The sequence below is a fragment of the Pangasianodon hypophthalmus genome, chromosome 12 (genome assembly GCF_027358585.1).
Source record: "Pangasianodon hypophthalmus isolate fPanHyp1 chromosome 12, fPanHyp1.pri, whole genome shotgun sequence".
NCBI lineage: Eukaryota > Metazoa > Chordata > Actinopteri > Siluriformes > Pangasiidae > Pangasianodon > Pangasianodon hypophthalmus.
In genome coordinates, this window is record NC_069721.1 from 21,483,922 (window position 1) to 21,628,100 (window position 144,179).

The following is a 144,179-nucleotide window of genomic DNA, read 5'->3' on the forward strand; positions in this document are numbered from 1 at the left end:
CTGTGGACAGCAACTCCCAAACCAGATGTTCAGATGGCAAGATCACTCAAAAAAATCATTCAAGATATTCCCTCTTGTACAATCTATGGAAGAATATTCAAAATTGTTACTGTGGTTACGGACCATGTCAGCTGTCAAAGTTTCTTTTATCAGGGCCAGATCATGAGTACTGATTTATAAAGACAAAGCGAGATTTGTACAACGCAATACAATGTGCTTTACACACAGGCATTTTCTGGATCATCGGCAACCAATACACTTGTGACTTGTTGCATGCATTAGGGCCAAGATTCGATACAGAGGCAGATTAAGTGACATGTAGTAAATCTCCAGGCCAATAACTGAAATATAACGTTATTGGCTACCTCTTTGGCTTGTCACTAGACACACATAAAATGTGAAGGGCAACATTTGGGAAATGGAAATGGGGGACCACAAAAACATGATTCATGGCCGAGAGATGGGGAAGGATAAAATCCAGATCACATAGCAGCTTGGAAAGAGTCATTACAGAGGTGAGAAATATAAACTCAAGGATTGGCTCAAGTGCCAATAAACAGGTGTTTTTGGATTGTTCATCCATGATATGTGATGTAGTTAAAGTTAAAATGGTTGCTTTATGGTTTGAGTGAAGATCAGGCTGAATTTCTGGATGCTAAGGATAAAACCGAATATGAATACATTATTCAGAATGAAAAGATAATGTGCTCTAAACAGATAAAAACAACACAGATACAAATAGCAGGAGAACTCCCCCTTTTTTTTTTTTAAGTTTGCCAGAAAGATTCACAGGACATCTCAGGGAGAGTAGAGGACACTTTCACCGGTACACTTTCATGCAGGTCAGATATCATATACAAAGCTTACAGGACAAACATTAACACTGAACGTGCAGTGCTGCACAATGCATTTCCAACATCCTTAGTAACTGCCTGATCAGGGTCACAATGGTTTCAATTAGGCTGCTAGTTAGTTTATGTTCTGGGGATTTAAATTCGTTTGAAAATATCTTAGGCAGGTACAAGCAAAATAATAAAAATAACAACTGTGTGAGTGGGATAAAAAAAAAACAGTTCCACGCATATCTCTAGTTGAGCAATTATGAACTGGAATGATGTAGCTGAGGTTGAGGAACTGTCAGTCACAATGCTGACAATGCTGGCATTTCTACCTCTGGGATTTTCCCCTTGTTTCCAGGAGCATAGAGGTAGGGGTCATATTTCATTTTTAAAAAGACCATTTCAGGTTGAGTACAGATACAGATATTTAGAGCTCTGCACAGATACATAGAGTGATATTGCATTACACCCCTACTGGGTGCTTTGAATTCACTATTTCTGTTCCCTCAAAGGTTTTGCAGCTCAACTGATCCTCTACACCAAAATATGGCCCTAATTAGAGCGGAGTAGGTCAGTCGACAAATGCCAGTGGTCTTGATTTACTATATGCATGGAAAGTATTTGGAATTTGTCAAGTCTAATTTCAAGTTTATTTCATTGTATCTAATGCTTTTACAGACTACAACTCAGAGCAGACGTGGTCCCATAAACGCTGGTTTGTTTTTTTTCGTCTCCCTGACTGTGTGGCTGAGAAAGAGTTGTAATGAGCTGAAAAGCTTTAAACACGTTCTACAGGGACTCTAATCACTGGCAAACATCAAGCAATGTTCACATTTAATAAGTGCTGTTCTGGCTTGTTCTGGAAGTAGAGTGACAATAATGAGAGCTCGGAATGACGTCAACCTAACCATGACTTCAGCAAATAAGTCTGTGGGGTCATGTGATGGTTGGCTGATAAATCATGGAGTTTGGCTTTAGTTTTGCCAGTGAGGCAGAGGATTGACATGGTTAGAGCTGTTGCTAGTTATGTTAGCACTTCTTGCTAACTTTTACCAGATTTAGTCACTGTAGGAGCTCAATTCCTTTAATCACATGTCCTGCTTGGTTAGATCAAAAGTTTGCACCCAAAATGGCACATATAAAAGCTATAGCAAATGACACTCAGAGCTAACAGCAAAGCTCGACATCTAAATATTATTTTGTATCTTTTGACGTAACTAACAAAGCTAGAGGACATCAACATATTGTTTTTGTCTAGCTTCTTGTGTATCCAGCTAGTTATCCAGCTAACTATTTACACTATATAGTCAAAAGTATGCGGACACCTGACCATCTCATTCATATGTACTTCTTGAACTTCCCATTCCAGATTTAGTCCCCTTTGCTGTTATAATAACCTCCACTGTTCTGGGAAGGCTTTCCACTAGATTTTGGAGTGCGGCTGTGGGGATTTATGTTCATTCAGCCACAAGAGCATTATTGAGGTCAGGCACTGATGTTGGGCAAGGAGGCCTGGCATGTAATCGGCATTCCAGTTCATCCCAAATGTGTTCAGTGGGGTTGAGGTCAGGGTTCTGTGCAGGTCAATTGAGTTCTTTCTCTCCAACCTTGCCAAACCATGTCTTCATGGACCTTGCTTTGTGCCTGGGGGCATTGTCATGCTGGAACAGGTTTAGGCTTGACCCCTTAGTTTTAATGAAGGAAAATCTTGATGCTACAGCATACAAATACATTCTAGATGATTCTGTGCTTCCAACTTTGTGGCAACACTTTGGGGAAGGCCCACATACAGGTGTGATGGTCAGGTGTGCACATACTTTTACCCATATAGTGTATGTAGCTAAAGATATATACTGTACATATTTTTTTCTAGTTGTGTAGTTAGCTAATTTTGTAGCTAACACACAGTCAGAGATAACAAGCAGTGCATCTAAAAGAGTTGGTTTTGTCTAGGTAGATATCCAGCTAACTATTTATGTAGCTAACAAATCCAAAGGACATCAAAATGGTTTTGTTTAGCTAGTTGTGTAGCTAACATAGCTAGTGATAACAAGTAGTGCATCTAAGTGTTGGTTTTGTCTAGCTAGTTATCAAGCTAAGTATTTATGAAGCTAACAAATTTATAGGACATATACATATTTTTTTCTAGCTAGTTGTGTAGCCAACATAGTTAGAGATAACATGTAGTGTCTCTAAAGCCCTATCCAGACAGGATTAAATTTACATGGGGTCCTGGGGGAATTTCGTATTTTACCGGTGCTCCTCTATTTGCCTTAAATTACAGGAAGAATTACCTACTGTTTTTCACTAAACTCAGCCGTCATCTGATAATTTTAGTCTGGATGCACATGTTCATGATTTTCTATGCAGATGTTGCCTTGTGTTGGAAAAAAAGACTGTTTGACTGCTGCTTGCTGTATTCGTGTATTCTCAAAGCGCTTGTATCAGTGACTCTCCACTATTAAACACTTCCCAGGTTGCAAAAAGATAAATGGATGCTTCTCATATACTTTGTGATTATTATTTTTTTTATTGTCTTTTCAAACTGTTGCTGGAAATTTGTTTCACTCCAAACTGAAATAAGAGCCAGCGTGTCTCCTGTACTCCAGTACAACCATTTGGACACCTTGTTGTGACTGGAACGTGATCATATGACCACGTGACTCAACATCCTTGTTCATGGAAAATACAGCCAGCTAGAAACTCACTGTGGTCATTTTATTGCTGTCCGGATGCAAGAGTTTTATCACTGAGAAGACTAATTATTATTTAATTATTTATGTCTTCTTGATAAACTAATCCAATCCGAACAGGACTTAAGTGTTTGTTTTGTCTAGCGAGTTATCTAGTGTATATGTGTATAGGAAGCGATGAATACCAGAGGACATCAATATATCATGTTTGTCTAGCTAGTTGTGTGGCTTTTTTTGTAGCGAAGATACATAGGCAATCTATCTATCTATCTATCTATCACATACGCAGGTGACAAAACAATGCTGTTCACGTAGCCACTGTGGCCGTGTACACACACACACATCCTGTAACCCAATCTAAGGGGTTATACTTGACTGGGATTAAAACAAGAGAAAGCAATTCGAATCGAAAGCAAATTTATTATCAAAATATTATTGTGACGATGGTAAGAAAATGAAGAAGACTACAAGAAATCCCCCATGAATATTACTCTTCTCACAACAGCACTAACCCATATATCAAACTGGATATAACCACACCGAGATAAATTTGTCCATCCTTTTATTCCATTGTACTTGTAGTTCATTTTCTTCGGGCTCCCACTGAACTGACATGAGAAACGTACTGGGCAATGTCACACAGAGACACATGGTTTCCTTATATTCACAGCAGCCATGCATGACTTCAGTACCTATTATACCGATGTGATGACATATAAAAACAAAGAAATTGCCTTGTGACCATCTGAGTGCCTTTTTATCCTGTTCCAGTATGTTAAAACAAGTCGCTTGGCTCCCACCTCACTTCACCGCATGCAATACGCAGACATTTTGTCTCTGCGTCTCATAGCAGTTGTGCTTCTCTTCAGTTCACTTTCTTTCACTTCATTTTAGAAGTGTGCTGCCTTGATTCCCCCAGTATTTAGGCCTAAGGTGGATAGATCTTTTTTCCAGACCCATCAGTATACATTGAGGAGACTGAAGCATGGGTATGTTTGAGATATCTGCTAGACCGATGGTTTTTAGAGCAGACAGAGAGATCGGGGCTCATTTTTTATCCATGACTTTTTCCTTGACAGTTACAGAGGAAAGAGGGGATTGTGATTCCACACTGAGTAAAAAAAAAAATAGAAATATGAGTGTAAGATAGGAGAACTTTCAGTGCGCTAAAGTCAGCTCTTTAGAAAGTACACCAAAAGGCATATGCTGCATTTTTCATGCCAGATTTAAACGATTAGAAGATGTTTGTAACTGTCATACCACATTTTATATACATACACACACACACACACACACACACACACATATATATATATATATACACATACACAAAGAGAGAGAGAAATAATCTGAAATACTGGACCAGAGGTTTAAATCATACTAGTTGCTGTATGTGTCATAAGACTTGTGTCTATGAGGCCTAATTATTGCATTATGGATGTAAAATTAATCACAGAGGGAGGTATGTATTTGCTAGGGAGGATTAATTCTGTCCTAGTTATGCCAAAGGCTAAAGGCATTATTCATAAGCTCCATCTCTTTTCTCTTTTAACATGGCGGGACTTGTGAGTTGCTGAGCCAAGAAGGCAGAATTAGGGATTTTTCCTCCAATTCTCAATTCTCTTTAAAGCCCCACTCAAATCAAAGTGTCATCAGACAAAGACACACTCGCTGGAAAATCTGTATGAAATAACAAGTCTTCAGAAAACTGTGAAAGTCCTCGCTATTTGAGTATCCAGTATTTAAGATTTAAGACAGCAGATCTTGACTGAGTCAGAGTAGCTGGAAAAATTGCCAATCTCATCTTTCCTGGTCTTTTCACATCTTCAGAGCAAAGCCTCCCACAGCGCCATGGAGGCTTGAGTGAAAACAAGCCGGTTAGGATCTAACATCAGCATTTTCAAATGCTTCTCCAAGCTATGGCTTATTTTGTTTCCAGATATAGCCAACAAAACCATGTCAGAGTACTTGACATTATGCGGTAAGCATGTATGATGACAGTGTCTACACCCAACATCACTCCAGTGTTCACAGTTTACTCAGACTGAAACTGAAACCGAGAGTTTCTGAGTGACTCTGTTATAAATAGGGTGTGTGTGGAGAAGATTTCGCTGTAGATTTAAAGTTGGGTGAAAAATCAAATACACACAGTTCCCCTTTTACCGCAAATGTAGCTGATCAGCCAAGACATTTGCTGAGGTTTTCTTCTTTAGTTTTGTGCAGGAGCTACAGGGCTGATGTGGCTAAAAACAAATGGAATCTGTCTGACTTCTTATCTCAAGATGGCTTAGGACACATAAAACTCTTTGGTATGCTGTTATAGGAAAATAATCAACAACAGGGTAATGTGATATGAAGCAGAGTTACTGATAACACCCCAAAGTGGATTATTTTCCTATAAAAGGATATCTCAAAGTGTTTTAATCCTCTTATACCACAGTATATTTTTCCCCATTGTCTTCCTAATTTGGTCACCTGCCAATTCCCACCAACCAGTCAGCTCTCCCATATCTTTCAACAGCTAACAACTGCGGAGGGTGAAGGCAAACATGTGCATCCTCAGACACGTGTGAAGCCAGCCAATGGCCTCTTTTTAAACTGCTGATCTTTTAAACTGCTTTTAAACATACTCAATGGGAAAGTGCTATCTTGTCTATTTCACATACATGAGTAGACGCCCATGATTAGCTTAGTGCCACTGTGAGTGACAGTAGAAAGAGAATAATGCCATCCCTCTCACCCAGAGAGCACAGCCAATTTTGCTCAATGGCTCCCAGCCACAGATTGCTGTGGAATCTTTGGTATTCAGACTCACCATTTCCCAATGATGATAGCACAAATGCTTTTCTGTTGTGCCACTCTGGAGCACAGCACAGCAATTTGCCAAAGATTAACATTTTTAAGCTATTAATGAACAAAACAACACTCTTTTCAACCATTTATAGTTACACATTTTAATGTTACAGCATGTCTGTAGTTCCTGTTTTCACTGTCTTAATAGCAGTTATAAACAGTTATTCCCTCACCAGCCTCTCATTTTTCACTTTCTCAAAGTTAATAAGACAAAAACAAAATCTGCAGTATGTCAAGTTATAGAGAAACTGAAAAAATCTCAAAACTCTTTGTTCTGAAGACACAAAGTACTGGCACTGGAGACTCCTTCCAAATATGTTGAGCATAAACATTAATTTTAAATGTCATAAATTAAATATTTTCTAACAATGTCTTCTAAAATGACTTCTTTGTTAAATAACACCAGATTTTCTTAATCTGTTTATTATTAACCATAATCTATGCAGATTGCCATACAAGTCCACGTGAATAAATTATTACTATAGAAATAAGGACATATTAGAACGAGTGCATTAATATAAACCTGTAATTTGTTTTGCAGCTGGCACTGTCACTATAAAATGCTGTTATAGAAAATTAATCAGAATTCAACAGCACTGTGGTATAAACATGAAGGAAAAAAAATCACTCCTTGGATAAACTCTGTAACCTTATAGGGCCGGGCATCGTGGACAACTACAGTCCAAACAATAAACTTTTTTAATTGCTAGCGCTAGTTTGTAAGCTAGAGGGTTAATGTTAGGTAATAACTTTTTTGGATATGTAGCTTGCTATTAGTCTGCAAACATATAAATGTGTCAGATATTAAACAGTGGAATGGTATGTTTATAAAAAAACATAGAGCTGCCTTCAGAACTATATCGACTGGTGATTTGGCACATGAGCAGCAAGAGAATTGCTTATTGATCCCAGACTAAGCTTAAGGGTACACAAGTTACTCGCTGAACATGCCTTACCAACAGGCAGCACATGTTCCTAACTTTGCATGCCATCACAAAGTGCTCCACAAACTGACATACCATATGCAACACACGGCTAATGCTGCCAATGGATAAAAAGCATAACAAATTCAGCTGTATTTACTAAGAAAAAGAGGCATGTCAAGACATAAATGAAAATATGGATATTATTCATCCACAGCGTTTGTGGATTAGTCACAGCACTTAAGTAAAACCATCTCTCTGGTACATCCCATGTGTAGGCTGTATACGCTTCTGTGGTGGTGAAAGGAGCCTCAATCCTTTCCACTTACTATATTCATTGAAATATGGAAGGCAATGGCATGTTCAAATCTGGAATTATGGGGCTTTAATTTGTTTCTCATGGTGGGTGAAACAATAGCTGAACATCCAGGTATGTAGCCAAAGAGCAATTTAATAAAAGCATCAATGCATAAAGAGCTGTATGAGTAGGAGTTCAGGTCAGGTTCAGCTCTCGTACCAAGGGAGTATTTTTCTCAATGTTTTATTAAGAATACCACTAAGAGGCTGATCTGAAACTAAGAACCATTATTTTGAAAGCTATTATACGTACAAGCTTTAATTCATATAGTGGCAAGCCAATATAAAAATAATTGTAGATTTTTCTTCTGGGACACATTTAACTTACTACAATTATTGGTGTGCAATTTACTGTGCATAGTTACACTAAATGCTGAAGTGCATGAGCAAGATAAAGTAAACTAGCAAACAAAAGCAAACTAGCAGACAAAAGTGAACTAATGAGCAAAATTAAACTAGCAAACAAAAGCAAACTAGCAGACAAAAGTGAACTAATGAGCAAAATTAAACTAGCAAACTAGCAGACAAACGCAAACTAGCATACAAAAGCAAACTAATAAGCAAACGTAAACCAGAAAATAAACACAAACAAGCAAGCAAAAAAATTGACGAAAGCAAACTAGTGAACAAAAGCATGTTAGTGAGCAAAAGCAAACTAGTGAATGAAAGCAAACTAGTGGGCAAAAGAAAACTAACAAACAAAAGCAAACTAGACAGTGAAAGCAATTTAGTGAGTCACTGCAAATTAGAAAACCAAAGCAAACTAGCAAACAAAACCAAATTACTGTGTGAAAGCAAACTAGCAAACAAAGGCAAACTAGCAGACGAAAGTAAAGAAATGGGCAAAACTAAACTAGCAAACAAAAGCAAACTAGTCCACAAGTAAACTAGAGAGCAAAAGCAAATTAGAGACCTAATGCGACCTAGCGAACAACAAAAACTAAGCAAACCAATGAGTGACAAGCAAACTAATGAGCGAAAGCTAGTGAACAAATGAAAACTAGTGAGTGAAAGCAAACCAATGCGTGAAAGCAATCTAAACAAAACAAACCCAAAAGTAAATGAGTGTTTTTTGAGCAGTGTTTTACCAGAGAGAGCTTTTTCTGCATGTATCCATTAAGAAAGCTGCTAAGTTGCTCAGAAGTTATTATATATATATATAAGCTCTAATTCACACAGTGACAATTAAAATAACTAGTTATTAAAATAACTATAGAGCGTTCTTCTGGGTCACACGTTAGTCTACAGTTCATCTAAACGTTCATGTGAATAATCACAAACCCTTGTTACTTATTCCGATGCAAAAACAAGTATCTCATTTTCTCTCTGCCTCTCTGTGGGACTTGTCTGCTCTTTGCCTCACTGTGTGTGCATATCAATCTCATCGATGTACTCAAGCAGTGAGACAAATGAGCGAGCGACGGCTCAGCATGTCTGTCGTGAGCTCATTGGTGGTCCGCGCTCTCGTTTGTCTATGACAGACGCCTGTAGTCGGCTCGCTGCCTCATTCATCTCAGTGTCAGCCTCTAAATGGGAAGTCCCATTGCGAGGGCCTGTTCATTAATATAGATTTGATCTGAGAAAAACAGAGGGTGAAAACATGAGGATGCAAACTCTCCAAACTGCAAGGCTATATTTATGCTTGACATCTGCTTATTTTCATAACATAATAAAGAATTCTCAGAATAAAATGATAGTGCTAACAGAAACTACAGGTGAATACAGGTAGTTGAAATTGATTCTACAATGGCTTCTACATTTTACAAAAGGTCAACATGGTGAACATTTACTAGCTGTTATTTGGTAACAGAAGCATATCTATTCATGTAAAGAAAATCTTTTTCATATCTTGCACATATGTACACATTAAATATATTTATTTCATGGTATTTTCCTCATATATATATATTATTTATCCTATTTCCTTTATTTTAGTTTAGTTTAGTCCCTTTTGTATTTCTCATGTTCCTTGCATATTTGTAAATTATCCAGTGTTGTCTCTTTAGTAATTCCCATCGTATATGTAGCACATAAAACTGAGTTGGATTCTGATTCAGAATAATTGTTGACTAGGGAGCAAAAGCAAACTAGAAAACTAAAGAAAACTAGTGGGTGAAAACAATCTAGTGACCAAAAGTAAACTAGCAAAGTAGTCAGAGAAACTAGCAAACAAAAGCAAATTAGCAAGAGAAAGTAAAAGGAAACTAGTCAACTAGTCAGAGAACACAAACTAGCAAGAAAAAGTAAACAAGTGAGACAGCAAACTAATGAATAAATGAAAACTAGCATTCTACCCAAATAGTTAAAGAAAGCAAGAGAAAACAAATAATTCAAGAAAGCAAACCAGCAAAGAAAACTAAACTAGTGAGAAAATGCAAACTAATAAACAAAAGAAAACTAGCAAACTAGCCAGCTAGTCAGAGAAAGCCAACTAGCAAACAAAAAGCAAATTAGCAAGAAAAAGTATACTAGTGAGAGAAAACAAACTAGTAAACAAAAGAAAACTAGTGGATAAAAGCAAACTAGTGATCAAAAGCAAACTAGCAAGAAAAGGTAAACTGGCAAGAGAAAGCTACTAATGAACAAAAGAAAACTAGCATTCTAGCTAAATAGACAGAGAAAGCAAACTAGTAACCAAAAGAAAACTAGTGAGAGAAAAGCAAATTACTAAATAAAACTAGCCAACTAATTAGAGAAAGCAAACAAAACAAATTAGTGAGTGAAAGCCATCTAGTGAACAAAAATAAACTAACAAACTAGGCAGAAAAAGCAAACTAGCATTTGTTGATATGTGAGCAGTGTTTTCAATTTAACCTTTTCCTGTTGTTTAATATAAAATTAAAGTATGATATTTTACGACCATTTTACTTTTTATCTGCTCAGTGCTGTGCCTGGACTGGATTCTGCCCCATCTCAAATAAAATCTTCTTTCAAGTAAATAAATGTAAATATAGTCCAAAAGACCATCATGACCTGTAATGTAGAAATATTGATAGTCTTCGTAAGAAAAAAATCCCATCATTACATTATTTTTTAAAGTTGCTGATACATTGCTAGCTCCTGCTGCAAAAGTTAGCGCCTGTCAACAATGTCCACTGCAATAATAAATAATAAACAAAATCAAGGACACAAATGAACATAACCAGATTTTAATAATGAATAATCTTTCTTAATAACTACCTATTAAAAGAGATGGATGAAACTAGCAAAAAGAAAAATAATAATCTAAATAAACTTACCCTTTTTGTCTTGTACAATGACTAGGCTCTTAACTTTCTCTGGGAACATTTGGAAAATAAATGACAAATAAATGGCGACCATCTGCTATCATTATTCACATTATTACATTCTGAGACATTGTAATCCTGTAATATGCTTCACTTTTTATAGAAGTTAACATTGCTTTCATCGCTACAAAAAAATGAGTTCACTTGAGGTCCATTTGAGAACTGAAATGACCGTTTGTAGCTCACTTGCGGTTTGATAATGTTTGGTTTGCAAATTGATTTTTGATGGATGTACTTTTAAATAGCCCAAAGAGACTCAGACTTATTATATAGCATTAGACGCTCACCACAATGGGCCAAAGTATTCATCACGCTACTGTTTATTTAGGTGAGTCACAGTTTGAAATCCACCTATAGCCAAAGAGTTCACCTACACACACACACACTTTTCACCTTTCCACACACACTCTCTCTCTCTTCTACACTCCATCTAATGATGTGTAATTATCCATTAAGCATGCACTCCGTTATTCATTGGCTTTTGCTAGTCATACCATGTTTTTTTCTTCCAAAGGCCTATTTTTTTATTTCCTGCATATTTGTAAATTGTTCCCTGTTTTTTTCAGTTTAGTAAGTTACATATTCACTCACCAAAACAAATTCCTCATATATGAAACATACCTGACAATAAAAAATAAATTGGTGAATAGCGAGCAGACTAGTAAGTGAAAACAAGCTAGCAAACAAAAGCAAACTAGGAACAAACTAGTGAGAGAATACAAACTAGTGAGCAAAAACAAGCTAGCAAGCAAAAGCAAACTAGTGAGCAAACACAAGCTAGCAAGCAAAAGCAAACTAGTGAGCAAAAACAAGCTAGCAAGCCAAAGCAAACTAGTGAGGAAACACAAGCTAGCAAGCAAAAGCCAACTAGCAAACAAAAGCAAGTTAGTGGGTGAAAGCAATTTAGCAAACAAACTAGCAAGCAAGCTAGTGAGACAAAGGAAACTTGTGAGTGAAAACAAGCTAGCAAACAAAAGCAAACTAGCAAGCATTTGGCAGACGCCCTTATCCAGAAGGACTTACAATTATCTCATTTATACAACTGAGCAGTTGAGGGTTAAGGGCCCTACTCAAGGGCCCAGCAGTGGCAGCTTGGTGGTGCTGGGATTTGAACTCTCAACCTTCCAAGCAGAAGTCCAACGGTTTAACCACTGAGCTACCACTTCCCACAAATACAGCAAATACAAACTAGCAAATACAAACTAGTAAGAGAAAAGCAAACTAGTGAGTGAAAAACTAATGACTGAAAGCAAAGTAGTGGGCCAAAAGCAAACTAGTGAACAAAAGCAAATTAATTAATTGAAATCAAACTAGCAAACAATCACTAGCAAAGTAATGAGTGAGAGAAAACTAGCAAACAAAAGCAAACTAGTATGCATTCTGCTATTCATCTCTTTCCTTTTTTTTCACAAACCACTGACTAATGTAGCTCTCCTGCAAACAGCTGACCACCTGACCACCAGGCCATTAAAGGCAGCTCATTCAAACAATCCAAAAACAGAGCAATAGGGAGGAAGTGTGCATGTGGGTGTTGTCTCATTTAAACCAGGCTGGTGGCTTGTGCACTACGGCAGTCGCCCCGCTGCACGCAACCGCATCGGCCAGGCTAATATTGAGCTTGGCAGAGAGACACGACCAGAGAAAACACCTCCTGTGGCCAGTCGTGTTTCCTTTACTTTTATTGTGCGAGTGTAGATGAGTCATGAAAGTGTATGAGGAAGAGCCAGTGTAAGAGATACAAGCAGCATGTGATAGATAGACAGATAAATAGATAGATAGATAGATAGATAGAAGGGGATACAAATATAATATTCAGAATATAGAGATAATGTGTTTTTAAAAAGATACAAATAGAGATATGAATATGAGGAGGCATTTTATTTGGGTTTTTTTTGAGGTTTTTTTTTTCTTTGTTTCACAGGGCATCTGATTGAGCCTAGAAGTGTGCATAGGGACTGGGAATCTGCAGGAGCAGGGGTTTTTAACTTTCATGCAGGTGTGAGTGGTCAGATATGAAGCTCGCAGGACAAAGACCATCATTTATTCATTCATTCATCCTTAGTAACTGCCTGGTCAGGCTCACAGTAGTTTAAATGAGGCTACTGGTTTGTTTATATTTGGAAAATAGAACTGACTCAATTTGAAGAAAATATCACAGGCAAGTGCAAACAAAAATTATTGCGCAAGTGAGATTAAAAAAACAGCCCATGGACATCTGTAGTTGAGACCAACTACTGTTTGAACTAGAGTGATGGAGCTGAGGTTGAGGAACTGTCAGAGCCACAATTCAAACACCATGCTGACAGTGATGGCATTTCTTCCTCTTATTTAATTTTTTTTTAAAAACTGGTTTATGCCACACCCATTAGGATTTAGATCAGTACTTAAATGAAAATATTTGGATCACTGAACAGATACAGATAGTGTCACTGTGTTGCATCCCTAATAGCTCAATAGTTAGATATATTATGTTTGTGGACACTTGACCATCACACCGATATGTGGTTCTTCCCCAAACCATTTCCACAAAGTTGGAAGTACACAATTGTATAGAATGTCTTTGTATGCTGTAGCATTACAGTTTCCCTTCACTGGAACTAAGAGGCCCAAACCTGTTCCAGCATGACAATGCCCCTGTGCACAAAGCAAGCTCCATGAAGACAAGATTGGAGACAAAAATCCCACACAAGTGTTATGGAAAGGTGTCCACAAACATTTGGCCGTATAATGTAGATACATAGATAGATAACATTTTCTCTGAAATTATGGACTTCCTTTCACATTATCAAGCAGGCACAAAAGCTTGTAAAAGCAACACTGGGCTCATGATTATTTTTAGTACATTATCATGCTGAGGTGCTGAAAAGTCAATTTTCCATGAAGACATACTGGTTAAAAAATGACCACAGCAGTAAAAAGTGATCACTCATCTCAATCGCCCATAAAACCCCCATGAATTGATGCATTGTAAATAAAATGATAGCCAAGTCACGTATAGAAAGAAACAGAACAAAGGCTTTCCATTATTAACGCCATCATCAGTTCTGTCACTCCTGGCTCTGAAGCCGGGCCAAAACCAGATCCCTCAAATTTTCCATGTCGACTGGTAGTTGCAGATATCCTAGTGATATTTCACACCCACACACTTAATCATGTTGAAGAGTTTTAGTCAATTATTCATGTCCTTGAAGGTCTGGAACTTCACAGTCAACCTCCAAATCTGCTTAACCAGAGGCAGCTGATGGTGCAGGGATGAACCAGAACGCTGAACTTTAGTGCCTGCCTCATGCTATCACCAAACACAAGATTGTAATGGAAAACTGTACAAGTAAAATGACTAGGGATGCACTGATACTGATACTGGTATCAGGTATTGGTCTGATGCTGTGCCCATTTACTTTTAGTTGTAAAAAATACTCCAATACCAACATTCAATACCATGTGATACTACATGATGTAACCCTAATGTACGTTGCATGCGCTAATGAACAGATGACATGAAATGATGGCGATCTGGACGTATATCATGATAAGAATCAAAGCCAAGCAGACTACAAAGTGTGAGTGAAGGTCTGTGAAAATATCAAGAGGAGAAACTACAGCATCTTCTTACAATACAAGTAACCTGGTAAATCATCTCATTAAACTAACATAAACAGAGCTAAATAAATTGTTTCATGATGCCCCTGACTGATTAATACTAAGTTTTCTGATTTTGGTATCAGTATCATGTTCAGTATCGACGAAACAAACTCATACTTGGTCTGAAAAGAATACTGATGCAGCCCTAGAAATAAACAAAAAGGGAAACAAAAGGGAGCGTGAACCAGATGGACATGAGACAAAGAGGTGGAGGGAGAGTGTCGGGCCAAGCGGCGGACTAGTGTATACCTGTGATATGGAATTCTCCAGGATCTGCCAGAATTCTCTCCTCATCATTTAGGATTAGGTATCATTCCTGTTGCCAGATGCACATATCGGTTCCAGATGCAGCTGGAAAAGCGAGTTCATGGCTGCACAAAAGACATAGCTTTGGAGGCATCCAGAATATCTCTCAGACTCACCTGTGGCCTCCTCATGTGACACGAATGCAAGGCAAACAAAAGACATTTTTCATCAAGGAGATACTCGGGTAGTTTTTAATACTCCTCACTCTTTCCAGGTCACTCACACAAGTGAAAAAGTTTTCATTCGTCCAATGTGTGTACACTCTTAGAAAAAGGGTCCCATCTAGCAGCCCAACAATGTCTTCTTCTGGGTGATGCCTTGAAGGTTGAAACCTACAAAAAAGATGGTTCCAAGTCTTTTTATCTTTTTAGAAAACTAGAACTTTTAACTATACAAAAATCTCTTTTCCCAAGAGTGTTCTCCAAGTTTCCCATGAGATCATGTTGGATCTGTTATTTAGCTAGGTAGCTAACTAAGTAGTTAGGTCAGCCAATTAAAACAACAGCCTATTTATTGTCATATAGTATAGTTAAATTTGAGCATAATCTCAGCACTAATTATAACCGATCTTACATACAACCTTCATCTGGCTTCCATGGAAAATATGACGTAATCGTGCCTCCGAGGAGGAACATGCCATGTGTTAAACCCTCTGATTGAAGCATTCATACAGACGTCATCTCCACATTAAGAATGCTGAGGCCTTTAGATATTACTGAAAGTTAAAGCTAATAGACAGATGATTTCACGTAACAAAAATGTTTTAAAGGGGAATGATTCTGTCATTTTAAAACATGGAACATGGCACTCAATTTCATCCTTTCTCAAAAATTGATAACCTACAGTTGATGGAAAAAGTTGGAAAAAAGGGAATATTCAGAGGATATAAGAGATTAGAGGCTGTAATAAAACCAAAGTTGCACATTATTAAAGAATATTTATCACAGTCATAAAAGCAAATTCAATGTTTTACTATTAACATCTTAACATACATTGTTTAATACATTTTTTTACTTGGGATATTGAAGGAACATCTGTGAAAGCTAATATACTAAATGTCATGATGTTATAAATCAAATTTCTTTTGTGTCTTATGGTATGCTCTCATCTATCATCTGTTCTGTGGTTTAGTTAGTGTTCTCTAGACACTCTGCTGAGCGTTCTTTGCTCTCCAGATCCTTTTCTATTCCATCCTATGTGGTTAATAATCCTATGTTTAACACTGTCCCCCTTCCAAAACTGCTATAGCTGGCAACCTAACAAAGTGAAGGAGGAATTAATTTTAGGGTTGCTGATGACAGAGTCGACCCTCCAGCCGTTACAGGAGCTGGATTTGGATATGTGTTCTGCTGTACACAATTGCTGCCAAAATGGTTTGTGCTAAATTCAGTTTTAAACGTTTGACACTTGTTTAGAAAATGACAAATAAAAAGAGACCACTTATTTTTAAAGAGCTCTCAATTTAGAATTTTCTTCTCCCTCCTTATATGCCTTGGCTAAATGATGAATAATCTGAACTGGTCCTGAACTTCTGATGCTTTGTTTCCTCTCAGTATGAAACTTAAGAGAATCACTTCATTAAGATTCTTCTCCACAACTCCATGAAAGCTTCTCCTCCTGCTGTTTGTTGAGTCTAGCTCTGATGCCTTTATCGCAGCATATGTTCACATTTGTACTGTGATTATTGTCATTTAACACTTGCTTTTTGTGGATCTGGAGATGCTGAATTCCTCTTACTGTCATGAGCAGGGGCAGCAGGCAGAAATGTGCTAGCAGAAGCAAAGAAACCTCGTCTTTCAAACACAAAGATTTTTGGCATCCGCATTAAATTATTTGCTGTTAACAAATATCTTAAGTTGGATTATTTGGGATATTTGTGGAATCAAGAGCAATGACCAAGTCATAAGAAAAATACACAGAATGGTATGAAGAAACGAGGCTGGGGCACTTCTTTCTAGCCCAGACTGTGGTTTGAACCAAAAGCCTACTTTTGTTTACCATGTTTTGTATTCAGAGGAAACACTTAAAAATGAATAAATGTGCATGTAATACATTGCTCCACATCATTCTTATTATGCCATTGATAAGACCTCCACATACTGTATAATGCATTGCTCATCCCTAAGAGTTTCACTGTTGAGTTATTGATCGATATTAAGATTTTAGTCCTCATATCTGATATCACGACTAGCCATCACTAGTCATTAATTTACCAGAATCAAATAAATGCCTTGTGGAGAATTTGCTCGATTAGCTAAGCCTTGGAGCCTATCACCAGACTTTTACTGAGGTACTGACAGTGTCTTCTGGTCTGTTTTTCTTTTTTTCAGCAAATAAATTGATAATATTACATTGGTAACGTTCAATTCTAATAGTATTCAAAGCAATCTAAAAAGATTACTTTGGTATGTTAGCATTTCCAAAGAAACGAAGTGATGATGAAGTTTTCTTGTACTCCTATTTGTCTCCGTCGCTGTAGTGTGTCTCAGCCTTGTACACTAGTTCACTTCTCACCCCCAGATTAGGATCCTAAACAAGGATTTTATGCTGATTCAATGTAGCCAGGTAGACCACACTCGCTGCTGTGGCTTACACTCAAAGTCCATGACCTGCACTCAAACCAAAATATTAGGCCTGAACATTTGCGGCCCTCGTTCCATGCCAGAGCTAATGTTAACACCCTTTCCATCATTCACGGCATGTTTACATGACAAGGTTGTAGCCACTGGACCACTGCCTGGAGTTTATATGTCATAAATGCAGAAAGTAAATGGTTTCATGCGTGACCTTAGGCTTGTGTACTCTCTGACTGTAATAAACAGGCGTGCAGTCCTCTGCTTTAAGCCAAACACATGATGAAATTTCTGGCTGGGATGGAAAATATTTTACAGCATTTATAAATTGTGATTGATTTTATTGAAAGTTATTTTCACAGTCATTTTCTCATTCATTTATAAAAAAGTAACAAAAAATAGAAAAAAGAAATGTAGTTTTATGTTTTTGAACACTGTACTGCAAATCTTAACTCTCTTTGATATGAAAGTATGTTAAAAAAAATATACAAAAAAGAATCTAGGAAATTCTAAGAAGAGATGATCGGGGAAAAAGAGAAAATGTGTAATTGTTTTTTTTAACTTGTATTTTTCACAAAATTTCCTCAAGTTAAATTTTCACAGCTACGTGAATATACAGTGCCAAATGTTCTACTGCTTACTTCTTAATCTTAATCCAAAACTTTGTAGTGCCAGATTTGTTAAACGTGAATTTTTAAGACCTGTCTTTTATAGAGGTGAATTCATTTGCACGGTTAAGGCCAAACATATGGCAAGTGCTTCTGTCGAAATTTATGACTTGGACAGAAACATTTTTTTTCTGAATATCCACTGGATGTTTTCCCTGAATTTACACAACCAACATGTTAAACTTTCAGTATGAATCTTTAATTGCATCAAACTGCAATTTTTTTTTTTTTTTGCAATTTCAATGCTCAGGTCTTTGTGAATCAGTTTTATCTGATTTAACAGTTATATCCTATAATAATAATTCCAAATATGCTATGCAACATTAACCACTGCAGAGAAATACTAAGCAAACCTGTGACCTGTCTCCCATGGGACCATTTTGTATTTCATTTACTTATTTATTTACTTTAATTATTATTTTTTAATGCCTACTATGAGGATTTTCACATGGCTCTCTACAAACGAGTGTGTATGTTGACCATGGAAAGGCTGGCGGATGTTGGAAGGGCTTTACCTCCTTTCCAAAAAAGCTGTTCAAATAAATGGAGATCACTTAGACAAGATGAGAGGAAGCAATTTTGGCACCGCATTTCAACACTTTCCAGCTATAAACATAAGGAGAGAGAGAGGAAGAGAATGAGCGGGATTGAGAGAGAACCAGTGGGCATGCTAACCACCAGACCACAGTGTGTTGTTGCTGCAGAGGGAGGTAAGGGTGTTAAAGAGGTCTGCAATGGCATTTGACTTTCTCTCAGCAATATTCACAGTGGGAAAAAACACTTTGCAATTCACTGAAGTGGTATTGTGTTGAATACATCACTCTGCTCTGGTGATCTGTGTGTATAGGTTAACGTCGGAGTAGATAGCCATTAAACACGACGCAGTGCAATAGGCATACCATGAAAAAGTATATTTATATAAAGGCTAGACCGTGGTATATGATAGAGGAAGAATAAAAAATAAAGATAAGCCAATGTCAGATCAGGCTTTGAGATAACGGCCTTCAAGTCTAATATATCGGCGTTTCAAATCTCTGGCACGGCGCTCTAAACCAGTCACATGTGGGAAAGTTTTAAAGACAGTTGGGATTCATTTTGTGGGGCCAAGCAAGCGATCAGCACTTTTGCTGAACCTGTTGAAAACATGGTTAGGTGATGGCCATTGTACCATAATGCTGTTGAATTCCCGGTTCTGATTGGGCAGAAGGTGTTGACTGATTTGCTCTGACTGTAGTTACAGCTGCAAGTTTTCCACCATTGGAAACCATGTGGTTTCTTAGTAACATGACCAACTGTGTAGTTGTTGTTGTTTTTTCTTTTATTAACTTTAAGAGAGAGAAACAAGAGAGATCCTGGTGAGGGAACAACTGCTTATAGTTATAGTGAATGATTTATATAGTTTATATTATATTGTAAGTGATAACAGGAACTAACTCGTTTCACAGATATTTCACAACATTAAATGCAACTAATGGATAACATTATTTAATTAAAAAATAGTACTTGTTTCCAAATTGCTAAGGTATAAGAGGAATAAAACACTTTGAGTTTTATTTAGTGATGTTATTGGTAAATAATTAACTTTGTGTCATTAATTATTTTCCTAAAACAGCGCATCAGCAAGTGTTTTATTCCTTACTTATCATACCATACTATGGCCTAAGAAAGTATGCCAAAGAGATTCTACTGAATTCCTACACTTCATCACGTGTATGTACTGGGATTTTCGTGCAACAGAGTGTACAAAAGGGAAAGATAGTAACCAGGCCCGTGTGACATGTTAACCACTCACTTTAACTCAGCGTCCATACCACCAGCAGAGAAAGTGAGATTATACAGAAGGCTGGGTGGACAGACGTCACGCTAGCTGACAGAGAATGAAAAAGAAGTCCAGACATCTCCAGAGATCAAAACCACTCTGTATTTACATTTTTTTGTCCCCAACAGAGATCTGTCTGAGAAAAGGCCCATGTGCGCTTGGGTTTATTCCCAAGTGGATTGGATTTTCCCACTCTGGTATTGTTTATAAAACACTGTGGGCCCAAACACACTGTGCCCAGGTTGGGTTTCAAGTCATGCAAACTGTATACGTGGAGAACTTTGGGCACTTTGCTTAGTTTTGTTTAGAGAAGAACTTACAGAACGTCTAGCATCCAATTAAATGTGTGTGTTCCTGTAATTTCTTAACTGAGCTGTATGTTGGCAATTGTTTTGCATGTAAGGAAGGAAGGAGGTCAGTGCCTTCACTCTGCTTTCACTGGCTGACCACAGACATCCAAAGGAGGTGATAAATTCTAATGCAAACAACTTTGTTCTGCAATGTGAGGGTCTCTGCTATCTCTGCCTGTTTATTCTTTAAAATTTCTCACATGTGATCTGTATCAGTTTCATTAAACTGTTTGATCTGATGGATAAACACAGTTTGAGAGGTTGGTTTTGGCTAACAGCTTCAGAACATCCACAGGCTTGGTATGCGAAGAACTCTCTGTTTCATGGAGCCTGGGGAATAATTGGAAATATTTCTTTAATGACCAGCCTCATGCTGAATATTTGGGAAGATTGCATGCTTCTAAAACAAATAATAAATAAAAAAAAAAAATAACATGAAATAACAAGAATCATATTTGAGAATTTGAAATGGACTGATTGTATCGTAAAAATGAAATTGTTCATCAATAGTTTTATTGTTCCTCCTATCACAAATTATGTGGAAATATCAAGGGAATGTGATGAAACTCGATAAAAACATTGTGATCATAGCAAGTGTGTAATAATTCTAAGAAAACAGGGCTTAAAAACACTGTTTACAGCAAAAAAAAACCTGTCAGTCAGTGTAATGATGCCTAAAGAAAAATCAGGACTAAATCTGAGAGGTGCTGTTACATTGTACTACATTTGATAGCAAAGAAAAAAAATCCATAGCTTCTTCAGTCTGCATTTTGCTTGAAGGAAAGTTCTATTGTATAAATGCGATGGTCAAGACGCTATTGAAAAAACCCTTCTCAGATGCTTTCACTCAAGAAAAATCTGGCAACCTCAGAGGCATGAACTCCACACAGGTGATTATTATATTCTGAATGGTGCAGCCAGAAAATTGACTTCATGTGTGTAACCCGATTCTGAATACACGTAACCTTCCCAGTGTAAATACTGATGTAACTTTTGGGCTTAAGTTGACAACCCTGAATACAGCCCTAGACAAGCAAAATATCAAAACATCTCATCAAAAATCTCCCTTTCTAAAAAAAAAATGTACTGTATATCAGCCTCAGCTAAACAGGCTGGATTTGATGGTCGTTTTTTGGACATAAGTCTACCATGCAATTTTAGTTACTTGTGGATTCTGAACCAGTTAATCTTTATTTATTTTATGATTATTTTGTTTGAGTCTATAGGCTTCCAAACAGCTAGTTCTATAATAAGCCAAATTAGCAGGACTGAAGTCTTTTTTTCCTCTGTGATAAATTTGAAACCGTTGGTCATCATTGTTGTATTTTACAGCTGGCACAGATTTTATGAGTTTTACAAAGTTAAATACAGTAATAGGTAGAGAAGAAATTACTCATATGTAATGGATTGCTCAGCAGTTACAGTAATATATTCAAAATATTAAAACAGATTTAACAAGTCATTTCTGTTTGATTCATCATCCCGTATGATACTGATCTGATGAGATCATCGGCTTTCCTCAGCCTTCTCTGCAGCTAAAGAGATTTAAAACCCAAAAATATATTCTGGCAATCAGATAAGTCTTAGAGGTACTGACCTGTGGAAAGGATTTGGCTCCAGATCTAAGCCTGCTCAACACATTGTGTTTTTATAACACCTACAAAAGTCTGGCTTCGGTTACATGAAGTGAGACGACTGTCATCTGTTTGCGTCATGCTATAAACATCAAAAGTTGGACATATCACTGTCACAGACATACCACATTGTTCCCATTAAATAAACATTCATACAGATAATTAAGCATTTGCACATTCAGAGCAACCCTGTCCCTTGACTAATCTCCTTTGCAACTGAACAAAATAATTAAAATTATTTGTCTGACTGTCTTTACCACAAGATAACATACTAACATTAACAGAAAAAGTCCAACACACTTAATCCCTGAATCCCTGTGAGGTTTTCTAGCCAAGATGGAAATCAGGATTACATAAAACTGTAAGCAAAATTAAACTTTAAAAATAATAATAATATAATAATAATAATAATAATAATAATAGTTTGTGCTGGATCAAGTGCTTATTTATAAGCTGCCAAATAATGTGAGTGGAAGCCATACTGTTAACTTAAACCAAATTTACAACATTTTTAATTATTAAAAATTGCTTTTGTGTTACATTCTTTTACATTTGACAGCAAAGGACTAAACACAATCTTCTGCAGTCTGCATTTTCTATACCATTTTCTTTTTGGGCTTAAAAGCATGCGTAGATGTCCAACACCTCTACTCAAGAATAATCTGGCAAATTTTAAGGTGTGAACTACATAGCTAAAAATCTATAATAATAATAATAATAATAATAATAATAATAATAATAATAATAATAATAATAATAATGAAGTGTTTCATAATGTGAATGGGGAGCCCAGAAAATTGACTTAAACAGCTGTATAACTCCACTTTGTAAAAGAGTAACTTTGTAAAATATTGATGTAACGTTTGACCTAAAGTTGGCAACTCTGAATACGGCCCTATGTGAATTAGCTAATTGGATTTGCTCTGTCTAGGGAGAAAATAAAAATAAGACGTAGGAATCTGCAAGTGTGAGAATGTAGAATTATGCACCTCCACCTATTAACACAAGCAATGGAGAAGAAACCTAAGCCGTGGAGAAACATTCTTTGCCAAGTGAGTGGATGTTTTAAGGCTTTTACAATTATTGTGCACATACTGACATATTCACAGCTCCATTTAAAAGGACTCTAAAAGAAATGACATGTTCACAGTATCAGGAATACTGTGCTCAGCGGTGATGATAATGCACTATCCAGGTGGACACAGGAATTTTCATGAGGTAAAAAAAACAAGGACATTGTACACCCTCACACTTTTACCAGAAAAATGATTCCTCAAGTGTTCCTTTGATGGATGATTAGCTTCCTAAAGGAGTTTCAATGTGAAATTCTTTTCTAAAGGACAAAGTGAAGAGTCCTTAAAGATTTTAGACTTTTTTGGTAAAAGTGTAGGGAAAAAACATTCCTCAAAGGCTTGTTGGAAGGCAAAGGGTTTCTTCAGAGGAACCAAAGAACTGAAGCTAAACATTTTTAAAGGTGTTTTATGGCAGTTTTGCACTAAAACTAATTCAACAGACTCTCCACAGTCAGTACACTCTTAGAAAGAAGGGTTTCTCAAGGGTTCCTTGGATGGTTAAGGGTTATATAACGTCCTAAATGTGCTCTATTTATGAAAGAGAAACTGTCTATTGTAAAGTTATACATGTTACCTTTAAGGTGAACTTGAAGAATGCTTAGGTTGATCATTTTTGCCTGGCAAATGTTCTCATTTCTGATCAATCACATCCTTTAATATTAGACTGCGATCATAAAATAAGAAACTGTATGACACCAGATATATCACACCATGTCTGATTAAACCCTCCTTTTCCTTTTCCACACCTTTTCCTGAGCGCCTTTGGCAATAAACCTATTTTAAGGAAGTAAAGCTTCGTTAGCGCTATTCACGATTTCCACGGATCACTTTCAGCTTCTCCGTGTCACACGTGTCAACGCACACACCTCAGCGCTTCAGGCATGAGAAGCCTGACATTTTTAACTTATCAAATCAGATCAGGTTACCAGCTCCTCTTTATGAATAGGCTTTTTCCCCCCCCAAACGGCTGCATATACAGAGTGGTCTTGCAAGCCAGTGTCTAAACCACTTCCATTAGGTTTCAAGTCATTTATCTGCACCCCTTTCGCATTCCTTTTCCAGATTTTTCCACCTCAGGTGGCCGTCTCCGGTTTGCTGCATGGAGGAATTTCAAGATTCTCCACTCTTCATCTTCTTTACAAACAACAGTTTGGCCAGGGATGTCCTCGTTTAAGCTCTAATTGATAAAACTTGCCATGAACGTTGATGACTGCTGAGGGATCAATTACTCGTTTTACAACCAGGACTGAATAAATGCTGCTGTTTATGTGAGGAAATGGTGACCAGTAATGTGTTTTTTCCTACTCTCTCGCCTTTTTTCCTCACTCACTTTCTTAATTAATTTCTGTGCAGCTGTTAACAGATGTTGTGAGACAAAGGCCATGAAATCTGTTTTATTAAAAGTGTTACGGGCGACAAGGGAGAACACTATAAACCAGAAAAGCGTGAAGTAGCTCACGGCCAAAAGGACGCAGCCATGAGAACATTTGCACAGAGCAGAGAGATGAGAGCCCACGTCTTCAGTGATTTGCGGGATTTGGGAAGGTTCCGCGTACTGGGTTTCTCTAACCAAGATAAATAGCTCTAAAAATGATATGAATCTGCGAACGAGCTTTTAAAATCATCAGGATGGAAAATCTGAAGTCCAGAAATGTGGTCAGAGTGTTATATTAATATATAATCTCTGACTGTTATATAATGTCTGACTGTTAGAGAGGGGAGAGGTTAATACATTTCTAAATTCATCCCTAAAATAAATACCATGAATAATAAATATTATGTGAAAAAGATTATGTGGCCTAACGGTAAGCAGAATTGCTGTTACCATCCTGACGTTGATTTTTTTCTATAGCAATACTGTTTTATTCCTCTTATATCACAGGAGTTTGACCATTAGGAATTAATAATGACCATTTTTAATTATATTTCTATCCATTTATAGTTACATTTAATGTTGTGGAATGTCTGCAAAACAAAGTCCCTGTTCTCACTTACATTATAAACAGTCATTCTCATACCAGCCTCTCTTTTTAAGACACAAAAAAGGTTAAAAGAGAAAAAAAGTTAGAGCTTTATCTCTGACTGTTACAAAACACTGACACTGGAGATATAGAAAATTAGAAAATTAACATTTCTGACCAATCAGAATCAAGAATTCAACAGTGCTGTGGGATAAAAGTCTATAAAGGTAAATTTAAAACTATGCAGATTCAGTTTATGCAAAAAGCGTAAAGGTCACATGGTCCAGTTTGTTTTATTTAACTCAGTTGACATTTGAGTATACATTTTAAGAGTTCTGCATACAGTCAGTAAGAATATTGAATATATTTACATTATTTATATAAAAAAGGGAATGATGCAATCTTCTTTGATATTGAATATTCTATATACTTTTTCATCCTACTGTATTGTCAAATATACACAAAAGTATTACTATTTACATCATACTATCTGCTTCATAATTACTGGCACCCTTCATGAAAAATGCATTATGTAGGCTTCTTTCTTGCAATTTTGCCAAACAGCTTGTTGTTATTGAGATGGTGAAAGGTGATGATTGTTAGGAATAGCAGGATATACCATATATACAAGTAAGGAAAAAACAGGAAAAAAATGAGGACGTAGAGGCTTTCCAGTACAGAAGGATTTTCCAGTGGCTTAAGTGCACTCCTTCTGCCGGCCATTTTTCAGAATAATTCCAAATGAACTGCAAACTCCATTTAATTTAAACCCTAAAGAAGACACTTGGTCTTTAAAATACATCCCAGAAAGATCAATGAAACTTGTGTTATATTTTACCACAGCAAAGGAACATCATAGCATCCTGCTGTCTTTATTAAATACCTCTGCAGGAACGACACTAATGTCTCTAAACTTACAGGCCTGTAAAATCTGTTTACATTCTATGAACTTTCGCTGGTTGGAATATTGTCTCCATCAAAGGCGCCTGGTTAACAAGCCTCCTCAGACAGGACGGACAGGGCCGAGTGCACTAGGGCACGTTTTACTGAGAGACAGAGACTCAGAGACTCTGCAGCTGTGGGAAGACTGGGCTGTTAGGCGTCTAGGAGTCCATGTAAATAATTTTTTTTTTAAAAATACTAGTCCCTTCAGGCCATTTTAAAACTCCGAGATTATACGTGAAGATGAGATGAGATGTAGTGTATTCGCTCTAAATTGGCTCAACTACAAGCTACTTTGCAAAACAGACAATAGAGGAAGTGTCTTATTGTACTGCATGCCATAGAGTCAAATGAAGAACTGTATAATTTTTTATTTTAGTGGTGTTTTGTAACTTGGTACTGGATCAACTGCCATTGAAAAAAGCATACTTCTATTTGGATTTTTTTCCATACTCTCTTTGTTTTACACAAAGAGTCTGTATTAGAGTGTAATCTTTGCATCTGATACTATAATTACAGTAAAAGAAGACTTCACACAACTAAATTAGTGGCTATTGGCACTGGCTATAAACCCATATTCCATTTCCAGACACTGAAATCATTATATTTTAGTGGTCTGATTTTATTTTTTGCCTTATGACTTGCTTTTACTAGCATTTTACTTTTACATTACTTTTATATTATTATTTTGATTACTGTATTTTTGTTCTGTTCTTTTTACATACTTTTTTGTTAGATATAATATTTATATATTATTATTTTCTTCCTGTTTACTGTAATTATTTAATGCATTACTATTATTTTACACTTTCATTTTATATATTTTACTTTGTTACTTTGAGCTGCATTTAAATGTATTAAAGGTGTTATATAAATACATTATTATTTATTTGTTTTAAAAAATTTTATATTATTATTTCCTTCTATCACTGCCATTATTTATATATATATATATATATATATATATATATATATATATATATATATATATATATATATATATATAATTTTTTGACAATCTTTTTTTTTTTATTTTATTTTAAGCTGCATTTTAAATGTATGAAAAGTGCTATAAGGACACATTATTATTATTATTACTATTATTATTATTATTATTATTATTATTATTCTGCTACATTTTGGTAGTCTAACATTGGCACATATATCTTTCTCCTCCGCGTCACAGATAACTGATGGCCTGTCTGTGAGGTGCAGGGTTAAACTACTGAAGCATGAATATCAGTCTCCTCTGTTCTGCTCTGCATATGGCATGAATAGATCCCTCTTTTCTTATCTGTTACTGTCTGTGCATTTTTGGACCGACTTCAAAGGATCTAACTGCACCAGGCTATGTCATATAGCAGCCCATTAAAATAGATTAATACTCATACAAGATGTCAGGAGAAGGCCTACAGGGCATTAAACCAGTAGACTAGTACCTGTATATACTGACTTTTACTTCTTCATTGTAGCAGACATCTATAAATTCTGCTTAAACTGATCCAGCCGGCTGAAGATCTTCACTGGAGGTGAAAGTATCTCATTTTAAAACAGGAAGTCTTTTAACATCTGTTCTTAATGAGTCTGCTACCCTCAACAGCCGAGCTCTAGATTATCACACATTAGAAAGAAAATAAAGACATTTTATATGTCTAATGCATTGTAATTGTGTTTTAAAGGGAAATATATAAAATTGGACAGTAATATCAGGACCCCTATAACTCTAAAAAGCTATGCATTCTTTAATGGATTAATGCTGTAATTTACATCACAAACATCAAACTGGGGTTCAGTTGTGATGTCTTAACCCCTGTGTTCTGTTCTGTCCTATTAACCTATTTCTAGCAATACAATCTTCTAATCTTAAGGAATATCTATACAAACAATATCTAAACAATCCTGATGGAAATAGAAACCCAGAAGCCATTTCCATGCTTCAGAATCTCTTTATTGTTGATGTATGTGCATGTGAGGGTGGAAAGAAATGAAAGAGATGGTTGTGATGAATGTAACAGCCACCGAAATAGCCATTTTGGTTCACATTTATGAACATCAGTTGGTTTAATACTTACGATCCACCTACGGTAACCTACTTACGATTGTTTTAAGAACCCTTTTATTTCTAAATTATCTGTAAAATCCTGAGGTGTATGGCAGAAAAAATCATTCCACTCCAAAAAAAAAAAAAAAACAGCTGAAAAGATTTCCAGCAGCAATTTTATAGCTTGAATGCTAAAAATGTTCATGGTATTAAATAATTGATTGGCTGTTTACCCACAAGGCTTAAATTTTTAAAGAAATCAAAGGGAAAAGCTATTCCATACTAAGTTACTTTACCTATTTGTTTAATTTTTGCTAATTTCCTGACCAATGATTTGTTGTTCAGACCATTAAAAGCTTAATATTTTTGTCATTTTTTTTTTTTTTGCCCAGGAGTGTACATGGTCATCTTAATTCAAGTATGAATGCAAAAAGTGGGTCTTCCAGATAAATTTAGACTTTCCAGAAAATGACAAAGTGCAGCTCATAGTATCAGATCTGTGACTGGCAGTACTTGCACATAAGAATTATAGAACGATTCCTAAAAAAAGATTGAGAAATGATAAAGTGGGCAATTATGGGATGTGGAAGTTTCACTTGGTGCTCACATTAAAGGAGAGCAGAATATTTATCTTTTACTCAGTGGTCGTGGCTGATTGCACTTTAATGAGCTAGAAGTTGGGGCCTCTGACCGCATGTATCTTTTTGGTTGTTTCTTTCACTTTGAGGTTTGGCCCTGCTGAACCCCAGCCAAGTCGCCTCTGGACCAGGTCAGGCCTAGTTTAAGATCACAACTCTGATTTAAATCCTCTCTCTCAGCCCTGGAGATACTTGAGAGTCAGTGCTTTCTTAGCTGATAGCACACAAGAGCAGGAAATTTGACTTTGAATTGGAGCCTAAGAGTGTGTTTGAGTTAAGCTTATATTATGACATGCTATCTTTGGTTGTGCTGGCGCACTTTTAACTCTTACACACCAGCTTTGCTTTAGGATTAAGTGTCTGTGTGTGTGCTTGAATGCATGCTTTCTAAATCATGAGCTGTACTTGTCTTATCAGATGTAGCTCCTTTCCACCTCTCCTTAGCCAAAGCAATCATCAGTGGCTAAAGTGCTCATGGCTAATTGCTGGGTAAAGCAGGATTAAGTGCTGGACCAAGGCCCTGAGGACAAGCTGATAAGACTTTCTATTACTCCCCTCTCCATCAACACAAGTCATGTACTAGCGGACTTGTACTGAAGGTGTCCTCCTCAGTATTCCCTATACACTATTATGGGTTTTCTCAAATCTATTGCAGTGCACCGGTGATATATTATGACTGCACTGGATATTCCTCACTATGCGTTTGAAAGGGTGCCATAACATATGGACTGACTTGATGTAACTCGCAACACAGAAGCACAAACTGTAGTAGGCTCTGTCTGGGGAATTCTTTGTAATTGTGCAGAATTTTTTTTTTTCACAGATTTTGTCAGCCAGCTAGCTAACATGAGCAAAGCTGTCAGAATTTATGAATAAATTGCCATCATCTTCGCTGTTATCATGTTCACCTGGTTGACATGAGTTTATATTTTGACATAATTGAGAGGATTTTAAGTCATTCAGAAATATTAATAATCTTTACTAATAATGACAGGATTTCTAAGCGATACAGTTTATTCATAAATGTTCATAATCTTGCTACTATTGTAGCCAGCTAGCTAAAATAAGCTAACTGGACAGGATTTCTGAGAGGATTTTAAGTCATATTCATAAATGCTTATGATCTTCTCTGATTATGCTAATCAACTAGCTATCAACTAACTTTTCTTGTCGGAAGTTAAAAGAAATTACTGCTAACATCCACATATCTTAAAATTCCTCTTATATTCATGTTAAATATTGTAAGTAATATTTATAAATGTTAAGAATATTAATTACTAATATAGTAATTAATTTTTTTTTTAAAAAAAAGGATACCTTGTAATAAATGCTTATAATCTTCACTGAAAATGCTAGCCAGCTAATTAACATTAACTAATATAGCCAACTAGCTAACATAAGCTAACCTAATAGGATTTTTTCCCCAGAATTTATGAATGAATGTTCATCATCTTCACTGCTAACACATCCACCTAGCTAACATGTTAATCTGAGGATTATATAACACAATATTAAGTCATATGCACAAATATTTCCTATCTTCACTGATTATGCTAGCCAGCTAACTAATATGAGCTGACCTGACAATAATCCCAAGAGACAGTGTTTATTAATAAATGTTTATAATCTTTACTGATAATGCTAGTATGCTAAATAAGATGAGCTACATTGGCATGATTTCTAAGAGATAAGAGATAAGGTTTATTAGTAAATGTTCCAATGCTAGTCTTTACAAATAATATAGCCAACTAGCTAATGTGAGCTAACTTGACAGGATTTCTGTCAGAATTTATGAATAAATGTTAATTATCATCACTGCTATGACATCCACCTAGAGTCCATTAATCTGATAGAATTTCAGAGAGGATTTTTAAGGCATATTCATGATTTTTTATAATCTTCACTGCTAATGTTAGCCAGCTAACTAACTTAGCTAACCTGACAAGATTTCTGTCAGAATTTATTAAGAATGTTCATTGCTAACACACTCACATAGCTAACATGAGCTAACCTGAGCTGATTTTCCAGAGAGATACTGTTTATTAATAAATCTTCACTACTAGCCCACTAGCTAAAATGAGCTGATCTGAAATTTCTGAGAGAATTTTTAAGGTAATAATGCTTCACTGTTAATGTTAGCTAGATGGCTCGTGTAAACTTGACAGGATATTTTAGAAAACTGATGCAAGCGCACTCCTAAAGCTACATCTACTGAGAGTTTTTAAGTCCATACATCACCTCAAAGACATACGCAATCTGTAGCACTCAAAGACACATCCACCAGCCTTCACAGAACCCAGATTCCAGGTGGTACATCACCTCAACATCGCACCCTTGAACTGTAATCAGCTCCAAGATTTGGGATTTTTGCACATCTGGGTCAAATGCAGTCAACCATTTTCCATCGAGCAAATAAAATAATTGCAAAGGTATGGTGAGACATTTGTCCAACATTTGCTGCTCTCATTTTCGACATATAATTGTATGATATCCAGATGTTCTTGTCTAATTCAAGACAGAACCACAGACAAATCTGATCTGATGTGTTTAGGTATAAAAGTCTCATCTTAGGTGTTTTATAATTATAAGACATTATTCTCAGGTGAGAACAGGATTGGTTAAAATTGACATGTTTATATATACAAAATTTGAGATTTTTATTTGCTTACATATTTCCGCTGGCAGAGCAAAAATAAACAGAAAATCTGGCCGTATTATGTCCAAAATGTCACTTACTCAATATAAAATTTTTGTTTATAGAACTGTTGTATAAAAGCAACTGAATATCGGCAAGGCTGTGATTTGACCGCAGGCAAGAGCCCGCAGTGTGAGTACTGCAGGTAATCACAGCCATGCCGATATTCAGTATAACCACACTCTTGGACAGGCGATATTACTTAATTATATGTTTCATTGCAGTTTATTGTTGTTTATTATAAAAGAAGCTAAATTTAGGATGAGAAAAGATTTGGTTTTTCAACTAAAATTGCATCTTTTGCATTGAATCACATTACTAAGTACTAAACATGTCTTTCCCTGGGTTATCCAGTCAACTTTATGTGAGGTCACACAAACCCTTGTTTGTAGAAACAATATAAATTTTTATTAGATTTTTTTTTTATCCATCTCTTTGCATTACACATTTTATGTGCACATTTAAGAGGATATAAAAATGTTTCCTTTTCCTAAATGAATCACTCAGCTCAAACCGTAAACTGTATTATAGATCCATGTGAATGTCGGATAACAAGCAAACCCTGTACTTTAAACATGAGGAACATTATTTCGGATCACTTGCCTGGCGCTCTGACTAACTTTCGAGAGAAAGAAAGAGTTGTGTCTCATTGTGTTAACATTAATGTTTGGCTCTGTTTGGGGGCAGGAAGCAGGGGCACATTCTGCTAACCGTAACCTTTCCTGTGTGAATCGGCTGCTTGTTCCTGGCTGCCTTCTACCACTGCTCCCTTAAATCAGGACGTTTTATACTGGTCACCTTTGACCCCTCCATCTCCCTGCCTACATCTCTGAGAACGGTCACGTTACGCCGCCCGCCGTGGTCACCTGAGCAAGCCTGGGTCAGGACGACTACACAGGACTGAGAGCTATTGTACAGCGCTGTCCAAATCACTTACTACATATAGAAGAGCACGTTAATATTGCTGTTCCACTTCAGGGTGGATTTTTGTCTCAAATTTAGCTCACTAATACATCAGCTTGGGCTGTATTTAATTTTGAAAATCTAAAGTCAGGTATTGTTCTTGATGCAAATGTAATATTTCTCTCAGGATGAGGCCGAGAGTTGGCTGTAATTTATCTGCCTGTAAACGGGACAACCTAGACTGCATGTCTGATTAGATTAGACAGAGTTAGTTTATAACTGAAAAGAATATGAAAGTATGAAAAAAGCATACCTCACTGCTACTTCATGTTGTAATGACACTAATTAAAAATTACACTAATCGCCCATCAGCACCAAAATGAATGCACTGCCATGACAGCAAGTGGAAAATCATATTTCTACAAGCTAAAATGAGCTACTATAAACTACACTATACTATTACACTTTTAGAAATATCATACTTTACTGTACTATTGCTCATAATTTGAGAGCAATTCTCAAAGCAATGTCTTCTATACCTTGTAATCTGCATCTTTCACTTAGGAAACTTAACCTATTTAAGATGTTCCTTAAAGTCTTATTACTGTATGTGCCATGAGTAAAGAATATAACACCTGGGGGGGTGTGCTGGTATAGGGAAATAATCAACAATTATTATCTCCTCTCTCTTGAAGTTAATAAGCCAGATTAGCACAACTTGTCATGTTACAGAGAAACCTGAAAGCTCCTCTGTTCAGAAGACTGACTGTTAAAAGCACCTATACTGGAGACTCCTGCAATAAATGTTAAATAAACATCTCGTAAAACAGACTTAGATCACATTAAACCTTAGGCATTACATTCCTACCTGCCTTGGGAATCTTTCAGTCATGGTTATGTTTGTAAAGTGATGTCATACCTTATTGTGGCTCTAACTGGTAAGCACAAGTTTTAAAAGACAGAAACAGTTTTTATAAGTCGGAAACTTGCTGTTACTGTGACACGATGTGAATTTACTTTGCGTAAAGGCTAGGACAAATAGTAAAAGTAGCAAATGATGGAAAAAGGAGGAAAAAAACAGTAGATGGGGGAAAAAAATGGGAAAAAATATAAATTGTATGGTTTCAGAAATTGCAAAATGGCAGGCTGCTAAATAAAATTACTAAAGCAAGAAAAGCTTGACAGGAAAATATTGTTTTCATATGGAAATAATGACATGTTAGTGAATGAGCCTGGTAAATTATTTCTAAGTCACAGGACTAATAAAGCTGTTTTCATTTGAAAATTACTCTATGGGCCATATGTGGATCAACAACTCCCCCTTTAGGCTGTAATGGTACTTCACACAGTCCGGATCATGTTTCTTTTTAAAGACTGTTATTAGTCGTTGTTAATTAATCTTCCAAAATAATAAAAATCTTTTTTTAACCTTTTTGCATCTGACTCCCAATCACTACACATCTCTTGTTTATGGGTTATGAGTGTTATGATTCTGGGGCCATCAACATTCTGCTCCTTCTTGATCTCAGTGCTGCCTTTGATTTAGTAAATTGTGACACGTCCCATATGTCAGCTATCACGTTTACAGGTGTAGCTCTTTCCTGGTTCAAATCTCACTAATGCAATCTTCACCCACAAATCCATTTAACTCAGGGTGCTCACCAGGGGTCAGTTTTAGGCCCTCTCCTTTTCATCATTTACATGTTCTCTTTGGGTTACAATCTCTGTTTTTATTGTTATGCTATAATAGCCAGATTTATGTAAACACAGATTTCACCACCTCCATACCATGACTTGCTCTTGAATCATGAATTTGTGATACACTATGTGGGAAATTTTTGTGGAGGCCTGATCATGACACTCATATGTGGTTCTTCCCCAAATTGTTGCCACAAAGTTGGAAGCACACAATTGTATAGTATGCTGTAGCTTTACAAATTACATTCAGTGGAACTAAGGGGTAGGGACTAAACATTCATGACAATGTGCACAAAGTGATCTCCATGAAGACATGGTTGGAAAGGTCTGAGTGGAAGAACTTGAATGTCCTGCACAGAGCCCTGATCTCAACACCACTGAACACCGTAGGGATGAACTGGAAGTCTGACCTCAGACCTCCTCACCCAACATCAGTGCCTGACCTCACTAATGCTCTTGTGGCTGAATGAACACAAATCCCCACAGCCACGCTCCAAAATCTAGTGGAAAGCCTTTCCAGAATTGTGGAGATTATTATAACAGCAAAGGGGGACTCAAGCACATATGTTCAAAACCCATGGATAAAAAACAATTTTCTGATAAAAAAAAGTGAAGATTTAATTATTGACCCTAAATTCCTTAGTGTCTGAAAGTCACTAAAGGTTATCATAAATGGGGTCATTACTAGATTAGATTAGATTAGATTAGATTTTAAAATGCTTTTGTCCACCATCATAATATTGCTCACCTCCACCACTTACTGAAAACAAAAGATGCCAAAACTTTTGTCCATGCTTTCATCAATTCCAGACAGGTTTATCTATCATTTGCCTTGTATGTCAAGACGCATATACGACGAAATGTTTATGTCAAAGCTCAGATGAATTGCTTACTTATGACAATTTCTTATTACAACTGTGAGACAGATAGACAGAGACTTACTTCATAGTTTTTGACTCGTTTATCATAAACATAAATAGAGCTCCACTTTGTACCCCCACAAAAAGAGCTGAAATCACATCACTGCAGAGAGAAGCTGACGTTTAAGAATAACAGTCTGGAGCCTCAGCATCATCCAGCACCAGTCGAAACCCTGCACCACATCCCTCCTGTCTTCTGGCTTAATCAAGGGCTCTCAGTTCAAATTAAAGTTACTCAAACCAGAGACAGTCAATAGTGCAACAAAACAATTATAAATCTCATTCCTTTTGTGCTATCTATTCAGATAAGCTAGGAGCTAATTGTGAAAGCTTCTGGCTTATTGCCCCACCTCATTATTGCTCATATCTCCTTACATTTCTGATCTTTGTCAGTTAGTGAGGTCAGAACAGGAATTCTGGTTTAGTCTCCTGCCAGAAGTGAGGCCTCGTGGTTTCAGATGATCAAAACAGATGTCACTTCTAATCTTGGGATATTTTCGATATTGTTTTGGATTGAAAGAAGGAAAACTTTCTTCCATTTAGTCCAAGAATTTTGAGTGTTTACATGTGTGTGAATGTGTATTAGCACGATTCAGTCATGTCATGAGGAGATAAAACGCCATCCCATTGACTCAGCTTAATTAACCCTATCTGATGTTTCGCTGGAAAGGAAAACTTCACTCATGCATGTCATTAAATTGTGCAGAAGCAGGTCATGGCGATCTATTAGCTAAGCAGATGTGGTTGGATACAAGTGTGAGTTGACTTTATTCAGACGTTTTCGTGAGACGTTGGTGTTACCAGCAGACAGGATCTTTAAACCAAACAAGCCAAACCAAGAAAATCCATACTCTGTTACAAAAACAATCTAGGGAAAAAAACAAGAAACCATGGCCTAGTGTATATAAAATGCAAGAGTTAGAAGAGTTCTGACTAGAACTGTTTCCATTTTTTTTTAGCCAAATGAAATGTTTGAATTCTTTGGATCTCTAGAAGCCATGGGTAGACCTGTGGTTTGGTTTCACCAACAAGGACTGGATTAAACAGAGTTTAGAGCTAATCAAGGGTATGTTTATGAGGTTTGTTCAAATTCAAGTTTAATTTTAAACCTGACTTTAAAATCTTAACCTCTGATTAAACCCTTGACATGTCTTGTTATGTCTGCAGCTATACCGTATTCCCTACGTACTGCACTATTTAGTAAGTTTTACCTTTTTTCAGCAAAATGGAGAATATGCATTGAACTCATGAAAAAATAAAAATAAAATAAAAAAATAAAATAAAAAACAGGGAACAGGTGAGAGTGGGCGGAGACAGGATGGAGCTAGAGCTGGTGTGAAAGACACCTTAATACAGAGGAGGGTTTTAAGGCCAGTTTAACTACGTGGTGGTAAAATTCAAACATTTATACTTTTTTAATTTAAATTTTGTAAATTCATTCATTCATTCATTCATTCTTTCATTCATTCCTCCCCAGTAAGAGCTTGATCAGGGTTGTTGTGAATCTGGAGCCTATCCCAGGCATACTGGGCATGAGTGAGAATACACCTTAGATTAGACAGCAGTACATTGCAGGGCACCATGCACACATGCATTCACACACTCGTTCACACCTAGGGGCAACCCAGAATCAATCCACATGGACACAAGGGGAACATGTGGAACTCCAGATAGATAGCAACCCAAAACCGAAAGAGATATGTAAACACGCAAATAATTATCAATTTAAAAAGAGAAGTAAAATTTTATATGTAACCATACTGCCAAAAGCTCTGTCCAGTGTTGATTGGTTCCTGGTAATTGGTCTTTATCACTTCAAATTCACTTACTCTAACTAAAATTCAAACTCCTGCACTTTCATGACCTTTAGACACATCGTGCTAGGCTTTGATGTAGGTTTTTCAAAATGGAATAAAAGTATTATTCTATCAATCTTGCATTCAGTACAGCAAGCTTTATTTATTTAAGATTTATAATCCCGCTATCCTGTGTGACCCAGAAGAGTATGGCTTCCCTTTTGAGTCTGGTTCCTCCCTAGGTTTCTTCATGTTGTCTCAGGGAGTTTTTCTTATATACGGTTGGGTGATTATTTAAAGGACTCTGATTCCCCATTAGCCACTAAATAGTTTTAGTAGAAAATCATTCTAGTATAATGCACTGTGTCCTCAAGTCTTGATGGCTTGCAACAATACTATTGAGTGTCTCTATGCAAACAGACTATGGTTTAAGAGGTTAATCTCAACCAGCATGGACACTCCATCACTGAAATTCGATTTGACAGACATACCTCACTGAATCCTTCCAGACTGCAGTCAGTCAACTGCTGATCAAAGGTCAGGGCAAAGTGAAGTCATTTCAGAGGGATGGGTCTTTTCAGAAAGTCTGTAAGAACTTTCTGAAGAATGGTAACCACAATTTTATAACGACTTGAACCACCTCCTACACTTAAAACCCCTCTCCCAGCCATACACACCCCCAGCAGCTTGACCCCAGGACCCCTGGTGAGCGCTTCTGCATGAAGACTTTCTCTTGTTCACCGTCACTTTGATTTCATAGTCGTTACTGGCTTTTACCTGAGAGAACATGCAGGAGAGCTTAGTGTCCTCATTCTAGCCTTTAGGAGAAGTGGGGTGGGGGGATTTGTCCTGTTTCTACAGGAAGAAAAAAGAAACCCCATGAAGCCCAATTTTCTGCTGATTAAATCTAATTAACACAAAAGGTGCTTCTTAAAAAGGGGGATTTTCTGCATGAGGGGTAACTGCTCTTACCATGGCCCAGCTATAACTTTTTTTGTTTGTTTCCTTCCTTCCTTCCTTCCTGCGAAGCTGCACAGCTAGTGGCAGACTGACGTCTGAGACTGACCTGCTCTCTGCTCTCTATATTTTCCAACTCTATTGATGACACAGTATTAGTACTTTTCCATTAGACACTGTGGTGCTGTAACTAAAGGACTATCAGAATCCTGTTTGAGTACCTGTGGGGTTTTTTTTGTAACTTAAATGTTCTACATGATCTAATACTTGTAAATTTGTACCAATTCACATGACTTAATTTGCATGAAAAGTTAGGGCGGTGGAGTGCATTTGTATAAAACTATACAAAATCCAACCACTTCACTCCCACGTTCTAATATGAAATTTTAAATGATATCAGGTGGGTGGCACAGTGGCAAAGCAGGTAGCAGCAGTTTGATACTGAGCTCAGATTACTGACGGCGTGGAATTTCACATTTTCTCCCCGTATACAAATAGGTTTCCTCCAGATTCTCCAGTTTCCTCACACCTCCCAAACAACATGCTAGTAGGTGGAGTGGCTACGCTAGGTGTTAATGAGTGTTTGAATGTGGGTTTGTGCAGGGTGCCCTGTGAAGGAGTGGTGTCCCATTCGGGATGTATTCCCACCTCACACCCAGTGTTCCGGGATAAACACCGGATCCACCGTGACGAATGTGAGTGAGAGAGTGAGTAATGAGAACAGTTTGGAGAAGAGAAGCAGAATCCAGTCAAAGCACAGAGCTATTGCAGGAGCTGGTGCTGTCATCCACTGAATAGAAACAAGGGATGGCCTCACAGCTCCAGGGTTCGAGTCTGAGCTCAGGTGGAACTGTGTGGAATTTTGCATGATTTCCCTGTTTTCAAATGGGTTTCATGCAGGTTCTCCGGTTTCTTCCCACCATGCATATAGGTGGATTCGCAACTCTAATTTGCTAGGTGTGAATGAGTGTTTGAATGTGTGTGCATGATGTCCTGTGATATGATACTATCTATAGTCTATTCTAAGAACAGACACAAAGCTGTTGTATCTGTACTTCTCGATGGTCTGTGCTGCCCTCTAGTGTATCATTTCTGCTTTAATCCATGACTACATAGGATTTTTTTAACGAAATTGTGTGATTTATCAGCAAAAAGTTAAAAAAAAAAAAGAATGCCATTGCCAGGTTCTAAACATATAAACATATAAAATACGTTTATAAGTTCATTCTTAACGGCAATGTACCTACAGCATTAACTTGTATTAATATTCTATTGAGTAATTACAGTTGTATTTACAGCTGATATAATTGTTTAAATGTTAACAAAATAATGAATGTCATTACTAACTTTATTTAAATAAAAATGCACATAAACCTGAAGAAATGTTGTTAATCAGCTGTGCTTAGGTCAGTGGGTGTAAATGCAGGCACTGACCATTCAACTTCATTTATTATTTCCCTAAATTAACCATCAATACCATAAAGATGCTAAGGTTTGTCTCAGATATATGACTCCTCTTAGCTGGTCCTGTTTATATAGGCTGATTAACACAACACCAAAGTTCCTTTTTTATTCAAATTCTGAAATGCCACTGGTGTCTAGTTGTCTTCAATGGAAGCTAGTCTACTAGTAGTTAACTAGTAGCTGACTAGCTTAGTAATTTAATGTTAGTGTTATGAGGCTATTTGGGATGGCAGCAATACATTGGTGTGCTTCCAAAATGCATATTCATTCATATTCATACATATTAATAGATTCTGACATTTTTATTTAAAAAAAATAAAATAAAAGCCACACACACATTGACTATGCACAGATTATTTTAATTATTTAAAGTCACATGTTTGGGGTTACTTTGAGGCACCTTAATGTAAACCTTTACTATTTACAGTTATTTACCTTCCAAGCTAAGCCATACAGTGAATTTGTTAGTGAAAGTGACTTTAATCAGTATATTTTATGGTCAAAATTGTAGTCTTTGGTGGAATTAGACTCTTGTTGTATACAGTATATGGCAGGTTAATGAACAGCTTGATTGATTTGCAGGTGAGCAGAATCAGGTGTATTTGGAGTATACTGAATTGGGAATCACCAATATACTGTATGGTGTTATACCAGTACTTTGTTGTTGGTTATATTAGGTGAATGTTTCCTCACCCAGCTCCAGAGCTTTAATGGGAGCAACTTTAATTTTCAGTTTCCAGGATGTCCTGCACTGCCTCTTCTTCTCTTCCTTTGGGAGTGTGTAAGTGTTAACCTGCATCTGCGCCTGCTTGTATTCCTCCAGCTGCGTGTCTGTCCTGAGCTGAAATCCTCCACTCTCTCGGAATGGATCCAGTGGATTCTGGGATTGCCTGGATTTTCTTGGAATTTCAAAATCAACATGGTGTCCCACGTGCTTCAACTCACTCCTCGTGAAGGTATTTCCAGAACACTGGATATCTCCCTGGGCGGTGTTGGTGGTGTTGGTGGAGTTGCCGATTTGTCGCACACCGCAAGCCGTCTGGGGTCGTCTGGATTTAGGAAAAGTCTGGATTAACGCCGGAGATGGGATGCTGGGATGCAGGGAATGCTGGAGGTTGAGGTCCAGCGTGTGGGTTTTCAGAGGTGTGTATATTTTAAGCATGCCTTTAAATGATGACGGTTTAGGGGCTGAATGTGGCCGTTTAGAAGGCTTCAGAGCTGGAGGAGGAGATGACGCTCTGGTTGGAGGAGGACCCCAGGCATCTCGTACCGCAGCGTTCAGCTCCATGTTGGAGGTGGCCAGGTCTTTGCACTCAGGCTGACAGCTAGGACGGACCTTTAGGAGAACCTTGGTGGTTGTGATGGGCTGATGGGGGCCTCTCTTCCTCACACGCTCTCGCACAGCTCTCTCACTCAGGGTTATCACACACTTCTGGGGCGCGTATCGCTTTTCTGTGAAGTATAGTGCAACTTATGGGTTTTGATGTTCTGTTTCATTTTACTCAGTGCTACTGTAAATCAAATATCATGATCAAAGTGCAGTTGAATTCTCAAATCTCATTGGTAAAAAGTATTAACACTGATTTATAATAAGGTCTAAATGAACAGGAGTGTATTACAGCTGGCACTACTGTCTGAGCTGCTGATACAGACAATTAATCAATATCTTCTGACCAATCAGAATCAAAAAGCCAGCAGCGATGTGTTATAAATGCCTGTAAAAGCCACAAATCAAATGTGCAATACACATTTTGAAATATACAGCATGTCACTATATTTACCAAATAAATACAGTGGTGCATTTAAGAGGTGGTGTCTCTTGAATATTCACCAAATGTAACAGATTTAGGTCCAAAAATAACATCAACACACAGAACAATCCAATAACCGGCCATAATAGATGGACAGGGACAGTACAGACCGTGTGAGTGTTGCATGCTGGGAGCTGAGTTGCTCCTCATCCGTTGGGAGAGAGATGGTGTTCTGGATCTCCTCTCATTCTTCTTTGCTGTAGATGAGCTTGCTGAAGCCGGGTGCTTAGGATGAGGAAGAGTGCGATCAGTGATGCACTTCCGCTCCGACAGCGCATTGTAATCCCACTGCTGATCAGCAAACTGCAGAATCAAAACACGACTACTGCTGTTCACCACGATACTGAGACAGAGAGAGAAACAGAGAAACAGAAAGAGAAAGAGAGGGAGATATGTCCCATCACATATATGGCAAAGAACATGACAAATAATCCTGGGGATGGTTTTATGTGTATATTTACATGTATGCTCTGTATTTGTGTGTGCAATTTCTGGGCAAACTCACGTATTATGATGTGTGTGTAAAGAACGTATAGGGCTTTCATCTGTGCCAATTTTGATGACTCTGAGACAATCTCCACTGAGCAAGCTGAAGATCCGGATCCTTCCATCCACACAGCCGGTGATGACTCGCAGGAAGAGGGACGACAACGTTAGCACTTCCCTACAGCAATACAGCACATAATAATATAAGCAATTATTCCATAGCACTCTTAAATTCTCGATTCTGATTGGTCAGAAGGTGTTGATTAATTTTCTTTAACAGCAGTTCTGATAATAGTTCCAACTGCAGGGCAGATCTTACATGGGAATTTGTATGGCAGATGCTTCACATAAATTAAAAATTGTGTATAATTGTTGGTATGTTGAAGTTTTCTCTAAGGAGAGCTTTTGGAAGGAGTCTCCAGTGGTAGCACTTTGTCAGAGTCAGAGCTGTTTTCCTACATGGGAGTCTCTTCAGAATGGTGGAGTTTACGCTATACAGTTTCTCAGTAACATGACAGGCTGCATTATCTTATTAGCCTTATTGACAGAGAAAAAAAAAACAGAAGCTGGAGAGATAAAGACTGTTTGTAGCAGTTATAATAGGTGATAATAGAAACTAATTGCTTTTGTGGATATTAGAGAAGATTAAACGCAACTATAAATGGATAAAAGTACTGTGTCATTCTTTAATTAATACAATTTTGGTAGTGCTAGTATAAAGCAGTTGAGGACATGCTGTTATAGGGAAATAATCAAGTTTTGTTTGGTAACAGTAACCCAGTGGGCCATATCGCATCACGATAATCTTTAAATAAATAATCTTTGATTATTTTCCTACATCAGCATGCTCCCAAGTGTTTTATATGCTTACATATACAGTATGAATCAATCACCTTCATTGTCATATCAAGTTTCTGATCTGATACATTTGATACTTGTTGAAAATAAATAAAACCTAGCTTTAATCGGACAGGACTCACCGTGGATGTTGGAAGGTCATAAGACATGTTTTGAATGCATAGTCGGCGCTCCAGGCCATCACCTGACCGTCTGATCCTCCAGACAAGATGTGAAACTGGTCAAAGAACAGGCACTTCACAGAGCCCTGGTGACCTTGTGTGACCTATAAACACAAACACACACGCAAAATTGAAAGATATTTTACTAACCCTTTTGTTTACAGATCTGAATATATAGTGAATATAATGACACAATGGTATAGTTGCTTACTGCCATATTAGGGGATACTTAGGTCTTAGATCAGTTAATTTTCTAATGAATAGCCGTGACTTTATTTCAGGTCTAGTCAGGGTCAAATGTGAAAGTAAAAAAAAAAAAAAGTTTCGGGGGGGCTGCGGGTGTTGGTAGACTTTTGTTTTGTTAATAGCAAAACATGACATCTTAAATATTTTAATGCTTTACATTGTTTTAATACTGAAATATTATAAGTAGTTGAAGAGTGAAATTCTTCCTGACAGCTGTAGTACCTGGTACTGTACAGGAGAACTGAGAGTTCCTGTCTCATCCTGTCAGTGTACCTTTAGAAGAGTCGCTGTCTCCATGTCCCACATTTTGATCAATCCTCCCTCACAGCCACTGAGCACCAGAGACGAGTCGGTCTTCACACACACTACAGCCTTACGGTGACGAAACCTCATCCTGTCACAGCACTGACCCGTCTGCAGGCTCCACACTGACACCAACACATTACCAATGTGTCGATTTGACCATGTACATCAAAGCCCAAGCAATGTGCATGAATATAAATCTTATGGGAACTGACAGGAAAGTGGCCTGGCTTGTTAAATGTCAGCTTTACACTTTTACCTTTGACTTTGCAGTCTCTGGCTCCGGAAACCAGATGGTTTCCGTGCAGGTCCAGGCAGGTGATGGTGCCCATGTGTCCAGAGAACAGCATCACGCATGCACCTGTCTTCAGGTTCCAGCATCTTCCAAATAAAATGTTCGTTTTTGTTCAGGTGGATGAAAATAAAGCAGTCTTCAGCCTTTATTTTCTGGCCACTACTTAGCCATAGATTATAGAAATAACCAAAACAGCTTAACTTTATCTTACAATTTAGCAATGTAAGCAGTATTTATAAAATGGGCTGAGTTCCTGAGCTTGGTGTTGGCATGTGTAGTTGCACTTAGATGTGTTAAAAAGAAATGGAGATAATATCACAGCCAGTAAAATTACCTTTGTTTCATATTCACACACACTAGTCATGTTTAATGGCATCCTTTGTCCCTTTCTCTTCAGTTTATAGCTGTTACCACTTGCTTAGATTATTAACAAGTATCATGCCAACTTCCACAGCTACGAAGACAACACCCAGCTTTAAATATCTGTTAAGCCAGATAGCTCTACTACCCGAAAACCTGACAGACTGTATAACAATGTGAAATGGTGCCTCTGTGTCACTGTAGTTAATCTTACCGGATGCTGAGGTCGTAGCTGGCACTGATCACCAGCTCTCTCTCCTCACACACCAGCACAGCTCTCACACTGCCCGCATGGCCGTGCATCAGCGGGGGAACCTCCTTCACCAGCATCGTGTCCAGCAGACGCACAGATCGGTCCCTAGAGCCCAGTGCCACCATCCTGCCTCCGCCATAATGGATCACTCTGCTGGGGTCTTCTCTGTGGTGAAGGACAAGCAGGTCAATGACTGACTGACTAGTACAGTCAACAGACGGTGGCTAAAAAGTTGATAATTTGCTTAACATTGAAAACACAATTGTCATATGTAATTCAATAGTTTTATTGAACTTTATACCACAGTGCTGTTGAATTCTGCGTTCAGACTGGTCAGAAGGTGTTGATTCATTTTCTATAACAGCAGCTCTGACAACAGTGCAGCTGCAAATCACAGGTTTATATTATTTCACTCATTCTAACATGTTAGAATTTATATACTGTAAGAACAACTTACTCAGGATATTTTATGATGGAAAAAAGAGAGATACTTGTTTCATGGACATCCTGTAACATTAAATCTAACTATAAATGAATAAATGTTCTTTAAGAAGTAAAAATTTAAGAAGTAATCACTGTAAAATTGCTGTGGTATAAGTGGAATAAAACATTTTGGGATGTGCTGTTACAGGAAAATTATTAACTTTGGGGTGCAACACTAACTCTGCTTCATGTTAGGACACACCATCGCTGAGTTTCCTATTACAGCACGTGGTTTATTTGTTACATGTCTTATCATTTTATCATTTGTGAAGCCTGTAGTACTCCAAATGTATAAATTGTTGACTCCTTTTTACTATAGCTGTCAGTGTAATTAGTCTTGTGTTGGAATTATTATGGGCTGGAAGTATAATTAAAATTTAAATGATGTATCGCTTTTGTAATGGAAAGTGATTTTTTTTCCTATATACATATATTCAATTCAGCTGATATTCAATTACTTTATTGTTAAATAATACTATATTATTTAACACTGCAGCACAGCAATACATATTAAAGTTTAGGGCTAAATTCACAATTTCGCATTTCTTAACACAAGTGCAAAAAAAAACAAACAGCTAGAATACATTATACACATGTACCATACAATAGTTTTAATGTTATCCCAATTTACTTAATTTTATACGTTTTCAGTTTAAAGATATGTTCTTCCTGTGTGTAATTATGTTTTTTGCATACATTATATAAAGCTACATATGTTAATACATAGATTATTATTATTATTATCATCATTATTATTATTATTGTAGTGTGATCATTACTAGTAGTTGTGTACAATGTTGGTAAACCTTTGCTACTAAGATACTAAGAAACTGATGATGGTTGAAGCTGTAATTTCACTTTATAGTATAATATTAAATGCTCTGTTCTCCACTGTACCTGTCCAGCATGATTGAAATGTTGTAGACTCCACAGTACACATTCCTCTCCTCCATCTCCACGACCTTGGTTTTAATCATGGTATAGACCGACTCAAAGCCTCTGATATCCTGTTGGAATGCACAAACACACACACACACACACACACAGATACCTATAATAATGTAATGTCTGATCCAGCTGCTTAGGTGAGTACTAATTCTAAAAAATATTAGTGACCTTATTTTTTAGGAAACTCTTCTTAGGCTGGATGTACACCTCCTCTTTTCCAATGGGCACTAGGACCTCACGGATCCTGGCATAGACAGGGTTGACTGCAGAAGGGGTTCCCTATGAAAGAATATATCATATCAGCACTAGGTAGATAATAAACACAGACAGATAGATAGATAGATAGATAGATAGATAGATAGATAGATAGATACAGCCATGGAATCCATTCACTTTCTGAAAATCAAATTTATCACCTGCAAAATCACAGCCTGGTCCTCCACCATCTTTTTCACACTGTGCTCTGCTATGATCTCCTCGGTTAGGTATTGCCAGTGCTGGGAGACGTGTTTACAGCTCTGTAGTGTGGCCTTATCCAACAGGCCTGAGACACACAGCACACACCTTACATCTGTGAGACTAGGACTGTTTACTACATCACATACTCATACACAGGCTAAAAATAAGGAGCCCAGTTTTGGGAAAAAATCTATTCTCGGAATGTTGATCCAATTATCATGGGTACGTTTGCGATTACATAATATCATGCCACATTTGTGTGGTGGTCTGGGTGTCATTGTCAGTGCCACTGTGACTGAGTTCTCGCAAACAGCTCAACGTTATGACCAAAACTGAGTCTGAAGCTGATATTATATCACTGCACTGTTTTATGATGACTGATCTGGATCATATTAGTGCCAGAAAATAGTGTCTTGCCTAAAAAAGTGGCTTTTGATCTGAAATCATTCTAAATGATTCAACACTGAACCTTTCTATTTTTGTCAAAAGTGTCTCTCTTGGCAAAGTTACAGTTTTTCACACATTTGGGAGCAGCTGCAGAACAACACTGAGGATCTTGTTGCTATGAGGTGGGGGTTTGAGCCCACTTTCTCCATCCCACATATGCCTTTCTGTCTAGTGCATGGCCATCCTTTAAAGCCATTTAATTAGCCTGTGAATGGTTAATAAAGCCATGGCAAGGATAGTACACAGAGCTGAAAGGATCTAACAGTAAGCACAAATGTCAAGATCTATGAAACAATCCTGCTAATCCCTCAACACTGGAGCACAGTAAGGATCAGCGGGACATAGTGTATGGATCAAATAGCATTTGAGAAAATAGAGTGATGCAAAGGTCAGTGTGCTCACATTACAATAAACTCTTATGCACTACACAATATTTAACAAAGCCAGTAATAAAAGCCCAGCAAAACTACTATGTCAGTGTCACTGCAAGTACCAATTAATATCTAGTCAGTGGTGGTGACAGGGTGGAGGGGGCTAATACTTTGTACTTTGCAAGAGTTTGGCTACAGTTAGCAGTTGTATACATGCAGAGTGAACTTCATGGTAGGTTTACATGTTAAAATGGCTAAAGGATGTATCTGAAAGGTACTGCAGTACTAAAATGAGCACAATTGCTAGTATAATTAAAAAGTAAAACACCTAGACATGAAGCAGAATTACTGTTAACATCCCAAAGGTGAATATTTTCCAATAACAGCACATTCAGGAGTTTTTTTTTTCTCTTTTTTACAACACAAACTGCTGTTATACATTTATAGTTACATTTAATGGTGTCATGTTGCTGAGAAACCGCAAAGCGTAAACTCCTCGGACCTGAAGACTTTATCATGGCGGAAAAATTTACTGACTGTTACAAAGCACTGATACTGGAGACTCCTTCCATAAATGCTAAATAGAGACATTAAATCTCATTACAGTATATGTCACAATATCAATGGTTATATACATTTTTCTCTGTTACATAACAACACAACACTAAAATCTGCTTATTATCAATATTATATTGCATGGAGGGTCCACCATACAAGTCAATGTGTTAGATGTTACTATAGAAACAATAATATTTAGCATGTGTGCATTAATATAAATCTGTCGTTTGAATTTCTGCTGCACTACTGTCAAAGCTGCTGTTATAGAAATTCAATCAACAACTTCTGACCAATCAGAATGGAGAATTCAACAGCGCTGTGGAATAAGTGAAAAAAGGTACACTCCCTGCTACCATCTTATAAACTGTCTCAGTACTTTAATAATAACATTTGTTTGATGAGAGCATATTATTTCAGGAATTTTGATACATTTTAAGATATGCAAATGAATGCACTCTGACTTTAAAGAAAATCTGCTCCTACATGCCGCTTCTCTCACCTAAAATCCTCTTGGCAAGACCGACTGGAAGTGCCCGAATAAAGTCTCGGTGTTGGCTGACTCCTGACATGGATTTGGAAGACCTGGGGACCACCATGAGTGCAGGATCCTCTACGTCATCCCAGTCTGCATCACTGCTCTCCAACCTCTGACCCCTGAGCATTACTTCCTTCACCTCTTTCCAGCTGGAATCCTTGGCTGTGGAATAACTTATGATGTGAATGCTGACATATTTGCAGTATTTGTGGTTGCCTCTGAAAATATTAATATATGGATCAAGCATTTGGTTATATTGATCTTATTTCTATAACTTCTGGTAATGCCCAGTGTTTATTCCCAAGAAAAATAAAAAACAATACAGACTTACTGGGTTCTGAACTGTCCTGAATATCTAGTTCAATGTTATCTCAGGGTTTAGGTTTCACGATGGAAAATGACAGGCTCGTAGATTTGACAATTGGGTCTAGCTCTGGATCATTACCAGTGTTGAAGGAGTAATTTGATTCAGACACAGAGCTGCTGTCCTCCTCAGTGCTTGAAAAACTGCAAAAACATATCACTAAACTTTTTCTTTTTTTTTTTTTTAAATTCTACACACATTTTAAAAATAAAATTAATAATAAAATAGGTGTTTTTATCTAGGATACTTGTATTAAAAAAGTTTTATATCACTCAAAATATTTTTTAATTATGACTGACTGGAAATATTCAATCCAATATGTCAATCTTGAGAATTGTTATGATTGCTGTTTTTTTTTTTTTATACTTGCAAACAAAAGAATGCCCAGATATTGATATGTCTGGCCATGAGTTATGCAGCTCGTGTCTCGAATCAGCTATGGTGTGGCCATGAGATACAGTGATGACTGTAAATTTGCTAAGCATATCAAATAAGTGTTATAAATTCAATTTGCTTTAGGAATTAACTTTAGATCATGTAGGCTGTTGAAGTATTGTCAGAAATGTAAGTAATGGAACAACTGTTTTCCTTTTATATGACTCTTGGATTAAATCAGTTCTGGGTTGCATGGGAGCACAGCAGCTATTCTTCCCGCTTCAGAGCACCAGTGTCCCTGGTTCGATCCCAAGCTCAGGTTACTGTTTGTGTGAAGTTTCGCAAGTTCTCATTGTGTCTGTTTCCTCCCAAAAACATGCTGGTATGTGAATGAATAACTTGAAATTGCCCCTAGGTGTGAATAAATGCATGTATGGCACCCTGCGATGGACTGGTGTCCCATCCAGGGTGCATTCCTGCCTTGCGCTCAAAGTTCCTGGGATTGGCTCCGGATCCACTGAGACCCTAACCAGGATAAAGTGCTTACTGAAGATGAATAAATGAATCAATCTTTTCTCAAGCAGGTGTATGTATTTGCTAAAACATGTCCAGTAATGAAATCATAGACAATTTTTAACACACAAACACACACACACACACACACACGCACACAAACAACAGAAAGAACTTCAGGAATAACTTTTAATCAAAGCTGTGATTCGATTCGTGATTCGACTCGCTCAAAAGAGTCGTTCAATGAACCGATTCCTTCGCAAATCGATCCATCACTAGTAACACGACTAGTAATTAAGTATTATTAGTATTATTATTATTATTATTGGTATAATTTATATTTAATTTAGGTGTTATTGTTAGTAAATAAAGTGTTGTTATGAAATGAAGTTTCCTTTACCTGTGTTACACCGCAGGAAGTTTAAATTGCGTTTCTCTCGCGCTACCAGCACGCGCGCCAGGTTCCCCAGCATGTGCAACAGCTCAGCGTCGCAAAAAGCCAAGAGTCCGAGTAAATAACTCGTTTTTGTCAAGCTCGGGCTGTTTTTAAACCACTCCCAGGTGTTTAACATTTCCTTTCCGAGTAATGCAGTATCCGGAGCGGAGTTCGAGCTGGAGACAGCCGCCATGTCCCCGGCTTTAACACGACTCCTGGTGTAGGTGAAATCTTTCCCCATGGTCACCTGTAGCACCTTCTGCACCTTCTGCAGGATCTCCAGACTCTCACAGCGCACTAACACCCCAGTGAGGAACCTCCGCCTTGCACTCTCTCCTGCTCCTGTCAGCCATTGTGTTGAGTTGTACAGTTTGGTTGTGTAGTGACAGCAATCTGGACTTGTGTTTAACTCTCCACTCTTCTCTGCTTTACAGCTCAAACAGCTGCTCTCCTCTCTTCTCCTCTCCCTCTGCATCTCCACACACATTACAAAGCAGACATGATGAACATTTAGCTTTCATTTAGAGTCTAAAAGGGAAAAAAAAAAAAGTCTTTGCCCCCCTAGAGTTTGCTAGCTGTCTCCACACACAGGATTGTTATAGCAGTTATAGCTGTTGCCATGCAACAAGATCCACACACTACACACCCGGTTATAGGAACAAAATGATTCATTATTACCTTTTTCCTTTTTTATTATTTAGATTTTTTTATTTCAGCAATAAATATTCAGTATAGTCACTGAACTATACACTGACTTAATAATTCAACACAAATTGAATTAAAATTATGATAAGCAGAAAAAGTAGTCAAAGACCCCTCCACTGAGATTAAGCCCCATACACCTGCATGGTGCTCAAGACCAATTCAATTCAATTCAATTTTATCTGTATAGCACTTGTAACAGTGGACATTGTCACAGCTTTACAGAAATAAATACACTCAAATTAAATTAAATCAAAATAAATTGTAAATGTGTGAATTTATCCATAATGAGCAAGCCGGAGGCGATGGTGGCGAGGAAAAACTCCCTGAGACGATATGAGGAAGGAACCTTGAGAGGAACCAGACTCAGAAAGGAGCACATCCTCATCTGGGTGCTAACGGATAGTGCAATTATAAATAATTCCCTTCAATAATTGTGTACTACATGGACAAACAGCGCAATTGTGGAACCAGTAAATTCATTACAGACCACCACTGTCAAGTCCAAGACCAGGACTCGCAGAGATCGCTGTCAAGGCCAAGTCAAGTCAAGACCAAGTTTTAAGCGGGTCGAGGCCAAGTCAAACTCGAGTCCAAATGAAAGACTGCAAGAAGACTCCGAGACTCTTTACTGCCACAGAATGGTGTTGGTGGTAATTTGGTTTTTCTACGGCTCAACAATCAACAATAAACTATAGACAGTACACTAAACAAAGTGCAAGACAGGACAGCAAGAAAAAAATGTGCATGAATGAGATATGCAGTCAATGTTGAGGTTTGAGTGCAAAGACTGGCCAATGAGTAGATGTGCAAAAAAGATGTGCAACTATGAAGCCATAGTTGCTCTTTTGGTACTAATGCTAAAGAGATTAGATGATTTTATACAGCATTATGAATTGGTACAGTTGTAAGCAAAAGTATGCAAAAATCTCTCAATCGTGTTTTAAACACACTGTGCATGCGAGATGGCCCAAGAATATCTCAGTAACATTCTACAAAGGAGAGGGGTATAAATCCTAAACCAAGATGGCTACAAAATGTGTTTGCAAGCTGTGATGTCAGCCAAATGGGGTGTTACTAAGTACTGACTTAGCAGGGTGTCCAGATGTAAAGTAACTGTGCATTAATATTTGCAGAAAATTCCAAGTGTGTACTTCTTTTCACTTTAAAAATATAATTTGGTGAGGGGTGCCCAAACCTTTGCATACAACTGTAAGTCTGCATGGATTACAAATAATTACATGCGATTTGAAATTCCTTGGAGAAAGCTTTTGCTTGATATAAATGATTCAGAAAAAGTACATATCTACAGCACAGTACAGAAGACATCACATTATGCTTAAAAATGCACAACATTAAAGCAGTAGTGACCGAAGCAGTACATAATCAGTATCAGTATATAATTTTAAGATGAATATTACTTCCTATATTATGCATCATTTACAGATTGACTGTAAACAGGTAAAGTTATGACATGTGAAGTATACTGACATGAATGTGCTTAACACTTAATTAATTGATCTGTCTAGTTATATTGTTGAGTATCTGCATTGTGTGAAGACCAAATGGTTTCAGGCCAATTCATAATATTGTTGTTATAGGGAAAGAAAAGGGTCATTTTTTCTTATAACAGTAAGTCCCAAAGTGTTTTATTCCTCTTATACCACAGCAATTTGCCAATGCATTTTCTTTCAAAATGTCTTTCTTTATTAATGAAGAACTCATCATATGTTTTATCCGTTTATAGTTACATTGTTGAATGTCTGTCAAACAGCTTAGTTCCTATTACCACTTATGTTATAGCAGCTATTTGTCATAGCAGTTGTTCCCTCACCAGCCTCTCTGTTTTTCTATCTTGAAGTTAATAAGACAAAAAAAATGCAGCCTGTTACACAGAAACCTTAAACTCATCTGTCCTCTGTCCTACAGATTTACCTCTGACTGTTATAAAGCACTGACACTGGAGACTCCTTCCAAAACTAAACATTTAAATAAACATCTCCTCACAGAAAACATCATCAACAATTAAGCACACTTTTTAATCAGTTTATGTGGAGCATCCGCCTTCAAGTCCATGTGTAAACTGATAATGCTGAAATGATCATGTATTAGAACGATCACATTGATATAAACCTTGCTGCTGTAAATACTGTCAGTGCTGCTGATACAGAAAATTAAAATTAATCAACACCTTTTGACTAATCAGAATGAAGAATTCAGTTGTGCAGTGGTACAACTTCTGAACAATTCACTTGATCTCCTTATGATTCTACATAGATTCAGTTTAATGAATTGTTTTTGTTAATTGAGGAATTGCTATGGTGGAATCAGTGTTGTATACATGCATAAAAAGCTACTAAGGAGAGATATTTAAGAGAACATTTTTTCCAGCATTCCTGATGGTTGTCGTTTGTGAGAAAAGCATGTGCGCCGCCCGGGAATCGAACCCGGGTCGCAAGAATGGGAATCTTGCATGATACCACTACACCAGCGGCGCTCTGCATTAAAGGCTCACAAAACAACTTAAAAGCGCAAGTGAATCCGTGTTGTAAGTTTAAATGGTTCCAATTACTTTCTTTTGTTTTCTTCCTTTTATTTTGTTTTCTTACAGGTTGACCACTAAAGCCACACATTTCATTTCCTGCTGTGAAGAAAAGCACTTTGACTTGCTTAACGCAGAATTTTATCACTTCTTTCATTTTAGTATAACGCAAACTAATAATACTGAGGTTTTACAACACTGAGCTTTAAGGTGAGTTGACTAAATTTATCCTAGTTAGCTTGCTGGTTAACGAGAAAGCTCTAAAAGTTGCTGTTTTAAGCGACAGGCTGCGTCTCTGTTTAAAATGAAATGTGCAGTTCCCTGGTGTGGCCGCATGATGTCGCTGCAGCTCAAAGCCGCATGAAGGAAGCTGCTGAGACTTGATGCTAAACACCCCAGTGCACAGAAATACTAACTTTGGTCCTGGAGAACTATTTGTCATGCATGTATGCATGCATGCATATATAAACATACACACACACACACACACACACAGACTTCTACTCAGAAAATGGCTGTTAATTAGCTGAATAGTTGAAGCAAGTGAGTTGAGAGCAGTAAAAACACTAAAATGTTCAGGACATGGGGTTCTCCAGGACCAGAGTCAGGGAGCTGTGTTTTCATTGAGCACCCATGCTTTATTATGTACTATTTAGCCATTAAGATCTATTTGAAAACACTCTGGCTTCTTCAAATAACCAAATAATTAGGCATTTCAAATAGTTCTGTGAATTCATCCTGTGTAAATGAGCTAGTATGTTCAGCTACACTAACTTATAGGACATGGCATCTATGGACATACACATCTGAGTAAATTAGATTTGATCTCATGCCACAGTCGACATTATTTATACAGAAATCAAAAGTGTAAAAAGGTGTGTGAAATTCCTAGGTGTAGAGCCCTGGAGCAATGCAGTACAATAAAATGATGTTTAATATAGTGTTAAGCAGCACTAATATTAAATAAATAACTAGTGATTATATTATTATGGGATAAAACACTATGGGCTGTGCAGTTATAGGATACTAATCAATAATGGAGTCCTGACACAAAGCAAAGTTACTGTTACCACCCTGAAGCTGAGCATTTTCCAAAGCATTTTATTCCTTGTATACCACAGCAATTTGGTAGCAATTACATTTTTTTTAATTAAAGAGCAACACGTCATACTTTTTATCCATTTAATGTAGTGGAACGTCCACGAGAAGTTAGATCCTATTAACAGTTATGTTATAACACCTATAAACAGTCAATCCCTCACTTTAAAAATTCATAATGTTACAGAAAAACCATGACATCTTCTTTCCTGAAGATTTTTCCATGTTGGAAAATATTAAAGGAATGTTACAGCTTTACTTGTGACTGTTACAAAGCACTGACATTGGAGAATCCTTCTATAATTGACTTAATACACTTGTAGGAGCTGTAGTAGGGTGTAGTGACCGAGGGAAGAGCTCAAACCCTGTGTAGTAATGCATAGTGTAGAAGCAGATGCCTTTATTTGTCACATATACATTACAGCACAGTGAAATTCTTTTCTTCACATATCCCAGCTTGTTTGGAAGCTGGGGTCAGCCATGAAACATGCACCCCTGGAGCAGAAAGGGTTAAGGATCTTGCTCCAGGCCCCAAAAGAGACGGCTGGGCAATGAGCCCCCAACCTCCCACTCAGTAACCCAGAGCCTCAACTACTGCCCACAAACACATGCACCGCCCGGGAATCGAACCCAGGTCGCAAGAATGGGAATCTTGCATGATACCACTACACCAGCGGCGCCATAAAGTGGATCTGTCCCTGGGTGTTCGTCCCCATGTAGTAATGTGTAGTGTACAAGGTCAGAGTTTGTCCCCTGTGTAGTAGTGTGTAGTGTATGAGGTCAGAGCTCGACCCCTGTGTAGTAGTGTGTAGTGTATGAGGTCAGAGCTCGACCCCTGTGTAGTAAATATGTAGTGTACGAGGGCAGAGCTTGACCCCTGTGTAGTAAATATGTAGTGTACGAGGGCAGAGCTTGTCACCTCTGTAGTAAATGTGTAGTGTGTAGTAATGTGTAGTGTACGAGGGCAGAGCTCGAGCTTGTCGCCTCTGTAGTAAATGTGTAGTGTGTAGTAATGTGTAGTGTACGAGGGCAGAGCTTGTCCCCTGTGTAGTAATGTGTAGTGTACGAGGGCAGAGCTTGTCCCCTGTGTAGTAATGTGTAGTGTATGAGGGCAGAGCTTGACCCCTGTGTAGTAAATATGTAGTGTACGAGGGCAGAGCTTGACCCCTGTGTAGTAAATGTGTAGTGTGTAGTAATGTGTAGTGTACGAGGGCAGAGCTTGTCCCCTGTGTAGTAATGTGTAGTGTATGAGGGCAGAGCTTGACCCCTGTGTAGTAAATATGTAGTGTACGAGGGCAGAACTTGACCCCTGTGTAGTAAATGTGTAGTGTGTAGTAATGTGTAGTGTACGAGGGCAGAGCTTGACCCCTGTGTAGTAATGTGTAGTGTACGAGGGCAGAGCTTGACCCCTGTGTAGTAATGTGTAGTGTACGAGGGCAGAACTTGACCCCTGTGTAGTAAATGTGTAGTGTGTAGTAATGTGTAGTGTACGAGGGCAGAGTTTGTCCCCTGTGTAGTAATGTGTAGTGTACGAGGGCAGAGCTTGTCCCCTGTGTAGTAATGTGTAGTGTATGAGGGCAGAGCTTGACCCCTGTGTAGTAATGTGTAGTGTACGAGGGCAGAGCTTGACCCCTGTGTAGTAATGTGTAGTGTACGAGGGCAGAGCTTGACCCCTGTGTAGTAATGTGTAGTGTATGAGGGCAGAGCTTGACCCCTGTGTAGTAAATGTGTGGTGTACGAGGGCAGAGCTCGACCCCTGTGTAGTAAATATGTAGTGTACGAGGGCAGAGCTTGACCCCTGTGTAGTAAATGTGTAGTGTACGAGGGCAGAGCTCGACCCCTGTGTAGTAATGTGTAGTGTACGAGGGCAGAGCTTGACCCCTGTGTAGTAAATGTGTAGTGTACGAGGGCAGAGCTTGACCCCTGTGTAGTAAATGTGTAGTGTACGAGGGCAGAGCTTGACCCCTGTGTAGTAATGTGTAGTGTACGAGGGCAGAGCTTGACCCCTGTGTAGTAATGTGTAGTGTATGAGGGCAGAGCTTGACCCCTGTGTAGTAAATATGTAGTGTACGAGGGCAGAGCTCGACCCCTGTGTAGTAAATATGTAGTGTACGAGGGCAGAGCTTGACCCCTGTGTAGTAAATGTGTAGTGTACGAGGGCAGAGCTTGACCCCTGTGTAGTAAATGTGTAGTGTACGAGGTCAGAGCTTGACCCCTGTGTAGTAAATGTGTAGTGTACGAGGGCAGAGCTTGACCCCTGTGTAGTAATGTGTAGTGTACGAGGGCAGAGCTTGACCCCTGTGTAGTAATGTGTAGTGTATGAGGGCAGAGCTTGACCCCTGTGTAGTAAATATGTAGTGTACAAGGGCAGAGCTTGACCCCTGTATAATAATGTGTAGTGTACGAGGGCAGAGCTCGACCCCTGTGTAGTAAATGTGTAGTGTATGAGGGCAGAGCTTGACCCCTGTGTAGTAAATGTGTAGTGTACGAGGGCAGAGCTTGAACCCTGTGTAGTAATGTGTAGTGTACGAGGGCAGAGCTCGACCCCTGCGTAGTAAATGTGTAGTGTACGAGGGCAGAGCTTGACCCCTGTGTAGTAATGTGTAGTGTATGAGGGCAGAGCTTGACCCCTGTGTAGTAATGTGTAATGTACGAGGGCAGAGCTTGACCCCTGTGTAGAAAATGCGTAGTGTATGAGGGCAGAGCTTGACCCCTGTGTAGTAATGTGTAGTGTACGAGGGCAGAGCTTGACTCCTGTATAATAATGTGTAGTGTACGAGGTCAGAGCTTGACCCCTGTATAATAATGTGTAGTGTACGAGGGCAGAGCTTGACTCCTGTATAATAATGTGTAGTGTACGAGGGCAGAGCTTGACTCCTGTATAATAATGTGTAGTGTACGAGGTCAGAGCTTGACCCCTGTGTAGTAGTGTGTAGTGTACGAGGGCAGAGCTCGACCCCTGTGTAGTAATGTGTAGTGTACGAGGGCAGAGCTCGACCCCTGTGTAGTAATGTGTAGTGTACGAGGGCAGAGCTTGACTCCTGTATAATAATGTGTAGTGTACGAGGTCAGAGCTTGACCCCTGTATAATAATGTGTAGTGTACGAGGGCAGAGCTTGACTCCTGTATAATAATGTGTAGTGTACGAGGGCAGAGCTTGACTCCTGTATAATAATGTGTAGTGTACGAGGGCAGAGCTTGACTCCTGTATAATAATGTGTAGTGTACGAGGTCAGAGCTTGACCCCTGTGTAGTAGTGTGTAGTGTACGAGGGCAGAGCTCGACCCCTGTGTAGTAATGTGTAGTGTACGAGGGCAGAGCTCGACCCCTGTGTAGTAATGTGTAGTGTACGAGGGCAGAGCTCGACCCCTGTGTAGTAATGTGTAGTGTACGAGGGCAGAGCTCGACCCCTGTGTAGTAATGTGTAGTGTATGAGGGCAGAGCTTGAACCCTGTACAGGGTTAAGTTTGAACTGTCAAGGGGAAATACATCTACACTCTGTAGGACAATGGTGACTAGACAGCTGATACCAAGATTTTAAATAAGACATTCCTGTTTATTTCACTCACTTTTTTGCCAACGTGTCACTGGCTTTAATTTTTCTCTGTGCAAACATCATCTGAGCTCTGTTTTTTTTTTTTTGGAGTTTTCTGTGCTTCCTCTTTGCACTCTCTAATTCCTTAAGGCTGACCTGTATCTTACTGAAAAATAACATACATTCTACATGTGCTTTTGCATGCAAAGACATGTGACATTGTGAATAATATATGATCATGTGATATGTCAATGTGGCGTATTTCAACATGTTATGCCCTGAAGTTGCATCTGTGAAAACATGTGAATGTGAATCATGTAAGTGATAAAACTTGTGCATAACATGAAGTATGTAAGTATGTTTTTTTTTTTTTTTTGCAAGGCCATGCAGAGAGGTTCATATACATGTGACACAGTCTATTCATTTGCAAAATTCTCTTATCTCTAAAGATAACCCAGCGGCAGTGCATAACACATGGCGTGAGGAGAGATTCGTTTCAGTTCAGACGAGCAGAGGCCTGTGTGTGGTGAAGGAGGAAGGAAGATGGAGAAAGAGGTGAGACAGACAAGGCAGAGAGATGACAAGCTCTGAGCGTCACATGAAGAAGGCGTTCGAAGTCACAGGGCCAACCTTGAACAGGAAACGTTGACTTCCGCAAGACTTTCTCACCAAAGATGTATGGCAGCTTGACAGATCTTGAGAATGTTTTGCTGAGACAGGTTACATTCAAGCCGATTAGTTGAAGCTGCATTGTTGTGTTTATGCTGTTGGGAAACTCTGGATGCTTGGCCGAGGAGGTGAAAAGATTTCAGGAGGATTTACAGTAATACAGGAAAACGACTAGAAACTCTTTGCCAACATGATTCCAGCTCAGGATGGTTCCACCACTGACAGACTGCTTGTTCCACCAAAGGAGGCAAGGGTTTAACAACTTTTATTCTTTACATAAGCAGGAGAACAAAAAAATAAGGACATTTCCTACCCTGAGATCTAAATATGATCAGATTAAAATATATATAAGCATGGTACATCATATACATACAGCTAAATTTTTAGATCATATAGTTTTTTGTGTTTCATAAGAACACATTTTGAGCAACAGGCTACGCATAAATGACTAAATGACAGGCCAATACCAACTTGGGCATTTTATTTCTATCTACACATACATCCATTTATTTTCCATCAATCGGATGCATTTTTCTACAATTTAACCATCTTAACTCTGAGACCAAGCGCAGTGAAAATCCTAAACATTGTTACCAAGCTTCCTTATCATAGCGAACGAGGAAGTGCAGCCAACCACCAGAGCTCTGCTTGCGTATTTGCATGGTCATGTTCTGCAAGTTCGTTATGAAAAAAACAAACAAAAAAAAAACAGCAGTCATAACGGTCCTCATAATGGATGACATAACACTAATTTACAGTGTAATACACTGATCTTAGGTGTTCTATAGGTGTAACAGGTGACTAAATAAATAAATCATCCTGGGATGAATTTCTCAAAAGCTTCACAAAGTTAATATAAGCTTTACTGGAGAGAGAGAGTGTTCAATGAGATACTGGCTGAACTATTTATAGGTCTTTGTGTTATGATTCTTTTGGGAAAGTTGACCATGGTCTGTAACCATTTCATCCTTATTTAAATAAGGTTCATAACATAAATCTGTAGTGATGGGGTCCATGGAATTTATTTTACAGTTAACAGGGTCTCTGGTTGCAAAATATTTGAGAACTCCAGAAATAATAGTTTGGGTGAAACCATTCTTCCTCTGGTGCAAAAATAGATAAACCACCCCGTGGTTTCAGCAAAAGTGGCTAAATTTGGGGTAAGGAGGAAATTGGCAAAATTAGATATTTTGGAGAAAAAAATTCCTTCACACTGACAATTTTGAAACAGTTGACAATAATTTACAGAACAATATGACTGCAGTCCAATGTACAGATTATTTAATTAGAAAAACTACTAAAGAATTTTTTTTTAATGGATTCATCCAGAAGATATTCTTCCCAGCCATTAGTAGTTCATCAAACCAGATGTATCGCAGTATGCAGGTTTGCTGAATTATTGCTGAGAAAGCACTGACAAAACCATTTTTGTCAATTTTTTTTAAAAAGGAGAGAAAATTAAACAGATCAAATGTAGATTTTACAAAAACAGATTTTGATGTCAAAACTGTTATTTGTTACCCTGAGACACAAGTCTATCAAGATGATTTTCCATAATCCACATGGATACTCTAAAGATTTGAACTTCCCAAAAACAAATCTTTGGTTTATGCCCAAATTTCCCCTTCGCTTCAGAGTATAATCTCACCTGATACTGTAGATTTGTACCCAAGAGCCGCTGCTGTAATCATAACGATTGTCCTGTGCTCATCTGCTAAGACACTCAGTACTGTTTGTCTTTACTCTTCTACACCTGTGTACTGTAATGATTTATAATCTCGCTATCCGACGGGTTCCTGTTTGAGTCCTGTTCCTCTCAGAGTTTCTTCCTGATGTCTCAGGGAGTTTTTCCCTCGCTGTTGTCGCCTCTGACTTGTTCTTTCGGGATACAGATTTCTGTAAACCTGCGTTGTGACAATGTCTTTTGTTAAAATGCGATACAAAAAAATGTAATTGAATGAATATATCGTGATATCAAAATCGTATTGTCATATTACCCAGCCCCATTCATGGAGTGTATTTTGTGTTATATTATACTAATATTATATTACAGCTCCATATTTTTACTTATAATAATACATAGTATAATAATAGGTATTGAGTATAATATGTATACTGAAATGCTGAAATAAGACGTGATTTTTTGTATCTGGACTCAGCAACAGTTTTTAATGAATGGCTTTTGTATTAAATTGTAATTCTACCATGACATATATCTACAGTCAAAGAATAACTGTTTTTCACCTCCCGCTTCCTCTTTTTTTTCCCTCTCCGGCTGCTGCACAGGGTCACTCGTCTGGTTCAGGATCAACTCGAAGCAGACAGAGACAGGTACACATGCATTATGTTAGAGATATTCCTTTATATTATGTTAGTTTTAAAACACTTTAACATGTATAACAGACCACACAGAGATCATTATCTCATATGATTACTGGTAACTGCTATTAGATTTGCTGTGGTATGGTCGTGTAAACTGAATTCAGTTCAATCACATCCGTGTGGTTGTCCATGTTCTTCAGGGCTCTCCTGCACGAAAGCTGGGCATGACGAGGAAACTGAGGGACAGAAAGGTAAACGCAGAAGCTCAAGCGTTTTTTAAAGATCATATGTGTCGAAGTTCAGGTTTGGACCATTCACGAAATATCACTTTTTCTTTTCCGATATCAACCTACAATTAAAGTTTTTTATGTGAAAAGTTGTCTATTGCTTAATGTGCTTTAACAACATACAAAAACATTTCTGTAACATTTTACAATTTGGAGGGGAAAGTAAAATTGAGGTAAATAAATCCTGCTAATGCAGAAGGTGTGGAATTAACACAATTTTGTACAATACTACATGTGGCAATCCTTCTTGTGGCTGCAATAGTAACTGATCATTTCTCAGGACTAATAGATGCCTTGGCTTCATTACAAATCAAATAAACTTTGTAATTTCAGGATCCTGAAGACCCAGAAGAAAGGGAGAAAAGGCACAAAGAGTTTGAGGTGAATGATTATACACAGAATATGCACTTTAGATGCACTCTTATTATATTTAGCAAGTCCACTGAAATGGTCAGTGCACTCAGAAAAAAACTGTTTGTACAAAGGCTTGTCACTCACGTGGCAAAATCATGAATGATTGGTCCGACATATTTGCGTTGTCATAACTTGAAATTATTACAAAAATACAGACTTGTATTTACAGAATTACATAACCATGTGACATTTTGTGTCTGGAAAGTGTTATATGCATAAAATAATTAAAATTTTGATTATAGATCTAGTAATTACACAACATTATGTAAAATATGTCCATTGCTTTCTGAACACATTTAGTTTAGAATTTGCATACACAAACATATCAGGCTGACGATTAATAAATAAATATATTATTAAATGTAAATCCTGCAGCTGAAACCACTGTACAAGGAGCTGCTCTACACCATCAAACACAGACTGGGCAAGCCGACCACCAACACGGAGTACAGCACCACTCAGCTACAGGACTATATCAAAGAGGTGAGCTCACAGTGAAATGCACACACACACACATACACACACACACACACACACAGACATATACTTCCATACAGTGTGTTGTTGTAATACTATAATGAGTGATGTCAGATATAATGGACACATTTCAATCTTTTTTTGCGTGTATTTTGTGACCTATCCTGAAAAATACTATTCAGTTTTCAATCATATTAAATATTAATGAAATTCTATGTGGTATTCATTACATTTCATTACATTTTTACTTTTTTTGCAGATTTTGTTGTTTTGATTTTATTATTTTAGCAAGCTCTCTCTCTCTCTCTCTCTATATATATATATATATATATATATATATATAATATATATATATTTTTGAAATTTATTATTAAGTATCTGCTTCTTTTTTTATATTTCTATGCATTCTATGATTTCAGTAACTTATTATTATTATTATTATTATTATTCATTAGGTTTTTAACTTTGCTGTAATGTTGTTCATGTACTTTGTTGTTCATGTTACATTACACTTTCCAATTAATTCATGTTTATTCACGATGTTAGAATGTTTAGTAATATGCATTAAATGTCTTCCAGGCATTTGGCATGACAGACGATGAGCACCAGAGCTTGTCTGAAAAAGTGGACAGTGCAACGGTGATGAATAAATTAATTAAATAACTAATCTTACATTATCATGAATCAGCTTTTTGGTGTGATTACATGGAATCTGTGTGTTTTCTTACATTCACCTGCTGATTGATTTGTACAGCAACCGGTTTACTGCCTGAAAATCACAGTCAAGGAGGCCAAAGGGATTCTGGGAAAGGACATCAGTGGTACGAGCTCATTTCCTCTTTGTGTAACAACATGTACAGGATCATGTGATCTCACTTGTGATATGTTGTAGCTAACTTTATCCCTCTATAAAGAAGTTCCTGAGGAAAAAGGAAGTCATAAAATTAGCACAATAAAGACTTCCTCCTCTGAATGATATTTTTCCTCCATGTCCTTATTTCCATGTGTGTGTAAGGCTTCAGTGATCCGTACTGCCTGCTGAGCATCTTACATAACAGTCATGAGGCTCACAGCAGCAAACCACAGAAGGCAGTGGTGAAGGACTCGGCCCAGCAAGGGGAAATCTTCCAAACGGACGTAAAGAAACAGACTCTCAACCCCGTGTGGGATGAAACCTTTAAACTGTGAGTGTAAAGAAAGGAAAGGAAGAAAAGAACTATTTCTATACTCATTGTTTTTATCATATATTAGATTCCTTAAAGGTTTAAGACATCTTGAAAAAACAATTCCTACACATTGGCATTATTTCTAAAAATCTATTTACAGGCTTAATATTTTAGGTTAAAATGTATTTACAATCATAAAAACATACATTTAATTAAGCATGTACACTCCTAACTCGTGCAATTTATATTTACGAGTATACATTTGTATAACATTTGACTTATATTTGAGTTGTATAATAATAGGAGCAATATCTGAGTAATATTTGAATTTGATTTGATAATTTTTTTGTATGCTTTTTACAGTAACAATCAGAAATCATCTCATCAGTAACAGTAACTAACTTAAACTTTCAAAGGAAGGATAACTCTTTCTCTAAAATTTCAGAGGAAATTCATTCTAGCAACCGAAGAGTGTGTGGTTTATTTGAAGGCTACCTACATAGGACCTTTTAAATAATGATAAAGAATTTATGAAAAGCTTAGGGGATATAAGAAATAGGAATATTAGGTCCTTACTTATCATGGTCTCTAAATTAACAAATGATCAGAGTGGAGTTCCCCAAAAGCATCGCAGCACAAAGATCATCGTCAGATCGCAGAGTCACTGTCACACTGAACACTTTCACCCAGTTAAGATGAACTTAACTTTGTGATACTTTTAGGAAAATCAACCCAGGCTGCTAGTGGCTTCAACAAGAGTGAACAAGTCCTTCCTGGATGATTGTGCATTAAAAACTACATTCAAATTTGTGACTTATATTAAGTCCCAGTCCAGGACTCGAGCACTTTATAAATGATTTATAGTTTAGTAGCATATTACTCCTATGAAGACTAGAGACTATCATGGTTCATGACCATGTGAGTTCATCACAGCATTTCTTTCTCTATTTTGTTCCTTCAGGGTGTTTGAAGACATCAAGACTACCAATTTTCATCTGGAAATGTGGTGAGTAAAAACGCAAAGTGGGCCAGAGTGTAGGTTTCGTTACAGCCGAGTCGCTGTGTTTAAATGAGGTGGAATCTATTTGTATTGACTCACACTCCACTCGCTTTACAGGGATAAAGATGAGGAGGTGTCACTTGCTCAGAAACTCGACGAGTTCCGGACAAACTTTCATGGGCTGAAAAGGTCACGCTGCCACTCGCATGTCTTTCATACACACACACACACACACACACACACACACACACACACACCTACTTACCAGCCCACGGCCACACTGACAGTTAGAATGGTGAAACTAATTTACATGCATGGCGGAAACACGTTTTGATTTGATTTGTTTTCTGATCTGATTTCATTACAGGATGATAAAGGATGCCAAGAAGGAGAAAGGGCAGGACGACTTCCTGGGAAACATTGTCCTCAAACTGCAGGTAGATGTGCACTGATATGAAAAATGACAGGCACTGAGCTACAAGTTTATTATGTATAACAAAGACCCTGATTTACTATGAGCCCAAAAAAAAGTGCCAATCTTATAGATCGCATATTTATATAGTAAGTGACGTTTAGGTCATTTACAATGAATAACTGTGTAAATGACATTAAAGTGGAAACAGTATTTAAATAAGGATTTTGCATGTGATGATTGTTCTAGATGGTTCCAGATAGAAAATCAGTGCCACATGTAAAATGGAAAGCAAGTGATGAAGTTAAAAAAGATAACAGGACATAATAAAAAGAACAAAAGAATAAGTAGCATATAAATAAGGAATAAAAAAACATTGGGGCATGCAGTTATAGTTAACTAATCAGTGATGTGAAGCGTTACCATACCACCCTGAAGTTGGGTATTTTCCTATAACAGCTTGAAGTGTTCATCTTATTCTACCACAGCATGTTATGTAATTTTTCAACTATTATATTTATTAAAGAATGACTTAAGTTCTTATCTGGTTTTTTTTAGTTACATTTAATGTTATGGAACGTCCACAAAACGAGTTAGTTCCTGTTATCACTTGCATTATAGAAGCTATAAACAGCCATTTCCTCACTAACCAATATTTTCTGACCAATCAGATTTGAGAATTTGAGTGCAATGCTGTGGAATAATAAAAATGGTGTATATGATGAAATATAAAATAAAGCACTGGCACTAATGAGTATGAAGAATTTCAGAAATATTAGTACAGATTAGAAAAATCTGTTCTCTATGGAAACTTGTTTACACCACTTTTAAATCCATATTAATAAAAACATTTCCCAATTACAATTACACCATCAAGTATAATACCATATAAAGCTGAAAAGAAGCAAAGAAAACCTTTCAAATACAATATCAAGTGTTTGTAATTGTAAATCTCAATATGGGTGCTAATGTATTTGCATCAGTTAATTTTACATATTCATTAACGCAAGACGTGCTATTTGCATTATCCTGGCCATTATGCATTATAGGACCTGCACTGTACAGAGGACAAATGGTACATACTCCAGCCTCGGACAGAGACGTACCCAGACCGAGGGCAGTGCCACCTGCAGGTCAAATTTATCCACAAACAGGTGAGCGCCATTACTTATCTACTGGGCAATTCAACTGCCAATGTCATGGAAACAATGTGGGCCAACACATCAGATAAAAATATTCAACCATAATGACTGCTAGCACGCACAAGCTAGGCTTATATGTTAAAATGACATTTAAAGAAGCAGTTTGTCATCTTAGAGCCTTCTAAGGCTTACAAGGGGAAATTATGTATGCAATAAAAAAAGTCCTCCCATTTCCCTCACATGATCCCACACCTTTTCAAATGGGGCGGAGCCAAATTCAAATCCAAGCCTGAAACAATCTTATGCAATCTGTTGCATGGCATTATTGTGAATTGTGGATATTGCCTAATAATTATGTCAAGAAACAGATTTAAACATTACAAAATGCAAATTTAAGGTCATTCATGTTACTTAATAATAATGAATAAAAATAAACTCATTCATGAAATGCAGCTCCATATGGCATCATAGTGTATAGAAGGAATGGTATTTAATGGTAATTTTTAAAAAATAACGTACAAGAGTAAGGAATAATGATTAAATAAGTAATAAGAAAAAATATACTGTGTATAAAACTAAACAAATGCCTTAAACATATTTTAACGTTTTTTAATTAGTTTTTATGACTACTGCTTCAACCTCTCCTTCTTCACCTCTTAGTCTCAGCACATACAATTAACCATGCAAATAGGACTAATGTGCCATAGATGCAGCTCTATCTGTATTTTTAGCTTTAGCAACCAGCTGTTTATCTGTACTTTCAGCATGACACTTATTGTTACTTTATCCATGTTCAGCAGTATGAGACACAAAGAAAATTAAAAGACTGACTAATTATATTTATATGTTGACAACAAATTACTGTATGTGCGGTGGTCTGGGAAAACCAAATGGATTTCACTGTGGCTGAATTCTTTAAATTGATTAAAAATTATGTTTTTTTCTGCCTATAACATAAGTTGACACCTCATCTTTGAGAAACCAGAAATAAATTTTACCAAAAGTATGTGGGAATGATCTATATGCTGTTTAATCTTAGTTACTTTATTGCAAAGATCATTGTATAAGGAGCCATTTTGACAAGCACGGTGGTAAAAACCATCTTAAAGTCATCTAAAATCTCACTAGCTAAGTGCGATTTCCTCATACAGTGAATATCACGTTTTGATCAAGTCGGTAAACAGCAACATAACATCAATTCAGTTTGAAATGAGATACCGGCTGCCAAAATGTCCATCATACTCAGTCGAAATGAAATCTTTAAATGCCATTTTCTCCTTTTCCGCTTTTTGGAGTAACCAGACTTTAAACTTCTGTAAATCTACAAAAGAGAAACATATTTGAGGTCAGAAAAAGTCTGTAGTAGTTTCAGTTTCAGAGCTATATGTAAGGGAAAATGTCATAATTTCACCATGCGAAGGGATTTCCCAGGCCACCACACACATTGTGTTTCCATGTCTGAACCAGATACATTGAACACCATGATACTCATTTCATCGTGTTTCATCATTTCATAAGAAGGGAATGGTAATCAGTGCTCTGTGTTCGTGATTGGCAGAGAGATGATACTCTGAGCGCTGGCCGAAGCCTGTATGTGAATTACAGTGGCATCTTACAGCAGTTTGTGCAGGCGTACATCTCCAAACAACAGGTATTCACCCTAACTAACACTCTGAACCGTATAAACTGTACATAACCACATATTGAACATTAATCAGCTAATTAAAGGCTGAAATGCCATGACTACAATAAAGGAAGTGGACTAGTTACAGTTGAGTCTCAGAAAAACGTGTAAGACAACATTTTGTCTTCATTTATAGAAACAAGACATTTAGTGTTTCACAGATATTCATTTATTATCCCAAGTAACACAAATAATCAAGTAATCAATGTTTATTAAGATAATAATAATAGTGAACAAGTCAAATGAAGTCAGTTAAAAAGTTTGTCATGTCAAAATTTCTTTCAAACTCTTTCCTGTTTCTATAATTTTATATCTTTTTAAAGTGTTTTTTTAATGTATTTATTTAGATAAGTTGAAAAATAATTGATAAACATCCTTTTTTAATCAGAAACTATGGGTGATTCAACTGTTTCAGTACATTAAGACTCATTTGTTGATCTATCTATCTGTATATTGAAAATTATACATGCTTTTTCAATTGGACTCTGGGTAAATCAACCATTTGTACTTAAATGTACTTCTTTATATAACAAATAATGGATGGATGGATGGATGGATGAATATAGGTAATTCAGTAGACACTTAGCATTCCTGTCAAATTAAATCCTGAATTTATTGATTTTACTGACTCAAAAAATATAGATTCTCACTTCTATAAAGACTAATTGGTAGCGTAATTTAGAGAAATTTAGTCATAAACCAATTTTAAGATGATGTGTCCATGATCTGAGTACAATATACTGTACAGCATGTATTCTCTGTAACTAACACTGCACTACAACTCTGATGATGTGCTTAGTGAAAATTTGGCTATGTCATTTTATAGGACGAAGTACTCAGTGCTCATCATACTGGAAAAAATTATTTGGTTTCATTGACTGATAAACTTGACGTATACAGTACACAGTATAGTACATAGTCAAACACTGTAAAGTTTAAAGTGACATCACTTGCAAGTGTGTGTTATTCTCGTTCATTTTTTCCTCTACTGATAATCTGTGTGTTTTTGTCCGTGATCAGGACAGCGGTCCCTGGAAGGGTGAGCTGTGTGGAGAGGGCAGCACGCTGCTGGAGTACTACGCTACTCAGAATGATATTTCACCTTTTCTGCAAGACCTGGCGTGAGTTTCTGTATATATATTTACAGTGCTAAATATATACACTGATTATAGAATAAAAAATAAAGTCTAGAACATTCTCTTTTTTTAGATGAATGAAAATTGTTAGTTAATAAATATACCTCTTTAGTGCCTAATAAACATGGTTACACAGACTCACATAATAAGATCAGTGGAGCTTGATAAAAATCTGGTGTGTGTGTGTGTGTGTGTGTTTGTGTGTGTGTGTGTGCGTGCATTTGCATGTGCGTGCAGGAAGTGGGTGGCCTACAGTAAGCTGTATCAGAGCTTGGAGGTGGACTCTACAGTGTTGTTTCAGCAGCTGACTAGCATCGAGTACCATTGGGACCAACAGGAACTCCCATACCAACAGGTCAGATGCTTTCAAAACATCTGAGATGTAAAATAAAATCAGAAGTGTTAAAGGAAGTCACACCAAGACTAACACATGCAGTTGTATTTGTGCCATTTATCTAACATTAGTCTAACTATTATATTGTTGGATGATTCAAATTTACTACCCAACTGACCCAACAAAATTATGTCACATGACTTTAGGGACCAGTTTTTTAGTGTTAGTGTTGGATATGTTTCATACACAAAATAAATATTAAAATATATTGCCAGCTACATTTCTTTTTATTTTGTGGTAGAAATAGAAAAATAATACATATAGAAAAATGATAAATGACAGGGTGGTATGATGAAGAAGAGTTACTGCTACCATTCAGAAGTTGATTATTTTCCAATAACTGCATGTCGCAAAATGGTTTATTCCTCTTACACCACAGTAATTTGACAAGGATTACTATTTTTAATTAATAAAAACTGACATGTTGTACTTTTTAACCATTTATAGTTATATTTGGTGTTGCAGAACAGCCGCAAACTAATAATAGTTCTGGTTATCACTTGTGTTATAGAAGCTATAAAAAGTAGTTCCTTTACCAGCAACTCAATAGCCCATCATGTTGCCAAGACTTTCCTGTGGTGGAAAACAAAGTTACAGCTTTACCTCTGACACTTACAATGCGCTGACACTGGAGACTCCTTGCAAAAGTAATAAATGAACATCTCCGTACAGAAAAATTCACCATATTGACAATTATATGCATTTAAACCAAACAGTAAAAATATATGTGGCATATCTGCCATACATGCCCCTGTGTAATGGCATAATCTATATAAAAGATAACGTATTAGAATGAGCACATTAATATAAACCTGTAATTTGCGGTTGCACTATTGTCCAAGCTGCTGTTCCAGAAAATTGATCAACACCTACTGACCAGTCAGATTCGAGAACCAAACAGCAATAACATAAGTCATTTGATTAGATGAAATAGATTAAAAAATAGTGTCCAAAGGGTGAGTCACTGCTGAAATTGTTTTACTCTGCTTTTAACATCTGCTTTTGTCTGCGCATTTGAAAATGTCCATTTATTTTACAGTTTACATTTTACATGTATGCAAGTATTATTTGTATGATATTGTATGACATCTCCAGCTGAATTCTGGAAAACAGCCAAAAAATACAAATTCAAGACTCAGCAAAAATCAAGTTTTGACCAAAATTGAGTCATTCTGCCAATAATACACTATATACAGTAGTTTGGAGAAGAACCAGATATGAGTGCATTGGTCAGGTGTCCACATGCTTTTGACAATAATAGTGAATACTTTGAAATTTTTTACCAAAATGATGTGGAAATGTTTTAGGTTTCTTCTAACCTTACCTTGGCGTCAGCCTGAAAGGTACATCACAACTGATTCAGTGCTAAAAACAATCAGACTACAAAAAAAAAGTCTAAAACCTTGCTAGCTAAGTGTCATTTCCTCACGATTTGATCAAGCTCTTAGATAGTTACACGCTGATACTGGGTGTCAAAATGTTTCCTCTGTCACATCATCAAAACAGAGAAGAACGCTTGCACAGTCTATACAGACAATGTTTTTAAGATGTTTAAATAACCTCATAAAAAACATTAATAACAAGAAATGTAGCCAGCAGAACAAAACTGACTGAATTAATCAGTGATTATATCCCCACCGATGTAAAAGGGCACAGAGATTAGTTCAGTAAAGAAATGATGATGAGGTTCCAGTTAGTAAAACACTCTGAGTGAATTTTATCTCTACTGATGAAACAAAAACTGATGTGGATGATGCTGATAATCAAAGTGATTAATCAGAATTTCTTACTGTAAACTTATAATTCTTTACAATTTGGCAGTAATGCTGTTTTTCCATAAGTAGATTAGATTATAAATGTAGAGGTAGGCGAGATGTCTTTCAGTAGGGTTCAAATTAAAACTTTAAATGTGATTTTCACTTTTCCATTTTCACTTTTGGCAGGAACCAGATTTTAAAATGCAAGAACTTGGCTTCTGGTTGAAATACACACAAAAGAGGAACAAGTATAAAATGTCAAAAATTTGATCATGTGAAGGGATTTTCCAAGTTTATTTATTTTATTTTATTTTTTTAACCTTTGTGACTGTGTAGGTAAAGTGTAAAACTGAGTCTTAGGTTCTAAAGTCCTGCATGTAGGAGTGTGGTTGTAGTTGTGCAGAGAGATGCAGTGCATGCTGTCGCTGCTGCTGTCGGCAGTGTTGCAATAGTTGCATATGAAGTGTTGGAATTTTCACAAAGTTTTTCTTGCATGAGGTCTGATGTGGTTAAAGATGGGCAAGATGTGGTGCAAAAGCACTCACGCCACTTTACAAATCTGTTTCTGTATTTACAATAGAGTTAAAGTTGTATTTTTTTGTATGTGTGTTAATAGAAACAAGAGCTGGGAGACTCTCTGCATGGCTTCCTGCAGTATGGTCTGTGTTTAGTGTCCAAGTACAGAGACATCTTTCCCCCGACGCCCAAATGCACACCACGGCTACACACACTGCTCAGGTACGGCACTGGCAACACCATGGCATGGACTGAAAGAGCCAAAATGTTTCCTTTTAGTTACCAAGGATAGATTTAGGTCTAGCATAGCATTAATTAGCTGAATTAATAAGTGTGTGTGTGTGTGTGTGTGTGTGTGTAGGGTTCTGGTCCAGATCTGTAAGACTCGAGCTTTTCAGAAGCTCAACCCAGCAAACTTCGCCTTACACGACGAGGTCATTGATGCAGTACTGGTAAGAAACAATCCAACAGTACTGTAATGTGTGAAGTTATAAATCAGCACTACTGAAATGATTACAGCTGATTTTGATTAGCTGCTTGATTTCACTGTTGGATTTCTCACAGAGTGGTACTGAGGAGTGGTTCAACATTAAAAAAGGACTACACCAGCCAATGACAAAGGTGAAATACTCACTACTTTATACATATTTCATTGTTTTTTTGTTGTTGCTGTTGTTGAAAGTCCATGTAATGTTCATGCTGATCTGTTACAGGATTTGCTGGAGACAGTTAGCGCCCTCTCTCGGTTGATTAAGGAAGTGCAGGAGGACATTCGTCTCAGCAAAGATGTCTGGAACAGAGTGTTTGTCAGGTAACAAGTTTTTACATAGATAATAAGGTTATATGAATATTATTAGTGAAAGTCATACACCATTAGATTTAAAGGAACCACATTAATGAATAAGATACCACAGAGTGCTGACCACTCACAGGAAGGGATTGTTATTGGGGCATGAACACAGCTAATTTTTGTTTTTAATTAAAAAAGTATATATCATTGGATGATATTATCAGTTACTGCTATAGTTTCTTAAATAAAATACGAGTAACTGAGGGAAAAAAAGGTAATTTCAGTTTCTGCTTCTATGTGTTTCCCAGTGTTTGTGGGTTTTTTTTTTTGGTTTTATTTCCATGCAAACAGTACTGTGAAGAAGAAGAGAAAAGAAATTCAATAAAGTTTCCTTCAACATAAATAAATAAAAGAATTTAGGGTGCATAAGACATTTGTACAGACTCTATAAAACATATACATACTAGTGCCATAGTCAAGACCACCATTGTCAAGTCCAAGACAAGGCCAAGATCAGGCCAAGATCAGGTCAAGACCAAGTCTTAAAGTGGTCAAAGCCAAGTCAAGATCAAGTCTAAACAAGTGTTCAAGACAGAAAACCATCAAATCAAGGCTAAGCCTTTACTTCAACTAGTTTGTTTCATTTGTGCATTGCAACAATGATTGAGCTGTTTTTTAGAAGAAGGAAGTACTTCCTGTCAAATTTTATGTATGCAAAAAGAAAAGACAACATGAACATTAATTTTACAAACTCTCACTCATGACCAAGACCATATGTATCGAGACCAGTGCCCAAGCCTGAAATAAGTCCAGGTACAAATGGCAATAAGTCTGAGAACAAGCCCAAGTCAATATACATACACAAAAAGAAAGACTATTGCACCTTTAAATACATCTTAAAGTAAATTTTAGAGAAATATTTTCACCCAGACACCAAGGGGGTTACAAAGTTTTGCACTCGAATGCATATACGTTCTTCACATTATAGTATCTAGCCTTAGTTACAGTATTTTAATCTGCAGGATATACCATCAGGATATACCATTGCAACCAGAATAAAAAAAATTACTTTTATAAAATTATATAAGATTTAACAAACTTATTTGATTTTTGTAAACTTTGATTTTAACCACTGATGACAGTAACCACTGATTATATACTCATTTAATAATTAAATAATAATTAATCATAATCCTCTCTCTGCCTCTCCTCAGTGCTGTGCAGTTAGACGTGTTTACAGTAGTGTACCAGAAACTCGACTCGCTGGTGAGAAATTTCATTCAGTCATTTATAAACTGTGTGTTATTGAGGATATAATCATATTATATTATAGTAATTCTGTCTATGCTGTATCCTGTATTTATCAAATAGACATTAGTGATATTGATGTTTTTTTTGTATTAAAGACTATTTCATTAAGGCCCATGTGTGTGTGTGTGTGTGTGTGTAGCTGGCAGAGGAGCTTCGAGCGATGCTGTGTCAGTTGGAGAATCATATGGATCAGTCTTTGGCTAACAGTCTGTTTCCTGTGTATCTGAGCCTGCAAGCCATCCACAAAGAGAAAGCCTATCTACAGAAGAGGTGAAATATTTATACATTAAAGCCGCATGGGGGCAGAAATGTTACATAATGTAGACGCTGTGGCGATATTCACAGTCCAAGGCAGCTTTGAAGTTAAGGGATTTATGGCTCCCTTAAGTCAAAATCAAGTGCAGGATTTAAACCCTTAGGGTGCTTTTACATTTCACAATGTGGAAAGGTTCAAGTGGGGTGAATACTTATGCTTATACTTATACTTAGGTGTAGTAAAATATTTTTATTGAAATATTCCACAAAAAGCCTTCAGTTAACAAAACAGTCATTTCAAACTGGTGATATTAAAAAAAACCCTCACCATTTATTTACCAAATGTACTAAATTTTTAAAAATAAGCATGAGAAGATTTTGCTACACAGCTAGAACACAGCTTTCAATTCAATAAACTACATTTACATTTATGTTTATTACAGTCTCTTATTGTTCTGAATTATAAAATATCTCATATAATGGAACAGCCGGACCTTACAGATGCTTTTTTATCTTGTTCAGAGAGAAGATGCTGCAGCTGACGAGCTTCCATGAGGATTTCCGTGAGGCTCTGCCGTACTGGCTGAATAAAGCGTTCAGCACCACCATGGAGAGAGTGGAGAAAGCAGTGCAGGTGGATCAGGTAATCCTGTGATCTTTTACTGAAGGATCTGCTGTAGCCTACAAATGTGAGGGATAACTTTGCATTATTATTATTATTATTATTATTATTATTATTATTATTATTATTAACCCATTGTGGTTGAACCTTTATAGACTTACTGTAGGCATAAAACTATGGGCAAGACATTTGTCATTGCTATGTTTCTAAGTTAAAGGGTTTCAAGTCCACAGTCATGTCATGTCTCTTTCTCAAATAAACAGAAAAGCTACACTTCCCATTAGCCAGCTCACTGAGACAACACAAAATTTCCAGTTCTCTCTTTTGTTCCTTTGTGTATTGTGATTGGACAAGTGCATGCTTAGTCTATGTACTTTCTCCCCAAATATACGTGATTGTTGGTGGTGCTGTTGCTCTTGGTTCCACATATGTAAAAAAAAAAAAAAAAAAAAAAAATTAAACCATGTTAACGACAAATAAGATAATGTAGAGGCCAAAAATCGAGCCATAATTATTTTATATTTTTCCCTGAAAGAAAGGCTTAACTCTGCTAGCCTGTTTATACCACCTGACCCTGAGACTGTGTGTGACCCTGAGACTGTGTGTGACCCTGAAACTGTGTGTGACGCTGAAACTGTGTGTGACTCTGAGACTGTGTGACCCTGAAACTGTGTGTGACTCTGAGACTGTGTAGTTGTCTCACACCAACACACCACCGTAATCAGTATCGGTTTGGCCTAAACTTTTTCAGTTTGTGGGAGAATGTCTTAAAATGAGGGAACTGTGGAAATAATACACTAAATTAACAAAAATAATACCTAAATTACCAAAAAAAAAGATAGAAATACAGATGACTTGTGTTTGCTTTTATATTTCCTTACTGTGGCCGTAAAGCTAAATTTGAGCAAAATATTACACCACAAACTTTAGTTGATCATTTTACTGTATGAAGCATGAAACATAAATATTTTGCCAACAATACTAAAAGACAATGTTTATAAGGTTATCTTGCATTTACATAAGTCCCATAAGTCATTTTATGTGGTAAAAATATTAATAACACTCTTTTATAAATATTTTTATATCTGTTTGTATCTGTAGATACATTAGTTATTTATTACTGAAATTTAGAAAAGTGTGTGTGTATGTGTGTGTGTGTAGTTACAGCCCCTGCAGACTGGAGCAGTACCCATAAAGCACAGCTCCTCAGCCGTGGACCTGGCAGCTTGTCTGCAGCCGATCTGTCAGCTTTGGGAACAACTGAGCTGGCCCGACTCAGAGGAAGGCTTCATGCTCATGGTCAAGCTAACAGAGGTAGACACACAGACACACACACACATACATTTGTCTTACTATCCTTGTGAGAACCTTCCAGTGACATAATTATTATAACCCTAACCTTATCCTCAGAAAACAAAGGTGTTTTTTCATTTGTGGAAAAAGATAATCAGTTTTCCCACACGTGGACCAACTTAATGTCTCCATTCAGTCAGAATGGCCATATATTCCTATTCTTGTGAGGACATTTTGTGCCCACTAAGATATAAAATCATGCCTATGATCTCTGCTTCATAGCAGTGAAGTAACAGGATTAAAAAATCCATTCTTAATATACAAGTTTGTGTTTCTTCACTCATATCGTGTCTTGTGATTGATTGATGGTCATGCTGATTTGTGCCGTGATGTGTGTGTTAGGATATGTGTAAGATTGCCTCCATGTACTGCCGTTTACTGAAGGCTCGGGTGAAGGAGCTCTCAGCGAACTGTGACCCAAGCAGTGCTGTCAACATGGTGAGCTATAACAGGAATACAGGAATACTAAAAATACCTCTAAAAATCTTCTTTAAATCAAGATGCTCTTTCAGGACCTGTAAAAAAAAATATTCCTTTTCTGTGTCCAGCTTTCTGGACATCCTCCTGATGTTCCATGGAATAGTTGTGTGTGGTGGTCTGATCACTCTGCTTCTACCTCTTTAGCTGTGTGTTGTGGTAAATGATCTGGAGCACTTACGGTCAGTGCTGACCCGCCTACCTCAGCAGCTGAACTGGGCGGGGCTTCGGGAGCGGACAAGGAACGTGATTGGAGAAAACCAGTTTCAGAACACACTCCCGTCCCAGCTGCAGCACACACAGGCCGCACTGAACCGAGAGATTCGCTCAGCCGTCGACACTCTCGGCCAGAAGGTAACAGTACGCTTTAGAGAGCTGGCACTTTAAAGGTGCAGTTTGAAATGTTTAAACATGTCTCTAGACCTTTAATAATAAACAAATTGATATGACATATCAAAGATACATCAGAGTAACTGAGAGTAACAGAGTCATTATAATCATGTAGTGGCTTTGGATAGACTTCTGTTTACAGTTTTCTGGCCCTGAAATTAGCTCTGCTCCAAGTAGTGCTTAGCTCTGCCCTTTTTTGCTTAAAAAGGCAATTTACGTAGATTTTTTTCAGTAAATGGGGTGGGGTCAGCTGGGTAAAGAGCGCAGTGCTAATCAGGAGGTTAAGCATCCATTAATTGTAAGAAATATAGCTTAGTAACTTCAGTGTGATACTAAAAAAAGAAAACATTAGACACTAAATGTGTTTCATCTGATCAACTGGATTTAAGAAATGTGGGAAAACTGTAAATTGACTTCTTCCCAAAGTGTATCATTCCTTCAATACCACAGCTATTCGTCAAAGCTAATGATTTTTATTTATTAAAGAATGACACCATATTTTTTTCCCCCTTTTATAGTTCCATTTTTGGTGTGGAATATTAAACAAGTTAACCACTTACATTATAGCAGCTATAACCAATAGTTCCCTCAACAGCCTCTCTTTTTCTCTCTCATTTTTTTTAACACCAAAAAAAAATCCTGATCATGTTCGTGAGAAAGCAGAAACATAAACTCCTCCATCCTGAAGATTTTCCCACCTCAGAAAGCTTGCTGACACTGGAGACTCCTTCCAAAATTGCTAAATATACAAAAAAAAAAAAAGCTAAAAAAAAATCTGAATTGAGTACACAACGGCGCTGTGGTATAAAAGTTTGCTATTCATAGACAGAGGATAAAGTAAATACTGACATCATTTATACGACTTGCTGAACAGTGTGCTGCTTTTTAGAGTGTGTTTTAGAATTGGAGCAGTCTTTTAACACCACGTGTGTGTCTCTTTTCTCTCCAGCTGCGCACGGACATAGAGGATTACGTGCGCAGGATGGCCACACGACACCGGCTCCCTTCAAGATCCACAGAGGATGTGCGTCTCATATTATTTTTTATTTTTTTTGTTAACTTAAAAAAACGTTTGTGTGGAACCTGTGGGATTTAATCTCACAGCCGTCTAGATATTAGTACACACTTATTAAAAAAAAAAAGGGGCCTTAATGGCTCTTTGGATAGTTAAGGGTTGTTGGCTTTCTCAAAGGGTTCTACTTGGAACCCATGTTGTAGGTTTATGTAATGAATAGCTTTGCGAATTTTATTTAAAGTGGTGATTGTGTTCTCTCTGCAGGCTGTAGATCCTCTGATGAGGTATCTGGAGAAGGAGCTGCATTATATGAATGAAAATCTGGTACAGGAGAACTTCAACAGGTTGGCCTTTTTATATCCAGTCACTGATATCATGTCTGGAAATGTTTCATCAAAGTAGAGACAAAAATTGTTTAATTTCATCAGCAAAATGCTGTAATAAAGAACTGGTGGCACGCAAAGCTTGGGGCTTGTATCATTTGACTAACGCTAGTGAATTACATGACTGCTATTAAAATACAATGAATTTTGAAAGAAGTTTTAAGGATTATTGCTAAAATATCTGGCGAAATTAAATATTGTATCAGGGGTTATATAATGTGTACAGATGTTGAATGTTGATATATTAATATTATACATGTATATCACACTGTGATTGACAAACAGATGAATATGTAGTGATGTAGACTAACCCGAAATAATTCAGTAAATAAATTCAATAATAAATTCATAACTAAACTCAATAATAATTCAACCAATAACATTGGATCACGGTAATGCTACAATTTATCAAAACATTTAGCAAAACGGTTATCTGGATTCTTTTAGATTTGTACAAATAAAGTTGCAGTTTGTTAAATGTTTTATTTGCACATTTCAGACACATGCCATATCTGTCTTGCAAGAATTTATAAATGATATTGTCCAGTTCTAACTGTAAATGCGAACTAGGGATGGACGATATGACAAAAATATCATATCCTGATACGTTTGAACGATACACGAGATGCATCACACTGCCAGTCGAATGTTTCTGAATACTCATCATTTTTAGTTAAACTTCAAGAATTGGGTGCTTAGATTTAGAAAATCTAAGTAAGAAATAAGGACAAGAAATGTTTGTGACGTTATTTTATAGAAGAATAGGAGAATGCATTTTTCTGTGCAGATTCAAACACATCTTGGTGAATACACTGTTTCAGGATTTGTCCTGTAAAGAAAAGCATGAGTCTGAGCTGGCATGTGACGTCTGTTTTTGTGTTTATGTGTGTGTGTGTGTGTGTGTATCAGTTTGCTGACGCCGTTGTGGATGAACTCGGTGAAGATTCTGCAACAGGTCTCGCAGCAGGAGGACGGCAATACAGTGTACTTTCAGAGACTGCAGTTTACTCTACAGGTGTGTATTCTGTGTACCTCCTGGAACATGTCTCAAGTCAAACCCCATGCACTATATTCATGTATTAGATTACACAAGGAATACATTTTGCTCTTAAAAATGGCAAAAGAGAAAAAATAAATAAATAAAAACAGCCAGGAGTGATATTTTGAGCTTGACCATGCTGTGTAGCTTTAACACATACTGTATACATTTCTCAAGTAGTGCTTCATGCCTCAGACACACTAGAAGATCCATTCAACCATAAAAATATTCACAAAATCTGCACTGATTCAAGGCTTGACTTAACCAGTTATTGACTCAGATCTTCCTGTGGTGTTTGGTGTGTAAAATCCAATCTTAGCCCATCTGATCTACTAACCGTCCACTTGTAGACAGCGTGTATTAAAATCACTCATATTGAACATTTACAGCTTGGCATTCTGTGGTGTGTAAATCATACAATCTTAACATCACACGCCATGTTTGTTTTGGTCTGAGGTCACGTTTGTTCAGGAGAAATTCTGCAAGAACCTAGGTTCTGAGAGTTGATGCTTGTTACTCTGCTTCATAAACACAATCCAGGATGGGGGGGAAAAATCATTTAAGTCTGTCATTATCAATTTTTCACATTTTCAACATTGATTAGGACTATAGAAATCTTGTATTGTCTTCAAAACATAGGGGAATCCCTACTATTAAAACATGATGAAAAAGAGAGACCGTGTATAGATTGAAATGGCTTTGTTGGATCATGGTCACTTGTGTTGTTACTGGGCTTGTCATTTTTGGGAAATAAACTTTCTAATAAGTTAAATGATAAAGCAATATAAGGAATATAAAGCATGTTAGAACTAAAAATAAAACAAAAAAAGACAACTAAAAAATTCACTTTCATTAAACTGAGAAAATATCAGGAGTCAGTGTTATTATTTGACAGTTTTTTTTTTTTTTTTTTTTTTTTTTAAATACTTCATTTATTGCATCCGTACAAACCTTGTTTGAGGGGCAGAAAAAAGCCGAGGGTTTGTGCTCAGTGCCAGGCTTTTAAAAGTTACCTGATCCACGGCAGGTGAATTCAATCCAATCAGCATGTTCATTAGCATTAACAAGCTCCTTCTGCGGCTTCCACCTTAACAAACAACAGAGCAGTAGTGATGTGCAAATGGCCTCTTTTTAGTAATTTGAGTCATTTAGTAATCTTCCACACTGATTCAGTTAGATTAAAAAATATATATTTTATTATTATTATTTTTAACGTGGCATATTTATGTGACAGGTTTCTAAACCAGCTTGTATGGCTGAACATGTATTGTTTCATTTCTTATAAAATACAATAGCCTTTGTGGTGATGAAGTCAACATCATAAAATATTTCTGAGGTTTTGAAATTGTCTTTATTCTTTAGATTTATCTGCAGTTGCATTTAAAATAAGTCACATGCACCTAGGATTTGAGTAATGTTTTCATATTTTATTACCTTTCAGTTTATGCACTTTATCATATTTTACTTTGTTTTACTGTCATTACTGGTGACAATTTTCTTTTCTATACTTTAATGGGGTTCAGAAAAAGCAGTTTGGTATTTGGAAAATCTTCCTCGATTACACACTCAGGAGAAATGTATAGAGCGTGTTGTCTGTCTTAGATTTTGCTGAAATATCCACGATGTTAGACAGACAACACCTGAGGGATTCTACAGGAGGTTTATGACAGTGCGTGTGTGTGTGTGTTTGGCAGTGCCTGGAGCAGTGTTTTCATGCTGAAGGGAACGGACTTCCTCTCGAAACGCTACACACAGATGAATATAAGGTCAGCAATTAAACCACGTTTTATTATGAACATTGGCTAGCTGTGTACACATCTGTTTTAATGTAAAAAGTAATGATTTTATATCAGAATCTAAAATCAGAAGAAAATCCAAGCCAACATTAGTTGCATTTTTTAACTAATATTTCTTAACAGATGACATTCAGATTATGTGAAAAATTAACTGTAAAAAAATTGAGTGAGATTTAAGTTTAGGGTCAGTTTAGTGCTTCTTTTTCACCACTTCTTTAGTATGATATGAAACCAGTTACTTCACCCTCACTTGCTTGAATTTCTACAAAGATAAAAATTTTTTCACTAAAGTAACCTTAATAAAAGAAGAGCAAGTGAGAGTAATATTCAGCCATTAAAAAAAAAATACCGTTCTCATGCCGAGACTAATAAGAGTTTTTGTTCAGTGCTCAAATGATGAGCGTACAGCCGATATGGTGGTGTGAAATTGTCAAATATAACTTTTGAATAAATAATAATTCCTATTTTTTACTCATTTGTTTTTATTCCTCGCTACAGGCTTTGAATAACCACCTGATGCTGAACGCCATGAGCTGCCAGCAGCTGATGGAAAAGTTTTTTGAGAAGAAAGTGTGGGAGCAGGTGTGTTTTCTCATGTACTTGTACCTGTGTGTGTGTGTGTGAGAGAGTGAGAGAGAAAAGAGAGAGTGAGAGAGAGATTAATTACTAAGTGCCTTTAGTTTTATGTTTACTCTTTGGCAAAATATTTATCCGAGCACAGAGCTGTAAAAGGTGATGATAATTACTTTTTGAAGTTTCCACCTCCAGAACAAAATATTTGTTTTCTCAACAGAAAGTGTGTCACGGTGAGAAATACGGAGCAGTAACACTCATCACCTCGTACAAGCGCTCCGAGTCTAAACTGTATGTGGAGGTGCTGAATGCAGTCAACCTCATTCCCCTCGACTCCAACGGTACACAGCTACACAGCATGAATGTGCTTTAAGAGTTAAACAGCACACAGGAATACTAAGATGTTATTTCTTGAAGAAATGGTTTATCAAAGGACATATAGGATTTTCTGGATAGAAACCCAATACAAACCTTGTCTTTCTTCTAACATTAGAAGATATCTTCTAGTCAAAGAACATTTTATCTACTAGAAATGATCAGGATGTTGCTTATGGCAAGGTCACTTCCTCACCACTGAAAGGTTTAAATTTAGTATAGAGTGCACTTCCAGCACCTAGAAGTAAAGGAAATTTTGCTTTCCTTATTTTTAGCCATTATCATTACAATAAAACAAAGATAGAGCATTAGTGAGTCATTTTAGTTACACACACAGAAGTGATCTCAGTCTAATGCTGTTATTCAGGACTAAAGTCATAGTGATTTAAATTTTTTATTATTATTATTATTCTACAGGTTTCAGTGACCCATTTGTTCAGTTGTCTCTGGAGCCAAGGCATATTTTCCCACAGGTGGACCTACAGTCGACTAAGGTCAAGACCCGGGACCTCAACCCGCTGTTTGAGGAATCCTTCGAGTTGTAAGTAAATCCATAAAATCTTTAATAAATTCAGGTTTACTGGATTGGGTAAGACGAAATATAATCTCTAACAAGGGTGCCAATAATTATGGTTCTGACCTACGCTACAGATGGGTAGAGATTTAGTTTAAACTTGGTGATGCCTAAATTCATCTCAGTGCTTCTGTTAAAGTAACAAAACCCTTCATTCTGATCTCAAGGTTTGTTTCCTTTTTTTTCCTTTTTTTTTTTTTTTTTTTAAGAAAGGGCATTTCTTTAATACATTTAAATTGTAGTCTTGTGTAGACTGTGTGTGTGTTGGTTAAGTGTTTGTGGTGTTAATTGACCTCCTGTGCTGCGGGGGGCAGTGCTGTGTCTTTAGAGCAGTGTCAGTCGGCCGGAGCGTGCCTCTTGGTGACAGTGCTGGACTACGACGCCCTGCGCAGTGACGACTTTGAAGGAGAGGCGTTTCTCTCTCTGAAGGCAGTGCCTGGAGTTGCAGGAGGAGGAGGCTCTGACCCCACCCCCGCTCAGATCCGCCTCCCTCTATTGCACCCCAAACCAAACAGTACGAGTTTCCTTTTCTCCCACAGCTTTTTACACTTAGGCATGTGTTGATGGCAAGATGACATTAATTATCTCTGCAATGAATACTGACATTGACTAAACTTCATGCAACTCAGGCTCCTGAGTCCCGGGCACAATAAAAAAAACTTAGCTTTATCGTCCAGAGATCAAAAGTTTGAATCTTGACCATGCCACATCCATCCATGGACTGGAGTCCAAGAGAGCAAATTGGCCATGCTCTTTGGGTGGGAGGGGCATACTCTCTCACACCTGTCAACCACAGTGACACTAGCCAATCATGGGCATCAGTGAGCTCATATGCAATGCAGTTGGCTGGCTTCATGTGTCTCGGAGGAAGCATGTGTTAGCTTTCACCCTCCCCAGGTATTAGCTGTCATCTGACAGGGGAGAGCTGAAACAGCTCCCACCACAAAAAAAATCAATAAATAAATAAAAATAAAAATTATGCAGCTCAGCTTTGCAAGGACACAAGCAATATTATTTTAAATTTATACATATTAATAAAGTAAGAAACTTTAGAAGGCATCTTTTCTTATAATGGCTTCTCAGTGACCATTTTTGACAAGATAATTTTCTGTGTGTCGTTATTTACAGTATTGTCTGATAATTCACACAACATAAGAGTATTTAGCTTTTTAAAGCAGCTCTATTTTAAGATATAAAATGGGACCTTTGGGTTCAAACCAAAGAAGAACTCTTTAGATTAACCACCCCCTTTTTTAAGATGTAAAGATACAGTAAGTGGATTGGTTTTACTGGATTCTTTTCTAAATTATGAATTTGTATGATGTAAAACAGTCACTTAGGTGTTTAAACTAAGGTTATTAAATTTAATAAACTTGAGTTCAATCTCAACATTCACTCGCAGTTTTTACTTTACTGATTTTTGAAATATCACCCATAAATCCTCTAATTTTCTCTCCTAAATTTTTTTGGAACATTTATACAGCTTTTTTTACAGTTTTTTTATTCATTCATTCTTCCAGATTAACCTATTTGTGGCCTAGCTGTACACTTACAGGGAAAAAAAAGGTTTTTATATAGTCTGGTGGGAAGCCTTAAATTTTCCTCAACAGAGATTAATTAAGTGAACCCCTTTTAGAAAAATATTAACCTTCCAAAGAACCCTTAGGAAACCATGTGTGCGCTGTTTGGGTTTTATATTTTAAATTCTTTTCAAGATTTTTTGTTATTTTCATAAATTATTTGTTATTTTATTTGTTAATAATTGTTCATTGTTGCATTAATGTGATTTATCATAAATCCTTTGATTAATCTTTTATATATTTAAAAAAAAAAAAAGGTTCTAGCAAGAAACAAAGCACTTTGAGATTATTATTATTATTATTATTATTATTAGGGTGAAATGTTAATAAAGACCTCACAGTTCCTCTGGGCTGCTTTACAGGTGACTCGACCCTGAAGATGCTCGAGGGCAGAAAGAGCGAGCGTGAAGCTCAGGCCTTCGTCAAACTGCGCAGACAGAGAGAGCGCAAATCTCAAGAAGCCTGAAACTGTGAAAGGGGGATGAAGAGGCGGATCAGGTTTTGGAAATGATCATCTCTGTTGCTATTCTGTATTTATCTGGATACATTTATGTTATGGTGTTTTAGGAGTATATTTTATAGAACACCTTGTAAGTGAATTATTTTAAAACACTGAGTCTGGTCCCTGGAACACCGCTGCCGTGTACATTTTAATTACTCCACGTCCATATGTAAAATGAATCCCATTCGAATATGGCTTTAGTTGCACATTTTAACCATTTTATAATAAACAGGTTTTCTGTTTTTTTCTCAGTGCAGGAAATGTGATAATTCTCACCTACACTGCATCTGAGGTGGATTTAAAAAAAAATTCCTTTGAATTCCTTTATTGGTTTCTGTACTCAAACACACCCTGCTGACTCTTATTAACTAGCTTATTAATTAGATGAGGAGTGTGAGAAGAGAGAAAACATGGAAGGCAGGAACATTGTTACTCCAGGACTGAAGGATATTGTTACATTATGAAATCTCTGGTATGTTTTTTCTGTATAGTTTGTCTATACCTTTTTTTTTTTTTTTTAAATTAAAATGTATTCGTTATAAATATACAAATGACTGAGACGTGTTAATCCAAAAATATACATTTGTTTATTGTTTTGTAGAAAATCAGAATGAAATACTGAATGGTTTCGAGCAGACAATTACAGACCTCACAGTGAAGCTCTGATCTGAAAAGCTTAAAAAGGAGTTGAGTGTAAACTCTTTGCACAGCTCCAGCGTGATTTCATCTCACCAGCTGCTGATCTCCTGATGAGCTGAATTAAGCTTTATTAGCGAGAAAACACTACTCTGTGTAGCAGCCCTTCATGACAGAAACTAAGGAATGTGTAGCTAGACCTGGTCTTAATCACCACTCCACTCATCCCTACATGATACCAGTTTATCCAAAGTGGCTGTGCAGTCTCACACTCCATGTTTCTACGTTGTACTCTAGCGGGTGGGCGGAGTCAGTGCAAAGGACGCTAAATCAAACTTCACTATTAGACACCTGTCCACACAAAATACCAAACCAAGTCAAAAGCTTGAAAACGTAAGATAGCTTTCAGTAATGCTATACTGCTTCATGAAGTGAAGACATTTAAAGCGTTATCAAATGAAATCCCAGATCTGTGTAGACAAATTAAGCACACCATGAATATTCATTCAGAAAATATCCTAGAGAGAGATGCACCAAGTATTCCCGATTTTGATATGATACCGATATCACAGCTCTTGGAACAGGTTGAGATGAATAATCAAGTCTGATCTCTGAGAGCTTCTGTAGCTCTGACTATGGAATATTAAATCATTTTATCAATTATATTTTTACCACAGCGCTGAAGAATTCTCAAATCCGATTGGCCAGAAGGTTAGAAATGTGTTTGCTATAACCACAACTCTGACAGTAGTTCAATAGCAAGATATATAACTTGTTTTGCTAACATTCCACAACAAGTATAAACCTAAAAAGTATGACACGTCATTCTTTAACAAATTGCTGTGATATAGGAGGATAAAAAAAACACTTCAGGACATGCTGTTATGAGAAAATAATCAGCTTCTGAGCGGCTGCATCACACTGATTATTTTCTTATAACCGCACACCCCCAAATGTTTTCCTTACTTATTTTATAAATAAAATGCTTTATGAAATGAGCAGAACTGTGCAGAAGTCAGACACCGCCCTTTCGTTTTCATTCAAACAGCCACGCAGTATTTATTTATTTAGGCCAATATTACATATTAGAATATTACAAATAAAATATTTACAGATTTCATATTATTTTTACTGTTGAAGACATTTGTGTGAGTTTCTATTAAATACATTTTCCCATCATTATTGTTCATTATTGTAATTGTTCCTAAATCACACCGTCTTCAACACTAAAAACAGAACGAAATTAATAAATATTTTATATGTAATATTGACCTGCATAAACAAACACTGTATGGCTGTTTTATTTAAAATGGAATTAATGTTCTCTACATTTTCCCATCATAACTGTTTGCCTACAAATAATTAACACTAAGTACTGAATGGCCAAACAAAATGGTGGTCTCTGACTTTTTTTTTTTTTTTTTTTTTTTTGCCTAACATACTACCTTAATGGGTTAGTAACATCCATTATTACAAATGCTAGGCTGTATGAAAATAGATGAGCGTGCAATTTGGAAATGGACCCACGTCTTCTGGATAAAATTGGAAAACTAGCTCGCATTGGTCAAGGGTCAACGCAAGTGTGAGTCTTGATTTGCATAGTCGCAATACTCGCTGATTTATTTAAACAGCAGCCAAACTATAATCAAAAATCATGTGACCTTCCAATAATTTGCATAAACTGTGGAGTTTAGTGACTAACAGAACTCATTCCAAATCTGCTTTATACACAGGTACTGAGAAAGTCTCGGTTATAACATGCACACTGTGCTAACAAATGCAACCCAAACACCAACCTAAACAATCTGACTCGGCCACCTAAAAACAGGTAACTATTTACAAATCTCATTCTGAGCTCAGAGCTACTTTAAAGACAGTTTGTGCCTTATATAATTACATTATTATCTGTGTGGGGTCAGTCAACCACCCACACTTTCACAGCATTAGAAAAATTTGTCAAATCTGATCCAACAGCGATCCAAATATCGGTCTCATATCAGTACCCCATATCCAACTGGTGCATCCCGAACATTCACCCAGTAACACATTCACACACTGTATTGTTAATCTCAATCTCCGTGAAATAATCCGATTGGTTGTTCTGACATTTCCTGATCCGCCTGGAAAATCTGTGTGTTCTGGCAAATTCTATTTTTACAAAAACTTCGATTTCTAAATGAAAAGCAGATCAATGGACTGGAAATACGAGTTGAAATAATACAGTGCTGATGATAAACATTCATATGGCTGATATTTTTGTTCCCACAATCCCACCATTTTTTCTTTTTATGATAATATTGAAAATTCAGTTTAAAAAAAAAATTACCACTAGTCAATTTCTTCTGGGCTTCTGAAAAGAAACAACCCGGTTCTAGCCAACAGCCATATATAAGTAAGTATGTGTGTGTGTAGAAGAAGGGAGAAGAGGAGCAGATCTCAGATTGGTGTAAAGACAAACTTTAGAGAGGGGAAAGCGAAAGCCCTGGAGATCTGTGTGATCGTCTTCTAACACACCAAATTCGTCCTTGGTTCTGTGTTAAATTAGGTGTGTTAAATGAGATATAATGCTAAACTGTGCACGATGTGGCCCTGGAGTCTGACCCCACTGTCTTCATCTGACGATAAACTTCAAACGGTGAAAGAACTGGCACTTGAAAAGAACTCGAATTCTGCAACTTTCGTGTGCTGTGTCTGAAATCGCTTTGTGACTCATTCATTCACTATTTACTGTTCTGTATAGAGCACTCTACAGGGGGCAGCAGTGAGAAGACACTGGACTGGATAAATAAAGAATTTGCTTATTATAAAAATACAGAAGTATTAAAAGTGATTTTTTTTGCATTAAACATGCAACTAAAAAGCTTCTATTAGTTTTTAATTTTTTTTAAATTTATACTGATATATAAAGTCAGCTGCTTTGGTGTCTATTTTGACCAATACATTTTGAGTTGAAAGAAATCTCTACGCATTGTGGTACCCATGTGTACCCTAGATTTATGGTGCACTATCCAAGAAATACTGAGAATTCAGACAATACAAATCGTTGCACCCAAAAAAGTGCATTAGAAGGTGAATGAATGGAGAGCTGCCCATGAGATCGACATTGTGACATCTCAGTGAAAGGGTACTAAATGGTACCTTTCCTTCTGTACCTTATTTTTTACACCTTTAGTACGTATCTTTTATCTTTTAAAGCTTTACTCAAAAAACACTGAAGTATCTTAAATCAATTTTAATGGTACACTATCAAAGTTGAAAGATACACATTAAAGGTACAAAAGGGTACTATAATACTAATTTTTTTTCTGAGAGTGTGTGGTTTAAATGTTGTGCCCCTTGTTCAGGAGCACGTCTGATTGCAGGCATGAAAGCAGGACACATTATAGCGTAATAATAACTTATCCAACATAAGTCCAGATGTCTCTAAAACGAGCTCATTGAGTAAAAGAAAAGGATTTGGGAAAAGATGAGAGGTTTGAAGAGTAGTGTTAGATAGAAGTAAGGTAAAAAATCAGTGCAGAAAGTCTGTCACTGTTGTGGATCTGACAGTGCATTTTAAACGGTCATATTGTTCATTTTTGCCCGTATTTGTTTCTAAAGATCAGGGAGTGTCTGTGTATGAGAACTACAAGCTGAGGTAAAAAGTTTTACTCGACCATTTCAAACCTTCCCCTGGAGATCCAGCTTCCTGCAAAAAGCTTACAAAGTGATAACCCTAGAAACTGCATAATTATAACCCTAATTTATCTTATTGTTACATCTAAACATGTATCTGAAAAAGCAGCCAGATGCACCAGTCACACTTAAATTTAGCCGTAATTCAGGGTCTTAAATCTATCCTTAATTCAAATAAAGTTATTTTCTAACCAGCCTCTCTTTTTTTCTCTGCTGAAGTTACAGTTTTATCGCTGATTCTTACAATGCACTAACACTGACGACTCCTTCCAAAAATGTTAAACAAAAAAAAAAAAAAAAAAAACACCAAAAAACAGTTTATATGGCGAGTACTCCATACAAGTCCCTGTGTAATTTGTTACTACAGAAACGGTAACGACTTACTAGAACAAGAGCATTAATATAAATCTGTGATTTGGAGCTTGAACTACTGTCAGAGCTGCTGTTGTAGAAAATTAATCAACACTTTTCGACCAGTCAGAATTGAGAATTCAACACTGCCATGATACATAAGGGATGTTTAAGTAAAATACATACGTCAGATTAAGTAGATTTTAATGTAAATGAAACAATCAAAACAGATATTGTGTTACGATAAAATTTATAACACAACATTTTCTTGCATGTCATCAATTTGTGCATGGGGTTATCAACCAATTTTTTGAAACTGGAGCTCTCAACCCATTTAATAAAAATTTATCATCAAACAATAGCAACAAAGAAAGTTAAACTGGATGACTTAATCCAAGATTGTATATACACTTTTTTTTTTAACACTGAAATTATGCTGATTGGTGCAACTTTTCTTGTAGTGCCAATTGACATTCACACCTGGCTACGATCAAACTTGCGTGCAACTGATGCAACTGGCTGCGGGAGTGTTGGATTTGTGCTGGAACTGAACTAAATCTCCAGGAGGAGGATGATAAAGCTCAGAGCGATGTTCAGTGCTAAGTGTAAGGAATGGTTCAAGATTATATGGCTGTTGATTAGGACTGGGGTAGATTCAGGCTCTGCTGATGCTCGGAGCACACGGGGCACTCGGCCGAGGCCGCACAACGTTCACAACACACACCGTGCTGACACGGCAATGCCACGGAGCCCAACTCCTCACACGACACACAACATAACCGCTGCTTCCTGTACACGGCCTGAGAGAGGGGAGATGAAGAAAGAGAGAGGGAAAGTGGATTAAGGTCTCATTACCAGAAAAATTCATGGGGAAGTCAATGAAGGTGTGGTAAAAACAGTCTTGGAACACAAAATGGGTGTGTGTGTGTGATTTACCTGTTCCACCGTCCGTAAGCAGGTGCAGATCTGAGTTTGCAGACTGCAGATGGAGCTGAGAGGGAGTTTGTGTAACAGCTGGAGCTGGTGAAGCTGTAGTCGGGGGTTATCAGAGCTGCGTAAGCTGTCCAGCGCCTCCTCCAGGAGCGCGACCTGTTCCTGTGCCTCCTCTTCAGCCTGGCGCGCTCTCTCCGCCTCCAAACCCAACCGGGCCGCCAGCAACCGAGCCTCTTCAGCATCAGCCTTTAGCACTGCCCATGACTACACGCGATAACACACCAACACACACCTGTGTTACTTCAGCACACAAACACACCATCTCCAAACATGGGAAAACTTAGAGAGAGACCATTTATAGTCTGTCACTCTGTGCATCTTGTCTTCTTATACGATTTTAAATCAAATGCAAACAAATCAGCTTATACTTCACTATTGACTTAGCCAAAATTATGATTTATGATTTATGAATAATGATGGGTTTTTAATGTCTCCAGTGCAGTGTTAAACAGACAGAAGCAGTACAGCAGTTTGCTTCTCAACAGTAATCAATCAACTGCTTGGCCATAATTTCACTTCAGCAGACATTGTCACAAAGCAGCTTTACAGAAATCTGGATGTAGATTTAGATCTCTAATGAGCAAGACAGAGACGAGAGTGGTGAGGAAATACTCCCTGAGACGACATGAGGAAGGAACCTAGAGAAGAACCAGACTCAAAAGGGAACTCCTTGTCTTCTGGGTGATGCCGGATAGTGAGAATATAAATTATTACAATAGAAAAGACAAACAGCACTAAGTATGTAATAAGATTGTGAATAAGAGTCCTGGGATGAGCACAGGACAGTGTTTATGATTACAGCAGCAGCTTTTAGGTACCACTCTACAGTATCCAGGTGAGATTAGCCACTGATGCAAGGGTTAGACTTGGGCATAGACCATTTTTTTGGAAACTTCCTTTTAAGGTGCAGTCTGTAATAAGTAGCTTAACTTGTGATTCACAGTATTGTCATGCAAGGGCTCTGGGCAGCTTCCATTTTGCTGGCCCAGAAATTAGCTTTTCCTTAAAAGGCAGCTCACAAGGCATGTGTAATTTGAACAGAGGGTGGGGTTGGCTAGCGTGAGGGAGCAGCTTGGTATTGTTTTGACTCTGCAGTTCACCTCACATAAAAAAATTACAAACGGCTCCTTTAAATGAGCAACACGTGATTATTAGTGCACAGATTACAACAACTTTCAACAGAAATCCATACAGATGGTATGAACAGCTGACACTCAGAGTATGTGCCTGTTGCACACTCTGATATTGTAAACAACACAGACAAATTGTGCTAGAATAATAATGCATCTAAAAAAAAATGGAAAAAAAGGAAACGTGGTGACACCAAAGAAATGAACAAATGACACAAACTCACCTGAGACATCTGTCTCCAGCTGTGGTCCCAGTGCTTCAGCACCCTGTGAGCCTCCTCCACTTCCTGTTTGAGACGGGAGGCTTCGGAGAACATGGTTCCAGCGGAGAGCAGGGCTGGGGGTGTCCCGGGAGAACAGCCCAGGGGAAAATGCTCCCAGATACTACTGCTCATTCCATTCAGACCTGCACAGTACATACAGAAAGGTCACAGGATGCACGTTTCATATGTAATTAAGCACACTAGCAGCATAATGTGTGCATAAGTTAGTCTGAAATGTACATAAGTAAGTAATAAAACACATGGGGACATGCTGTTATTGGAAAATAATCAACGACGGGGTGGTGGAATATACATTATATTTCCAGAATATAATCAGCATGTCCCAAAGTTTTTTATTTTTCTTATATCATAGCAATTTGCCAACAATGTCAATTTTTAATATATTAATGATCACATCATACTTCTTATCCATTTCCAGTTACATTTATGCAACTATAATGTCAAACATCTTGAGACAAATTAGGTCCTGTTCACTTACAAATAGTCATTTCCTCACCAGGTTCTCTTTTTTTCCTATTTCTTGAAGTTAACAGACTTTTAATAAAATATTTTTTTTAAAAAATGCAGCTTGCCATGTTACAGACAAACTGCAACACTTAAAGTCCTTTCCTACATTTTTCTGTTTCAGAAAGCATGACTGTTACAAAGTGCTGACACTGGAGACTCCTTCCATAATTGTTAAATAAACATCCCCTTACAGAAACCTTTATAGCAACCATTATATGTTTTCACTGTTATGTTCTTACCCCTTCATTATAAGCCTTAGATTACATGAGTGTGCACAATACTCGTCCTTGAATGAGCTGTTACTACAGAAAAAAATAATAACAAATTAAAACAAGTGCATTAACATAAACCTATTGCTTAAATTAAGGCCAGGACTACTGTCCGAGCTGCTGTTATAGAAAACTAATCAACACTTTCCGACCAATCAGATGCAAGAATTCAACAGAAATGTTGAAGTATACAAACCTAAAGAACTATGAGATGGTCCCAAAAAGCTGGTCTCTGATTGGGTAGGTGGTGGTAACTGCGCAGAGAGAAATGGAGAAGCGTGTGCTCTGATTGGAGGAGAGGGAGAGGCAGATCTGAAAGGGGAGGGGCTGCTGAGGGATCCAGGGATGTTAACAGGAGCCGAACTCTGAAGCTGACTTCCTCCTGTTTAGACCAACAAAACTCAACATGAGTTCAGAAATATTTCAAATAATAAATTAACACCATTCCACTATGCTCTAAAGAATATTAAACATTTTAATAATGAAGCCAAAATAGCAGGATCCAGTTAATACGCATATGCAGTTGTCATGCTAAACTAATGTTCAGTCATTGTTTTTTTGTTACTGGGGAAGGGTTAATGCTAACCTAACATGAGTCCCATGCTGGGCATGGAGCTGCTCTCCAGACTTTTCTCCAGAGCTGACACTCCAAACGCATTCAGGTCCAGATCATCCAGTGCAGACTCTGATCAAGAGGAGATATAAAAAAATACACATAAACTCAAAGTACCAGTAAGAGTCCGTAAAGTCTTCTTCACACATGCAGTTCAACATCACTGTTGAATTCTCAAATCTGACTGATCCAAAGGTATTGATTAATGGTCAATAATAGCTTAAGGCATATTAATGCACTTGTTGTACTAAGTTAGTGCTTCTGTAGTCACAGCTCATTCACGGGGCTTGGAAGACAGATGATCTGCAAAATCTAAGCCTAATAATAACAGATTTTTAAGTAAGGAAGCTTTCTGAGGAGACGTTTGTAGCATTAAGGGTGAGTCTCCATTGTCAGTGCTTTGTAACATAGAGAGGAGTTTGTGTTTTCTGGTTTCTTATTAATTTCAAGAGAGAGAGAGAGAGAGAGAGAGAGAGAGAAAGAGTAGATGGGGAGCGACTGTTTTTAGTGCAATAACTTAAGTGATAACAGGATTTAACTTGTCTCACAGACAATCCACAACATTAAATCTGACAATAAATGGTTAAAAGCACAAAATGTAGCTATAAATGTAGCTATAAAAGTGTGTCATTCAGTAATAAATAAAAAATGCAATCATTGAAAAGTTGCGGTTGTAAAAGATGAATAAAACACTTTGGAACGTGCTGTTTTTAGAAAATAATCAACCTGGGCCTAGCAACAGTAACTCTACTTCATCTCGGGCTGCATCACTCCACACTGTTGTTGATTATTTTCCTACAACACCATGCCCACAGGTGTTTTATTCCTTACTTAATCAGCAAGCGGTTAAATGTCAATACAGGGAAGATTGACAGAGCAGTTTAGTGGATAATTCCCGAGAAAGGCTTGCGTGAACGGCTGCTGCTATGTTACAGTACAGGAGGATGATGTCTTGACTTATTCATTCAAACAACTGATTTAAGACAACAGTGGTAAGGAAGAAAAGTTATTTATGATCAAAAAAGCACCAGACTCTGAGAACATGACACAAGTAGAGAGAAGAACCAGGTGATAAAAAACGAAATCCCACCAAATAAATAACACCGATAGGAGAGACGTTAGTGGGCTGTAAGAGAGACATTATTCATATCCTTTGTAACACACATCCTCGTTAAACACCATATCTTAGGATAACACATCTTTCTCTTATTTTACGTTTCGGTAACTGCAAGCCTGACATTTTTCCCCACACTCCTTATCCATTAGCAGTTCTGAGGTGCACTGACCTACTACAGACTCCACGGTGTCGCTGGTGGGGTAGAACGGCAGTGCGTTGGCATTCATGCTAGATGAAGGCGCGGGGCTGGGAGGAGTCGCCGCCAGGCTGGAGGGCACGCTGGACGACAGACTGAGGGGGCTGCCCACCGGGAGGAACACAGACAGCTCCTACAACAGCAGATCACCATCAAAAACATCATCATTTACTATTAAAAAAAAATTAACAAGAGCAACGTAACAACTAGCTATAAGCAAATCTTAAATTATGACAAAATAGTAAACAAAAAAATCATAATAGTACCGGCTTGCTATGTAAACCAATTTCTTTATTGCGATGTTCCATTGCATACGTCTTCTGTTTTGCCTTAAAAAAAAAAAAAAGCAAAAGAACAAATGAAAAAATAGGAATTTAAGTTACTGGGGAAAAAAAACACCCTGAATAAAGCTGGAAGAGACATTGATACCTTTTCAATACTAAGCAGAAATGCTTAGATTCTACTTTTGATCCTTTCATATTTTTACTGGAATTGGATATTTACTGCTAATGATAAAACGTCAAAAATACCTGTATATAAATCTGAGCCTAATCTCACAAGCTCTTTACATTTCATTTCTTAAAATATATACTACAAAATCACTGAACGGTTCTCCACACCTGATCCTCCCGCTCAAAGCCCGGCGCTTTCCCATAACCCCCCTCTCCTGCCCAGATGGAATTGAGGGGATCCAAAATGGAGGTCTCTTCATACAGAATCCTTCCCAGAAGGCTTTGCTCTGTGTTGTCTGTGACTCCTGAAGTGAGGGCTGAGGAGGGAGAAGAGCTGCACTCTGGGAAAGGCTGATCCTCACTCACACTCATTTCTGGAAGAAAAAAATAAAACACGCACACACATTCACAACAGACCTTATTTACACACTTCGGTTACACACATCCTACCCTGTGATCATGAAAGTTCAGCTGAGAGCTGTCATATAAATAATCAATATTCAATTATTGTTATTAGTGTACATAGTGTACTTGTTTTGTACATTTTTTATAAGATCATATATTTCATTTGGATGCTAAACACGTGACACTAGGTGGTGGTGTGCAGGGTTGTCTCTATAGACTGACCACCGCTTACACACACACACACACACACACACTCTGCTGAAGCTTTAATTGGTGTAATGATGGAGTTCTTACTCTCGAGGTGGGCGAAAGCACAGAAAGGCCCTCTGGGGCAGCTGCCACTCTGCTGCATATCATTGCATTTGCTGGATTTGTAGATCTGCAGAAGCAAAGCTTGTTAGACAGGCTAAAAAACAAACACACTGACATTAGTAATGGAGTAACCTGTTATGAAGAGTTTAAATACCTTTTTGGTTGCAGTATTTTTAGTTTATTTTAAAATGTTTTGTATTTGATTATATATTGTATTATGTATTAAAATAAGTTCTGAAGCACTTTTGCCCATGTCTGTCTAGTTACTGTATTCTGAGATTCTTCTTAATATCCTTTGAAATGACTTTTTAAGTGAGTGGCACAGCTAGCACAGAAAAAGTTGCAAAAGCAGAAAATGTTATTTTCAGGTGTCTCTGATATTATCATAGTAGAAAGTGGCTGTAAATACTTTAGCTAAACTGTAAATGTTGGCACCTCTGCTTATATACTGTAATAGTGTCTGTAACAATGCAGTTGTTTTTATAAAAGGTATTTGTAAAGCACAGAGTGATAATGAGGTTGGTCATGAGGTTAGAGCCGTTATTTAATGTAGTTTCTGTTTAAGAATGTCGATTTAAGACTGGCGTTCAGTACCTCGGGGTGGAACTGCTGCTCTGTACGTGTGTGACAGTACTGGCAGCTCTCGCCGCTCTCACACTTACTCGGGTCACCCCACTCATCACTGTGCTTCACTGAGGGACACGGCAAGGCTCTGCAAACGCAGACACACACTCAATCTCAAAAGTCTCAAAATGCCATTGTTACACCCTGTATAGTGAGCATATGTAGTTAATTGTTTTGACTCTTGACTCTGATTCTGTGTGAGGTGAGATAAAGATTTTGTAATGTATGAAATGTCAAATCTACCTATACATCAGTGACAAGAAATTACTGCTGTGGTTAAATAAATAACAAATTTAAACATTAAATATTTTAAGCAATTCAAATGCAAATAAATTTGACAATCCTACCAAGTAGCATCATCTGAAGCTGATTTTATATATATATATATATATATATATATATTTTAATCCTGTATTTTTCCTTTGGTATGTACCTGTATTTGTGCTTGTGAGGGCAGCGCCTGCGGTCTTTGCTATTGTGATAGTACGGGCAGGCGTAACCTTGGCGACACAGACGAGGAGGCTTTTTACAGAGCTCGGTCTTATAGTGTGACAACACGTAGCTATTATCTGCAGACAGCGAGAAGGACAGACAAACACAACTATAACACAAACACAACCCACTGTTATTAATGTTATTCTATTTATTATTGAGTTCTTATGGTGATTAGCTGATTTGAGTGGTCACTTGAATTTAATTCAAAAACTCAATAACTCAAACAACAAGGAGCCATGAATAATGTCAGCTTGGATCTAACGTTCACTGTTGATGGAAAGATCAGGAAAAGAAAGCTCTGTGGCTCTAATAAACAAACACAATTATATTGTACACATTTACAGTATGTACTGAGGGGATCAGTAGAATTTATTTTCACAGTTAAAGATGTCCCAAGGTACAGTAAGTTTGAGATGCCATGCTTTATAACACATGCTTTATCACACTACAAATGACCTCTAGCCAAATTTGATCTTAGCCTAACGCGACTTCAGTCCAGTTTACAACCGACTAGTTAAAGATGGAGCTCATAAATCAGCTCTCGGTCCTCACCCTGCCATCGCGGCTCCTCACTCAGCGTCCTCTCTATAAGAGCAGCGCTGGCCACTAATCCAGACTGTCCATCACTGGCTCCGCTCTCTATCAAACCGGATCCAGTCTGAGCCTCCAGAGCCTGGACCTCCCTGCACAACACACATTTACATCATTACTATTATTAACAACTCAATATCCAAAGTCTAAACATTCTGTCTAAGAAAGCCGTGTTATACCTGATATCATAGACGGGACATCGCAGGTCGTGAGAGCCATGAGCAAAGGCACAGTGGGGGCCATTTTTACTGCAGTGGCCTTTCGTATCCGTCTCATGAATACAGGAGCCGGTCTTATAGTAGCGCAGGTGGTAGCGCCGCTCTGTGTCTCCCGCTGTCCGGTGCAGGAAAGGACATCTGGACATAAACAAAACGCACATGGTGAGAGACAAGGAGACAAGGCTGCTTTAATATGACAGCCTCACTGAGCATAAGATCTGTGCTTAGGCTGTAAAATGTTACACACAATATTAACTAGGGGTGTGACAGTATGAACAAATCTTAACTTTTTTTTTTTTGTGATTTATACATGTACTCAGTTTGTTTTTCCATCATTGTATTGCTGACCAATAACTTTTTTCAGCCCTACACATCCCTCAACCAAAGTTTCATTTTCTGTTCATTTAGTTATGTACAGCGTAAAATCAAACCAAACCAAATAACAAACAAAAAAAGTGTCGATTTCGCACCGAATCAGATTGATAAAACGGACTAACAGGTGTCAAAGCATTAACATTATGACCTTTACTAATACTGTGCAGTGGTAACAATATAACTATTACAGATTTAGTCACTGGGCTAAACCATTATATACTGTATATCATCAAAACCCTAACAGTAAACTATCATCCATTTTAAGAGCATTAGGTTGACAAAAAAAAGCCAGCGTTTTTCAACCTAATCTCCCTCCACCACATCTGTAGCTCAATAATGTGTGACAACATCGTAAGCAATACATTTCTCTGTACCGAGAAAATAAGTGAATTTGTTTATCCTTCAAACTCACTTGCAACGGAAGTCAAGAGTGAGCTATTAAACTCTCTTAAAATCCACAAGTGATCAGACTCACATAAATATGTTAATCATACATAAACACAAACTCTTTGCTCTGAAAAACCCCACAGCAATTTGCCAACGTCAACATCTTTTATTATTAATAAATGACACTCTATACGTTTTAGCCCTTTATAGGTGCGTGTTGTTGAACGTCCACAAGTCAGTTTCTGTTACTAACTTACATTATAGCAGCTATAAACCCTAAAAAACTGCCATTTAAAAGCGACTTCCATTGTCAGTGAGTCTGTAGTAAACAGGGTTTCTGGGCTTTTCGCATGGCAAGGAATCACGTCAAAATGTTTTGTCCACAGTATTTGCACATATGCGACAGATGCTGTAGAGAGAGGTTAGACTGAAAAACGCTGGAGTATTCCTTTAATAACAACACATTTGGGAATTTCCCAATAGCATCATACCACAAAGAGCAACGTAACATGGACAGTTAGGCTTAACGCCGCCATGCTTTTTGGGAGCCTGTGCTCAGATTTTGCACAAATAAGTGACAGCGAGAAGGGCAGCAGGGTCGTCCTCTTCTTACTCATCTCCGTCGGGGCAGGTGCCTGTGCCCTCGTCGTACTTGGCGCAGTAAACATCGGGGCTGTAGTTAAATGAGCCGTCCCGCTTGCGGATAGGCCGTCTCCGTCTCTGGTTCAGGAAGTGCCAGTGGAAGCAGGTGAAGGGCCGATGCTGGGTGCACTTGTGCTGCACAAACAGAGGACACTGCTCCGTCCTGAACTCCTTCAGATATCTGAGAGGGAAACCAGGGGGCGGGGCCAAACATGAATATGCAAAAATACATGAATTTGCAAATGTAAACACTGAAATGTTTAATACGGGTGTTTTGGACCAAAGATGATTTTTTTTTTAAAGGTTCACTCCTCCTTGGCTGGGTGCAAGTATGTAGGGTCGTTCTGACCCGGTTTGTGAACAACACATTCCCAAAAGTCACGTGTCTATTGACAACAAACGCTTTCTCACTGCTTTTGACAGATGGGCGTGTGGGCGTTTCTAATTTCCATATTATGTATATTCATAACGTTGCAAAAACTCACAAATATTTTTACAGCATTTTGTAGCTTCTTGGGCATTTTGAAACATTTATTATATAATATAATTTATTATTGTTATACATTAATAATTTTTTTAATTATAAAAACTCATGTGCAGATGTACTTTAAGTGCATTCCCTTTTAGAAAGGAAGCTTCGCTAACACAACTAGCTAAGAAATGTAGCACCTGTTATGTAGCAATATATGTATCTTTAAAAAAAATCAATATGCTGTATTTAACGTTTAACTAAGCTATAAATAATGATTACGCGACATTAAATTACAATGGTGAAACAAATACGGCTAGCTAGCGCTCAATGTTTTGCTAGCTAACTTCAAAAACTTGCTAGCGTTTTTTTTTTTTTTTTTTTTCGGGCCGTATTCCAAACGGTTGCCTACACAACACCAAGTGCACTACGTAGGGCACTGAACGGCGTTACGATACTCAGTATGTCAGCCACTCGTGTAGGGAGTGTGGAGTGGTTTGGGATTCTGTCTCTGTAGGCCTCCCATAAAGACAGCTGGGATTTAACTACAAACAATGCTGCATGTCAAACATGCTACAGGGCAATTTTAGAGCGTGTGTATCTGTGCATGTGTGTGTGTGTGTGTGTGTGTGTGTGTGTGTGGACTACCGTTAACGTACGTGTAGTGCTGCGGTTTCTCGGTTTGCGCGTGCAGAGCGTTGGCGGGAGAAGACAAAGGCGGTGATGAAGAGGAGGAGGATGAAGGTCCAACGTTGCCTGCCGATGCATTGGCCTGTACAGGCGCTTTGGACATCTTTATTTAAATTATAAAAATCACCGCCATCAAACTATTTAGCTAAAATTGTTAAGCGCTCCGAAGTCTGCTTTCTTTTTCGATGTGCGCATGCGCGGAGTATTCTATTTTTTTTTTTTTTTTTTTTTTTTTTTTTTTTTTAACGTAAGGAACTTCCGGGTCCTGCTGATGACGTGGGAAAATAAATAAACAAAAAAGCCAGACTCAGTGTTGTTTTACCTGTTTTACAAGTCTTTATTCTTCAAGGATAACTTTATAAAATATTAAACTAACCATATATTCGCTTACAGAAAGTAATTTATTGTTATAGTGATTTTTTATTCCCATAAATAATACTGAAGTGCTTCCCTAAAATCTTCCTCCAACATGTTCAACTTCAAAACATCATATATTCTTGATCTGTAATAAATGATAAACAAAAGTCATTTCTCCAAGAAAGAATATAACAATACATTCCTGATACAAACTATTATAGATTTTAAATAAACAAATAAATACATACATACATACATACATAATCTGGTCCACTTTGATACAAAGTGAATTTTTAGAAAGTTCCAGGTTAAAGTATCCCATAAAATCGAGGTTCTCCATCTTTTTCAAGCCAAACTGTAACATACATTTCAGCAGCCCCCTCTGCCAAATGCCATAAATGTAAATGTAAATGTTTATTTATTTTATGAACATAATCCAACTATTTAAATATTAAGCTCATTATTCAAATGTGTGCAGAAATATTCTGGCTCTTTACTGGGGCCCTGAACTGTTAACCAGTAAAACACATCAGGACCAAATTGATTTAATTTAATTACACGTCACAAGTGTATCAGGTTTAAGGTAGCAGTAGAAGGGGCTACATTCCAACTATCGTGCTTCATTTTTTATGAAAAATGTTTAATTTTGAAGAACATCCATGTGTTTAAAATTCAAACAGATTTCATGTTTGAGAGAAACAATAGTTCACCTAAGCGTGAGATTTGTTTAAAAACATGAAAATATTATCCGCACTCAGGTTTAATGTGTTTGGCATCTTATGTAAATGTACATTGGAGTACTCTAAAATTCTCTAGAAGTGGTTCTATATGGGGGACACAGTGGCTTAGTGGTCAGCACTGCTGCCTCTCACCTCCACGGCTGGGGGTTTAAATCCTGCCTCCACCCTGTACGTGAGGATTTTGCATTTTCTCCTCGTGCTTTCTCCTCGGGTTTCCTCCGGGTGCTCCAGCTTCCTCCCCGAGTCCAAAGACATGTGTTGCAGGCTGATTGGCGTTTCCAGAGTGTGTGAGTGTGTGTGCGATTTTGCCCTGCATTGGGTTGGCACCCCATCCAGGGTGTTCCCTGCCCTTATGCCCCAAGTCCCCTGGGATAGACTCCAGACTCCAGGCTCCCCAAAACCCTGTGCAGGATAAGCGGTACAGAAAATGGATGGATAGATGGTTCTACATGTGTTATCTATTAATCAGAGCCAATCTCTGTATACATAAAATGTAGTTTTGTAATAAAAAAAAATCCAACTTTGGTTTACCTTCATTATTGGGTCTAAAATGTTTTGTGTGTATATTTTATTATGTTTATTTATGATGTGTGGTACTTATTCCTTTTTTAATAGAACAATTTGGAATGTATAAAAGAACATTGTTTATCCTCATCTTTATCCTCTGCTCCCAAATTCCTCTGAGGTTTCATTATGACAATAAGCATGTAATAAAAACATCTGGCCTATTCAGAGTTTTCATTCTGAGTTTTTAATAAAACACTATGATAACTGAGTAACAAGCAACAATGATTGCAACACTTCTTTAAACCAGAGTTACACATCGAGTTGCATTACCACTGAGTAAAAAAAAATCAATAAAAAAAAACTTACATTCAGGTTACTGACACATGCCATTTTTAAAATATTTTTATAACACTACAAGTATGAAGAAAATCTTAAAATATATATATATATATATATATATATATATATATATTATGTTCATTACAGTGCAATATAAACTATGGAAATACACTCACTGTCCACTTTATTAGGAACATCTGTACACCTGCATCTAATCTTATAATGTTATAATCTTATAATCTTATAATGTCAAGAGCTTCAGTTAATGTTCATTTCAAACATCAGAAAGGGGAAAAAGTGAGATCTTTGTGATTTTGATCGTGGCATCATTGCTGGTGCCAGATGTGCAGGTTTGAGTATTTCAGAAACTGCTGATCTCCTGCAATTTTCACACACAACAGTCTCTAGAGTTTACACAGAATGGTGCAAAAAAACAATAATACCCTGTGAGCGGAGGGTCTGCAGACTGAAGCACCTTGTTGATGAGAGAGATCAGAGGAGAATTACCAGACTGGTCTGGGCTTACGGGAAGTCTATAGTAACTCAAATAATCACTCTTTACAACCGTGGTGAGCAGAAAAGCATCTCAGAACACACAACACATCAAACTATGAGGTGTATGGTCTACAACAGCAGAAGACCACATCAGGTTTCACTTCTCTCAGCCAAGAACAAGAATCTGAGGCTATCATGGGCACAGACTCGGAGACAGGACACCTGAGGACTGGAAAAAGCCCGGGTCATTTTTTCTTATAATCTTCAACTGTCTAGTTTCGCTGCTGCCACATGATTGGCTGATGAGATAACTGCATGAATGTTCAGGTGTACAGGTGTTCCTAATAAAGTAGACAGTGGATGTAGATTTAAAACCTCTTCACATAATCACAAGTCTTCATTTTCACATGTGGGTGTGTGGTAAGGAATGTGACAGAGATGAGTTATCTTTTTGTCTCATATGTAGAAAGACATATTTTGTGCTAAAATTATTCCAACGCCAAAGTAATAATGTGCTCAGCGGTGATGAGTCAGTAATTGTACATTTATCATAAAAATAACGTGGCTTGTGAGGGCATATACATATATTACTGATAAGAACATTCAGGTTTATCAGAGAAACTCACAAAGAACAAAAAATTTAACATTGAGAAAATCATTTTAGTGTTCCAGCTTTAATATAAAATTTTCAAATGGACATCTTCAAAAGAACATGAGGGTGTAGGCTAGCTCTGAAGATCGGTGTGTTTTGCTGATAAAAGCAGTTAATATGGTTCCTCATGAAAACATGAAAACCTCCCAGTGTTGTCAGTAGTTGTGTAGTTTCCTTACACAAACCATTCAGTGCTTTTGAACCCCGTAGCTGTGGGAATAAAAAGGCACAGCAGAGCTCAGGAAAGGAGGACAAATAGATAAACTAATAGATACAGAACAAATGATGTAAATTCTGTACTATTTTCAGTTGTAGTCCATCAGCCAGGATATGTTTGATATCCAAATTTTGCTTCATTAGTTTTGCTCTAGCACTATACGTTTAATGTAGCTAACATTTTTAAGTAAAGAATAAAACACTTGGAGATGTGCTGATATAGGAAACTAATCTAATGACAGGGTGGTGTGATACTCTTACCAGCACAAAGTCGATTATTTTCCTATAACTGCAGGTCCTTAAGTTGTATTCCTCTTATAAAAGACCAGTTTGCCAACAATTACAATTTTGCATTAAGTCAACACTGTATTGAGCACTGTAGACTAAAAAAATGTAATTTGGACACCAAACATGACCTAGCTACCTGACTATAATTAACATACAGAAACATTCCTTTAAAGGTATTAGTGAGATCTGGTTCCTCACCGATGCGGTGGACGATCTCCTCACACTCAGTGCTGGATGCTGCCTGCAGAACCACACAGCAGAAACCCGTATCTGGAGTATCTCTGAAACAGGAAGTAAAATAATCAAGTTCAAGTGTTAACAATTCTGCTTCTACTGAGGCATAACAGAAATGCAGAAATGCTGCTTTTCCATTTTCCACTGAGCACTACAAAGGTTCAGCTAGTGGATCCTCACAACTTTATATATGTACACTAACAGTTATCATCTCTATTTTCTAGGATGAATGGGGGGGTCAACTAAACAAACATGGATACATCCTTTTGAAGATAGAATTACATATGTCTTTATCCCTAAATACATCTGATATGATTGCTTATAGTCCATTACGTGACTTGTATGTGACTTGTGAATTGTATAATGTTAAGAACAGCCCTATATAGTAGTTAATTATTATTATTATTATTATTATTATTTATTTTTTTTAATTATTATTAGGTCCAAAGCATTCTAAAGACTGACGAATATGCAGAATGTTATTAATGTGTACAAATACATAACTGTATCATACAAGTGTTTGCAGGACAAAAATCCATATTAATAGAAAAATAAAGTGCTAAAGTGTAACGCTGTCATTCATATTTCCCACCAAGTTGGACCGACACACTTTACACAGTACTGACTCACAGCAGCTCATCAAATTCTACTACTACTACTATATATATATATATATATATATATATATATATATATATATATATATATATATACACACTATGCATTTAAAGCATTGTAACCTTACAAATTAATTAATCAATAATAATAATAATCCTATTATTATTATGAATAAAACGAGTAACGTGATTCAGACACCTACCCTACACAAAAAGCGAAGATGGTGAAATCGGGCTGGCCGAACCTCCCCACACATGAAATCTCAGGAAAGTGGTGCTGGAACAGCTGCTGTATAAAATAAAAGACTCTCTTATTATTATCCCTGTATTATCTTTATTTTAAATGTACCTGTTTGTGTTTCCCCATTAAACAACAGCTCCTAACCTGTTTATTGGATTTGTCAGTGCAGATCAGGTGCGTCTCCTTCACGTCCAACAGCACATCCTGAGAAAATCAGGGGGAAAGGCTTATTTACATTTTTATTCACATGGTTTGTTCATACCCTGCAAACTTATTCCATTTAAATTACAAGTCAAAAGTTTGGACATATCTGCTTGTAGCAGAGTTGTTGTTTTTTTTAACATTTATGCTATTTTATGATAATAAATGCATTAACATTATTAAAGAATACATATGAAAATATGATGCGATCAAGAAAAGTGTTAAACATATCAACAGTATTTTCAGTTTTGAATTGAACTACTTCTGAAGCAGCTTTGCATACTTTTGACATTTTCACAACCAGATTAAGCTTTTCTTGAAGTTGCTGGTTGATTCTCCTAAGTTCTACTAAGTTCTAAATGTTTGGGGAAACAATTTAATTTTAGGTAAAGTCTACTTACTAAAAATAGATTTTGATTCATAAATAAATTTGTACATGGACATCAATTAACTTCACTATTTGCATTTGTCTCAGAAACAAATTTTAACCCTTGAACTTTGTCAAAATGTTAAGACAATTAAAAATATTTATTTAACATCATCATTATGTGATTTCAGCAGTTAATTATTTTGTCTTTTATTTTAACATGTTGATGAGCTGTCGTTCTCTATTTCTGACCTTTTCTCTATAATACTGCAGTATGTTTAATCAGTAATATTATTATTATTAAATGTTATTGTAGCAAGTAAATTATTATTAATTATAAATCATGAATCATGACTATGACTATAAAACATTAAAATCAATCTGAATATTAATTAACATCATTACAATAACATTTCATCTAACATGGTATTTGAGCATTATGTAATTCTTAATGCTGTCATTCTTTGGTTTTATTGGCTCACTATCACTACATCTGCATAAAATAGGACATTTCATGTAAACGATATGCAAATATGATAAATTGTAGCGTGTTACATGAGGGTGAGTAAAATAAAAAATGTAATTTCACCTAAAATATGAATATGATATGATATCATAAAATATGAAAATATGTTGTACTTTTACTCACACTTGTATAAGTGACTGGTCATCAAGTCAGTTTTATAAATTAGTAAAAGCAGTCTGTGCATCATTCCCAACCTTTTTTAAATGATTAAGGTCCTATTAAAAATGTTTTCTTTTTTATGAGATCACTCTGGGTTTTCAAAATGCTGCTTTAGCAATCCATGAGTCTTCTCTGCTGGTTCGTACCTTCCTGCTCTGCCTCTTTTGCAGCACAGCGGGTATGGCGTATTGCAGAACCTCCTTCCCTCCATACTGACACAAGCAGGAAAAAGGGGATTAATTGCACACTTTACAAATTAAGATCCATATTCAGAGTTGCATAGATGAGAGAAGATTTGCATAAAAAATACATAATTGTATCATACAGGTGTTTGCAGGACAAAAATTCATATTAATAGACAAATAAAGTGCTAAAGTATGTCACTGTCGTTCTTGTTTCCCACCAATTTGGACCAATTTGGAGATATATATATATATATTCACACTTTACAATCTAAGAGTCGTTTTCAGAGTTAATATAAATTTAACACAAAAATTCAGGTATTCAGACCTCAGACGTAACTACAGACTTAAGTGCTATTCAGAAGTTATGTGAGAGTCACGCACACGGGGTGGAGTTTGCCTAAGACAGAGGTGTGTTTATATAAGAAAACACAAGTCTTGTGTTTAAATAAAAAACATAAGTGTTTCAGTTATGTGCAATTCTGACCCTGCACTTAAGCCAGTTTTCCACGTTGCATGATATCAGCTTGACTGAGGAGCAGTATTAAGTTTGTTCTATCCCTTATTTTTTAGAGGGTTTAAAGACAAGTGCCTGTGGTAGTCTAGCTGCTGTTGGAATATATAGATGCTGTCTCTGATGCTTCTACTCAAGAAAAATCTGACAACCTCTGAGACCTGAATTACACACAACTGATTTCCATTATCTCTATGAGGAGCCCTGAAAACTGACTTAAGCAGGTGTGTATCCCCTCTCAGAATACACACAACATTCTGTTTAAATATTGGTGTAAATTAAGCTGCTGACTCTGAATACTGCCCTAAATGATCAATAAATAGATAGTGATTATGACAGAGATAGAGATAGTGATTATGAGTTCATGCATAGTGAATTATGAGTGTACAGTTAATATTTACTGTACCATTCCTATGTTTGTTTTTCCTATCAGCTGCACTGCATACAGGATCCTGTTAACAGAAGAACAACAGAAGATTTTAAGCCGCTCATAAACACTCATAAGTAATAAGTCTTCATTACAGTGAGTACACAGATGCACTGGAGTTTCTCACCGTCCCTCTTTGACACACGGGCTCTGGCTGTCACGCTGCACTGAGGGCTTGGGAAGAGGCGAGCCGAACTCCAGCGAGGGATTCTCCTGTTTCAGCTGGCGTAAAAGCGGCACCAGGGGGCGATACACAGCGCCGTTCTCACCTCTCCAGCGCAACAGGCGCAGGGACAGAGGCTGTCCTTTTAATCTGGACAGCACCACACCTGCCTTTACACAACACACAATAGAAAGGTGATTAGAAATTAAATAATGATTGTATCATTACAAGTTACATAGTTACAAACCGCGCTACACAATACCGAGTGCCAACACATCATGGCATGAAGAAATGGCTTCTTGGCTTTTTTTCTTATCCACATGACACTTAAGTGTATGTAACATTTAATAAACTTATTATGATTAGTTATTTATGCCAAATTAAAATGCAAATAATATTTATCCATTCAGCATGGTGCAAACTGCAGGTGGGTAAAGTCATTTTTCATGAGCCATATTATAAAAATCTACAAGTTCAGATTTTTCCTCTAACATTTACATATTTAAAGAAAAAAAATAAGGGAAAAAAATCATTTGATACCAAAAATAGATTTTAATGTCCAACTAATTAAAATATAAAAGTACTAATGCCTGACTCATAAAAGTGATTAACGATGGTAATATTTCACAAAATCAATATCATATTGTCATTTAAGATTAACATTTCCTTTACTGTCATTTCTCTGCCCTTGTGTTTCTCCCAGACCAGATGAAGTATAAGAACAGATGAAGAATAATTTCCAGAATAGAGAAAGTCTACAAAAAAGTTGCATACAGTTTAAAAAAGTTAAAAATACACAACTATACCATAGAAATATCAAGTTGTAATATATAATATAATATATAATATATCCAACTGAAAATCAAAAGGCATTGTGTTTTCAGTTCTAAAAGAGGCTTCCACAAACGCACGTCACGCCGCCATCTAAAACAATACCACAGATTAATACCATAGTGCTGCTGACCTGTCAATACTATGGAAAGTTTTCATTTTCATTTTCATCCGCTAATTCACAGGGACCTTCCACATAATTTAAAGATAATAATAAATGGATAAAAGTGTCAGCACTCTGTAACAGTCAGAGGGAAAGCTGTAACTAGGTTTTCAGACATGGGAAAGTTTTCAGAAGAGAGGAGTGTGTGCCTTCTGGTTTCTCAGTAATATGAGAAGCTGTTAACTTCGAGAGAGAGAGAAAAGAAAGAGGTTGGTGAAGGAACGATTGTTTTTAGCTGCTATAACGTAAGTGATAACAGGAACTAACCTATTTTGCAGTCACTGAATGTAAATATAGAACATAAATAGATTAAAAAGTTCATTAATAAGTAAAAAAAAAAAGTTTGTGCTGGCAAATCATTGTGGTATGAGAGAAATAAAACTTTGAGGTGTGCTGATATAAGAAAATAAACAACTTGAGGGTGGTAACAATAACTCAGCTTCACGCCACTATTGTTTGTTGATTAATTTCCTATAACACCAGGCCCCCAAGTGTTTAATTCCTTACACTGATCAGCCCTACTGCTAAGCACCACATATTAAATATAACTCTCATATAACATACATGAATATAGTACGAGGCTAAATCCGAACCTGTCCATTGCTGGAATTTCTCAGTGATATGCCGTTGATTTCATCGATGATGTCTCCCGGCTCTGCAAACATGTCTGCCTGAGCCACACCGCCTCGGAGCAGCTCCAACACAAACACACGCCTATCCAGATATCTGAGAGAGACAGAGATAACCATGAGAAAGGCAGATAAACTAGGCTCACACAGAACACATAGTGTTAGCAGAGTCTCATCACATTCAAGCAGAATTAACGTTAGAAAGTGTGTGTAAGTGTGCAGAAGCATGTGCAATGTGCAGAAATGCTCAGTGTAAAAGCTGAGAGAGACATGCTGCTGTAGGCATGCTAACCTGAGAACCATCCCCAGCTCACGACACGGCACGGCCTCATACGTTTCACACACCTATAACACACGAGGAGGCTTTTTATCATGCATTATCACATGCACATAGTTCTAATTATGCAAGTCACGCTGCTTCCGACTTACCGGGAGCAGCCAGCTCTCATCCAGGAAGCTGCAGTTCTGAAGTGGAGGATATGGACAGGAAGTTAAAATGGGATCATAAACAATGAGAATACTTGTTTATATTATATTAATTGTAATAATGTGTTATTTTAGGGGTGTAAAGATTTTTTTTTTAAATTCAGATACCACGTATGCATCAATTTTTATTACTAGTGTTTAATATTTAATAAAATTATTACAGATTTTCAGCCACAGTGAAGGGGGTGTGGCCTCTGAGTTGTCAGTCTTAGTGAAGGAGGTTTGGCCTCTTTGCTGTCAGTCCCAGTGAAGAAGGTGTGGCCTCTGAGTTGTCAGTCCCAGTGAAGGGGGTGTGGCCTCTTTGCTGTCAGTCGCAGTGAAGGAGGTGTGGCCTCTTTGCTGTCAGTCCCAGTGAAGGAGGTGTGGCCTCTGTGTTGTCAGTGCTAGTAAAGGTGACATGGCCTCTCTGCTACATTGATACATTCAGAGCAGATGTTTACCTGTATATTGAGCTTGAACTCCATTTCAGAGAGAACCAGACAGAGAGAGAGGAAAGGCTCTAAGAGAACATAAAACCCACAAAATAACTGTTCCAACGTTAGATGCCTTATACCTATATCAAATAAAGGTTTATTACAGAGATTAAAAGCCTCACCTACAAATTCCTCATTCCTCAATACAGAGATGTTAGGACTGTACCACTGCAAATGGGCAAATTAATGATAATTATTTATTTATTAACTGATCCAGTAAAAGTAAAATAGCAATAACCTCACTGACCTCCATGATGCTGGATGTGTGTAGCAGATGGTTGACTACATTTCCCAGAGTTCTCCTGCTCAGCATTAGGCGGATGAAGTAGCGTCCCCGGCCCTGAGCGCTGAGGAGCTTGGGACACGCTGTGGTCTGCTGTATGGCTAAAGAGACAGCGCTCAGCCTTCAGAAACAACAGTGAGGTAGAAAACGAATTATAAAGGAGATGACTGATCAGGATAATCAGGTGCCATTGGCTATCCTGGTACTTGGCAGAATTCACAATGCCATCAGTCTTCACTTTTCTCCAATTTACATCAAGCAAAGCATCACTGATCCACCACCATATTTAACAGTGAGTTTGCGGTCTTTCCTTGTGTGCTGTTGGTGTTCATGGCCAAAATGTTCAGTTTAAATTTTAATAATGAAGTTCAGAAGCTGCATTTTGTAGGTTTATCTCAGGAAGGGCTTCTTTTATGCAAGCCTTATAAGCAACATGTTATGAAAGTGGTGTTTAATAATTTATTTTGAAACAATGACAAAACCAAGAATCAGCTAAACTGTGCAACCCTGAATCTGTGAATCTATCCCCATGCTCATACATCCAAACCCTAGCACATTTTCAACTGTAATTTTAACTATTTATGTAATTTTTTTAAGCATTACCTGCCTGACTTGTGCAGATCAATAAATCACTTGTGTGGGATTTTACATTTACGCAAACTTCTCTTTTTACCACGAGGAAACAAGACATGTTCAAAACCAAAAACAGTCCCTCTAGACTGAGAACAATTAAAACAAACAGTTAGCCAGGAAGACAGGAAGATTTAAGAGAATTTTTTTCGAAAATTATTTAAGAGCAGCACGGTAGCACAGCATGGTAGCGATCCTGGGCTCGATCCTGTGCTTGGGTGTGGAGTTTCCTCCCACCTCCCAAAAACATGCCAGTAGGTGGACTGGCTAGGATAAATTGCCATTCGATATGAATGTGTGTGTGTACATGGTTCTCTGCAATGGACTAGCATCCCATCCTGAGTGTATACCTGCCTTCTACTCAGTGTTCCCTGGATTTGTATATATGTAATGCATTGTGAGACTAAGACTGACCTTCCACATGTGTCCAGATGAACTAACTGCTCAAAACAACACCAGTAGTCTCTGTGTGTCAAACTCAGCACCGGTTCTGCAGGCAGAAAAGAAAAAAAAAACAAATAAAATGCTATCACAGTATAAGGATAGGTCTTCACAGACATCATTACATGCAGAAATGCACTGTATGTTTGCACTGTGTTGCATGAGAGTGTAGCGGTGTTCATGAGAAATTCTGTGAGGTCCTGTGAGATGCTACCAGGCATTACAGTGTTCTTGTCTTCTAAAACCATATGTGTGTAAGTTTTCACAAACGTGCCTTAGCACACATAGAACATATTACAGCATCAAGCTAAATGTGAGGCCTGTATTATACTAAATAATTATAAACTACAGGGCATGCTGTTATAGGAAGATAATGAGGTGGTGTGATGCAGCACAACTCAAAGCAAAGTTGATTGTTTTCCAACAATAGCACACCCTGAAGTGTTTTATTCCACAGCACTTAACCATCCATCCATGTTCTGTACCACTTATCCTACACAGGGTTGCAGGGGGGGAGCCTGCCTAGATTTTTATCCGTTTATAGTTATACTTAATCTTATGGAATGTTCACAAACAAGTTATTTCCTCTTATAATTTATGTTATACCATGTATAAACAGTATCTCCCTCAACATCTTTTTCTCTGTCTTATGAAGTTAACAAGACAAAAATAGCTGCTGCTTGTCGTACTACCTAGAAACAGGAAACGCCTCTGTCCTGAAGACTTTCCTGTGTTTGAAGAGTGTTACAGCTTTACCTCTGACTGTTACAAACTGCTGATACTGGAGACTCTATCCATAAATGCTAAATAAACAACTCCTTACAGAACGCACCATCAACAATTACACGTTTTTTTCATCTGTTTATGTGGAACATCCACCATTCAAATCCCTTAGAACCACATAAACTTTTCAACTGGAACTAATGACAGAGTTGCTGTTAAAGAAAATTAATCAACACCTTCTGACCAATCAGAATCAAGAATTTGATTTGAATTTGAACAGTGCTGTGGTGTAAAGCTGATTAATGCACTACTGATTTATTTATGTGCCTTGTGAGACCTTCGACCATGGTTGCATCCCAGGTTTATAATAATTAGTTGAGAACATTAAGTTTGTGTGTGTGTGTGTGTGTGTGTGTGTGTATGCGATGGAGTTATAGTGTTTGGTGATGAAGGAAAGGAGGTCTGTTCTCACGCTGCAGTCCTTTACGCAGAATGAGCTCCAGCAGCTCACAGCATGAAGCCAGCTGAGGACTTGAGTCAGTCACAGTGTCTTCAGCTTGCAGCTCCAAAATACACACTGCACACCACACACAGAGTTATAGAGCATATTTATAGAAGTATGAGAGTTAATTCAATGTAATTAATAAGTTCATGCTAATGTGATTTTTGCTATGATTAAATGATAGGAAAGTGATTTGTGCTCCTGGATATTGTGCCATAGAGCAGTTGGGCTACTGACTCATTCCAGCAGTGTGTTCCAGGAAGTGCTATTCCATTATCGATTAAATCTGTTAATACACACAACCATAACAAACCACACCTACTTTACACTGTGTGAGAATGTTTCATGATGTTTAAGTCTCTACACTTGGCCTTGTGAAGCATATGTCTGCTTTTTATTTCCCCTTACTTTTAAGGACCTTTAGGATTTTTCCCATTTATGGTTGCTTTGATGTCTATAATGTTAATGTTAATATTATGTTAATCATCTAAAACTACTGTTATAATTAATGCTTAAAGTAGTAAGTAGTAAGTATTAGTAGTAAAACTCGGAAGGATGAGGAGGAAGATGAAGAGGACTATTAATAGTAATAGTAGGAGGAGGAAGAGTACAAGTAGTAATGGTAGTAAGTATTATTATTTGTAGTAGTAGTAGTGGTAGTAATATTAGTAGTAGCAGTAGTAGGAGGAGAAGTATAAGTAGTAGTAGGAGGAGGAGGAGAAGGAGTGTAAGTAGTAGTACTAGGAGGAGGAGGAGAAGGAGTGTAAGTAGTAGTACTAGGAGGAGGAGGAGAAGGAGTGTAAGTAGTAGTAGGAGAAAGAGGTGGAGGAGTATAAGTAGTAGCAGTTGGAAAAGAAGGAGTATTAGTAGTAGTAGTAAGAGTAGCAGTAGTAGGAGAAGGAGGAAGAGTATAAGGAGGAGGAGGAGGAGGAGGAAAAACAGTATAAGTAGCAGTAATACTAATAGTAGGAGAAGGAGAAGGAGGAGAGAAGTAGTAGTAGTTGCAGGAGGAGGAGTAGAAGGAGGAGGAGGAGGAGAAGGAATATAAATAGTAGTAATAGTAGTAGTAGGAGAAGGAGGATGAGGATGAGGAATATAAGGAGGAATATAAGTAGTAGTAATAGTAGTAGTAGGAGAAGGAGGATGAGGATGAGGAATATAAGGAGGAATATAAGTAGTAGTAATAGTAGTAGTAGGAGAAGGAGGAGGAGGAGAGAAGTAGTAGTAGTTGCAGGAGGAGGAGTAGAAGGAGGAGGAGGAGGAGAAGGAATATAAATAGTAGTAATAGTAGTAGTAGGAGAAGGAGGATGAGGAGTATAAGGAGGAAGAGGATGAGGAGTATAAGGAGGAAGAGGAGGAGGAGTATAAGTAGGAGGAGGAGCTGGTGCAGTGGTAAAAGTAGTACAAAGACGTACTTGTAGTAGTGATATTAGTAGTAACTGTAGTAGCTGTAAGTAGTAGATGATACTGTAATAGTAGTAGAAGTATTAAGTAGATGCTATAGCCTTAAGGATGGCTGCTAAGCCTGGCTTTGTAAATCAGCCTGATCACTGACTATTGTAAGAACAAATATTGACATTGGGACAAGTGTGAACAGCTTTATTTACATGTGTGCTGAGAAGGCTACCACTTGAGACTGGCTGCATCCCAAATGTCCCCTTATTCCCTTCCTAGTGCACTACATAGGATGTGAAATATAAATATAACGGCGTTGCCACCTTTGTGGTGCAGTAGCCAATATTTGTAATCTCTGTAGCCTAATATCACGGGAACAATCTAATAATAATAATAATTATAATAATAATAATAATAATAAAATTCAGCTGGGAAAGGATCAGCTGCTATCATTACTAACAGTGAGTGCATTGTGGGAGAAGCAGCATCTGAACTCTTACCTTTCAGAGTCTCAATGAGCGGGTCTTTAGCTGGCATTGCTCTTAATTCTCTGATCTCCTACAGGACAGTGTCCGCTTGCTCAAGTCGGCACGCGTGAACGCGCATTTCCGCAAAAGCACTGCGCGAACACGATGGCATTTTATCCACAGATCCGGAGATTATAAGAGTAGAGACATGCTATAAAAAGCTGATGTATAGCCAAATGAAATGTGTCCTGCTTTAAGCCTGGGCTGAAGCTCAGATGAAGAGGGAAATTATGCAGAATATGAAGTTGAGTCTGGTTATGCTGGTTATGAATGTGCGTTATGAACGCCTATGTTTAAGCAGATCTCTTCTTTAAACAGTTCAACCCTCACCACCCCTTTCATTAGGAAAGTCTGCTTTTGGCGCCCTCTGGTGCCTGGAATTACATTCCAGAAAATATTCATTAACAGCTAAGCAGGGTTATGGCGAAATAAACTTACACTATATGGCCAAAAGTTTCTAGACACCTGACCATTACAACGTTATGTGGTTCTTCCCCAGACTGTTGCCACAAAGTCTGAAGCACACAGATGTATAGGATGTCTTTGCATGCTGTAGCATTACCATTAACCTTCACTGGAATTAAGAGGCCCGAACCTGCTCCAGTATGACAATACCCCTGTGCACAAAGCGAGCTCCATGAAGACATGGTGTGTGAAGGTTGGAGTGGAAGAACTTGAGTGTCCTGCACATATCCCTGACCTCAACCCCACTGAACACCTTTGGGATGAACTGGAACACTGACTGCACTGGAGGATACCAGAGAACCCAAAGTAAACCCATGTGAAAATGGACAGAACATGTGAAACTCCACACACACAGTAACGTAAGGTCAGGATGGAGTCAGGAACCCTAGAGCAGTGAGCTTGCAATGCTACTCACTGTACCACAATTTTGCCAATGACTATTATACTGGGTGATAATATCTGACACTGTTAATATTATTTTATTTGTCTAATTTAAGTCAGATCTTTATATTAATATTTAGATATTTGAGTCTGCTGATTTGTGGCTTGAATGGATTTTTGTTATTCAGTGTATATATACTCAGTGGATACTTGAACATTGTTCAATGAGCCTTATTTATCAGTCTTCAGAACAGTTGTGTGTAAAAATTTTCGTGGCCAAACTCAACTAAAAATTCCAGTCAGTTTCATTAATATCTCTCCATACTCAGATGCGCATGCTGAAAAATGCCAATCATATACATTCATGGCACAGCTGATTAACATTTAGCCACGCCCAAAAAACTCCACAAAAATCATAGCTCACAGAGACCTGAAAATGACAAAATGACACTAAACAGTGAAAGAGTGCCTCTCAATGGTGGTGTGCACTAAATCTTCCAGTAAAACAGCTCAGCCACCGCAACTTGTCAGCTACCACAGTCACAAACTTAATCCTCCTGCTTTTACAGGGTGCCATTACTTTTGTCTTAACTGAATGGCTAATGGCAATGCATGACATGGCTAATTATTTGTCTTATTTGTCTTCTTTTAAGTCATTAATATGAAATTATTAGGTTTGACAAAATGTTCCTGTGAAAAATGTAACTAAATTTGTTCACATCCAGCTTGATAAATGAGGTGATTATACCATTTGTAGCTTCTCAGTTGTCAGCTAAAATGAATATATTTAAATAAAAAGATGTAGGTGTACCAAAGTGTGATTAGTCACCAATGCAAACTTTGCCAAGTGTGTGGAAGCAGCAACATCACTCAGTCGAACAACCTCCATATAAACCCTGTAGAAGTTAATATAAATTGAGCGCTCTTCCTTGCTGAGACAGAAGCACACTGAGAGACAGAATCATCTTTATAAAAGCTAATCTAATACTCATCAGCGCTCCACAGAACATCCTCAGAGCGTGACTGTCCCTGCTGCTTCCTCCATCACTGCTGATTTGGACCATCAGGTTCAGGTCAGCATGTTCTCACACTGATGGAGATCAGATGTGTGGAGCACTATTAGGCCTGAGAGCATTCTGTACAGAGGACAGATGACAGACTCACAAGTGAATCCACAAAATGTTGGAGCAGCTCTCTGAGGTGCTCTAGAACAACCTGTTGACCTGAGAAGAAACAGCAAAGAGAAAAAATCTTAAACAATCCAAATCACCATTTTTTTTTTTTTGATGAATAGCCCACCACAGAAAATAAGGTCTGTTCTTCCACTATACAGCTATCCTTTTACTCTGAAAACATAATACACAATGCCAAATCCCTTCCACTTCTTACTTATGTGGTCAAAAGCCATTTTTTTCTTCAAATAATATACTTTGACATCTCTACATTAAGCAAACGTAAAGCTATTTTACCAAAATGACATGAAAATGTTTTTATTTAGGCTACTTTCTAACCTTGCCTTCACGTCTGTCAGCGAAGATCATGTTGTGTAAGCAGGCAAGTTAACAAACCCAGTGGTAAAAAACACTAGCCATAGTGAAATGGTTATAGACCTAATCAATTCAGTGTGTAAACAGACATCGGTTGTCTAAATGTCCTCAATGCTCCTGCAATACTCACATCATCATCGAAACAGAGAAGAGAGGTTACACAAAGCATTTTAAAATGTTTATATGACCTAATATATTTATATATTTATATGAATCGGTGATAATTTTCCACTGATGTTAGCATGAACAGAGATCAGTTGAGTACAGAGATGTCGATGAGGCTCATGTTTAAACGACGTGAGTGATGATAGAGAGACTGATGTGTATGATGCTGATAATAATCAAAGTGAGAACTCATTTCCCAGTACGCACATATAATTCTTTCAAATTTGGCAGTAATGTTGCTTTTTCTATAATTAGATTAGATTATAAAAGCAGAGGTAGGCGAGGTGGCTTTCAGTGGAATCTTTCATTGGAATGAAAGATGCAATTTTTAAATGCAATTTTTTTGCCTTTTTTACTTTTGGGGTTAATCAGATTTTCAAACTGCTAGAACTTTACTTGCGGTTGAGATACATGCAAGCATGCAAGAGAGAAACACATTTCAGGTCAGAAAAGTTTGTAGATTTCAGTAGAATTCATATAGTAGAAAATGTCAAGGGAAGTGAAGGGTTTTCCCAGGTCAGGTTTTCCCAGGCATTTCTGATGAACCTTTGCACACTCTTGCTCGCTTCACCCACTCACCTATATATATCTACATATCTATCTATCTATCTATATATATATATATGAAACCAGTTTGAGAAAACCTTTGCTTTGTGACATGGTGCATTATCATGCTGGAAGTAGCCATTAGAAGATGAGTAAATTGTGGCCATTAAGGGAAGCACATGGTCAAAAACAAAACTCAAATAGGCTGTGGCATTCAAGTGATGATTGATTGGTATTAACAAGCCCAAAGTGTGCCAAGAAATCATTCCCCACACCATTACACCATCTCAACATAAATCGAGATTCATCAGATCAGGTTATGTTTTTCCAGTCTTCAATTGTCCAGTGTTGGTGAGTCTGTGCCCACTGCAGCCTCAGCTTTCTGTTCTTGGCTAACAGAAGTGGAACCTGATGTGGTTTTTCGTGGTTGCAAAGCCCATCTGCCTCAAGGTTTGACATGTAGTGCATTCTGAGATGTTTTTCTGCTCACCAAAATTGTACAGAGTGGTTATCTGAGTTAGATAGATAACTCAGATCTGTAGCCTTTCTGTCAGCTCCAACCAGTCTGGCCATTCTCTAGTGATCTCTTTTCTTTATTGCACCAGTTTGAGGACACTCTAGAGACTGAAGATCCAGTTACAGAAATATTCAAACCAACCCATTTGGCACAACAGTCATGCCCCAGTCAAAATCACGGAGATCACATTTTTTCCCCATTCTGATGGTTGATGTGAACATTACCGAAGCTGCTGGCCTGTATGTGCATGACTTTATGCACTGCACTGCTGCCACACGGCTGATTAGATAATTGCATGAATGAGTAGGTGTACAGGTGTTCCTAATAAAGTGCTCTGAGACATATATATATATATATATATATATATACACACACACACACACACACATACACACACATATATATATATATATATGTATGTATGTATGTATGAAGCACAGCATTGTAGTGAGGGAGAACTTGGAAAATTTTAGTTGCTGTGACTTTGTATGTCTTATTTACACTATCAGCTGTGTACAAACCTGTGATCAGGAGAATCTTCAAGTATGCAGATGGTTATATACTGCCTATATCCCTAATAACAGATAATAATAGAATATATTACAAATTTTTTAAATAATTCTACAGCTGTACAGCTAAAATGAAACATGACGTCTGGGGCAATGAGGCATCCATTTCTAAGTAGTGAATAGAACATGACAGTTAATTGGTAAATTCATGAAACACCTGAAGCGTTTTATAGTGTGGTCCCTGGAAGTCCATTAACACAGAAAAACACCCACAGTGTGGACAGAGCACACAGAAACATCTGCTCTCCATACTGACCAGCACCAACTCAATGACCAAACACAATATAAAGTGTGGTGAAACCTTAATATTTTCTTTGAAATCCTTTAACTATCAAGACCTAGGTTCAGACAAAGCATGTTTAGTTGATAAAATCAATTTATAGGTTCTATATTTGTGAAATAGATTTGGTTCAGTTCTGAAACATCTTGCACACAGCAGTATAGATTCCTAATGTTAGCTAGACTGAAAAAAGCCAGACTGAAGCAGACTGAAAATACCACCATGTGATAATGCACTATTACACCACAGCACTGAATTCTCAAATCTGATTGGTCAGAAGTTGTTGATAAATTTTCTATAACAGCAGCTTTAACAGTAGTGCCCACACTGGTAACATGGTTTTTACATAAAACATTTTACTTAAAAAAGCTATAATGATAGTACATCTGAAAATTAATGAACATTAATGAACAGATTAAGTACAATAAATCAGAAGTCCAATGACAACTGAGCTTCTGGAGTCCCAGATGTCCATGTAACATGGTCACGCATCATACAACAACCATGTGTCATGTGAAGTTAAATGAAGCTGCAACACCGTGTTTTTTTCCGCTGACAGAACACTGTCACGTTTACATTATTCACTCCCAGGTCACTGTAAAACAAGCTCCACATGGTGAAGAGAGAGAGGGGATAACAACACACAGGGACAAACATCCAGAATGAGAACATTTAAGTTGCCAGAGTATCCATTACTAGACCAGCCTACCCAATAACCTGGCTTACACCAAAGCGCTGTTAAATTCTCAATTCTAACTGGTCACAAGATTGATTAATTTTCTATAACAGCAGCTCTGACAGTAGTGCTCATTTTAAGTGTCAGCAGTAAGAACTAATTAACTGGGACTCATATGGTGGATGCTCATAATGTGTCAATTATCAGCGAACATCGTGACGAGGTTTACTCTATTCTGATTTACAGTATTAGGCAGGTGGTTTTAATGTTATAGCTGATCGCTGTAAGTGTAAACATAAATGTCTTTTTATCCCAATTCCACGGTCAGATTATTACCACAATAACTGTTACCACCTGACAACAGGCTTTTGTAAACTTCAGTCTACAATGAGTTCTCTTAATTTAAGGAAGCTGTTTAATCCGACTGAAAAAGCCAGTTGAAGCCCAAAAGTAGGAAAGAAATTGCAATTTTAAAAAAAGGGGGAACAAGGAAAGCAAACATTCATGCTCTTAGAGAAAATTCTATTTATCTCTTATGAACGCACAGATCCAGGGAGATGCATATACACAGAGGAATTTACACGTGAGGCAGTACTTCACAACTAAACCACGAGAATTTGTGCCAGGTAAATCAATTTAGGTTAGGTAAGCCAAGATTATGTAATGTTGAAGGTCACGAAGGCACTCATCGTTGTCTACTTATCACTCTTGTTCAAGAATCGAACCCTAGCCAATCCGTCACTGTGATTGGACCCGTCACTTGATCCAACCTCAACCAGGCTCACCGTCTGTGCCTGTGGAGCCATGTTCACCTGATTGGCCAACCGTTTCTGTGCCACGCACCCAAACACCTTTCGGAAACCTTTGCGGAAGTGCTTGGACACTAGTGCATACACGATGGGGTTGAGGCAGGAGTTGGTGTAAGCCACTAGATGCGAAAGAATGCGTAGCACATAGGTGGCGTGGTTGAGAGGAAAATGGCCGAACCACATGCACATGATGATGAGGTGGTGTGGCAGCCAGCAGAGGCAAAACAGAACTGCCACAATCACAATCATCTTGGTCACCCTTCGCTTGGCGAGGCGACGCTTGCATGCTTCCTGCATGGGGTCTATGCTGGTCCATAAGTAGCGGATAGTCCGGGCGTATGTGAGACCTAGGACCAAGACGGGAATTAGGTAGCCAAAAATAAAAGTACAAATGTCCATGGCTCTGCGGTCCTGGATGTCCCAGGCAGGGACGCACACGGTGGTGCCATTTAGATCCATCTGCTGGTAGTAGCTAAAGTAGGGACTGGAGAACACCAGCGAGAGAGTCCACACCACTCCAATGGAGGAAAGAGTGTTATGTGGTGTTCGCAGTTCTCTGGCGTGAAGGGGGTAGCAAATGGCTAAATATCTGGAAGGAGAAGATCGAAATATCATTTTCAATCATATAGCAGAGTAAAATAATTTGTCAAAGTAACAACTGTGACTGGTTTCACTTTTTCACACCATCACACTGTAACTAAATAGTAATAACTAATGGAACTCACAGATAATAAAGAACATACTTTTTGTTTTTATAATGAAAATTTGAAGATTATTTTGTCATACTTCTATTTTTCAATTTGATTATTATAAGCTCTAAATCAGTGTACACACTCAGACCCAGAGAAAGTAGTAACACTTTCCACAGATAAGAATTCACTGTATACATATATCAATATAATATTAATATAATATATTAATATAATAATTAATACATAATACATATTACTGCAGCCAAATTCTTTTTAAATAAGGAATGTGTGCTCCTGAAACAAAACTATCAAAACTATTTTTATTGCCTGATTTGTCAAAACCCATTTTACTATGGCTCATCAAAGATATTTTACTGTTGATTATTTAATAATACATTATTCAAAAACACAGCAGCATGCAAAAGTTTGCATACCCAAAAGTATTTAGGAGAAAATTAAATTTATACCAACAAAACATTTAGTGAGTTATTTTTCACAGATACACAAACAGTGTATCTTAAGATATTAACTATTGCTGTTTTGAAGACTATAGCAGCCTTATTGTGTATTCACCCACTTTTCATTTTGCTTTTTTCTCCCATCCACCACAGGGGATGCAAACATTTGCAACTGTATATAAGTATATTCTGTTCACACATTTTAAGTGTCACCTCTTACTGACTTAGCAGTTATTAGGTCCTCTATGCCTTACATACTAACACAACCACTTTTCTGACATATTTATATTAGCTAATGATACCTGATAACGGCTCATAGTGGAATTTCAGTCTCAAAAGTCATTAGTAATTTTTTTACACCATCTGTTTACTGTATGTAAAGAGTTGAGGACGTACCTGTCCAGAGAGACAGCAGTAAGTGTGAAGACGCTGGCGTACATGGTCAGATAGATAATAAAGTGCACCACTTTACACACGAATGCTCCAAACACCCACTCATCCATGGCGTAGATGGTGGCCTGGACCGGAACGCAAAACAGGATGAAGCAGAGATCAGCGAGACCAAGGTTCAGGATGAACATGTTAGTCGTCTTGGCGTTCATCTGGCCATTGCGAAGCAGGACAGCAAGGACCAGGCAATTTCCCACCGTGCCGAGCACAAAGATAAGAGCAAATACTGAAGCGATGATCGCTGACTCAACTCTCCTGTTTGTGGAGAAGTGAATCTGCTGTGAGGCGTTCATTGTTTCTGCCAATCCACAAACCCTGCAGGTGTCACAGCAGTTCACACACATATCAGGTGTTTGACATCGTCCTTTCTGTGTGCTGAAGAGTCCATGAAATGAAGCACACTATCATCAAGCTGTATAAGTCTCCTCCCATTCATGATCATGTCGGCTTTATGCACATGAAAATATATACATAGCCTGACATCTGTATAAGCATATAGCTTATATACAACAAGAGCTTTAGAACTGTTTTTTCCTACACTTTTTTTTTTCATTTTCCCCCATTTTTCTCTCCAATTCAGTCATCTGCCCAGCTCTCCCCTTTCATGTGACACTACCAACCCGGTAGAGGAAGGCTAACGTTTCCTCTGAGACACCTGAAGCCAGCCAACTGATTATATTTGAACTGCTGCATTACAGAGCAGTGTAACACAATCGGAGGAATCTGCCCTCTTCTACATACATGAGCTCACATACATAAGTTTTGCTGTGATTGATGGGGGAGAGAGTATGTCCCTCCCACTTTGCCATGTACATAGGACAAAGAGGCGAGCAGGAAAAATCGTCAGTGACACCTCCCACCCTGCTAATTACCTATTCCAAAAACTCCCATCAGGAAAGCAATTCTGTTCCCTAATAACCAAAACTGCATGCCATAGAAAAAGGCTATTAACAAGGCAGGTTAGGCAGCATTCAGTGATCACTATAATGCTGACCTGCCAGTAACAAGCAATCTTGCACTAAATGTCATTATGAATAATTGTATTAATGGTTCTGGTAGATAATTGCATATGCTTATTATTATTTTGATTAATTTACAAGTTAAATAATATTTTAAAATTATTTTTAATTAAATAATACTAATAATTACTATTTATTAAATATATTATTTATTAACATTGTCATTACTATATATATATATATATATATATATATATATATATATATATATATATATATATATATATATATATATATATATATATACATATAATTTCTATTATATATCACAACTGTTCCACTCCCTTTAATGCACCCTGAATTTCCATCCAGCTGCTATTTAAATTTAAACTGTAATGTAAATTAATGTAAATTAATGTAATAACCGAGCCTACCATTTCTGCGTAAGGTACAATATTTGTATATTCGGATGGTAATTGTGTTGTTCTCTGTGAGGTGCGTGTGTTGAATGTATCTTGTTGTGACCAAACGCCAAGAACAATTCCTAATACATATAAATGTAAACAGTGAATAAAATTATTCAGATTCTGGAGAACACAGTCACATTTTCTCTGATGGCTCCTGGCCACGGATGGCTGCAGCGTTATCAGGATTCAAACACACAATCAACAATAGCAACTCCAGACAATAGCAATTAATAGCTTCCTAATTTGTAAAGGCCATTGCAGAGATCAGTGGGTTATTTATTTAGCTATTTTACCATTTCAATGAACTGTACATGTAGAATATACAGTTAAGTGTTGATTACATAGAAATGCATTCATTTATGTATGTATTAAAGCCTTACATACAGTCTGGATAAGGTAGTATTTGATTCTGCCCTCTAGTGGAGAATGGTGAACACTACTGATTCAAATCAATATATTACTGTAGGCAAACAAAAATTATTAGCATTAAACATATGCTATATATCATAACATATTATAAATGTAGGTCATTACATATATGGATTCATATAAAGTCTTAGCAAATTTTATGTGTGCAAGCGCGCAAACACACACACACACACACACACAAAAAAAAAAAAACAGGGTTATGTAACTTTTTAAATAAGAAACACTGCTATGAAAGCCACAGCTGATGTCCTGTGAGTATATTCATAATATATATCAATACGTTCATCAGGAATTTCTGGAAATGCATTACACTTAATGCACATACTACATAATAGGTAATGTTCATAATACATTATACTGCCTGGGTCAAAGAAACTCTGTCGAGTTATATCTACTAATTCTGCAAGATTTTTTTTATTGGTATTTAATTTGCTTTGTTAGATTTTATTAATAATATGATGTATGTGATCTGTGCATAATGACATGTCAACTGTCTGATTTGCATTTAGTAGCCACAATACACGTTGTTATCAATTTTATTTAATTAGTATACCGGTGAAGTACTCTTAAGAAAAAGAACCCATCAAGGGCCGGTAAATTATAAAAATTATAAAAGATAAATGCACAACTTTATTTTTTTTAAACCATGTCCCCTTCATCTAATATAAACTACCTGATCTGTGTGTATGCAAATTAGCTATCTAATGATGTCCCCACTACAACACGAAAACCCCACAAAGCACTGGTGGCACCACTGTCCCCAGAATGATGTAATTACAAGTGTGTGTGTGTGTGTATCCTGTGTGGAAGCCAAAGAACTACTTAGCAATGTTCTTGAGAAAAAAGAAAGAAAGAAAAATTGTGAAGGATTTTAAATACTGTATCTGGGCTTATTTTCTTTGAGAGTGTAATGGATGTGTAAACTTGTTATGTAATTTTTATGGGCTCTACATTAAACCTTTTTTTCCCTAAACCTATTCATATTGAAGTGAGTTGATATAAAACAGTGTAGTAGAACTGGGATGGGACATTAATTATAAAAGAAAAAAAACACCCCTCATCAGAGGACAATAAAGATTTTGTTAACAACACATAAAGTAACATTTCTATAGACTATGAACGCCACAACTAAGAGAAGGAGAGAAAAAAATCTGCTGAAAATAAATAAATAAATAAATAAGAAAAAAAATATTATGCACTTATGCATATAAACAAATCAAAAGCAAAAAAAAAGAAAAGAAAAAGAAATGACAGCAAAACAGGAACAAATACTTCAGGAAAAAAAAGGATGTATAATGGCAGGGCATTTACGACTTTGCTTGAAAAGTCTTGTGCCTGCACTCAGGAAGGCAGTAAATCATGCACACAATTTTTTTTTTTTTTTGGTCAAGAACAAGAAAAAATATTTCCAGGAAATTATGTTAGTGCTTGCATGAAAATTACATTCAGATTACAGTACAGGTCTGATTAAAAGGATTAAAAAGATATGCTTGATTTTTTTCCTAGTGTATGTGTCCATATTTTAAGAGTCATGTTTTGGTTTGCCTGCCAGGTTTTGAGTCCTGTGGTCTTAACCTTTGACCTTGTGTAACCCCTCTTCCCAGTCCATCTGGCACTCCTCTTGGGTGAGTCACAGGTTTCCACTACTATATTTACACAGCCAAGGACGCACACTCACACACACACACATTTAAAGGATTCTTTTAATATCTCAGACTATCCGGAAACGTGAAGCAGTTGAGTCTATTTGCGTATCCGTATCTGTGTAGATTCTACAGTATAATACAGACAGGACCTGGGCACAGTGATGGGAAGTATTTAAATAGATATTGTACAGGAAATGCACAAAATGATTCATTTCTGTTATATATATAACAAGAGTGTGTGCACGTCCACAGTCAAGAGCACAGGTGGTGGATAAAATAGCAAAACAGATGACACAGATATTATGAATATCTTCAGTTTTAGCCTACTGATTTTAACATTTCATCCACAAATTAAAAAAAAAATCAAACGGTATGTAAAAACTATTACATCAGATCAGTAATTATGCTGATCAGCAGCACATATGCTGTACATTTGGTGCAAAAGCAAACAGTAAATGTTATATATATAGTAATATATACCCCCACCCCCCACCCCCCGCCTCCCCCCATGGTGTTCCGGGTAGGAAAAAATACAACTGTACATGTTAAAAATAAAATGTGTGTGTGTGTTTGTGTTTGTGTGTGTGTCCTGAAACAAGAAAGGAATTCAAAATGTCAGTCAAGGCAAGTGGTTTTATTGTCATACAATAAAACAAGACTAAATAAAGTGCCATATAGTATAAATTATACAATAATACACAAGACCATAAATTCACAGGACAGTGTATGTTAACTAGACAAGAGAACAGAACAGAACGGAATGAAAGAAACCAGTTCAAACAACTATCTGTAAACTGTTGACTCTATTATGCAATCTGTGTAGAAATACATACGGAGGAAAAACCATAGCAGCAAGATCACCTTGCAGCGGCACAACAGTACTGTCTATGAAATGATGCTGTAATATTAAAGTGCAGGTGTGCCATGATGTTTGTACTAGATTTTGGTCCTAAAGGTATGCAAACTTTTGCACTTGGTTCGAAATAGGAAGCAGTGAGTTTGCACTGAAACAAGTAAGAAGTAAAACATAATAAAAAAAATAGTCATAAACATAAAGCTGAAGATTTATCATCACATAAGTACTAATCAAAATCCAGTCTTTCCACTGAATTTCATTTTAACTAGCTGCTCTTTTCCATCCTTTAAAATTAATATGAGTCAGTCTAAACTCCACTAACAGTGAGCTCAGGGATGACAACATGACAGAATGATGATGAGTGAAAATATCACAGAATAAGTTTAAAGAACACACTACACAGAGCAAAGAGAAGCTGAAGAATAAGAGAGTTCTCTGTTTGAACCCTGTGACCCTGCAGATTTCTCACAGCGCCAGCAGAAGGCAGCACTGACCTGACAAACACATGTCCTGAAGGTCAATCAGTGCACTGATGCTTATAGAGTGTACGATCAAAGTGTACCATCCGGCCACTGATGACATAAACATCCCGAATAATTCATAATTCTGGGTAAATACTGGGTTCTGCTTTTGTATCCTGCTCTTCACTGGGTGGTATGACGTAACCATAAAGACCAAACCAGGTGTATTAAACTGTAATGTGCAGCAGCGGACAGAATGGAATTACAATCATAGCGTGGGAAAGATTACTTTCAGGAGCTGCTTTTCGGTTAAAAGCTGAAATATCTATGTGCTAGAGAGAAGGAGAGAGGCCAAAGATGTCTCCATCCGTAATGATTTCCCAGACTGCTGGTGGCTCGCTGAGAGCTGTGCGTGATATGGCCTCTGGAGTCAAACAAAGGACACATCATTCACAGAGGGAGAAATGAAGAAGCAAAGGAAAACGGTTCCATCAGTTTTCTTAGCATCTCGTATCACTCAGCCCTTTTCCTGAACACACACACACACACTCCTCGTTCAGAGCTGAGATGTTGCTGCTTTCCAGTAGGCTCACTGACAAAAAAACTGCGGTAACATTTGAACTCGGACCACCAATTTCCTTCTGATTTTCTATTCTGTGCAACAAAATTGTTCAGATATTGTGGCAGGATATGGATATCATGTCAGCATGGCCTGATTGGTCAAAGAGCTTCCCTACTCGGCGCCTCAAGCACGGATGCATTTTTATTATTCATTTTTATTCATTTGTTAATCTTGTTAACAATCCGTAGCCTATCCCACGAACAGTGTAAAGCAGGAATTCACCCAGAATCGAACATCAGTCCATCACAGGGCACTTGGCACACACGCATTCAAGCCTAGGGGCAATTTAGCATAGCCAATCCACCTACTCACATGTGTTTGGACTGTGGGAAACCGTAGAACACATAGTAAATGCACAGAGAGTAACCCAAGGGCAGGATCGAAATGGGGACCCTGGAGCTATTATTATTATTATTATTATTATTATAAAGTCATAAAGTTATAGCCTGTTTAAGTCATACACTTGTGACCATATCTCTAAAACCCTTTACCATAATCTCTATGACTGTGCAATATAAATTCATCTCACAAAGCTACAGTGAAAGTCTGTAGATTATTCTAGAATATAAAATTGAATACAACCATCCACTTTCTCAGGAACACCTGTACACCTTCACATTCTTTCAATTATCCAATCAGCCAATGAAGTGGCATCAGTGCAATGCATATAATCATGCAGATACAGGTCAAGAGCTTCGGATACTGCTCATATCAGAATGGGGAAAAATGTCATCTCAGTGCTGGTTGATCACAGTCTGGTTTGAGTATTTCAGAAACTGCTGATCTTCTGGGATTTTCACACACAACAGTCTGTAGAGTTTTTTTGTGCAAAAAAACAAAAATCATCCAGTGAGCTGCAGTTGTGCAGGCAGAAATATCGTGCCTATGAGAGAAGCACAGGATAATGCCCAGACAGGTACAAGCTGACAGGAAGGCTACGGTAACTCAAATAGCTACTCTTTACAACCATGATGAGCAGAAAAGCATCTCAGAATGCACAACATACCAAACCTTGAGGCGGATGGGCTACAACTGCAGTAGACCTGTTCCACTCCTGGGTACATTTTCACCGAAACTACACCGCTGAAGATTGAACAAAAATGTTGACTGGTCTTTTCTCTATCTTCAACTGTCCGGTTCATGGAAATTTATTTCTAACATGCCTCACCCTAAAGAGTTTCACGGTTCTAAAAGAAGTATATTTAGCGTCTTAAGTTTGCCGTAATGTCTGTATGTCTAACTGTCCACTGTACATCTGTGTGCAGTCTCCAAAGCTGCAGTCTAACACACATGGACATCTGTATGTACCCCTGCACATGCCTGCATACACACAGACATGTACACACACAGACACACACGCACACACAAAAGGAAGGAAATGATCAAATAGTCTGCAAGTGAGCTGCTGGGCCAGTTCAAAGATATTGGCCGAGACTAGATTAACTAAAGCTGACAGCCTCACACTGCTCTCACATGGGAACATTTTAAACCCTGCTGAGTTTAACCCCGATGAGCAGGCACAGTGATGGAAGTGGAGGAGATAGGAAGACATGGTTGGAGGTTATAAGTGTAATAATCTACAACTACTGTGCCTGCACTATAATATTAATGATACGTTGTATTATTTAAATAGTGCTTTTCGAAACACAAAGAGGAAACAATATGTACAATACACAAATGTGTGTGACAAATAAACGTTATGCTCTGTTATGCTGTAGGGGCATTTACTTTTTTGCTGGCATGGTTTGGATCCACTTGTCTCCATAGAAGGAAGCTTCGCTGCAAATCAGTGCTGCCGTTCTTCTGACTGAACATCTTTATCCTAAAGCTTAAAATCTTAAGCAGTTTGCTGTGAGGAATAGAGTTAGGATTCAGTGGAATCAGAAAAACAGCCATCAAAAGGTCGAAAACGGAAAATATTGGCCACAGCGCTAGAGAGGGATAAAAAGATATTACAGTGTTTAGGGAGACTGTCACCAACAGTAAAAACCATCATTCAGAAATGGAAGAAACACAGACACAAAGACACAACCAAAGAATGGAAGAATAATAACAGAATAAAACTGCCAAAGAAATTATATAAATATAATAATATAAAAAAACCAACCAGCAGAGGACCTGAAACATTCCTTAGAGGCAAGTGGCATAAAAGAACACATTTATATTAAATTCAGCAATCTTAATATACACTTCTTGAGCATTTTGTTGATTGCGATGAAATCTAACTCATTAAATATCTTGCTGGTTTCATCATTTTGAAGTAAGGGAATACAACTTTTTGCACTGGGCTGTGTAAACATAATGCAGTTGTAGAAGAATGACTAGAGCTATGCGTTGGGAAGATTGTGAACTTAGGGGAAAAAAATCAAATGGGAAGTGTGTGAGATTGTCTCTTCTTATTATTTCAACACTCCATCCCGCCCAGTTTCTCTATAAATATGACCACAGAAAACCACAGAAAGGTACAGTGTTAGTTACTCCCAGAGCTGTTCACCATATAAAGTCAAGAAGTTCAACAGCCGTCATCTCTCAGTCCCGGCAAGCTGCTCGGCGTTCGCTTAGAACCCGTAAGTAATGGCCTGTGCCGGCTTTTTGAGTGTAGCTCAGGAAGCTGTATTTCATCTCCGGGTTTCACATGGCTGACAGCCAGAGTGCGAGTGGCAATGAAGCTCCAATGGCCACAACCCACAAATCATGGCCGCTTCATTAAGACCGCCTCCAGTCCACAAGTGTCAGCACATGCAGAGAGCCTGACCGAATTCAGTGACCTCAATGCATCCACTTTAGCCCTCTCTGTAGAGGCGTATGCTGAGCTACAAGGCTAATCTCCGCAGAGCACATAAGGCTTTCTTCAGCTTGTGAAAGGCCTTTCTCGCCATCGTTGTTAGTCCCACGTGTTAAGAATAGCGTGTGTTTTTAATACGTGCATGTGTCCAGTGAATAACGTCATTGCTCTGGAAGAAGGGCTACAGGAGTGTTTCATTATAAACCTGTGCCATTAAAAACCTGTTGGCATGATCTGGATTTTGGCTCCCGCAAGCTCACATTCTAATCTTTTTTTGGCTTTAGTGAAGGAAAACTGGAGAAAAAATGGCAGTTCGGCAGTGAAAAGGATGTAATTCATAATACGGAACATTCTTAATTATATCTTAATTGGAAGACAACGTTAATTAGAAAGCATTCTTAATGAAGGACCTCTTCTTGATGCATTTACATTGTTGTTCATCTGGTACAACAGTAATACTGAGAGCTTTGAAACAAACTTTGGGCTATTAACAAAACTTGACAAATATAGACCTATTTTCTACTGTCATTTGTAATCATTTTCTCTCTCCCCTCAGAGTGCAAAGGTCACCAAGGTCAGGTGGCAGTGCGTGCAGGTGCTTCTGGGGGTCTGGGGGTAGAGAGAGGGGAACACATGTCCTGAAAAGAGCCACAATCACGCAAGCTGCGTGTGGTTTGTCGCTGGCTGCCAAGAGCTCTCACTCTGTGTGCATCTCAGACTTTTCTCCCAGGGTTATCTGATCCCCCCCTTCATCTCTCCATTCCTCTTCCAGCCACCCGCCCCCGACTCCCGACCGCACACAAATGGTTTGAATAAGAGGCCGGCATGACTGGGCCATGGCTTCAGATGAAATCCCAAAGAGCAATAGTTTACTTAGCCTAAATACCCCCGATTAGACGAATTCAAACATTGTTGTTATGCGGTGGAAACTCAAGGACCTATTGGCCGAGTCTTTTAACCCTGTTCCGGAAAGGACCTACTGCAGAGTTTCGTCATTTGCGAACCACAGTTTCTGGAGGACTCGAAAAGAATGAAAGAAAGTATAAAAAATAGAGGCAATAGCAGCATCAACAAAACACCCAAAACAAAACAGTGAAATCAAATCTGAAACAGTGAAAACATGAATCATCAATGAGGCACACGCTACTCGAGCTTCTGTAACTACAGGAAAACACGTCTGACCGCAAGTGCTCTGTCCTGCTTAACGAATCACAATGCATCACGTAATATTTTCCTTTCTCATTAACTGGGCCTGCTGAAGTGCACAGATCTGTCTGACACTATCCGAAGACTGGGGAAAAGCTAAAGTCCAGAATATGTTTTTGTAAATTTGTACTTAAAAATGTGTCTATGTTTTCAATTAGCTCTGGTATTTCACTCAGTGACGTTCCACAACACAAACTGAAGGAGAGCACATTAACCTTTAACTTCCAGAGTATTATTCGGTAACTACAGTCCAGGAACTTTAAAGCGTTAAACAGGCCTTCCTTTAGATCGGGGCTCTCAAACTCATTATAGGTACAGGGCCCATGGTCCATATGTTTCATACCCAGGCTTTAGATATTCAAAGGCTGCAAAAGGATCTAATGTTTTCAAATTCTGCAAAACCAAGGGCATGAAAGCTGTCTGACTGGGTATAAGGCTTAGGTTTACAGTGACATAGGAAGGCTGACTGTGCTTGGAGATGACAACCTCTCCTGTCTGCACAGCTGCAGTCGCCTCAGAAAAGAGCCCATTTTCTACATAATCAAGGTGATTGAAGTTCTATTTCCAGACGATTGCCCTTTGAACCCTTTAATTCCTTTGCCGAGGGGACGATGCCAATTTGTTGGGCTTTCAAGATCAAGTCTGCATCTTATCTCTGCATGCACACCTGCAAAGATGCCGTCACAACTTGGCAAAGTTCTGTCATCACCTCTGGCTTGTCAGAAACAGCCACAATATACTCAGAAAAAGTAAATTGACCAACATTCTGGCTTCGTTCTCTGCGATGCGATGACTCAGGAGTAGAGTCACACTCAGACTCTCTTTCTCTCTTACTGAATTATTCATATTCTCATGCTAACAACATGCTATCTCTCATTTTCATAGATTTTATTTTTGTAAAATTATATCAAAGTTTGACAACAAACAACAGAAATGTAAATCTTGCTGGTCACACTCCCAAAATGACTCTGTAATCCTATAGTTTCATGATTCCTTTGAAGATAATAAGTTCAAGGCCTCCAAGAGAAGAGACCAATACATTATAATTCTACCATGACTATTTTGGTTTGTGTAGGTCAGCGGGCACCAACCCCGCTCCTTGAGATCTTTCATCCTGAAGACTTCACTTACATCCCTGACTGAAGATATCTTATTCACATCAGCCCATTTAATTAGTTGAATCAGTTGTGTTAGATTTGTGCTGGAGCTGAATTCTGCAAGTAGATCTCCAGGAGCATGGATGGTGACTGCTGATGTAGACCTGGGCAAAGATCACTTGGACCTTCTACTATGAGACTAATAGGCAGTGTTGCTAAATTAGTGATTCTGTAACTATATTTGGTGCCTTTTTAGACCCTATTCACAAATTTATTTAAAAAAAGGGACTAGTGACAAATCTATTGACTTTTGCGCAGACGTTAGCGACTGTCCTGCGCTCAATACTGCTCTCCAGCTGCTGGTTGTAGTTGAGAGCAGTTTCACTCAACTCACCACCAGTATGTAAAGCCTGACTGAGTTGTCCCTGCATGAACCAATGTTACCGACAATCACTGATCACCATTATTCGCAATAACCAATCCCTGATCACCATTGTTCCCAACGACCAATCATTGGCCACCATTGTTTTTCCCAACCATGCACTTATTTGTTCTTTGTTTTAAACTCTCTTATTGGCCATATATACAAGTAATAAAAATGAATTACTTAATTTCCTTCATGTTTATTTTACAACTACTCACTTCTTTTTGTCCTTATTTTTATAGCATTTTGTAATTATGTAAATAGTTTGTGATGACCAAAGATGACTTCTTACTGTAAGAAAGAAGTTATGATCTATTATTTTCTATTTTGATAAAACTCTATTGTATTCTATTTTATTCTGTTTATCTTCACAAAATCTTCCTTTTCATGTAAAACATGTCTGTGACATCATCTAGTGACTTCTTTTGAGCATGCACTACTTTCTCTTGAAAACAGGAAGAGTATGTGAGTGAGGAATGTAATTCCAGTCCTAGGGCTTTAAGGGGTAAAATTTTTTTATTGGTTATTTTAAATCAGGTGGGCACCTGTAAAGCATCACTCCTACATCCAAACTACATGTCCCCATTCTTGTAATTGAAACAGATGGTGTTTCAACAAGTGTTGCAAGTAACTTAGTAGTAGTCATAGTAGTAGTAGGGCATATTTTCCACATTTTACTGGAAAGTCTCTTCACTTGTGCGTAATTGTGTGCACAAGTACGTGTGTGTGTGTGAGAAAACACAGCAGCTGTTGCAGCACCTCGCTAATGGCTACACATCCTTCACTAAAGAATCCGGTCATACTAGATGAAAAGTTTCAATCAGTGCTAGGTTTTTATTACTACCATAACAGTGGAAATAAATAGTACTGTGTGCACCATGACAAAAGCTTGAAAGGTTTTGTTATGCCTTCAGGGAAGAATTCATTAACACACACTGTCTAATGTCAAACTGAAATGAAACGAAATTGTCACACTTTGTTTCTTCTAATGAGACATGCTGCATAAATAATACAATCATTGTGCATTATCAAAGCAGAAGAATTACAAACATTTTACAAAGAACACAGAAGGCTTGTCTTGAGGTGTATGGACAGAGTTTCCTATGGTCTGCACTCCCTCATGCTGTAACCTGCTTATCCAGGTTTTCACACTTCTGATCTGAACAACTTAAGTGGTCCAGTAAGCTGCATTTGAGGCCCTTTACACACTATGTACTATAGCATTTGAAACTCCACCGTTAACGTTGCCTCAGGGGCAACGGGGCTCTGAATCTTGACAGCAGGCCGATTTTCCACTGTTTTAACGAGAATGACAGACTGGGGGAGGAAACGCGGTGAGTATTTATAGAAACAGCTGGAATGTGCCCCTAATTGTGCTTAGTCTATTGCTCGTCTGTTCACCATTACGCCACTTTTCAACAATGGCCCCCGAGAAGTGCGAGATTCACTAGTGAGTAAAACACAGCTTCCTGTTTCCATTCCCATCACTTTGCAGGCTGGAAGACATCTGGGTTTTCCTTCTCAGGACATGCGTGTGATCTTATTGGTCACAGGTTTTTAAGCCAACCAATCAGAGACAGTGCTTAAAGGGTAAAAAAATAAATAAAGCTTGTTCAATACTGTAAGAGTAAATATATCCATAGACTATAATAAATCTTTATGGATGCTCCTTATTGATGATACAGTTTAGTCTGCAATGGAAATGAGAATGGAAAAAATGACCCTACAACAGCGATGATTCATTATTAAATACATATTTGCACTGTGTTTCTTCTGGATTTCTGGTGTTTAATAGTTTCCAAACAGCTTCCATAGTGGAACAGTTGCAATATTAATAGAATTTGTCACTGACTATCCCCTGAAATATAAGGATTACAGATTGTGTTCCTCATCAAAGGTAAGCATTATTTTAAATTTTCATTTGACGCCACAAAGAAAAAAACAGTGAGTGGAACACTCAAAGTTAGACAAACTCTCCATCCTTCACAACAACTCAAAAAGCAGGGGTGGCCCTGTGCTAGAGACCTCACATGAAACCTTTGATCAGGTTTCAAACATCACCAAGGAAAGCTGATATGAGTCAAGATCTCCAGGCTCCCTTAAATCCATACTCTGGACTAGAGGAAAGAAACAGGATGAGCCAATCACACTAATGAAAGGCACACTGTTTCCCAACTTCAATAAATCAGTTGCTGTGCAACTTATGTCATGTTTACTTTCTGTTGTCACTACGCACTTTTTTGCCTATTGCTCTTACAGTTGCTTTTGTAAATGTATGGCATCATATGTATTCTCTTTATGATGGTGTTGGGATATGTCAGTACACCTCTGCAGGTATCATACAGCATTGGCCTTTTGGCAATCGAAAATTAATCCTCTAGAAATTATGTTATGACTGCCCTGGTAATTCAACATGCTAAACCGGACAACATGACATAATCAGCTGATCTTATCTTTAGCTATGTCCTCAGAGTGAAGGCCCAGCTTGGAAAATGCTTTTAATGAGAGAGCATTCTGGCCTGTGTCACCTTGCATGCGACACACTACCGGCTCTGGGCTCACATCTGTGCTGCACTCCAAAGCAGCCTGAACAGCCAGAGCTTGTTTGCATTTCTCCGTGATGACCCATGCGCTGACCTGATGTGAGAAATGACCATTCTTTATATAGTCCCGCTCCATCCAAACCTAACCACGAGATCTTTATCGGGGTTTGGCCTGCCCTCTCCGGAGTTTATACATATTAGACTGTTTATTCCAGACACTCACGAGACCTAATTCAGCTCCTCCTTTGCCAGACAGACAGAACAGTCTAGAAATGCAGGAAGAATATTCATCCCTTACTGACCTTCCCTCTCAAAACTACAGTCATGACCCACTCATCTGCTAATCAGTGAGTATTGCAATCCTAACAATACCCTATCATCTTCGTTCCGTGACTACTTGCCATGCTTACATCACTGACAGGATGAAGAGGAAGTGGAACTCAAGCACATCCTGTTCACTTCGGCACGCACAAACACACACATGTACACATACAATCACTCTTGGCTCCCTAAAATAAAATATGATTTGTGAAAAACAAGTCATACTTTGTGTTTTGCTTCACATAATTGCTAATGGGAATAATCAAAAACAAATGCAGACCATATTTTTATAGTACAAAATGATTGCATAGTAATTTTTAATGACTTCTTTTTCTGCCTTTAGGTTTTTTTTTTTATTCCATTCGTTTTCCTTTCATACCTCTACAGGCTTGTCAATGTGGAGGCCAAGAGGAGCAGAGACAGGACAGGTTATAAGCGAGTTTAGAGGTCTACATTAAGATCAGACCTCTCTCTGGTGGTGGATTTTGTTTGCTGGGAGGTCTGGGCCCAATTCACATTTTAATACTAAAAACATTACAGTTGTTAGGGTTAGGGACCAGAACAATGTTGTTTCTATCATCCAGCGCTACCTGATCACTCTCTTTCTCTCTTAAGTGTCTTGTTTTGACTTGCTAACCGGCTGTGGCAAAAGGTACGGATCCAAGAAATTTGCTCTCCCAAGCAGCATGCCTTTGTGTGGACCTTCTCTTCGCCTCCTTTGAACTTTTTAAAACCAAATCAGATGGCGTGGGCCAATCATGTTATAAAACAACAATGTTCTTTTGGCCATGATGCAGGCAAAAAGATATTGTTGTGACTATTAATATCATTTGTTTCCTTTAAAAGGTGTAGCTCATTTCAGATTACCATTTTATGCTCGGTATAATTTGCTTGACTGGACCAACTCAGGTCATTGCCCAAAAACATACCTCAGAGAGGTTCAACAAGTTCGTTTAACAAGGCACCATGCAAGCAGCTTAACAACAGCCACAGACTTCAGGTCAGGGCAGGATAGTCTGAGGTCTAGTGATTTACTGCATTCAGACAGGGTATTAATTGCTTTGTGGTGGTGCGTGTTTTTTGACATGAACAAAATTTTCAGCTGTTTAAGATCTGGTGGTTTCAATGTTGAGGGCTTGAAACCAGGTGTAAGTGACATTAACCTAAAAATCCTTTTTTTTGAGTAGGTAGGTTTTATTAAGAGCAATAGCAATTTTCCTCTCTTCCTACCCATCACTACACTTTTTGATAAAACATTTTCTTTAGAGATAGCAAACTGAGACGACTCTAATTTTTGCCTGACATAGTCTATTAATGGTCGAGAAATGGCCCAACATTGACTTTATTTAGTGTGCTGTGTGCAAGATGCTTAGCTATTCTTCCCACAGTAATCATTTTTCTTCCTCCATTAGTAAATCATGAGAAGCATAGACTTTACTCTGACGATCCATGGATTTAGCATAGACTTAGCAAGCATAGACTTGCAGCTATTCTGATGATGCAGTAGATTAGAAGACCGGTGACAGTGAGAGGAGTATAGATTCTGTAGAGGAAGTTATTGGTTCCTTAGGCAGAGATAGTGAGCCCCCAATTTTGTCAATAGAGCTCTCACAGTGCGGCGAATGGACGATGAATCAGCAATATACTCACAATGCCAAAGCTAACACTAAGGTTCGTCCATGGGAGCACCACTAGTTTCCAATTCCCATGTACAACAGGTTTGCCCCACTCTGAGGTACCCACTGAGAAGCCTGTTGAAAGTGCTCTGGATATTGGAGACACTCAATGCCACATGAATCCTTCCATTTATCTCGAATATCCTAGAAAAAGTTGTAGCTCAGCAGCGAAGTTCATACCTGCATAGGAATCATATACATAAATATTTCAGTCATCATTTAGGCCTTGTCAATCTACTGAAACAGCACTAGTTAAATTACTACTACTGGCCTCTGATCAAGGTTCTCTCTTTGCCTATAGTACTTGATCATAGTGAAGCTTGTGATGCCATAGATCATAATATTCTTTCAGACAGACTAGACTATTTTGCTGGATTTAAGGGAATGGGTCTTTCCTGTCTTAGGTCTTATCTGACTGATAATTATCAGTTTGTAAATGTCAATAGTGATTTCTCAATACATACAGCAGTACAATTATTCATAACCCTGGTATAAGCTTTCACTGCTATGCCAATCGTGTGGTAGCAGTGCAATGCATAAATTCATGTAGCTATGGGCCAGCAGCTTCGGGTACTGTTCACATCAACCATCAGAATGGGGAAAAAAGTGATCTCAGTGATTTTGACCGTGGCGTGGCTGTTTGTACCAGATGGGTTGGTTTGAGTATTTCTATAATTGCTGATCTCCTTGCATTTTCATGCACAATATTCTATAGTGTTTACTAAGAATGGTGCAATAAAGAAAAAACATCCAGTGAGCAGCAGTTCTGCAGACGGAAACATCTTGTTGATGGTTCTGCTGAGGCACACAGATGGAAGGGTCAGAATTTGGTGCCAACAGCATGAATCCATGGACACAACCTGCCTTGTGTCAACAGTCCAGGCTAGTGGAGGTGGTGTAATGGTGTGGGGAATGTTTTCTTGGCACACTTTGGGCCCGTTAATACCAATCAATCATTGCATGAATACCACAGCCTATTTTAGTATTGTGCTGACCATGTGCATACCTTCATGGCCACAATTTCCTCATCTTCTATTGGCTAGTTCCAGCATGATAATGCACCATGTCACAAAGCAGAAGTTGTTCGAAACTGGTTTCATGAACATGACAATGAGCTCAATGTTCTTCATTGGCCTTCCCAGTCACTGGATCTGACTTGCAGCAGGAAAGCGCACCTGAAAAATCTTCAGAATCATGTCAACGTGGACCAGAATCTCAAAGCAATGTTTCCAACATTTTGTGGAATCCTACAAAAAATTGAGGCTGTTTGGAGAGTAAAGTGAGGCCTTACCAGGTATTAGTATAGTGTTCCTAATAAAGTGCTCAGTTAGTGTGTGTTGCCTGGTGTGATGCTTTATGTCCCAGGGTGCACACATTCGTGTGTTACCTTCTGGCTCTTCCATTTAGTCATACTGTAGACCTACTGAAGCCTCTGCTTGCAATCTCAGCCTTTTAAACTGCTGTTTGATAAGAGCCTACCTAATAATGTTTTTATTTTTCTCGCTCTGAGCTGTATGTGCACTCCTGCTGCTTGATGTACTGCCAGTGCCAGTGATGCTATACTCCTGCTCTGCTCCACCTGTTTCTCAGAGCCAATGACTAACCTGCTTATGACTAACCTCCTGCTGCTGTGGATAATCACACCTGGATGCCCTTAAGACTTGCAATTCCTAAAAACAAAACAGCTTATGCTCGAGACTCACTTGGATACCATAGTCAAACAATCAATTCACAGTCTGGAGGTAAATTTAATACACGACTCAGTGATTTAAACTGCATAAATAGACATATACAGACAGGATTTTTAATAGCAGAAGGCAGCCATAAGCATAAATAAATTACTTTCGTTTGGAAGAGACAGAACAGGTTTTCTCATATTCTAAATTTTAGGGCACGCAGAGAAAAAAAAAGAAAAATTAGGAGGCAAACTATGAGGAAAATTAATAATAACATTAAAAGCAATTCTTGCAAAGCAAATTGTTTTTAAAGACATAACATGACAAAACTCCAATATCAGCACCAACTGTCTTGCTAAATCAACAAAGAGAGTGTAAAATATTATATAATAAACACTTATTATATAATAAACACTTAGTTATTTTCAAATTAGTCTTAGCAAATTTCGATTTTTATTTTTTAATGACCATTGTATATATCAGGTTGACCCAGTTAGCGAACTCCATTTCCCAACACACACCGTGGCCTACAAACATGGCCATCCCTGGACTACACTCCCCAGAACTCATACACCCTGACACGTTCACAGTCGCCAGACTTCTGATTGAGCACACCTGTCCTCAATCACACACACACACAGACTCTTTAAGAGACTTTCACTGACCAAAACTTTGCAAAGTATATGGTCAGTTTGTCCTGTGCACCGATTGTTACCAAGTCTGTTTATCTGTGTTCGCTGATCTGTTTGCCCTTGCTTAATTTCCCGATTCCTGTGATTAGTCTTTGCCTTGTTTGTCCTGTTTGTCAATCGCCTGACTTAAGACAGTTTTGTGACCTTGAACCTGCCTATCATCTTGAATTTGCATTTTTCTCATTAAAGGAAAATAACTGCAATTGCATCCATCTCAGTCTTTCCCTGATGACAGATTCTGTGAAACAAAACAAAAGGATCAACTATTACATTACAGCTTCTCTTTGTGTTCCCAAGTCTACACTGGATATAAAAGTCTGCACACCCCTGTTAAAATGGCAAGTTTTTGTGATGAAAAAAAAAAACTTTTAAAAATTAAGTGCAAAACAATCATAAACATTTTAGGGAAAAATACGAAAAATAAAAGTTACAATAACCTGGTTGCATAAGTGTGGCTGCATAACCCTTTTATAGTTGGGGATATGGCTTTGCTCAGAATGAACCAATCACATTCAATCTCATGTTCAAAAGTAATTAATGTACAACTGTCATCGATGAAATTATTCTGATTAACCACAAAAAAGATCAGCTGTTTTTGTAGGATTTTCTTGACATCTTGGTTTCATCTGACTGCTGAAGCCATGGTCTGCAAAGAGCTGACAAAGCCTGTACAGGGCCTCACTCTCAAAAGGATTTGATCAGGAGAGGGGTACAAAAAAAATTTCCAAAACAGATCTACCGTGGAACACCGTGAAGGCCACCATCAAAAAGGGAAAAAAATAGAGCACCACAGTGATATTACTAAGAACAGGCTGTCCCTCCAAAACTTACAAAAGGACAAGACAATATCCTACCAGGGAGACTGCCAAGAGACCAATGGCAACATTAAAGGAGCTGCAGGAATATATGACAAGTACTGATTACTCTCTGCATGAGAAAACGATCTCTCCTACTCTTCACATCTGGGCTATGGGGTAGGGTGACACAGACGAAAGCCCTTTCTCACAAAAAACATCCAAGCCCAACTAAATCACACCAAACCATGTGGCAAAATGTGTTATGGTCTGATGAGACCAATACCAAAAGGTATGTTTGGCGCAAAAAAAAGCACATACCCACAGTGAAGCATGGTGGTGGCAGCATCATGCTTTAGGGCTGCTTTTCTTCAGCCAGAACTGCAGGTTTTCTCAAGGTGGAGGGAATCATAAATAGCTACAAGTACCAGCCAATTTTAGTGTCATTCTTTTACTTCACAAAAACCTGCTATTTTAACCGGGGTGTGTGGACTTTTTATATCCATTGTATACTTCCATTCCCCCACATTCTCCTGGCCTTCCCCATTAGGCAGGCGTGTTATTTTCTCCTCTCTGTTGTTCCCCTCTGGTTTGCTGATATGACTAAATGGAATTATTAAATATGCATATTTGTCCTTTTAACCACACTGTGAGCCCAGAGTAGAAATGTTCCTCAGCTATAGGCTGTTAGGTGAGAAACTTTCAGTAGCAAATCATCATCCAGGTTGGCCAGGATTTTCTATATGAATATGTCAGCAGTATAAGGGATTTATAATACCACCACATTGTATTGAGAATTTAGAAACACTATGCAGGTATTATAGATATTGCTGTGTTCTCATTTATTGTGCAGCAATAGTGAATCAAATAATCAGTGACTAAAAAGCTGGCACATCATTTCTTGCTGTCACCAAGACAGTTAATTGGGTTTACAATTGATCGCACAGCATTAGCATAAACAGCTCCACTTAGTAAACCCCATCTGCACTGCTAACGCAGTGCTTATGCTTAATCATCGTAATCATTGTCATGCTAATGCTTAATCATCGTCATCTCCCTTCCCATATATTTTTTTCATTTGAGCAATCAACATGTGAGTTTAATTGGTAAAGTCATAATTCCTAACTATTTTTATTAATACTTTTTTACATGAAGAGTGAATAAAAATATAGACCAAAAGGAGTACAAAATAATAATAATAATAATAATTGCCTTAATAACTTCCGATTAAACAAACAAATCAGTCAGGATTTTTGTACAGAAAATAGTGGCCTCTGCCTTTTTGAGGAAGAACAGGATGACTGCTCCAAGTAAGAGCTTAGTGAACGACAAATAGATCAGGTTACTTATTAATTTGCAAACAATTTTACATACTGTATTAATTATGTAGGGTTTTGGGAAACATTCCTTATTTTAAGAAACTCCTTACAAATGAGATAATGACTTAGAGTGTACATGTTTTTGTCTATCTCAGTGTGTTCTCTTAGGTTGGTTACTTATTAAAGTAAACCATCATGCTTCTGACTGTTTCTCATTTGATTTTAAAGTTGTTATTCAGTTTGCTTTTTGACAAGTATTTGTAGCATTTATAAGTACTAGCACTTAATCAATCCATCACCTGTGGTTAACTGTAGCTTTCAATGCTCTCTCTCCAACTATCTTGCAGTTTCTTTAGTTCAGTAGATAGAAACTAAGCTGTGCATCACTGCTGGCTCCTTTAATAGCTCTACGCTTGGGCTATTTCTTTCTTCACATATAGTTTGCTTTGAATCGGCCAAATAAAATAAATTTAAATTTAACCGTACGTCTTATGACAGCCAGGAGAACATTCTGAGTTTAGAAACTTCAAACAGGCGTGTCTGTAAAGGTTTTTCTAGTAGTAGTGAATCTAGGAAATTGGAAATATTTTATAACCTTGAAGAAATGCCTATAATGGTTTAAAATTGTAACACAAGGTCAGGAGACTAGACTGACAAATCCTAGACATTCAAATTGTAGTTGTAAAACTATAATAATACTTGAGTAAAAATGGAAATGTAATATTTCTGGCCATCTGTGGACAGCATCCCATGTATTTATTAGGTCCTCATGTAGCAGCATCTGAAAAACTCATCTTCACTCTCTCCACCTGAAGAACTTCAAGTGCCGGAGATGGAAATGAATGTGACCAAACAACTGCTGAAACACTTACATAACTGATTCAGAGTGCTGAATAATATTTTGCCTCTTGGCAGTGAGTGATGTCACTGAGGCACTTGAGTAACTGTGGCGAGGAGAAAGCCAGTGATGTCTTGACTGAGCTACTTGTTATTCAATCCACTTCCATCTCTGTTCAGCTGTGAAGGCTATTAGTGGAAGTGAGAGCCTGCCACAAATGCGCTTACCTTCTGCAAAACCTTTCTGCCACTGAGATATGTATGCTACTGTCTGACTGCACTACAGGAACTGAAAACATTAAATGACCTGGTGATTATGTAATCTTCAGTGACCTAAGTACATAGCATATATAAAATAACAAAATAAAACATGAAGATATAAATGTGACATATCTCTTTGTCCAGGTCCTCGTCATCTCATGGCTTGCACTACTAAACCACTGCAGCTGCAAAATGAGGGAGCACTTCTGGTCTTCAGTGAACCTAAACAATCATGTTACATGCCTGTTTATCTCACTTCCTGTAGCTGCTTGTGTAGTTCAGCGTAACCAATGAACCTTCACCACTGGGGAAAATAATGATGCCTGGTTCAGTGACCAGCTGAACACTGATGCAGAGAAACCTCAGCTCTCTTCAGGTATGTGAACGCCATCACACCATCAGTTCTCTCTGAGTATGACTGTATGTTGGTATACGTACACAAATTAGAGGTTCCTTTTGCTTTTTTTTACCTTCTCATTGCTAGTGTTATTTTAATTTTAATTTTTAGTGTTTGTTGCAATCATGCATATTTACAACTTACAGTCTTTTAGTCATGACTCTTCTTCATACAACAGCTCTTGTTTCTGGTCAGTTGCTTCTGCAGGACTTGTCTCGCTGTCGTGCTTGATGCTTGGATTGTGTTCTGGCTTTACATGAAAATGCACATGGACCAGTACTCAGCAGTAGCTACCACTCCTAGTGCTAGTTTGAAACTGTTATCATACATAGAGCCAAAAAATATGCATGTACAATTTTTACGCAGTGTGTACACTGTCTGATGTCTATTCTATGTATACTGGTATAGGTTACTGTTATCCCATTTTGGATGTTATATTGGTAACACCATGTAAGAGTTGTAACAGACAAGTGTGCCCTCTCTATCTTTAAACTCTATGTTTTTTTCTAAGTTCATTACATAAAATCTGACTCGCAACTGGCACAGATGTAAGACAAAGGAAGGAGGAATAAAAAAGTAAACTGAGAGGGAAGGTCACAACAGCACACACACCAGTCATGAGGATCTTTAATTTCTACTTGGATTCATAGTTAAGATTCCTTTAATGTTATTTTAAGGAAATTAAAAAAAAATAAAATCTCAATGAGATTACCCTGAGTTTGATGATAAAGTAGATAAAGATCTATATTTTGTTCTGGAAAAGTATAAACCACAATTTTTTTACCTCACCTGACCCCAAAAGAACAGCGAATCACTTTTTTTTGAAGAACGAGGCCCAACTCCCAGGTTTCAGAGGTAATATGACCACTCAAGAATGGCTCACTGTAACATGCGAACAACAGGAATAGTTTATTTTAAAGTATTCCTACCCACCGCTGAGTGTTGGTTGTACAGAAATGATGAAAAGTGTGCTGGTCTCAATGTGCTCATAAAAGTCACAAAGAACATATAAAACGTGGTGGGAAAAAAGCCACAACTCTTGTGCTGCTGGGAAACATATTATATCCAAAAATAATCACAGAATCTCATTATTATTAACAGCATTGGTTTTCAGCAACCATTTTCTCACAAATTAATGGTTTAAGTGCTGAAAAAATAAAGGAAACAATAATAATAAAAAAATTCCAATATGAAACCTTATGTGCTTGTTTTGATTGATATTAATATTGCTGAGATTACATGAAGGTTATTTTTTACCTAAGGCTAACAAGGTTAAATTAAAGTGCTGTTTCTTTTGTAAATCTGAAACAAAAGGTTGAATTTTCTTCTCTCAAAGTTCTCTCCAACACTTCACTCCCACTGATTTACTGTGCATTTCCTGTTTCTATAAGGACTCCTGGTCATAAATGAGATGAAATCTATTTATACTAATGGCAACAGGGTAGCGCAGTGGCTAGCACTGCCACCTCATAGTTTCGGGTACTGGGTTAGACCCTAAGCTTGAGTAACTGTACATGTTTCATATACATATTCTCCTTGTGTACACGTAGGTTTTCTCCGGATTCTCCAGTTTCATCCCACTGTCCAAAAACATGCAGGTAGGTGGATTGGTTATTGAAAAGTGGTAAAGCGGTTACTGAAGATGAATTATCTATTTATACCATGGTGAGTAGACACCTATCAGCCATAACATTAAAACCACCTGCTTAATATTGTATTTTATATATAATATTATTATATAATATTATTGTATTTTATATATAATATTGTATTTAAAATATATATATATATATATATATATATATATATATATATATATATATATATATATACAC

The 144,179-nt window shown here is 37.6% G+C and overlaps 5 protein-coding genes and 2 non-coding genes across 8 annotated transcripts; 1 reads left to right on the top strand and 6 right to left on the bottom strand.

Annotated features, from left to right (window-relative positions):
* Nucleotides 1–39,375: 39,375 nt before the first annotated feature.
* On the bottom strand, nucleotides 39,376–49,901 carry fbxw10 (F-box and WD repeat domain containing 10). Its single transcript, XM_026915528.3, has 12 exons — nucleotides 49,259–49,901; nucleotides 47,571–47,768; nucleotides 45,653–45,780; nucleotides 45,405–45,515; nucleotides 45,186–45,295; nucleotides 43,767–43,970; nucleotides 43,157–43,278; nucleotides 42,868–43,022; nucleotides 42,310–42,452; nucleotides 41,349–41,507; nucleotides 40,954–41,186; nucleotides 39,376–40,484 (listed from the first exon to the last, which is right to left on the bottom strand). The coding sequence occupies exons 1-12, from the start codon at nucleotides 49,779–49,781 to the stop codon at nucleotides 39,706–39,708; spliced, it is 2,865 nt and encodes a 954-aa protein (XP_026771329.3). The 5' UTR covers nucleotides 49,782–49,901; the 3' UTR covers nucleotides 39,376–39,705.
* Nucleotides 49,902–52,422: 2,521 nt separating this feature from the next.
* trnag-ccc (transfer RNA glycine (anticodon CCC)) lies at nucleotides 52,423–52,493 on the bottom strand. The gene has a single exon. It is a non-coding gene; the product is annotated as a tRNA-Gly (tRNA).
* Nucleotides 52,494–54,245: 1,752 nt separating this feature from the next.
* On the bottom strand, nucleotides 54,246–54,316 carry trnag-ccc (transfer RNA glycine (anticodon CCC)). The gene has a single exon. It is a non-coding gene; the product is annotated as a tRNA-Gly (tRNA).
* Nucleotides 54,317–57,702: 3,386 nt separating this feature from the next.
* On the top strand, nucleotides 57,703–84,062 carry unc13d (unc-13 homolog D (C. elegans)). The gene is made up of 34 exons (XM_026915925.3): nucleotides 57,703–58,087; nucleotides 60,127–60,171; nucleotides 60,363–60,413; nucleotides 60,783–60,830; nucleotides 61,239–61,346; nucleotides 61,920–61,979; nucleotides 62,095–62,161; nucleotides 62,356–62,524; nucleotides 63,468–63,512; nucleotides 63,624–63,695; nucleotides 63,874–63,943; nucleotides 64,968–65,072; nucleotides 66,619–66,711; nucleotides 67,765–67,865; nucleotides 68,118–68,235; nucleotides 70,648–70,769; nucleotides 70,909–70,999; nucleotides 71,112–71,168; nucleotides 71,261–71,358; nucleotides 72,552–72,603; nucleotides 72,788–72,918; nucleotides 73,426–73,546; nucleotides 74,687–74,839; nucleotides 75,221–75,316; nucleotides 75,503–75,709; nucleotides 76,695–76,769; nucleotides 77,025–77,104; nucleotides 78,053–78,158; nucleotides 79,877–79,948; nucleotides 80,477–80,560; nucleotides 80,772–80,892; nucleotides 81,344–81,467; nucleotides 81,815–82,014; nucleotides 83,443–84,062. The coding sequence occupies exons 1-34, from the start codon at nucleotides 58,031–58,033 to the stop codon at nucleotides 83,544–83,546; spliced, it is 3,303 nt and encodes a 1,100-aa protein (XP_026771726.2). The 5' UTR covers nucleotides 57,703–58,030; the 3' UTR covers nucleotides 83,547–84,062.
* An 84-nt stretch (nucleotides 84,063–84,146) lies between these two features.
* unk (unk zinc finger) lies at nucleotides 84,147–99,213 on the bottom strand. The gene is made up of 15 exons (XM_034309371.2): nucleotides 98,983–99,213; nucleotides 97,826–98,035; nucleotides 96,412–96,588; nucleotides 96,194–96,324; nucleotides 95,580–95,715; nucleotides 95,117–95,234; nucleotides 94,505–94,589; nucleotides 93,974–94,179; nucleotides 93,620–93,682; nucleotides 93,327–93,486; nucleotides 92,014–92,112; nucleotides 91,624–91,809; nucleotides 90,592–90,773; nucleotides 89,181–89,441; nucleotides 84,147–89,044 (listed from the first exon to the last, which is right to left on the bottom strand). The coding sequence occupies exons 1-15, from the start codon at nucleotides 99,114–99,116 to the stop codon at nucleotides 88,883–88,885; spliced, it is 2,310 nt and encodes a 769-aa protein (XP_034165262.1). The 5' UTR covers nucleotides 99,117–99,213; the 3' UTR covers nucleotides 84,147–88,882.
* A 1,625-nt stretch (nucleotides 99,214–100,838) lies between these two features.
* On the bottom strand, nucleotides 100,839–115,574 carry si:ch211-250n8.1 (uncharacterized). Of its 2 annotated transcripts, none has more exons than XM_053238386.1 (16): nucleotides 113,295–115,574; nucleotides 111,370–111,474; nucleotides 110,148–110,223; nucleotides 109,068–109,224; nucleotides 108,943–108,988; nucleotides 108,788–108,846; nucleotides 108,291–108,326; nucleotides 108,154–108,206; nucleotides 107,826–107,958; nucleotides 106,203–106,408; nucleotides 106,055–106,100; nucleotides 105,099–105,164; nucleotides 103,844–103,903; nucleotides 103,662–103,744; nucleotides 102,806–102,888; nucleotides 100,839–102,313 (listed from the first exon to the last, which is right to left on the bottom strand). In XM_053238386.1, the coding sequence occupies exons 1-16, from the start codon at nucleotides 113,329–113,331 to the stop codon at nucleotides 102,279–102,281; spliced, it is 1,281 nt and encodes a 426-aa protein (XP_053094361.1). In that variant the 5' UTR covers nucleotides 113,332–115,574; the 3' UTR covers nucleotides 100,839–102,278. The 2 variants fall into 2 exon arrangements, with proteins under 2 accessions (XP_053094361.1, XP_053094360.1); XM_053238385.1 differs by having other exon boundaries at nucleotides 103,662–103,747; nucleotides 113,295–115,570.
* Nucleotides 115,575–118,331: 2,757 nt separating this feature from the next.
* LOC113527512 (galanin receptor 2a) lies at nucleotides 118,332–121,636 on the bottom strand. Its single transcript, XM_026915420.3, has 2 exons — nucleotides 120,823–121,636; nucleotides 118,332–119,865 (listed from the first exon to the last, which is right to left on the bottom strand). Exons 1-2 carry the CDS (start codon nucleotides 121,218–121,220, stop codon nucleotides 119,163–119,165), a joined length of 1,101 nt encoding a protein of 366 aa, XP_026771221.3. The 5' UTR covers nucleotides 121,221–121,636; the 3' UTR covers nucleotides 118,332–119,162.
* Nucleotides 121,637–144,179: the final 22,543 nt, after the last annotated feature.

Bases quoted from the DNA above. Each gene is read 5' to 3' on its own strand.
- si:ch211-250n8.1 (XM_053238385.1), bottom strand. From the start codon at position 113,331: ATGCCAGCTAAAGACCCGCTCATTGAGACTCTGAAAG. The intron at 110,224-111,369 runs GTGAGAACAGAC...TTCTGCCTGCAG, and splicing joins TCTGCGTAAAGGACTGCAGC to AACCGGTGCTGAGTTTGACA. The intron at 103,904-105,098 runs GTACGAACCAGC...TGATTTTCTCAG, and splicing joins AAAAGAGGCAGAGCAGGAAG to GATGTGCTGTTGGACGTGAA.
- LOC113527512 (XM_026915420.3), bottom strand. From the start codon at position 121,220: ATGTGTGTGAACTGCTGTGACACCTGCAGGGTTTGTGGATTGGCAGAA. The intron at 119,866-120,822 runs GTACGTCCTCAA...TTCTCCTTCCAG, and splicing joins ACTGCTGTCTCTCTGGACAG to ATATTTAGCCATTTGCTACC.
- unk (XM_034309371.2), bottom strand. From the start codon at position 99,116: ATGTCCAAAGCGCCTGTACAGGCCAATGCATCGGCAGGCAACGTTGGA. The intron at 96,589-97,825 runs GTAAGAAGAGGA...GTTTATGTCCAG, and splicing joins ACCTGCCCCGACGGAGATGA to ATGTCCTTTCCTGCACCGGA. The intron at 95,716-96,193 runs GTGAGGACCGAG...CGCTGTCTGCAG, and splicing joins TGAGGAGCCGCGATGGCAGG to ATAATAGCTACGTGTTGTCA.
- unc13d (XM_026915925.3), top strand. From the start codon at position 58,031: ATGATTCCAGCTCAGGATGGTTCCACCACTGACAGACTGCTTGTTCCA. The intron at 61,347-61,919 runs GTGAGCTCACAG...AATGTCTTCCAG, and splicing joins TACAGGACTATATCAAAGAG to GCATTTGGCATGACAGACGA. The intron at 71,359-72,551 runs GTAACAAGTTTT...GCCTCTCCTCAG, and splicing joins TGGAACAGAGTGTTTGTCAG to TGCTGTGCAGTTAGACGTGT.
- fbxw10 (XM_026915528.3), bottom strand. From the start codon at position 49,781: ATGTGTGTGGAGATGCAGAGGGAGAGGAGAAGAGAGGAGAGCAGCTGT. The intron at 47,769-49,258 runs GTAAAGGAAACT...GTTATTCCACAG, and splicing joins CTTCCTGCGGTGTAACACAG to CCAAGGATTCCAGCTGGAAA. The intron at 43,023-43,156 runs GTAAAAGTGTAA...TGTTGGTGTCAG, and splicing joins CAGAGACTGCAAAGTCAAAG to TGTGGAGCCTGCAGACGGGT.